Consider the following 124317-nt stretch of genomic DNA (forward strand, 5'->3'; position numbering starts at 1 on the left):
AGGGGGGTGCTGGGCAGAGGGGAATAAAGGGGGGGAATGGGAGAACTGTAATAGTATAATCAATAAAATACATTTAAAAGAAGAAAAGATCTAAATAAAATACAAGTTAATACTGGTAGAATGAGGAGTGGGTGACTCAAGATTGTCACCCCATGTGTGGAAGAGGGAGGCCACTTCGCTAGTTTAGGGACATGTTTAAAATGTCCCATAGTAGAATGTAGAACAGTGAGAAAAATGAAAAGAAAAACTCGATCCTTTTGTGTTACCCTAACAAGACTACAGGACAAGAGGACCTTCCAGGTGCTGGGTGGTGGGAACTGTCATCATCTCGTAGAATTGTCTCCTGTCTCCTTCACACAAATGAGGAAACAGGCCAGGAAAGGTTTGGGATTGAAAGTCTTGAAGCAGGAAGTGTTGGCTCCAGGCCAGGTATGCTAACTAGCCTCTTCCTGGTCAGGGCTGCTTGCTCTGCAGGGGGAGTATGAGGGAGGACAGGACCTGCTGTATGTGTGGTTTTAAGAAAGCATGGAATGGATCTAGCAGCTGGGGAGGTCCCAGCTGGCATCCTCCAGCTGTGGACACCTCCAGCAGACCCTATGGTACTTCCAGAACCTGTCTAGACACTGACCCTAAAGGACACACTTCTCCAGCGGTGGCTGGATCCTCTGGCAGGCAGATCTGCCAGAAAGCGCTCACGGTGGGCAGAAACTTACTCTCTAATCTAATTTCCACCCTCCTCCTTCTGCCCTTCCTTGTCCCACAGGGTAATCCTTCTTCCAGGATAGTTTTGGAAATATTTGGATTCCACCATTCTGTGCACCACACATCCATTTTCCAGGCTGAAGTATTTGAGTATGTCAATGACCCCACTGCCCCTGCTCGCCCCCTCCACCCAGGGCCTGCTGGTTGCTGTCCTTAGATACCAAGCAAGAGCACGAGGTTCTAGATGTGTCCAACAAGTAAACAATACAGGACAGCCTCCCACACCCCAATCTCTGCAATGCATTTATGGACAAGAGTAGGTGCCTGTTTTTGGCATGGGATGCTATTAAAACAACACTGCCCTAATTCCTTTCCATCAAGCTTTAATCCAAATAAGATAGGACTAAGTTCCACAGGCTCCTCCAGCTGGAAGGGAGCTTGGGAAGAACATCCTCCCCATTTTCTATACAGTTTCCCAGCACTTAATGCAGACACAGGGTGCTGTGGACTCTCTGTGATTCCTCCCTGATGTGCGGCTGACCCTGGAGATGGTCACGGGCTCCTTGCCTTGGGGAGCTCCCAAATTTACCTTGGAAGCATCAGAGTCAAGACAATCAGCAGTCTATCAGATTCTGGTCATGATCATCACTCACAGTGGGAGACGGTAAGCTCCCACCAAATCCTGTCTGCACCTTGTGCACTCACTTCACCATCTTGGTCTTCACCAATTTGGTCTGCTGATCCTCAGGTCCTAACACCAGGGGGTAGTGGTGGGGGTGGGGGGTGGGGTGGCCCAGCAGGGAAAGGCAGGAGGCCTCTGAAGGAACTGAAGCTCTGGGGTCATTACTGATCATTTAGGAATGGCCTCATTTTAAAGATCTTGGCTCTCAGCAGCCGGTGGTCATTAGGAAAGCAGCCTCCGGCTCCCACGTGTACCCTGCAGCCCACAGAGTGCTGGCCAGGCCTGGTGGGCACGAACTCCAACTCCAGACTCAGGAACTGTGTCCCTTTCTCAGGTCCGTGTCCCTCAAGAGGCCTACCCACCAGCCATGGTCCCAGGCCCACCACTTTTCTCTTCCTGCAGATGCGAGTAGTGTTCTGAGGGCACCCAGGCCCCTGCACCCATGGATTAGTACACAGGTGTGTCACCAGGGACTGCACTAGGGGACCCTTTGCCATGAGATGTAGAAGATGGTGAACCCTTAGTAAGCAGTTGGCACCGGGCCACAGGAGGGCCTCGGAAAACAACATTGGAGGAGGCACCTGCTTGCCTCACCTGAGAAAATGGCAAGGGGCCTGGTTTGAAATGTTCTTGACCAAAGTCAGATTTGCTTAAAAGCAAGCGCACAAGTGGCCTGGAAGTCCACACGCTTTGCTCCCACATTGTGCAGGAGGTCCCCAGCAGTGCTGTACCAGGGCCTTGGGGGCTGGAACCTTGGGGATTTGGGGGGCCTGGAAAGGGTGAAATACGGTGTAGTTCCCAGAAGAGCAAGTTGGTCCATTAGCAGGTGGTAAGGAGGGGTAACTGGCACTTCAAAATTCGTGCTGATCCCAGCAGAGGCCCAAGGCACCAGTGAGCAGCCTCTGGGGGCCTCGGAGTGGGGAGGAGGGGATTGGAGGGAAGTGAAGAAAGGGGAGGGAAAGAGAGGGTGGGGAAAAGAGGAGGAGGGAGGTGAGTCTGGCGGGAGGGGCGGAGGAAGGAGCAGAGAGGGGGAGGGGGGGGAGGAGAGGGAGGAGCAGAGGAGGGGCCTGTGCGCCCTCCCTCTCCCTCGCTCGCTCGCTCGCTCTCTCCCTCCCTCCCGCGTCGGCCCGCTCCCTCGCGATCCGCAGCATCCCTGCGCCGCCCCTCCACACCACCCCTCGGCACCCGGCCTCCGCCTCCGCGTCTGCTGCGGCTGCCACCGCCGCCATTCCTGCACCCGCGGTCGCCGGCCGGGCACCGCCAAGACGTTTTGCACCAGGTAAGGGCGGGCGGTCACAGGGGGCACGCGGGCCAGGCAGGTGCGCCGGGCGGCAAGACCTTCCTCGGACTCCCAAGACTCCTCCCCTCCCCGGCTCCCTCCGGTTCGGAGCGGGCAGGTGGCTCCGCTAGGCTCCGGAAAGCAGGATTGTGGGGCTGGCGGCAGACCCAGGCCGGGAGCGGGGGCTGGTGCGTTCAGTCTGGGCCCTCTGCGCTCCTGGCTCCCATCCTCTCCCTGCTCCAGCCAGTGCGGCCCCACTCCGGCCACTGTGGCCTGGCTGGGCCCCACGTCTTCTATTTCTGTCTCGGAGGCCGCTGCTTTACCCGAGGGCGCTCACTCAGACAGGTGGGGCAGGTCGGCCCGGTGGCGAGTGCTTCAGGCCTTGTCTCCCTTTAGGGTTTTGGCTGGGTGATTCTAGAACTGCCAAGGAGAATCGCCAGCCTTGGCTGCACCTGTTGCAGCAGCCTGGTAAGCTGGCGAGGGGGACGGGGCCCGGGGGCGCATGCTGAATCCCCTGTAGGTTTGCCTGTGCAAACAAGGAAAGGAGAACTGGGTCTTGGTCGCCTTATTCATTTATTTGATTTAATATTGGGTGGTGGGGGTGCATGGGAGTCCATAGGTGGGCAGTTCACTGAAAATGAGGCTTGTAGTTGGGGGCTGGGCCTTGCTTTCCGGAGCGTGTGCCACATGAAGTGGCTCTGCTTTTGTTTTGTAAACCTCCCTCTACATGGAGCACATCCCAGGCCTTGGTGGCCAGGCTGGACCTGGGGCCTTTGGCCAAGCAGCTGACCCTCCTGTTCTGAGTGTAACAAATCCGCTAGGTGCCACCAAGTTAAAGGTCCCAGGGGGTGAAGTGACATTGCTGACCTGTCCCCTCATACCTGCCCCAGGCCTAGGGCCTGCCTGCTGTCTGTCTGGGTGCTGTTATTTGGGAGTGATTACTGTGTCCCAGAAATAGGCCAGCTGAGGCAGTAGCAGCGGGGCCAGGATTCTGGAAGAGATAATGCCCCAATTGTCACTTGAACGGTTGGTGTCTGTGCACATCGTCTGCAAGAGTGAAGAAGAATAAAGCAGGCCTGCTCTGAATAGCCCAGGCACTGTGTGCTATCAGGGAGAAAAACTTCAGGAATGAGGGGACACACCAGGCATTTCTGTGGACAAGGACTGTCCCCCTAGGGGGCAAACCTTCAGCCTGATGATATGTGTCTGTAGTATACCCAGCAGGTAAATCAAATTGAGAAATAAAAACAAGTGGCTAGGACAGAGGCAACTCTTCTGGGTCCCTCCTTTTCAGGGTCCCTCCCTTGCAGGGTGTTGCAGGAGTTTGAGCTGACATGGGATGGGACTGACTTCCGTGATGGGCTTTACCGTGAGTCTCTCTGCACCCTCTGAAATGGTACCATTGAGTTGCTCTGCTCACCCTCCTGACCAGCACACATATCTGTTGGGAAATGGAGCCTTGCAGAGACTTCTCCTCTGGTGACTAGGGTGCTCTGGTGGCCTTGCCTAGAGTCCCAGGCTGAAATGTGGGGTGTGGGGCCTCACAGTGTGTCTGGGGAGAGAGATGAACCCCACCATGTGAGTAGTCTTAGACCGATTGCATCTCAAATGCCTTCTCCACACCTGGGAGAGATGTCTAGGCCAGTGTTTGGGAGTGCACACTAATGGCTGGCTCTGAGTGTGGGGAGGACTGTTCATCCATGCCAGCACACAGCAAAATCAATAATGCATTGCAAAGATCAATGGTTGCCTCTGTGCCTCTGGAGGGAATCCATCTCTCCTACACCCAGTGTGGACAGGCCCAAGGCTCCCACTCCTTCCTCTGCCCCATGTCTGGTGGTAGGGGAGGGATGGGTGGGACTGGGAGGGTGGTTGCAGAGCCTCCTCCTGACCCATGTCTTGATGTCTTGTGTGGTGAGCCTGGGGCCAGAGCTCATGAGACCTATGTCTTTTGGGTGTCCCTAGTGTCGGTGGGCTTAGGCGCCAGCAGCTGTGCACATGAATTGACTTCCTGATTATTTCAGAGTTTATAGCGACTTTCCCCTTCATGCTAAGTATTTACTTGGTTAAAAAGAACACCTATGAAGTTGAGATGGCAGGTAGTGGTCCCCATTCCCCACCCCTAGTCTCTTCTAGGAGCAACAACAGTGACCCGTTAACTGTCTAGGAGTACAAGGTGGCAAGGGTGTGGTGAGGCTGGCTGTGTAAAATGTACAAATGAATTTGTCATCTGCTGACTGTTGAGGGTTTTCCCTGAGAGAAAGGCTTTGTTCTTTCAAATTCTCTGCTGGGGACAACTGTTTCTCCCTTGACCTTCCACCATTCCAGAAGAGAGAATAGAAGGTAAGAAGGAAAGTGGACAAAACAGTGACAGAGGCATGGCAGGAGGCCCTCTCTTCCTCTCTTTCTGTTTGCCCTGGCTGTCTTAGGGCGAGTCTCTGGGTGTCGCCAAGAGCAGGCAGGTCGGGCTGGCTCCTTTGACTGGAGATGGCACAACTCACAGTCATGTCCAGTCTGCCTGCTGTCGGACCTAGCCTAGAGCTAGGGTGGTGATTTCAGCATGCCAGTAAAGGTCTGCCTTGGGACCAGGAAACTGGCTAATCCCAGTTCCTCACAGTGGGTCACTTTCCCACTTGCCTAACCTTCCTACGTGCAGGCATGGCTGGCTCCCTGCTGCTGCCCCGGGCACTCCAGCAGCCCCTGGGCCATGCCCCCACCTACACACTTGTGTGAGCCTCTGACTATTGGGACAGGCTCTGTTATTTGGCTTAAAAATCTCAGATGCCCATGAAAGCAGAGGCTGCACCCCCTCCTCGATCACATCTTAGCAGCACCTCAGAATTGCAGGGTTTGAATGAAATGCAGTCAGACTAGCATTTCCAAGAATCACTCTTTTAAAAAAATCACGGTGTTTATGAGACAGTTGGACATTTGTTGGGCAAATGTTGATTTTTAAAGAATGATCATATTCCTTAACAGCACTGTGGCTATGTTAAAAATTGACAAGATCATTACCTTTTAGCAAAGGCAGTGGAGTATTTGCAGAGGACACGATACTGTGGGATCTGTCCATGTGCAGACAGTTGTTGGGTCTGGGTGAGGGCGTCTGAGAGTTCATTATGCTCTTCTGTCCACTTCTGTGTATTTCCAAAATTCTCCATAATAAAAAGTTAATAATAAGTCTAAGAACCCCATTTCCCCCCAAAAACATTCCATAGGATTCTTCACTTCATGAAAGAGTTCAAAGGTTTACTATAAAAGAAGCACCCATATATGAAGTGAAAATGTCACACGTGTACCCACGCAGAGAAACCCATCTGAAAGGTCACATACTTTATGGACTATGTCATTATGGAGTGCCCTGTAAATGAGTAGGATGGCCACTGCTCCAGGCTCTGGGGACACAGCTCTGAGTAAAAGCATCCACTGTCAGGGATGGGTGGGAGGAAGGTGCATATGAGCGTGTGCATGTGTGTTGGAGGAGGGAGTATGTGTGTTGGGGGAGAGGCGGGGGGCAAGGGGGAAGCATATCCTTATTTCTCTTATATATATTTGGTTTGTTTCTTTTACGATGGAATTACTTTCATAATTTTAAAATTAATTTTTAAGAAGAGGCCTTCATTAAGTAACATAATATCCTATTTTAAATATTCTGATTTTCTGTATCTAAATACAAGTTTATTTTAAATGGCATTTGATTTGTAGAAATTCCTCACACAACTTAATAAGAGATGATGTGGCTTAGCCCTGACTGGTGTGGCTCAGTTGGTTGAGCATTGTCCCACAAAGTGAAAGGTCACAAATTCCATTCCTGGTAGGGGTGCATGCCTGGGTTGCAGGTTTGGTCCCTGGTTTGGGTATGTATGACATGCAACCGATCAATATTTCTCTTGCATTGATGTTTCTTTCCCTCTCTTTCTTCCTGCCTTCCCCTCTTACTCTCTAAAAAAAGTGTGAGAGATGATTTGGGTTAAATGAGACACTCAGTGAATCAGGAGTCACAGACCCTCTGAATAATACTTTGTAAACCATGAAAACACAGACATCGATAGATACCCTGCCCTTGACAGAATGTAGACAAGACCCAAACCCTGAAATTTCAACAGCATTGTATGACCCAGCAATGGGAGAGTGAGCAGAAACTGTGCTATCCTGGCTCATGGGCTGTGGGGCAGGAGGCCCTCACCTCAGACCCACCACAGCCCTGGTTCTGGTGGAGAAGCACATTCCACTTCAGAAGTGAAAGCAAAGGTGGGTCAGAGCCTTCACAGGTGTCTCCATAGCCAGTTGGAAAGCCTGCCACCATGGGCTGTTGCCCTCATTTTCCAAGGTTTTGTCTGTCTTCTCCTTAATTTACAACAACAGAAAAGGTGTAGAAATGGTAAAAGTCCACAAAGTGAAAACTACAAGTTGCCCGGAATTCTAGTTTTTGGGCTTTTTATTTTCCTGCCCTGTTGCAAGAAATTTGAGTTGCTTTTAACACCAGAATATAATTTGCTCTGATCTCCAGATTCTAGCATTTGGGTGTTTTAGGCCGGGTATGTATTTTGATTTTGTTTGGAGGGACAGTGTTCAGGGGCCCGCCCTAAATAAGAGCCTGAAGCTGTATTCCTTTGTTCTCACCTTGTGTTTGGGAATTTTCATTGTTGTTTTTTGTTGACCAGTGTTTTTTTTGTGTGTGTGGCTGAGGGAGGGCACAGCTGGGCTAAATCCTGAATCTGGGGTCATGTCTGTGTGGCCTTGAGCCACCTGCCATGAGGATGGGTGCAGCATACACCCACTTTTCCCATTCACCTCTGGTGCAGTTCATGCTTCCCAGTTCTTTGAGGGGTTTTGAAGTCCTATCCAAGCAGAACTGTGCCATCCAGGCATTCAGGGAACTCAGCAGGTCTGTGACCTTGGTAGGTGGTATCCCATTGCTCATTTTTCTTGAGTTGAAGGAGTTGGACCTTTAAGCCTCTCTCCACTCGCAAATTTGTTCATTTCATGAAGTCTCACTGCTTCCCCTGTAAATATTTTTTGAACACCAGTTACAGCAAGAAACCAAGAAACAGAAGGCCTACCTGCTGGGAGCTTCTGGTCAAGTTGAGGAAGATGGATGACTACAGAGAGGAATGTGTCAAGATTATGTCACCTATGGGGCCTTAGTGGTCTGGAGAAAGAAAGTGTGTGGGGTCCAGGCACTCAAGGGAGCCAACAGTTGGGGATGTTTGAGATTTGAAATCAGGCAGCCAGTGGGCCTCCCTGAGCCAGTGATGTGGAAGAGGTGCAGAAGTGACCGGGGACAAGGGGATATCTGAGCACACTGGAGCAAGGCCAGAGGGTGGAGTGACCACTGGGAGAGGCAGGAGCCCAGATCTCACCAGATTCTGGGTGTGTCATGAAAATGGAGCTAATAGGATGGTTGGAACAATAGAAGAGTCCAGATGACCTGGGATTCTTCGCTCAGACAGCCAGGGGGATGGGTCAGCATCACCTTGAGATGGAGAATTCAAGAGGATGAGCAGCTCTCCAGGCAGTGGCTTGTAAGCTCCATCTCCATCCACACAAAGGTGGTAAGGGGCTTGCCTCACAAAAAAAACTGGAGTTGGGGAAAGAGTCCTGAGCTGGGTGATGCCCTCACAGATGTGATGTTTTTAAAGCTGTGAGTCAGACTCCAGGGAGGTGGATAGATGGAGGAAAAGAGAGGTCTGAGGCTGATGGACCAGGAAGGCCTGGCCAGGGAGACAGGAGAAAGCCATAGGGGTATGGGGTTGGGAAAGCATGGCAGGAGATGCTTGGGGAGGAAGGACTGCCCAGCCAGTGGTCCAGTGCAGCAAGGACTGACAGTTGGCCTTACAGCATGGAAGTCACTGGTGACCTGAGGAGTGGTCCTGGGATGGGTGGGTGCCAAGAGTTTAAGAGAGAAGAGGATGATTCGATGGGCAAAGAGTGTTGTGAGAGAAGACCTCAGGCTTAGGTCTCTGTCCTGAAGGGCAGGATGGAAGAGAGGGAAAGAAAGGGTGGAGGGAAGGAGGGGAGGAGGGGAGCTCCTGCCAGGATCCTCCAGTCCTAGGAGCTGGGTTGGGCAGATGGGAGGGGTTTCTGAGTCAGGCCAGCTGTCCCCTGTAAGCTGTCCTTGGCCTGTAGTATTCAGGGTACCTCTGCTTGGCCCTTGGGTCTGGAGGCAGGGGAAGGGGCCCAGGTGGCAGAGAATGGTTATGGCAGCTCAGGAGGGCTGAGCCCTGAGCACAGCAGGGGGCCCTCAGGGCCCAGGAGGCCTCAAGAACTGAGTTGCTCAGTCCCTGAGCAGGGGCAGCTGCCCTCCCAGAAAGCACAGCTGTGTGGGGCAGGAGAAAGAGACCAGGTCCATGGGGTCATGGGGTTGGGAAACGGGCTGAAAGTGAGGCCTTGACCTTGTGCTTGTCCAGTTGTCAGGTGGGCTGTGAACATTCCCTCCTGTCATTTCCTACAGTGAGGCTGCAGCCCCTAGCAAGGGCCAGGGTTTTACATATAACATCAACTTAACTCCACATGCACTGAACACTAGGAACAGGAGAGAGCACTTCCTAAGGCGTGGTCCCCATGCTGACGGCATTAAATCCCCTGAACTGGTTGAATGTGCAGGTCCTCAGCTCCACCCCAGACTCCCTGAATCAGAAGCTTTGTGTTTTCACAGGCCATGGAGGGGATTCAGACACATCAGGGAGTGTAAGAGGCATTGGGCTAATAAGCACATGCTGCCCTCCTGAGTGCAGTCTTGGGACAGACAGGAAGGCAGAGGCTGGGCATGGTCCTCACTCTAGGTGCACATTAGACTCTGGTGCTTGTCTATAGAAACAGTGTTTTGTTAACCAAATTTATTGAGGTAGAATTTACATACTATAAAAGGTACTTGTTTTAAGTACACTGTTCAGTGAGTTTTGACAAATGTATATCATTATGAACCTGCCACTGTAATTATGATAGAGGCCAACTCTGATCACCTCTGGCCTGCAGGTAAGTGTGCTATGCCCATTCACCCATTCAGTATTGTCAGAGGCCGCTTTGGTGCTGCTGCACCAGAGTTGAGCATTGGAGGCAGAGGTTGTTTGTCCTGTGAGCCCTCCCAAAATTCCCTGTTGCTCCTTTGCACTCGACTCCTTCCTCCTGCCCAGGCAATCACTGATCTGTTGAGATTAGATTATTATAGATGAGATTTGTCTTTTCAAGAGTTTTGCAATGGAAGCATATGTTATATAGCCTTTGTGTATCTAGCTTCTTTCCCTCCGCACAATATTTCTGAGATTCTTATGTGTTGCTGAGTAATTCTTGTGTCTTCATTGCTGAGTCCTGTTTCGTTTGTGGGTAGGCCATGTTTTATTGATTCATTAACCTGTTGGTGGATGTTTAGATTCCTTCCTATTCAGGGTTGTTGTGAATGTGAGTACTGTGAGCTACAACTGAACACAAAAGGACAAATAGCCAGTTAAAACATGAGGAAACATATCTCCAAAGAAGATACAGAAGTGATGGATAAGCACTTGAAAAGATGCTCAACATCATTAGTCACTAGGGACTTGCAACTCAAAACCACAGTGAGAGACCACTTCCCACTTACCAGCATGACTTTTGTAAAAAAAAAAAAAAAAAGGAAAATCAGTGTTGGTGAACACATAGAGAAGTTGGAACCCTCCTACACTGCTGATGTGAATATAAAATGTGCAGTGACTTTGGAAAACAGTGTAAAGTTTCCTCAAAAAGTTAAACATGGAATTATCTGCCCCAACAATTCTACTCATAGGCATGTATGCAAAAGAATTGAAAAATCCAAACAAACACTGTACACAACTATTCATTAGCAGCACTATTAACGACAATCAAAAGATGGAAACAACCCATATGTCCATCACTGAATGGGTAACCAAATGTGGTCCATCCAGAAAAGGGGATATTCTTTGACTGTAAAGGAATGGAGCACTGACACATGCTCCTCTATGGATGAACATTGAAAACATGGTTGGTGAAAATAGACATAAAAGGACACATATTTATGATTTAATTTACATGAAATGTCAAGACTAGGCAAATTCATTAGAGACAGAAAGCAGATTAAGTGGTTGCCAGGGTTTGAAGGAGGGGAGAATGAGGAGACTGCTTAACATGTGATGGTTGCATAACATTATGAATGTACTCAAATGTCACTGATTGTACACTTTTAAATAGTTGAAATGGTAAATCTTATGTATTTCTCATCGCAATAAAAATGATTTGTGCATTCATGTGCAAATCTTAGTGTGGACATGCGTTTGCTCTTGGGTACCTTGATGAGCAGGTTGTGTGGGAAGTATATATTTAACTCATCAGAAACTGCATACTGTTTTCCAAAGTAGATGTATCATTTTCCACCCCTGCTAACTCCTGTGTGAGTGCAGTTGTTCACATCCTTGCCAACATTTACTGTCGTCAGTCTCTAATTTTAGCTATTCTAGTGGGTATGTTACAGTGTTGTATCATTGAGGTGAATATCTTTGCCAGTGTTTATTAGCTATTTGTATTGTATGTATCCTTTTAAGTATCTGATCAAATATTCTGCTGTCTTCCAAATTGGGCTGTCTTATATTTGAGTTGTAAGGGTTGTTTACATGCTCTGAAGTCAACTCTTTTGTCAGAATTCTTATGACAAATATTTTCTCTTAGTCTCTGGCATGCCTTTTAATTTTACTAATGATGTCTTTTAAGGGCAGACAAATTTTTAACTGGAAAGAGCTAAGGATTAAGATTCATGTTTTGCATAAGGTTATCCAGTTGTTCCAGCACCATTTATTAAAGAAACAATCCTTTCTCACTGATGTCTTTTGCCAAGTAATTGAGTATGTCTGTATGGCTTTGTTTCTGAACTTGATTCTGGTCCACTGTGGTTTATTCCCCACTGGTCCCCACACCATGCTATCTTTACAACTGTTGCTTTATAGTAACTCGAAGTTAGGTTATGTGAGCCTTCCAGTTTTGCTTGTTTTCAGTTATTCTGTCTATTCTAGGTCCTTTGCATTTCCATATAAATTTAAAGTCAGCTTCTCATGTTTCAGAGGAAAGCCTGTTTGGGTTTTGACAGATGTTGCATTAATTCTTTAGATCAATTTGGAGAAAATTAACTTCTTAAGAGTATTGAGCCAATAAGCATGGACTATCTCTCTGTTCTTTCTTCATTTCCCTTAGTAATTTGTAGTGGACAGTGTACTGGTCTGCTTTAGGTATCAGGTTAATGTTGGCCCCACACAGTGATGTAGGAAGTGTTCCCTCTTCATTTATATTTTAGAAAAGAGTTTGTGGAGATCTGGTATTGTTTCTCCTTAAATGTTTGATATAATTTACTAGTGAAGTCATGTGGTATTTTCTTTATGGGGAAGCTTTTAGTTATGACTTCACTTTATAAGTCTATTAAGATTTTCTATTTCTTCTTGAGTCAGCCCTCATGAATTGTATGTTTCAAGGAATCTGTCCATTTCATCTAAGTTGTCAAACATGTTGGCATAAAGTTGTTCATATTTATTTTTTAATATATTTTATTGATTATGCTATTGCATTTGCCCCATTTTTCTCCCCTTTATTCCCCTCCATGCCCTCCCCACCAGTCCTCCCCCGACCTTAGCTCGTGACCATGGGTCATACATATAAGTTCTTTGGCTTCTGCATTTCCCATACTATTCTTAACCTCCCCCTGTCTATTTTGTACCTACTATTTATGCTTCTTATTCCCTGTACCTTTTCCCCCATTCTTCCCCCTCCCACTCCCCCACTGATATCCCTCCATGTGATCTCCATTTCTGTGATTCTGTTCCTGTTCTAGTTGCTGGCTTAGTTTGTTTTTGTATTTTTAGGTTCAGTCGTTGATAGTTGTGAATTTGTTGTCACTTTACTGTTCATAGTTTTGATTTTCTTTTCCTTAGATATAAGTCCCTTTAACATTTCATATAATAAGGGCTTAGTGAGGATGAACTCCTTTAACTTGACCTTACCAGGGAAGGACTTGATCTGCCCTTCCATTCTAAATCAAAGCTTTGCTGGATAGAACAATCTTGGATGTAGGTCCTTGCCTTTCCTGACTTGGGATACTTCTTTCCAGCCCCTTCTTGTCTGCAAGGTTTCTTTTGAGAAATCAGCTGACAATCTGATGGGAACTCCATTGTAGGTAACTGTATCCTTTTCTCTTGCTTCTTTTTTAAAAATATATTTTATTGATTATGCTATTACAGTTGTCTCATTTTTCCCCTTCACTCCCCTCCACTCTGCACACCCCCTCTCACCCACATTCCCCACCTTTAGTCCATGTCCATGTGTCATACTTATAAGTTCTTTGGCTTCTACATTTCCCACACTATTCTTACCCTCCCCTTGTCTATTTTTTACCTACCATCTATGTTACTTATTCTTTGTACCTTTTCCCCTCTTTCCTCCTTCCACTCCCCTGTTGCTAACCCTCCATGTTATCTCCATTTCTGTGGTTCTGTTCCTGGTCTAGTTGTTTGCTTAGTGTGTTTTTGTTTTTGTTTTTGTTTTAGGTGTGGTTGTTAATAATTTTGAGTTTGCTGTCGTTTTACTGTTGGTATTTTTGATCTTCTTTTTCTTAGATAAGTTCCTTTAACATTTCATATCATAAGGGCTTGGTGATGATGAACTCCTTTAACTTGACCTTATCTGAGAAGCACTTTATCTGCCCTTCCATTCTAAATCAAAGCTTTGCTGGATAGAGCAATCTTGGATTGAGATCCTTGCCTTTCCTGACGTGGAATACTTCTTTCTAGCCCCTTCTTGCCTGCAAGGTTTCTTCTGAGAAATCAGCTGACAGTCCTATAGGAATACTTTGTAGGTAACTGTCTCCTTTTCTCTTGCTGCTTTTAAGATTCCCTCCTTATCTCTCATCTTGGCTAATATAATTATGATGTGCCTTGGTATGTTCCTCCTTGGGTCCAACTTCTTTGGGGCTCTCTGAGCTTCCTGGACTTCCTGGAAGTCTATTTCCTTTGCCACATTGGGGAAATTCTCCTTCATTATTTGTTCAAGTAACTTTTCAACTTCTTGCTCTTCTTTTCTCCTCTGCCCACCACTATGATTCAGATGTTAGAATGTTTAAAGTTGTCCCAGAGGTCCCTAAGGCTCTCCTAACATTTCTGAATTCTTGTTTCTTCATTCTGTTCTGGTTGAATGCTTATTTCTTCCTTCTGGTCCAAACCATTGATTTGAGTCCCGGGTTCCTTCCCATCACTGTTGGTTCCCTGTGCATTTTCCTTTATTTCATTTTTCATAGCCTTCACTCTTTCCTCTATTTTGTGACCATACTCAACCATTTTTGTTAGCATCCTGATTACCAGTGTCTTGAACCCTGGTAAGGTCCCATCTGATAGGTTGGCTATCTCTTCATTGCTAGTTGTATATTTTCTGGAGCTTTGATCTGTTCTTTCATTTCAGCCATTTTTTGTGTGTCGGCACACCTTTTACGTAGTAAGGGGCACAGCCTTAGGTATTCACCAGGGAGAGTCAACCCATGTAGCTATGTTGTGGCGCTGTATGTGGGGGAGGGGTCCAAAAGGGAACAATACCACTTGCTAGGCTCTCTGCCAGCTTTCAGTAACTTCCTCCACTACCCACAAGCAAATTGGCCTGTTCTGGTGCTGATCCCAGGGTGGGTGGGTTTGTGTACATTTTAGGGCCTTGTGGATCTCTCCAATGAACACTCCTGTGAGGCTGGAAGATTCTCCCACCACCACAATGCACACAGGATTTTTCAGTCAGAGGTTTTAAGGCTTTATTTCCCTGTGCTGGAACACTGGATCGAGTGGTCTGTCTCACTCCCCAGTTGTTCTTCCTGGTTTATCTGCACACAAATGTGGAACCACCTGCCCTGCCAGCTGCCACCTCACCTAGTCCTCAAGCCACCACCTTGCCTGCCCAGTCCTCCAGCCTCCACCTTGCTGTGAGTCCTCTCTTCCCAGCTGCCTGTCTCCACCCCTCCCACCAGTCTGGATGAATATTTCTTCTTTAACCCCGTGGTTGCTGGACTCCATACAGTTCTATTTTTTGTCAGTTCTGATTGCTTTTTGTTTTTAAAATCATTGTTGTCCTTCTTTTGGTTGTGAGAGGAGGTACAGTGTGTTTACCTACGTCTCTATCTTGGCCAAAAGTCCATATATATGGGTTTTGTTTTCTTACCCATTCAGCTACTTGATGTCTTTTGGTTGGAGCTTTTAAACCACTTACATTTAAGGTTATTATGGATAGATATATATGTAATGCCATTTTATTGTTTATTGTTAGACTGTTTTCCTCTTTTTTATTCTTTCTTTTTCTTCTTCTTTTTCAAGTGTTGCAGGACTGGTTTGGTGTTAACAAAGTCCTTTAGCTTTTTCTTATCTGGGAAGCTCCTTATTTCTCCTTCGATTTTAAATGATAGCCTTGCTGAGTAAAGTAGCCTTGGTTGTGGGTCCTTGCTTTTCAACCCTTAATATTTCATGCCAGTCCCTTCTGGTCTGAAATGTTCTATTGAATAATCACATGACTTTCTAATTGGTACTTCCTTGTAGGTAACTACCTGCTTTTCTCTTGCAGCTTTTAGGATTCTCTCCTTGTCTTTAAGCCTTGTCATTTTATTTATGATATGTCTTGGTGTTGGCCTTTTGGGGTCCATCTTGTTTCGGACTCTGAGCTTCCTGGACTTGTATGTCTTTTTCCTTCACCAGATGAAGGAAGTTTTCCATCACTATTTCTTCAAATAGGTTATCGATCCCTTGCTCACTCTCTTCTCCTTCTGGTAATTCCATGATGTGGATGTTGTTATGCTTCATGTTGTCCAAAATGTTTCTTAAACTCTCCTCATATTTTAAAATTCTTTTTTCTTTTAGCTGCTCTGCCTGGGTATTTTTTTTCTACCTTGTCTTCCAAATCGCTAATGTGATCCTCTGCTTCATCTAACCTACTTTTTATTCCTTCCAGTGTACTATTTATTTCAGATTCTGCATTCTTTATTTCTAACTGGTCTTTTTCATGGTTTCTATGTCTTTTTTCATGCCTTTGAGTATCCTTATAATCATTACTCTAAACTCTCTATCTAACAAGTTGCTTGCCTCCATTTCATCTAGTTGTTCTTCTGGAAAATTCTTTTGTTCTTTCAATTTAGGCCTGTTTCTTTGTCTTCCCATTTTGGCTGCTTCTTTGTATTTTCCACCTTTGTTGTTAAACTAATCAGCCACTAAACCAATTCGTTTGTTAATATAATCAAGCCGTAATCAGCAGCCTGGCTGAAGCACCACAGGGTGGGACAGAGTAATTTCTGTGGGCAGGGCTACTGCTTCCCCACAGGATGATGCCACTTGGAGGGGAGTGGCTGCCTGAGAGAGATGGCTTCTGCATTATGGGGAATGATTCAGCACAGGGGTCCTGGCAGCTGCTCCCACAGTTCTCTCCCTGGAGCCACCTGCCACAGACTCTCCTCAAGTAGTCCACTCTGCCCTCCCTTTGCCAGCACACAGGTTAAGTGGCTGCAAATGAAACATGTGCATTGGCCCTTTATAAGGCTCTCTGAGTCTGCAGCTGTCTCTCCCTGCCAGACAGAAACCCTGCTGATTTTCACAGCTGGGTGTTATCTGGGTTCCTTTCTGGCTCTGGTGCTGTAGTCTAGGGAGCCCAGCTTGGGTTTTAGACCCCACACTTCTTAGGGGGAACCCCTCCAGCCACTGAATTATCCCTCAGAATGTCTAGCTGCTGCTTGTGGGAGCGCAGCCAGGATTCTCACATCTCCTCTGCACTTCATATCATTCACATGGTGGTGAAGTGGGTTATTCTGTCTGTCTGTGGTCATAAGGCCTCTCTCCAGCTAGTGTTCAGTTGGTATTCAGGATGATTTTTCTACAATTTAGTTGTAATTCCAGATTGGTTCTGGGAGTAGGTTAGTGTAGCTTCCACTTACTACCCAGCCATTTTGGATTTCTGTTGTTGTTGTTGTTTTTAAGGATCCCAGGCTCAAGAATGAAAGAGGGGCCCTGACCAGTGTGGCCCAGTTGGTTGCGTGGGCATCATTCCACAAAGTGAAAAGTCACCGGTTTGATTCTCCATTAGGGCACATGCCTAGATTATGGGTTCAATCCCTTGTCAGGTGTGTATGAGAGGCAACCGACCAATCGATATTTCACTCTCACATCAAATGTTCCTCTCCTTCTCTTTACCTTGCTGTAAAAAGAAATAAAATCCTTAAAAAAAAAGAGGGACTATCATGTAGACTCTACAGACATTAAAAGAATAATAAAGAAATATTATAGGTAGGTGGATACACTTTGCCTCCTAACAAAACCAAAAGGACAACAACAAATTTAAAAACTGAAAGAAACTAGAACTGTCAGAAAATTGAACTGTATGGAAGTCTGACAACAAGGAGTTAAAGAAGAAACATTCATCCAGACCAGTAGGAGGGGCGGAGACAGGCAGCTGGGGTAGAGAGGACTTTTGGCAAGGTGGAGGCTGGAGATCCAGGGCCACTAAGATAGTGGCTAGCAGAGCAGGTGGTCCCACATTTGTATTCGAATAAAATGGGAGGAACAATTGGGGAGTGAGACAGACCGCACAACCCAGGAGTCCAGCTCGGAAAAATAAAGCCCCTAAACCTCTAACTGAAAAAACCTGTATCAGTTGAGGCAGCAGGAGAAACTCCCAGCCCCACAGGAGAGTTCCTTGCAGAGACCCACAGGGCCCTGGAAGGGAAGAGGGTTGCCGCGCCCTAGCAAATACCTAAGGCTCTGCCCCTTACTACGTAAAAGGTGTGCCGACACACAAAAAATGGCTGAAATGAAAGAACAGATCAAAGCTCCAGAAAATATACAACTAGCAATGAAGAGATAGCCAACCTATCAGATGGGACCTTACCAGGGTTCAAGACACTGGTAATCAAGATGCTGACAAAAATGGTTGAGTATGGTCACAAAATAGAGGAAAGAGTGAAAGCTATGAAAAATGAAATAAAGGAAAATGCACAGGGAACCAACAGTGATGGGAAGGAACCCGGGACTCAAATCAATGGTTTGGACCAGAAGGAAGAAATAAGCATTCAACCAGAACAGAATGAAGAGACAAGAATTCAGAAATGTTAGGAGAGCCTTAGGGACCTCTGGGACAACTTTAAACATTCTAACATCTGAATCATAGTGGTGTGCAGAGGAGAAAAGAAGAGCAAGAAGTTGAAAAGTTACTTGAACAAATAATGAAGGAGAATTTCCCCAATGTGGCAAAGGAAATAGACTTCCAGGAAGTCCAGGAAGCTCAGAGAGCCCCAAAGAAGTTGACCCAAGGAGGAACATACCAAGGCACATCATAATTATATTAGCCAAGATGAGAGATAAGGAGGGAATCTTAAAAGCAGCAAGAGAAAAGGAGACAGTTACCTACAAAGTATTCCTATAGGACTGTCAGCTGATTTCTCAGAAGAAACCTTGCAGGCAAGAAGGGGCTAGAAAGAAGTATTCCACATCAGGAAAGGCAAGGATCTCAATCCAAGATTGCTCTATCCAGCAAAGCTTTGATTTAGAATGGAAGGGCAGATAAAGTGCTTCTCAGATAAGGTCAAGTTAAAGGAGTTCATCCTCACTAAGCCCTTATTATATGAAATGTTAAAGGGACTTATATCTAAGGAAAAGAAAATCAAAACTATGAACAGTAAAGTGACAACAAATTCACAACTATCAATGACTGAACCTAAGAAACAAAAACACACTAAGCAAACAACTAGAACAGGAACAGAACCACAGAAATGGAGATCACATGGAGGGATATCAGTGGGGAAGTGGGAGGGGGAAGAATGGGGGAAAAGGTACAGGGAATAAGAAGCATAAATAGTAGGTACAAAATAGACAGGGGGAGGTTAAGAATAGTATGGGAAATGTAGAAGCCAAAGAACTTATATGTGTGACCCAGGGACACCCATGGACATGAGCTAAGATGGGGAATGCAGGTTGGACGGGGGTAGAAGGCAGAGGGTAATAAAGGACAGAAGTATGGGACAACTGTAATAGCATAATCAATAAAATATATTTTTTAAGAAGAAGCTATGGACATTTGCACAGTGGAATACCACTCAGCCATAAAAAAAAGAAAAAGAAAATGTTACCCTTTGAGACAGTATGAAAATGTTACCCTTTGAGACCTGGAGAACATTATGCTAAGTGAAATAAGCCAATCAAAGAAAGACAAATACCATATGATTTCACTCGTGTGGAATATAATGAATAAATTGAACTAACAAGGAAAATGGGGACAGACTCATAGATGGAGAGCAGATGATAGCTGATTGGGGAGAGGTTAGTGCATGGAGGAATTGAGCAAAAGGAAATAGGACTGATGGACGTGGACAACAGTGTGGTAATTGCTGGGGAGAGGGGAGTATAAAGGGAATAAAAGGTAATGGAAAACAATACAGTAAACATTAGATAAAATACAGACAAAACAAAACCCCATTGTCTCCCCACACCTGCCCAGGTACATCAGAACCTTCTGGGATGTGCATCTGTAGTTTTGACAAGCAGCTCAGGGAATTCTGATGGGCAGCCAGAGTTGAGAACCTTCAAGGTGGAGGCATAAGGGAAAATACGTAGTTCCTGGTGGTGCAGGCTGGCCTCCTCAAGAGAGAGAAGGCAGATCTGAGGGAGTAGAGAAGCATGTGGGGCCACAGTCTGAGCACAGGTTTTGTCTGGAGAATGCCAGTTCGTGGTGACCCTGGCAGGGGTGGGGGCCCTGATGGGAGTGTTGCACTTGGACAATCTGTGGGTATGCTTGTGGATGTGGCAGGTGCTGAATTAGTGCTTGACATGGGAGTGAGCGAAACAGAAGGACTGCAGCGGGGCTGGGTGACCAAGCCTAGAATGCCACAGCACACAACCTAGGCCTACTTCTCTGAAGGGCTATTTGTTTGCAAGTCACATTTGCCGAGTTACAATTTGTACACAGCAAAATTCACCTTTTTTAAATGTCCTACTTTGTGAGTTTTGTTATACAATTATGTAACCACCACCAAATCAGCATATGGAAAATTTCCACACCTCCACAAATTCCTGTGTGCCCTTCTGGAGTCAGATCCTTTCCCCCCACTGCCCCAGCAACCACAGATCTGATTTCCATACTTATAGACATTTCCAGAATATCACAAAATGTAATAATACAGTTTGTAGCCTTTGAGTCCATTGTCTTCACTCAGCCTCATTGTCCAAGTGTTTGAGCAGTAACCAATGTGATCAGACCCTGTGTAGGAGTGGCGCTGTTTAGGGTTGCCTCTGATCACTGAGGTGGATGACTGGGATGGAGACAGGCTGTTGTGGGAAAGAATAATAGTGATAGTCATGGTGGCCTCGTAAGTGACATGCCAGATGCCTTCTCTGCCTGTCTTGTGGAATCCTGATCACAGTCCCGTTAGATTGGGACAGTCCCTTCCTCAGTTTTACCAATGTGGAGGTTGAGAGTAAAGAGAATAAGAAACTTGTTCAGGGGCCACTCAGCCAAGATGGGTGAACACTGTGTGAGCCCAGAGCTGTGACCCAAGGGTGCAGAGAGGTGCACATTCCAGCACACAGTATCTAAGGGGCACACCAAGGGGTGGCCACAGATCAAGCGTTTTAAAGATTCTAAACATGCATGTACCATTGGCCATTTGGGATTCATCTTCTGGAATTTTATCCCTAACAATCATGGATATAAAGAAGCCCTTTATTGGAAACGGTGTCTCCTGGTATTTACAAATAGAAAACCAGATTCAAGCTAAAAACACTAACATAGTGTCAGAGATGAGGAGGTGCAGGCAGGTAGCCAATCTCTAAAACTAGTAGTGTAAAATAAGACAAATGCACAGGAAATCTTAACACACCAAATGCTACACCCAGTCCTAAAGCAGTGTGAACAGCAGGGACCTATAATTGCCTAGCAGTGCCTAGAGAGACTGCAACCAGAGTGGTGGTCCCTCGAGCAGTTGATGACATGCTGATGATGTCTTCTCTTGATGCTTGTCTGCCAGTCTCTGGTGTTCTGCAGGAATACTTGTTACGGGAATCAGAGGAAAAATAAATGGAAAAACCAGCTCTCAATCACACACACGCACACCAACCCGATGTCCTGAGAGCCTGATACTTTTCTTGTTATACTTGTTTAAAAAACCAGGTGGGTGTTTTACACTTTTTTTTGTACTTTTAAGTGAAAAACATCCCATGGGAAGCAGAACAGCCAAGACAGCCTCTCCCAGACAGGGCAAGGGCCAGCTACTGGAGCCGGGGTGTGCGGTTGCTGTGTGCATGCACCAGGGCTGGCAGTGGGCACAGGCTCTTTTGTGCTCGGCTCCAGGAGAGCCTGTTAGGCAGTGTGCATTAGCCAGGAGGCCCTGGCTTGGCCTGCCACCCTGTGTGTGGTGTGTGCAGCCTCAGCAGGGCCTGTGTGATGGGGCATCCTCTCTGGGACACCTTCTGCAGATGCACTCCAGGAGAGCAGCAGGAAATAGGCAGCTGATGGGCAATGACACACACCCTCTGAATGTTGAGTCCAGGAAGAGCCTGTTGGAGTCGGGTCCATCTGAAAGAGGCCACCTGGCTTCCAGCTGCCCTCTTCCCATGGCCACCCACCACTGGTCCCTCTGCCTAACTCGGTGGTGGCACCTGTCTTTGGTCACTTTCCCATCTTGAAATGCAAGGGAAACTCACCACTAACAGAACTGCCTGATCTGCCCTCCTTCTCCATTTTCATCCTCCCGTTTTCCTCTTCCTCTCCTAAGTGAGATGTTTGGACACTTTATAGTGATGGGCACATGGTCTGGCTTGGCTCACAAGTGTAGCCCAACTGTATGACACCCAGAATAATGTGGCCTGCAGCTCCTGGGCCCTCCTCACTGTTTCCCTGGGGGTACCACTTCCACGCAGTCACCACAGAGGTACGTCCTGGCTGGGTTCCTCTGTATTCCATGGGTTCTATGCATACTTCAGTTCTGTCACTCCTGGGTGTGGGGTAGGGCTGGGCTACTCGCCTGGGCTCTTCCTTGACCCTACTGTCTCATATGCCATTGTGGTCATGTGCCACAGTTTCCCTTGGCTTAGTTTCTGGCTTGGACCATTATGAATACATTGTGAACACTTTCGAACTTTTATTCTCCATTCAGGACACAGGGTCTTTGATTGTTACAGCTGACTTCCCAGGGCAGACAACTCACTTCTGCCTGTAGCTGGGCTCCTGGAGTTCCAGTCTGAGACCTCCCCACTGGCACCCTGTCTCTAACCCGCTCCAAGGCCTGTGCCTCAGCCTGGAGCTGCCCCAGCCTGCTCCTGTTCTACCCCACAGCTAACTCCTCTGGGGTCTTTCTACCTGCGCCTACTCCTTGCCACCCTCTGCATGTCCCCACCTGCAGGGCCCAAGTAAGGCTGAGAGGAAACCTCCCTGGACATTACAGTGTGGGTGGGTCTTCTCACTGCATTGTTCTGTTTCTTGCTACATTGACCCCTGTCATTTAGATATTCCACTGTTTACTCCATGTGATGTGCCCGGCATGTCCTAAGCACTGTGTTTGTGGTAAGGGTCCAGACCCAGCAGTCATGGGCAGAGGGAGAGTGGACCAGATGAAGTGCTTCCAGCTGGACCACGGCGTATAGGTGCTGATGGGAGATGCCTGCTATCAGGGGGGGAATCTTGAAGGTGGCGCTGACCAACAAGGAACTCTGAATTAGAACTTGAGAGTGAGTGGGAAACAGTGGGAAGCTGAATGGGGTGAAGGGCTTTGGCAATTTTACAAACCTGGTTGCAAATTCATCAGCACTGCTGTCACTGGAATGCAGTATCTGCCTCACCTACCCCCAAGGTTGGCGTGGCCTCAGGACTGCTTGGATCTTGGATCCCCGAGATGCCAAGTAAGGGGTTAACAGCTCTGTGGCCATTGTGCTGTGAAGAAACCTGAACCCCTGAAAGGCCATGTAAGGCTTCACAATGGTCTATTGGGACTCCCCGCCTATAGGACCATGAGCCCATGAAGTGAGCAGGCTGCCGAGTCTGGAGTAGAGTGTTACATGGCAGGAATGGCTGGGACAGCCATACCTCCCAGAGAGAGGGAAGGGCCTGGGGGTAGACAGGGGCAGCCCAGGACATAGGCACTGAGTAGGAAGGTGGAGGATGACCCTAACAGAGCTATGAGGATGACTACTTAAGTTTCATACTACATGGTTTTATGGTCTGTGTAGCAGGAAGGCCTTCCTGCCTTCTTGGCAAACCCGTCATGAAGGCCATGTGCCCCCACCTCATTGAATCACAGTGCTCACACAGGTGTCCTGGGGCTGCCATTACAAGACATCACAAACTAGGAGCTTAGAGCAACAGAAATGTATGCTCTCCCACTTCTGGAGGCCAGAGATCCAAAATCAAGGTGTGGGCAGTGTCGTGCTCCCTCTGAAGGCCCTGAGGAGGACCCTCCTGCCTCTGCTGGCATCTGGTGCTCCAGGCACCCTTGGACTAGTGACGGTGGCACTCCAGTCTCTGCTGCCTCACCACATGACCTTTTCTTTGAAGTCTGTGTGTCTCATAGGACACTTGTCATTGGATTTAGGGTCCACTTGGATGATCTGAGATGATCAGTCTCATCCTAACTTAATGATCTTAAATTAATTACATCTGCAAAGACCCTTTTTTCAAAAGGGACCTGGCCATATGCACAGGTCCAGGGTGAATGTACTTTGCAGCCTACTGTAGCACATGAGAAGGCAGTAGAGTAGTCTGGGGTGGGGAGCGAGGCGGCAGCCGGGCCAGGCAGGGCGAGCAAGGCTGGCAGGCGTTCACCTTCACCAGGATGTATTCCAGTGAGGCTTTATCAGCAGGAAAATGGAAACCACAGCTGCTTTCTGCATTCATGGGAAGTTATAGAAAGAACACAGTGGAAACTCGCTGCTTTGTATGATAATTTTGCGTTACTTAGAAAGGAAACAGGAAAGGGCTTTCTATCTTTTTGTGTGAGTTTTTATTTCTGCTGCTGGGCCCTTTCTTTTAATGGTGTTTCTACAAAAATACTCGTTGAATCTTTAGTGTGAACAGGAAATCAGATATGCTGACTAATTTTCCTTTATTTTAATGGCATTTTTATTGTTTAAAAAATAAAGAGAACAAAGAGTAGAAGCATTGTGCCCAAGGTATCTGCTCCTGAGAGCTGTGTTCCTCAGGTCTTCTCCATGCATTTCAGATACACAACACATGTGTGCACATGTACACATGGTAGGACATGTTCACATGGATGGTGCTTTTCCCAAGGGGTGGCCACCAGGGTTTTGCAGCTTGATTTTACCACTCAGCACTCTGGCAGAGACACACATGCTTGTGTGCCCAACATTGCTCTGTGAGGGTTGCGTGTCCTTCATGGGGCATGTGCCCTTCCCGTGTCCCTCAGCCCACAGTAGAAGTTTGGGTGTCTCCCAGACTGCCACATCCTTGACACTTTTCCTTGGTGTACCTCAGTGAATGTTTTTATAGGAGAGAGTTTTAGAATCAAAATGTTGGAGTCAAGGGTATATGCACGTTCAGTTTTGACCCAGGTGGCTGGCCTGTGGACAGGACAGCATTGTGCCCACCCCTCAGAGTCACTGATGAGTTCAGTCCTCATCAGGATAATGGGGAAGAGAGCAGGCTACAGGTCTCCGAACACTTGTTTGCAACTTACTGGTCATTTGTATTTTCCTCCTGAAGCACCTATCCTTGGGCTTCACCTTTCATTATATAAATTGGGTAGTTGTTCTTTTACTAATTTAACTGATGTGAAGAATGTCTTTCATTTTAGAGTGTGCTGTGAAAAGGAAAGCCTACTTGAAAGCATTTTATCTGTAAGTTTTCAAATAGACATGAATGAACTCAGACTGGAGACTTATGGGACCACCACTGGCTTCTTGGGGCTTGTCTAGGTAGGGGGTGGGGGCCAGGGTGTCCTGAGGGACCAGGCCCTTTCTTGACATTTGCTCTTGGAAAGGCATCGATCTGTCAGATCTACTGTGCCAGCAGGACTGCAGTGGCCCCTATGAATGGTGGGGCAAGAGATTGGGGGTATTTGTAGTAGGCTGTGTGTGTGTGCACGTGTGTATATGGGTGCACGCACATCCCTCCAAGGCAGTACACAGCACAGCTAGAGGTCTGCATTATCAAAGGCTTCTGTGGATTTAGGGGTCTCTGCTCATGAGGAGGCTTATAGAACTGTTCTAAAGTTTTAACTGTTTTTTAGCCAAATAATAAAACTCACCCCCAACTCCCCTCCCTTGCCTCTCACTTGTCTAAAATGATAACTCATGGGTGAGAATTCCTTGTGCTGCCACCAGTAGTGCCACATGTTTTCCTGAGAGTCAGCTGTGCGTCCCAACCAGACACTGCAGGGTGTGTCGTCAGTCATTTGCATATGTGGCTTTTTGTTGAAATCCTCCATGGGGTGCTGTGTGCTCATGGACACCTTCTCTCTACAGTGAAGATTTGCTCTGAAGCCCAGGCCAGTGGCCCCTCAGAAGCTGTGCCCCTGATTGTGTTAGTCAGGGTTCCCTAGAGAAACTGAATTGACCGTGTGTATGTATGGAGAGGGATTTATTTTAAGGAATTGGCTCATATGACTAGGGAGGCCGGCAAGTCTGAAATCTGCAGGGCAGGCTGGCAGGGGAGACCCAGGGTACCTGGAGACTTACAGTCTGCTGGTTCAAATGTTAATGTCATGTAAAAATACCTTTACAGAAGCCTCTGGAGTAATGTTTGACCAAATATCTGGGCACATGGCCCAGCCATGATGACAAGTAAAATTAACCAGAGTGCTGATCAGTACACCAAGTGCCTGGACCCCGGGGTGGGCCACAGCTAAGGTGTGTGAGCTTGCCGGGCTGTGAGGATGAGGGGTGACCTGCTCCCTAGCAGTTAGGGCTCTGGCTTGTCTCAGAGGCCACAGGGCCATCATCAGCGTGGAGGAAGCCCACATTTCTTGCCTTCAGAGGGTGCTGGGAGAGTGGATTGGCATTGTGCCAGCTGAGTCCCACACTTGCTGGCATGTGCCTCATCAGGACTTCTGCTTCACTCCTATCACCTCTGACCTCATGTTCAGGTTTAAGTGACTCTCCCAGTGCCTCTGTGATGATTCCTGTTGTCTTCCCTCCAGAAAATTCTTCATTTCCTGATTTGAACATGGTGAGGGGCAAATGGAAAGCCTTGGTTCTCTGCCTCCATATTTTCTTCTTCTGGGAAAAGAAATTCTGTTTGGTTCCAGCCTTGCCATCCTGTCCCTGCCTTGTGAGCTGTTGACGTTGGCCTTCTGTCCTCCTGGCCCATGCTTATCGAGCCTCTTGGCCATCCTGTTAATTTGATGATAAATAATCAGAGTGAAACAGAAGACATGTGATGTGGTGTTCAGATGGGCTCAGCTTACCGTGTGCATGGTTTTGAAGATGAGGGACTCAGTGGGTAAATGGGCAGAAGCAAAGAGAAGCACTACAGGCTCCCAGAACTAACAAAGGAACATGGTTCTTCTTTCTTTTCCATCAGGTGTGTTTGAGGGGAATGAATGCATGCATGAATGATTGCACTAGTCCCAGAGGCTGGAAGGGCTCAGTGTGGCTGGCAGTGTGCTGGGCATGTGACGTGGAGACATGAGTGCCAGGGCTGTGACCCAGGGTAAACATGGGTTTTTCCTGGGCCTGGCACTTGGCGTGTCTTATGTTTTCTAGATGGCTGAGCTCAGCAAGGACCGTCACTAGGAACCTGGGACCACAGGCCTGTCCTTGCTTTCCTTACACTGCACTGGCACAGTGCAGGGCTCCACCTGCCATAGGCCTTAGGCCTCCTGTAAAGACTCTGGTCTCACTATTTCTAAGAAAAGTGAGGCCTTTGGTATGTGCATGAGTTTGCAGCTGCCCTGATGTTCACTGTCTGACCATCTGGTCCTGCGTCCTCCTGCAGGGGCTAGGGGGCCTTTGTGGGCTCCCTGAGCCTAATAGCTGGGGGGTCAGTTGCAATGCCAGAGAGCGGCTTTGGGTGGAAGTCTGGTGCTGGAGGATGAACTTGCTGAGAGTGCTCGAGCAGTGTGTCAGTGCTAGGCCCACTCCTCTCAGAAGTGCCATCTGGAACTTCCCAGGGTGGCCCAGCTGGGTGTCCAGGGGCTCCAAAGCTGGAACCCTGAGGTCCCATGAGTGACAGACCTGAGACCAGAATGTCTGGTTCAGCATTCATTATGGAGAGGTTTGGCCAAGAGAAACAGGAGAATAAAGTATAAATTCTTTGATTTCCCCTCTTTTAGGGACACATGTACATCAGGAAGAGGCTAGGGAAACAGTGGGTTGATAATTTTCCATGCGTTCAGCCCATTCTTTGGTCAGGTTGTTCTTGGAATCAAAAAATGTGGAATAATAATGTCTGTTTAGTTTTTTAAAAATGGTACACATGTTCTCAAGCTTGGACCAAACCACAGGGAAGAAAGACAAGCTAGTTTAAATGAGTTTACAGAGATTATTTACTTGGTTCTTTCATCTCTTTATCAAGGGAATATTGCTAGAAGTTAAGAAGGGGGAGATATTCAAATCAGTGTGCATTTTTTTTGTCCAGCATAATCTCTGGGATGTTCATATTTGGATTAAAATGCCAGTAATTTCTTGACTCAACCAGCAACACAGAGTTTAAATAAAGGTTAATTCCTGCTGAAATGCTTGGGATGCACCGAGCTGGGTGAATGAATCAGGTTATGTTTGTCTTTGGTGTCTCTTGGTGCAAGTGTCTAGAAGGTACAGTTTGCATTTGGACATCTTTAGGGTTGAGTCTGTTGGCAGCCAGTGGTGGGGAGGCAGGAAGATGCGTGCCCAGAAGCTGGTGTCCATTAGTCTGCAAAGTAGCTGACACTTTGCTTGGACACCAAGGTGCCTGGACAGTATAGTGCCGGGATCCACAAACACTGCCACGGGTGTAATTTCCCTCCTCTGCGTGGCCCTCGAGATGGGGAGGAGGAATCGCCTCTGTAGCCCTCTGTCTATATGTGCGCCTGTTTGAGGTTCTGGTTGACTCAGGTATGGCTAAAAATGTAAGCTACTGCTTCTGGCTATGGATGTATTTTACTTACTTTGTGGTTGCCTCTTCTGGGAAGCAAAAGCATGCTTCTTTGAAAGCCCAAGGGGTTGTACAAATTGACCGCTGTGGTCTCGCATTAGTTCCTGGTCTCAGTGTGAGCAGACCCTGTCCTGTGTGCATGACATGCTCAGGGCATGTCTGGAATGACACATGCCAGACTGGACAGCAGTTTTTCTACAGTGTGACCTGCAGTTCAGGCCTTTAGTTTCTCGTTTTAGAGCTCCCATTATTGTTCATATTTACACAAATACAGTTTTATAAATCTACTTTTCTGATGAAGAATAAGGGTGTTCCTTGTGGTAAAATATACGTAACATAAAATTAACCATTTTAAGTGCACAGGTCAGTGGCATTAAGCCCATCCACACTGTTGTGCAGCCTCTGTCTCCAGAGCTTTTCAACATTCAAACTGCAACTCTGTCCCCACTGAACCCAAATTGTCCTTCCCCCGGCCCCTGGCAGCCACCATGCACTTTCTCTGTCTCTGTGAATCTCACTACTCTAGAGTCCTCGTGTAGGTGGGACCACACAGAAGTTGCCCTTTTGTGACTGCCTAAATGTAAAGATTTTTAAAACATTTCAGCCCAATTGGTATAGTCCTTTTTCTTTTTTCTTTATGTTTAAATTAATATACAGGAATAATGATTATTTTGGCATACAGTTCTATGAGTTTTAATACATGTATAGATTTGTGTAACCACCTCCATAATCAGGATACAGAACAATTCCATTGCCCCAAATCTCTGTATTATCCTGTATATTCATACCCTCCCCTCACCCCTAGCCACATACAGGGTGGGGCAAAAGTGGATCTACAGTTGTTCATGTGGAAATAATATAATAATTAATAAGTAACAGTACAAGAATAAACTGTTTCACATACTTATAGCTGTAAACCTACTTTTGCCCCCCAACTGTACCACTACTGATCCCTCTTTGTAGTTTACCTTTTCAAGAATATCCTATTAAATGGAGTCATGCAGGAGGTAGTCTCGAGGTTGGCCTCTCACTAAGCATATGCTTGGCTTGAACTGTTGTTTCTTTTTTGACCACTGAGTAGTATTTCACTATATGCTTGAATAGAACTGATAAAACATTGCACTGTGGGCTTTTCTGTGAATGGGTGGTTTTGGATCCTTAGGACAGATACCCAGGAGAGGGCTTGCTGGGTGCTATGGTATGGTGGGTATGTGTTTACCTTTAGAAGAAACTTCTCTGGATTGACTGTTACTTTCACATTATCACCAACAATGGGTGAGTTCCATTTGCCCCACATCAACTGTGCTTGATATTAAGTAGGCTTTAGCTATTCTAATGTGTGTACAGTGTCTCATTGTGATTTTAATTTGTATTTCCTGGTGGCTAATGATGTTAGTATCTTCTCACTTCCTTATTTGCCATCCATATATCTACTTTGGTGAAATGTCTGCCCAAGTCTTTTCCTCATATTTTCATTGGGTGGTTTCTTTTCTTCTCGTTGAATTTTGAGAGTTTTTTAGTGTGTTCTGAATATAAGTTCTTTGTCATATATGTGATTTGTAAATATTTTCTCTCAGTCTGTAGCTTGCTTTTAATTCTTATAACAGGATCTTTCACAGAGCATCATCACATTTTAATTGCGATGAAGTTCTCGTTATCAGCTTACCAAATGTTGATAGAGTATGTTACTGATCTTGTAGCCTATGACTTTGCCAAACTCACTTGTTAGATCTAAGAGCTTTTCTTTTTTGGTAGATTCCTTGAAAATTCCTTATGGAATTTTTTACATAGGCAATCATGTTGTCTGTGAAAGGGCTGTCTTATTTCTTCCTTGCTAATCTGCATTCCTTTTATATCTTTTCTTTCCTCGTTCATCAGCCAGGCCTCCAGTTCAGAAGCAGTGAGAGGGGACATCTTTGCCTTGCGTCTGGTCGAAAGCATTCAAGTCACCACCACTGAGTGTCACGTCAGTTGCGCATTTCCTCATAGACATCCTTGTCAGAGGTGGCAGCTCCTTCTGCTCCTAGTGTGCTGAGAGTTTCCACCATGAGTGGAGACTGAATTTATTCAAATGCTTCTTCTACATATGTTGACATGCTGGTGTGTGTTTTTATTCTTTAGACTGTTGATATGTGAATTACATGTATTGATTTTTTGCAAATTGTGCATTTGCCTTGCATTCTGGGATAAACTCCACTTGGTTGTGGGGTACCATGTATATATATAGTTACTGGGACCAAATTTGCTGATGTTTTACTGAAGGATTTTTGCATCTGTGTTGAGGCATGTTGGTCTTTGTGTGCAGCCTCTGTCTGGTTTTGCTGTGAAGGTGATGCTGACCACAATGAAATTGGGAAACACTTTTCCTCCTGTTTTCTGGAAGATGTTGTATGGAATTGTTATTCTTGAGTGTTAGAATTTGCTTGTAAAACCATCTGGGCCTGGAGATATCTTTTTCAGAAGGTTTTTAGCTATGAATTCAGTTTCTTTAATAATTATAGCATTGTTCAGGCTATCTGCTTCATCGCGGTAAGTTTGGTAGTCTGGTTTTGACAGATTGGATTGCACCTGTGCACAGGATGGTTTGCAGCACTCCCCTACCCATTGGTGTCTGAGGGTTTGCAGCGGTAACACTTCTGTCTTCTGGTACTGGGAGTGGACATTGGTTAGACCATTGTTTGAATGCAGCCTTTGGAACCAGGTGAGCAGCCCAGCTGAAGTCACTGCCCCACTTTCTAGGCTAGATTCCCTGGGGTCAGGAAATGTCCCCAGGGAGTCACAAATGAGATGTGTTAGAGCAACATTAAGGCTTTTTACCCCACTGGGACAGCACTTGGCGCCCAGGTGTGGGAAGTTAATCTGCAGCACGCTGTGACCTGCACATCTTCATGTGTTACCAGGGGTGTCAGGTTGCTGCCAGGGAACAGATTCACACAAGGAGAATCTCCCTAAAATGTGGAGGAGATTCCACTCCATGTTAGTCATGTTTAAGGGGAATGTTCTGAGTGGCTTGTGTGTAGTACTAACTTACTTACGTCTTATGTGTTTCCAGCCGAGGCCACAAGTTAGCTTCCTTACAAGCCCTGGTTTAAGCAGAGATTGTTTAGTGGGTTACCTGCCAGTGGCTGAGAATGGATGAGAGGAGACAGACAGTATATCCTCTGTGATATGTTATCTTCCTTCCTTGTGAACCCCAAAGTAGATGTTTTCAGAACAGCAAAAACTGTGGATTTTGTTGCTGTCTTAGTCCATGGTGTAGTAACAAAATACCACAGTCTGGGTACCTTATAGCACAACACATTTATTCTCACAATTCTGGTGGCTGGAAATCTGATATCAGGGTGAAAGATGATCAGTTGAGGGCCTGTTCCAGGTCGCTAGATTTCTGTGTGTCCCAGTGAGGTAGAAGGGGTGACAGGCTCTCTCGGGTCATTTTTATAAGGCACTAACCCCACTCCTGCGGCCCCACTCTCGTGTCCTAGTCACCTCCCAAAGGCCCACCTCCAAACCCCATCATGTTGAGGTTAGGATTTCAACATGTGAATTCGGGACACAGACATTCAGACCACAAGCAATTCCTGACTTGGATATTGTGTCATCTTCCTATGTGAGGGAAAAGGTCACAGTTGTTTAGTAATTTCTCAAGCAAGATTAATTTGGCTTCCTGTAATTAAAAAATCTGTGTCACTCTAGGCTTTAAAATAGGATGGGGATTTATGAACAGTAGGAGGATAATAGGTTTTTGCAAATGCAGAAGAGTTTGGAAATCTATGTTGCAGGTAGAGAGAAGCACCATCCGTGTGAAGCCTGGTGTGGTTGTAGTGCGTGGCCATTTGGATGACCAGGCCTGACACAGGTGGCTCCTCAGTCACTCACTCTGACTGCTGCCCATCTCACTGTCCTGTGGTAGCTCAGTCTGTCTTTCTGCTGCTCATCTGCTATAGGCTGTGTGTGTTGTGTAGGTGGTCAGGACACTTCAGGTGAGGTGTGGTGTGGCTTCAGCATCAGGTGCCTGTGTTACTGTAGGTAGCAGTTAGAAATGAACTGTCTTTACAGTTCAACAGAGAACCTAGAACAGGAGGATGGAAACAAAAGGAAAGTCGTGTCACACCAGTTAACTCAGCAGTCCTGAGCCTGGTCTGGTAAGATTGCCTGGTATTCTGAACATCACAAGCAGGGATAGTGCAGGAGGAGGGGAGTCCTTGAGACTGTGCTGGGAAAGGGAGCCTCTGTAGCAGTTTCACTAACAAGACAAAGGGCCTTTATTAGCTGAGAGAGTAAAACCTTTATAGCTGTACATTATTCCCAAGGTTTAGAAGGGAAGAACGGGGGCGGGGGACCTAAAACCTGACTAAGGTATGTAACTCCTGAACCCCAGTAGTGGGTGCACTTAGATTAGCTAAGTGCCCACTTGTAGCCTCAGCTGAAATGTATAGAACGAATTTGCTAACAACTTTATTTCCTCTATACGTGGGACATTTAGACTAGCCAGGTGCCTACCTGCAACTTTGTGCTTGTACATGTTTCATAAATAAACTTACCCTTATTTCCACTATAGGTGTTTGTCTCTCACTTGAATTCATGTCTTGTGAGTGAGGCAGGAACTGAAGAACAAACTCAAGGGATGCGGAGAGGGGTGCCTCCTGACGTGGGTCTCTCCCTGGTAACACTGGGACAGCTCAGGTTCCAGGAGGGTAACTTCCAAATGTGGGGTGTGGGGTGTGCTCACCGTGGTCATATCCTTCCAACAATTGACAAGACTTGTGGCCTTTCTAGGTACGATTTCTCCTGATTATAAAACTCACACATATTTATTGTAGCAAGTACAGAAAGAAGGGAAATCCAAGTCAGCCTCTCCACTGAGCAAGTTTGGGGTATGTCCTTTCAGTACTCGCAGCGCTTATCTCCTGCAGGGCTCAATTCTAGGAACCAAATGCTGGTGTGGGAGCACAAGATCACTTGGTTCTGAGGCGTCAGAAGACAGGCAGCCAGGCTTGGGGGCCGTGAATGTATGTGGAGTTACTTGCCCGGGAAGAGCTTCCCATGACCAAGGCCTTGTGTAGCCACGAGGAAAGAGACAGGCATGGGGCAGAGGTGAGACCTGTCCAGACTGGAGTGCCCACTTCTCTTTACAGAGGGTTTTTAGCCATGAGACTTACAGATTATTCATTTGGTCTTTTTCTAGGAGATTGGTGACATTTTAGTTTCTGTTCTGATTGCTTGTAAAAGAGTTACAAAACCCTCTTTGAGCCATTCTTTCTAGAACTCATGGCTTACAGCCTTATAGTTATACAGTAACTAAGGGCAGTGGGAATGGAGTGACGTCCTTGCAAAAGGTTACAGCAATTAAAATGGAACTCACATTGTCATTGTCACATGAACCCAGCAAGGGATCCTTGTGGCCTGGCAGTCACCATCCTTGGCTTCACATGGGAACAGAACTCAACTGCCACACTGACCTTTGATCCTGCAGACAGCATTCCACATGCTGTATGGACACTGATCACTCAGGTATTGATCAGTCACACTAATCTCAGTGCAGGGGTACAGTGTGGCTGTAATTGAGGAGTTGTACGTGCATGTCACCAACTTGGGCCTTGAGAGAGATGTTTCTTGAGTGTGGTCCCTGCAGACAGAAGCACATGCTCTCAACATGACGCTGTGTGCTCTGGACAGAAGGGACCTCACCAGTCCCTGGGCAGCCTCTCGGGTAAGCGTGGTCCTCTGCAGAATGTCACATCTCTGACCTCTGAAGAATGGTCTGCGCAGCATCGGCTTGTCTGAGCAGATACCCGCCCTCTGGCAGGGGCCTTGTGCCATGTGGAGACCCCAGGCTTCCTTGGGCAGTGATTTTACTCAGAGAAGGCCCAAGGAAGTCCCTTTCTGATATTAGGGTTTCTGAGAAGTGTTAGAGGAACCCAGAAAGAATTCTAGATTGACAAGAAGAAAAAGCATTTCTGAAAGTGAATTGGTGTCACTGTTCCTTGTTTTTCATAGCTCTGAGCCATCACCATGTTTTTGTTTGACTAAGGGGGCATAGGTTTTTCTGATAGCAGTTAGCACTTTAACTCTTTGTCACATTTTGCACCATCGCCTGTTCCCCACCCCTTTTCCTCCTAAGTCTCAGAGCTCTCCCCTCTCCTCATCCCACCTTGGACTTTGAAATGAGTAGCCTTTGAGTGGAAGGGTAGAGTGGAAGGTCGATTCCTTCAAGCTGTGTAGGCTGATTGTGCAGTCACACATGTCTGTAGACATACAAATGAATTCTCTCCATTGTGAGGGGTGGGGGGACCTGATTGCCTCCCATGGAAAAAGCCAGTAGTGTGCCTGTTGGCAATTCTTTTTAGTATTTCTTTATTCCATATATTTTTTGAATTGACCTGAAGTTTTAGAAAGCTCTGCCCAATTTTTCATAGTCCTCCTAGAGGACTTTGGCTACAGAGGACATGATGCCTCATGTGACGAGGGTAGAGGGCCACAGAGCAATGTTGGGGCTGCAGGCCCATGAGTTGGGTGCCCAGGGATTAGGGCTGCAGAATGGGACCACTGCCCAATGTTAGCATGAGCACAGGCTTCAGGCCTCCTTGCTGTCTGTCCATGTCTGCCTTCAATTCTGCTCTCTGAGACCCACAAGGGTGGGTTGAGTGGGTCAAGCCCTGTGTCCTGCAGCTGCCGTGAGTGGCTTTTGGACTTAAGCTGGGGTTGGATCCTATGACTAAGTGTCCCCAGGTGCTCACTGCAGCCTGGAGGACCCATGTTCAGCTCAGGGACCCTTCTCAAGGTTCAGTGGAGTTTACTTGCTCTGATGGGGCTGGAAGAGAGGAGAGCTGCAGAGGGAGTGGTTTGTTTATTTGAGTTGGGGCCAGCAGCCTAAGCATTAGCTGCCAGAAGAGCCAGAAAAGTGGCAAGGACCATTCCTGGTAGCTCTCGGTACAGTAGTGTGGAGGGGGTGGAGGAGTCAGGTGTGAGGGCACCTGTCAGTCATACCCAGAGCTGGGAGGGTACATGGACACTCTAGACCTGTGGCCACCTGCAGCTTGTCCCAGATTAAAAGCCTGTGCAGACATGTCTGCATTAGAAGGAGTTTCCAGGAGAGACTTTTGTTTTTGGTGTGTACAATATTTAAGCTACTACATCCTCCTCCAGAAAGCCTGTCATTCTAACTGAATTGCTTTGAGGGTGAGGGTGGTATTGGGTACTTGGTCCGTGCCCCCACCCTGCCCTGGGAGCCCTCCCCAACCTTCCCATGTTAGGAAGATGCCGTAGCTTCACCTTTCACAATATAAACATTGTGCTTACAAGAGGCAATTTAAAATGAAATGCTTAAGAAGATTAAAATAAAGGGTCCGGCAGAAGTAAGGCCTGCTCGAGAGTGGTTGGCAGGGTAATAATATGGGTGTAATGATTTATAGTTGTAATTTGAACATTTCACCTAAAGCATCATATGGTGTGCTTGAGTGTGATATTGTTGTGTTAAGGAATTACACGCTTATGATTGTGTAATAAAAGATTTTGTAATAAAAAGGGGCTGTTACTTGTGCTAGACCCTGTATGTTCTAGAACTTGCATTGAAGTGGAAAACCAACTCACTTAAGAGATCACTGTTTCCAATGTAAAGCAGCTCTTATGGAAAAGCTATCTCACTGCATTCTTTGTGTGGGGACAACAATTTTGTGCTTCCATTGCCACTGTGGGCCCATTTGTCTAGGAGCCCTGGGGATACTGCCTGAACCTAGAATGGCCTCTGTGAGTAGCTGACCTCTGGGATTGCATGTCCTCCCATGAGAGCAGGGACCAGGTGATGTTGGGAGACCTGGCTTTGCATCACAGTGTGGTTGGGGGTGCCAGAGGTACCACTGCAGAGCTACAAGGGGCTCTGTGGTCTTCCAGGGTAGGGTTCATGTGGACCTCTGTCTGGGGAGTCACAGAGCCACAGGATATAATTTTCTGTTCACCCGTGACTTTTTCTCTTAGACCCAAGCTCTTGAAGCCCAGACTTGCTTATGCTGAGACCATGAGGGCAGATAGGTCACTACTGTCAGTCTGTGGTTACAGGGCTGCCTGGTCTTTAACACTCCGAGGCTTTGTCTTACCAAGTGTGCCACCTGCATGGTGTCACCTGCATTCTGCATGCTGCGATGGGGCTCCACGAGTGTGAGGGGGGTGCCCATCCATAGGTAGTAGCATGCTTCAGTTTCAGCAAGTGGCCATTGGTGTCTTACAGAGCTGAGAATGGAACCACTGTAGATGTAATTAAACTACACTGGAAAGGGAGTTAATTACTTCTGTAATGTGCCAGAGACCCAGCTGCAACGCAGTGAAGCTGTCACTTGGACAGACACCAGGACCACCCCTGAGAGAGCAGGGTCCTCTGGGCACTACCCTGGCCAATGGTGAGTGGTCTGAGCTTTTAGTCTGTGAAGACTGGCATGGGACACTGAAAATTCATGATTCACTGATGTAGAAAACTACACACACTAACTTTGTCCCTAACACCGATCTGTGTGAGGCATTAGTCAAACATCATCTCAAGGTTTTTGGTCCAGATTATGTTACAGGAACAGCAGGATCCTGATGAGGAGGCCAGTGCACAGCCGTGTGTCCAAAAGCTGCTGTAACAGGACAGAGAACCCTAGCACTGTCCAGACACCTAGGGGCTGGCCCTGGGTCAGACATCCATGGGCACTGCTGCTCTGTCCGCTACTGAATGTGGGACTCTGAGGAGCCAGGACCCAGGTGAGCAGAGGGCTGCCATCCAGGACCTCTGTCCATAACAGTTGCTCAACTCTGACCTTGTTGGGTCCATTTATAGTGACCAGAAGCTTCCACACCTTCAGCTACACCTGGACTTGCACTGGTTCCTGCATCAGAGCACATGTGGTAATACCACACATAGTATGCAACTGGTTCATGCTTTATGCCTGTGCTGTCCAGTGCTGTGGCTGTCCCCACCCATGGGTAAAGTGGTGCACATGTGGCCGGTCAGAGCCAAGCAGCACAGCACTGCAGGTATAAACGCCCAGCAGGCAGGAGGCCAAGGCCCAGACTTGGGACTCTGTTACTTATGTGTCGGAGTGATAGTGTGTTGGGTTTCTATCGGGTTAAATAAAATAAATTATTAAAACTTGACATTTGCTTTTAAATCCCTGAATGTGACTTCTAGGAACACCTGGAATCACGCATGGGGCTTGCAAGTGCAGCTCATCCCATGCTTCTATTGCAAGCACAGACCTAGACAGTTCTTTGGTGGCCTCTGCATTTGAGCTCCCCTTTCCCTCAAGGCCCAGCCTTTGGGTTGGTAGGCACTGATCAGTAACAAATGTCAGGTTTTGAGAGCACCTTCAAACCCATTGTAAGAGCTATTGTTTTTTGCACTTCCATAGACAATTATTGATAGACTGCTGGGCCCTATCAAAGATAAGGGTTCCCTGCTCAGTCTGGTTTCTCCTGCACAGGGAACCCACACTCTGCTTTGGTGAGTATGCCCTTCCCTGAGTGGCTCCCCATTCTCTAGGTGTTCTCCCCATTTTCTATGCATAAAGAGACATGCAGTGTGTATGCAGCTTGACTTTTTCCACTTCAGCCATGTCCTGCACAGGGTGGTGGTGAGCAGAGCCTGCATGTCTGCATGGGCCGATGTAGAACTGCCTTGCCCTGTGGAAGGAGGCAACACCCATTAACCATCTGCTTCTCAATGTGCAGTCGCCTCCTCGGGGGTTTTGCTGTTGGTGCAGCTGTGCAGCACATGCAGAGTCCTGGGAAGCTACCCGCAGGCATTCCCACATCTGGTCAGCTATTTATAACCCGCAAAGGCCTGTTTTTCTCAAAAGAGTGGGTGTGTGGCGATGCTGTCATGCACCCGGGTGAAGCCAGTGAAACAAACCTTTCATTAAGTGACTTTCTGGTACACTGGGCCCATTTTCATCCCCATGCACAGGCCTCAGGTTTCAGATCTGCTCTGCTGCTGTTTGACTGCATGTATGGAGCCTGGTTGGAGCTCTGTGGCCCCCAGTGTGGCCCTGGCTCTCCCAACACTGGTGGAGGGGCAGCTTTCTTCAGGCCCATCTCTCCAGTGTACTGAACTTCCTCCCTGTGCCTGGCATGCTCTGGGCACTGGGCCCTCCACATGGAGAAGCATTCTAGTGGCCAGGAAGACCACTAGAATTGCCAATGAGATTGGTAGGTCAGATAGAAGGAGTGCCAATGAGATCGGTAGGTCAGATAGAAGGAGTGAGATGTGACAGGTGCAAAGGAGAGAACTTAGGTCAAGAAGGGGCAGCAGGAGGCCCTTCTGAGGAGGGATAGCTGATTGAGGAAAGACAGGAGCTGGGCTTGGCTGTGGAGAGGAGCATTCCAAGTAGCAGGAATGGCAGGTGCAAAGGACCTGAAACAGGAGCATGCCTTGGGTCTTGGGAGCCCAGGATTTGGACAGGACTGCAGGCTTCCAGGGAGGATGAACCATGGAAAAGGTGCAGGGAGCCCCATTAAGTGGCTGCAAGGTGATCCTGGAGAGACATGATATGGTCCTGGCTGTGGCAGTCGGGATTGGAGCATGGTCTGATTGGGCATTTATTGGGAGGTGGGGCTCAGGGGACTTACTGCCATGTTGAATTTGAGTTGGGGTGAGGGTCGAGGATGCACCTAGGTTTTGGCCAAGCACCTGGAAGGATGGAGGGCCCATGTACAGACCAGTTCCCCTAGACTATCAGGAGGCATTCACCCTTGGGATGTGGACAGTGAGGCCTGGAGACATGTGAATTGTGGCAGGGAGGAGGCCTAGGAGTTGGGGAGACATCCAAGGACCAGCCCCAGGGTGGATCCCTGCTGGAGCATCGAGTCTCCCCAGAGGGCTGCCACCTCACCTGGGAATAGGCTTCCTTAATATATCCATTAGATGATTGAGGTTGGCTGTGCAGGACACAGAGTGGGCCCAGCCCTTCCTCCATCAAGATTGGAAAGACAAGGACAAAGGCATTCAAGGGTGGGGGGATGAGGTTCCCTGTGGTGCCAGGCTGCTCACAGGTGAGATGGCCTTTGATGGGTGGGAGCCTCAGACAGGTGGATGCATGGGAAGGAGAGGATGTAGTGGCATTCAAGGACACTAGTCTTGGAGTGCACCCCAGCTAAGCCCTGTGGGGTGCTTTGAGTGGCTGAGCGCTAAGACAGCTGGTGGCGGGCATCTGACTGTGGGTAAGGCAGAGCTCACTCATGCTGGGACGTAGCCAGGCTTTGGGTAGGACTGAGAACAGCATGGTGTGGGGCACAGGAAGTGGGTTTAGGAAAGCAGCACCTCCCTCCTCCCGTATGAGACTCACATGGACACTCTCCATGCCTTCATCAGCTCCTTTTGCTGCCTCCTTTGAAAGGCATGGTGACCCAAGGTCAGGGATGCCCCAAACCTTTGAGTCAAGCAGCAAGGCTCATTTTCACAGAGAAAATGCTGTGGGCAGAAAAGTTCGCACACTGTCTTCATTCAAATATGAGAGGTCCAGTTGTGTTCACAGAGACAAGATCATGTGTCCTGTCTTCTTGGCTGCACTGGGAGGAGAGTTGATCACCAACCAAGCAGTGCTCCATTATGAACTTGGACCTGCTCCCCTTGTAGCCTCTCCTTCAGGCTCCAAGATTGTTTTTTTGGTCCCTGGTAGGAAGCTCAAGAATAGATCCAAAGAAGGCAGATTCTAATCCCTGGTACCTCTGTCGCCTTATGTAGAAATAGGGTCTTTGCAGAAGAGAGTCAGTTAAGGATCTTGAGATGGGGAGGTGATCGTGGGTTGTCTGGTGGGCCCTAATGCCATCACAAGTTCCCTCATGAGAGGGAAGCAGGAGGAGATTGAAAAGACAGGAGGAGAAGCTGATGTGAAGACAAGTAGAGATTCAAGTAATGGGGGTGTGATGGCTGAATTTGTGGGTCAGCTTGACTGGGGCACAGGATGCCCAACTACCTGGTCAGACATGACTCTGGGTGTGTCTGTGAGAGTGTCCTGGAGGAGATTAGCATTGAGTGCGTACGTACACTGAGTAAACAGATGCCCTCCCCCATGTGGGTGGCCTCATCCAATCAGTTGAGAGCCTGAATAGAGTGGAGAGGCAGAGGAAAGGAGAATTCCCTTTCCATCCTGCGTTTGAGCTGGTATGCTGATCCTCTCCCACCCTCAGATGTGGACTCCAGCTGTAATGTACACCATTAGCTCCCCTGGGTCTCAGCTTGCTGACTGCTGATCTGAAGGCTTGTCAACCTCCATGATCATATGGTCTGATTCATTATAATAAATCTTTCTCTCTATATCCACATCCTGTTGTTTGTTTGTTTGTCTGGGGATCCTCACTAATGCAGTGGCCAAAAATCAAGGTCTGACAGTAGCCACCAGAAGCTGGAAGAGGCAGGAAAGATTTATCTCCAGAGCCTCTGGAGGGAGTAGGCTCTGCGCACACCTTGATTTCAGCTCAGTGAAACTTATTTCAGACTTTCAACTTCCAGAATTGTGAGAGAATAGATTTTTGTTATTCTAAGCCACCCAGTTTGTGGTTATTTGTTAGAGCTGCCACAGGAAAAGAACACAGCCACTATAAACAGTGCTACTGTAAATACCCTGGCCGCGTTCACAAGGCCATCATTTAGTGCATGTCACTGCTGGGCCAGGGTGTGTTCCTCTCTGTTTATAGATCTTGCCAGATCAGTTTTCAAAAAGATCTAACAGCTTGTCTTTTTGTACATGGGCCCTGACCCCAGCACGCTCCCCCAGCAGTGGTTGTGAGGCTCTTTCCACTTTGTCTCCTGGCAGGGCACCTTTGTTACCTGACACGTGTCTCTCTGAGTCCTGATGAGCTTAGGACCTTTGCTTGAAGACGCCTACAGGTTTGTATTCCTTTGTCTGTGACTTGTCTGTTGTGTACTTGCCCCATGTTCCTGTCAGAAGGTCTCTCCCTCTCTCACCCATTTGTAGTGGTTGTTTGTTACAGAAATTGGTGATTCTCTTCTGCCCTGAAAACATCTATTCCCAATTCTATTGTTTGATAGTTACTTTTAATAATGTGTCATTTGCCATCAAGGTTAAATCATTTTGCATTTGAATATGTCTCTCTCTTTATGACTTCTGGGTACCTGTGTTTGTTAGGAAGATGACACAGCTCTCTCTTGGTCTGCTGCTGGTGTATTATTGTTTTGTGTACTTGAATTCAGTTCTTGAGCATGTCTAGAGTGCTCATGCATAATATAGAATAAGTTGTCCTTGTGACAACTTGGTAAGGAAGTCCAGTGAGATTTTCTTCCAGGGTGCCAGCACTATTCAATAATCCATTCTTTGACCAGTGAATTGAACTTCAGTCAACTCTGTGGTGTATTACAGTCTTGTATAAATTGGTTCTGCTTGGGGGCTTCTCCCTTCCATCCCACTGGCTTGTCTCCCATGTGCCTACCTGATACAGGTAGCAGCTGTGTAGTGGAGCTGGCGAAGGAGCCTCCCCAGCTGTGCTCTGTGTACCCTGTGGGTGTCACAGGAGTGCCTATGCACATGCACCCATGACTCCTTGAACACGTTCACATGTTTCTCATGGCTCCTGCATAGAGGAAGATTTGTGTGGACACACCATGGCTGTGCTGCCTTTGGCAGTGAGGAGGAAGATAGGGTGGAAGTGGAGGGCAGGCGAGGTGAAACAGGATACAGAGACCATCCTGCTGTGTAAAATGATCCCTCTGCACTCACAAAGTTTTAAAAGATTATTGAACAAGTGAAATTGCCGTATCCCAGGAATAAGGCACTGAGCAGAGAGCAAGTTTTTTATGGGAGAGTGAAAAGATAACACATTGCACCAGCTCTACCATTGTGTCAGGGACATGCCACGGCATGGGCTTCTCTGTGCATGGGTGTTCTTACTCTCTGCATGGAAGGGCATGTGTCTGTGTGGCAGAGTACTTGTACCCTTGGCACATGCAGATATAGCTGTTCCAGGAACCCTGTGTCTGACCTTGGCTGCCCTTAGGAGCTCACACCTGGGCACTGACTCAAGCTCTCTAGACACAGGCAGCGCCCCGTGTCTGCAGATGGATTCTCTGTCCCCCAAATGCTTTCTGTGTCCCCTAGATGCCCTCTATACCTGAGCTTGCGATATGCTGCCCAAGCTGGACTGGCCACACCCATGCGGGGGACCTGGTGAGGTCAGGCTTACCCTCTTGTGGCCCTGGCCCTGCCCATCCTGCAAGTGGAAGTGTACCTTGAGGTTCACACAGTCAGCCCCACCCAAGCCTGACAACCAGCAGACTCACATACCTCAGCAGGGGTGGGTGTGGGGTTGGGTAGGGTGGGTATATGCTCTGCAGGCCTGCGGGTAATCACTCTATGTCCTAAGCAGGTCCTCCTTTGGCAGCTGCTGGTGGCCCAGCCTGCATCACAGGTGGCAGTCATGGACAGGTGGGGTCCACACTTTGCAGAGTAGGCTCATTTGTCTCACAGACACCTGTATGACCGGAGGCTCTGCAGGAACAACCAGACTTGGCACATCTGCTCTGAGGTCAGGGGAAGGTCAACCAGGACCCTCCCTGTGAGAGGAGGATAGAGAGCTGGCCCTGTGGGTAGAACTCAAGAGGGTGGGGAACAGCTGGTGCTGGTGCAGGACTGGCATCTACCCATTCCTAAGGGTGTTTTCGTGGGTGTCTCCAGCTAGCTGGACATGGGGAGTGGCCATGTGTCGGGGCTGTCCTTGAGGGTGCAGATGGTGCCTGGTGCATGTGAACCAGGTCCCACCATTGACTCAGGATCTGTGCCCAGTGGTCTGGTCTTCTTTCTGGGGGAAGGCTGCAGGGACCATAACTCCTACATGTGTATCGACAGGAGAGCTCAATGGGGTGGGGGTGGGGGAATTGTACTGATTGTGTGCTTACTGTGTGCCTACTGAAAGGAAACTCATTTCTTTCCAAATTTTACCCTGGACTCTATAGTTTCAGCCAGCAGAGGAGGTGACTGGCAAGGTAGGCCCCTTACCCTTCCTGCCAAGAGCACCTGACTCCTCTGAGACCCTGCAGGCACCTGGCTGCCCTGCAATTTCTCCTGTTCTTTACATCAGCATGGAAGGCTCAGAGCTCCTTGCAGAGAGCTGTTTGCACCTCATAGACTGACACTGAAGCCGCTCCTTTCCCATCAGTGGGGCTGCGGGTGGGCACCGGGCAGCTCCGGACTCGGTCCCACTCACTGTAAACCAGGCCACACGAGAGAGGTGAACCAAACTGAGGACCAACGACTGTGGCCAGGAGGGGAGGGAAGGCTACATGGTCCCTCTGGTGCCCTGGCCAGGTCTGGGCCTGTAGTAACATAGTAGCCTGCCTGCCTCACCTGTGACAATCTGTATGTCATAACCCACGTGATTCAGCCATGTGCATGCAGAGCCATGTGTCCAGTGGGATGAGAGTCACGTAAACACAGCTGTGGGACTGTAGGAGGCACTGCCAGTCTCATGGAAGCTGTCCCCTACATCTGCCCCCTCCCCACCTGACCCGATCAGAGCTGTCCCCTCTGGCCAGGCCCCCTAGCCCTTTGTCTTCTCAGCGGAGCCTGCTGTTATGTTGCTGATCGGAGGCCATAATTTAAAGGGGTGTTAGTGAGGGTCCAGTGAGGAAAGCCAGAAGCAGAAAGCACTGGACTGCAGTGGAAACTGAAGTGGCGAGAGGTGTCCAGGGATGTCTGTGGGAAAGCAGTAGCCACAATCACAGTGGACCAAGGGGCTCGCTGTTCTGGACCTACGGCCTTGGGGAGGAGCCCCCAGAGCTGGAAGTTGGTGCCTCTTCATTTCTTGCCTCTGGGATCCCCTTCTCATGGCTAGGGCATCCTGATACAGCAGGGCTGCAGGCACAGTGGCCAGACTCCGGGTCCCTCCTCTGACGTCAGCTCTCTTAGCTGTGCCCCTAAACGAGCAAGGCCCACTATATCCCAGGCCCAGATCTTCCCTCAGGGCCTCTGGGTTCTCGCCCTGTTTTCCCCAATAGGGTGATGGCCCATACACCCCCATAGGTCCCCTTAGCCTTTCCCCCTCAAATGGCATGTTTCCTAACAGGGTCCCTGAGAGCCTACTTTCCCCTGGAAAGACCGGGGGCACTTACATAGAGAGAGGCCTGGGCTACATTTGAAGGGTGGGGAGGATGCCCTGGGTAGCTGATGTGTGGAAGGAGCCCAAGCAGAGGACAGTGCCAAGGGGGTCTGTGGGGCCGGGAATGGCGATGCCTAAGGTGTGTACAGGTGAGGGGTCTGGGAAAGTGGGGAAGACACCTCAGGTCCTGGTTCAGGGCTGATGGTGAACCACTGGGCCTCTGCTGTGTGTCAGCACTATTCTTGGTGAAAGTGAAGGCAGGTGGTCTGTGTCCCCGGCATCTCTCCTCACCCCAGCTTTCATGTATACTTTGTGGCTGTGCACCAATGACACAATTATATAGTGCATCCTTGGGCTAGATAGGGTGAATTAATGCTTAAAATTGATACTAAGATGTGGTAGACTTGAACTGAACATGGTTGGATGGCTTTTTCATTTGACCAAAATTTGTACAGTGGATTTTTTGCTAACTTTTTTTAACGGGAAAGTATAGTACTTGTAAATAGGTTTTTAAAAATAGGCACTTCTCTCATCTTCTTCCATGAATCCAGTTGACCTGCGGAGGCACTCTGGGCCTGGGATCTAGTGGACTATGATGAACTTGAGATCTATCTGCTGAGTTTGTACTGCTCCAGGAGCACCTTCAAATGGCAGTGGGATGGAAGTTTGCATCATGGATGGTGAAGGCTACTGTTTGAAACCCATAGCCTCTCTTGGGTACCTTAATTTTTCTGTAAAATCTTTAATCACAGAAGAAATATGTTTCCCCAGGTATAAGTGTTTCTTTTAACATTATTGCTGCTTTGGAAAACTGCCTTCAGGGCTAATTATTTCTTTTTTTTAATATATTTTCTTGATTATGCTATTACAGTTGTCCCATTTCCCACCTTCACTCCCCTCCACCCTGTACACCCTCTCCCACCTACTTCCCTCCCCCTTTAGTTCATGTCCATATGTCATACTTATAAGTTCTTTAGCTTCTACATTTCTCATACTATTCTTACCCTCCCCCTATTATCCACCTACTACCTATGCTACTTATTCTCTCTACCTTTTCCCCCTCTCTGCTCCTCCCACTCCCCTGTTGCTAACTCTCCATGTGATCTCCATTTCTGTGGTTCTGTTCTTGTTCTAGTTGTTTGCTTAGTTTCTTTTGGTTTTGCTTTAGGTGTGGTTGTTAATAATTGTGAGTTTGCTGTCCTTTTATTATACATTTTTTTATCTTCTTTTCTTAGATAAGTCCCTTTAGATAAGTGACCTTATCTGAGAAGCACTTTATCTGCTCTTCCATTCTAAATGAAAGCTTTGCTGGATAGAGTAATCTGGGATGTAGGTCCTTGTCTTTCATGACTTGGAATACTTCTTTCCAGCCTCTTCTTGCCTGTAAGGTCTCTTTGGAGAAATCAGCTGACAGTCTGGTGGGAACTCCTTTGTAGGTTACTGTCCCCTTATCTCTTGCTGCTTCTAGGATTCTCTCCTTCATTTTTACCTTGGCTAATGTGATTATGATGTGCCTTGGTGTGTTCCTTCTTGGGTCCAACTTCTTTGGGATTCTCTGAGCTTCCTGGACTTCCTGGAAGTCTATTTCCTTTGCCAGAATTGAGAAGTTCTCCTCTATTATTTGTTCAAATACGTTTTTAATCTGTTGCTTTACCTCTTCCCCTTCTGGTACCCCTATAATTCGGATGTTGGAACGTTTAAAGATGTCCTGGAGGTTCCTAACCTTCTTCTCATTTTTTTGAATTCTTATTTCTCCATTCTTTCCTGTTTGGTTGTTTCTTTCTTCCTTTTGGTCCACTCTATTGTTTTGAGTCCCAGTTTCCTTCCCATCACTATTGATTCCCTGTGCATTTTCCTTCATTTCTTTTATGGTAGCCTACATTTGTTCATCTAATTTGTGACCAAAATCAACCAATTCTATGAGCTTCCTGATCACCAGTGTTTTTGAACTGTGCATCTGATAGGTTAGCTATCTCATGGTCGCTCAAAAGGATGAGCTCTGGGGCACTGATTTGTTCTTTTGTTTGAGCCATCTCTCTCTCTCTTTTTTGGGGGGGAGGTCTGGTTGCTCCTGTTATGTTGAGGGGTGGAGCCTTAGGTGTTCACCGGGGCTGGGCACCCCAGTCGCTAGATTGTGATGTTGTATGTGGGGGTGGGGTCGAGAGGGAACAATGGCGGTAGCTCCATTCTCCGTGGGACCTCAGTCCCTTCCCTGGGATCCTGGGTTGCGCGCTCTGCCCTGCTCCACAATTGCCACCTCACTGGGTCTGCCAGCTGCCGCTTATGTACTCAGGGTCCACCTGCTGTGATCTTGCACACCCCAGATGCCTTACATGCTCCCAGTTGTCTTATGCGCCCAATTCTCCCTGTTCTCTGCCCTGAGACCTGCACCAGGCTGCTCATCTCCACCCCTCCTACCAGTCTGGATGAACGGGTCTACTTCAACTTCTTGGCTGTCTGACTTCCATTCAGATAAATTTTCTGTCAGTTCTGGGTGTTATTCTGCCTCTAAATTGTTGTTGTTCCAATCTTGGTTGTGAGTGGAGGTAACGGTGTGTCCAACTATGCCTCCATCTTGGCTGGAAGTCCTAATTATTTCTTTTCTTTTTTTTTTACTCTTTTTAAAAAATATTTTATTTATTTGTTTTTAGAGAGGGAAGGGAGGGAGGAAGAGAGAGAGAGAGAAACATCAATGTGCGGTTGCTGGGGGTCGTGGCCTGCAACCTAGGCATGTGCCCTGACTGGGAATCGAACCTGTGATGCTTTGGTTCGCAGCCTGCGCTCAATCCACTGAGCTATGCCAGTCAGGGCTCAGGGCTAATTATTTCATAGGCAATTTGCAGACCACAGTGGTTTCACTCTCAACAGCTAGATTTTAAAGGTAAAGAGGATTCAAAAAACACTGTTCTTTAAAACAGATATGCATACGTAACTAATCTAGGAAAATATCCTAAAATTATGTTGCAGACCTCATAAAAGTTTTTAAATACAGTATGGGGCAAAAGTAGATTTACAGTTGTTCATATGGAAAATAATATGATAACTAATAAATAATAATACAAAAGTAAACTCTGTTTTGCATACTCTGTGTACTCACAACTGTAAACTACTTTTGCCCCACCCTGTACATAAATTACAGCTGAGCAAGGTTGGGGTTAGAGGCACCAACCACCAGTTGAAAATCCACGTATAACTTATGTTGGTCCTCTGATTCCCAACTTTGTATTGAAAATGCATACATATAATTCTAGTCAAAGAATATAAAGAATACTTGAGTTCATTGCCTCAAAATGTTTTTAAAGCCAGAAACATTCTTCATCTTTCATGAGTGACAGAATAAGATGTTTTCGTAATGCCAGCTTGGTTGGAGCAGCTTTGAATTCATGATGGACTGGATGAATATTTTCTCTAATTTCACACTGTATTACTATACTACTAAGGCTGCCTGGTCAAATGTTGTCCAGCACACCTTTTTGGATTTGTGACGAGGCCCTACAAGGGCCCCCAGGTTGGGTGTGACATGCTCCCTGCACCACGTTAGCACTGGCCATGGCCACCAGGCATATCCTGCATCTCATCTCTGGGGCTGACACTTAGGGCATTGCCACCAAAGGCTCTGTAAGGGAGAAGGAAGTGTGAGAGGTCACTGGGACAAGATGCCTGGGATCAGGTGGCCCGTACTCGCAGGGTCTGCATCATTGCTCCTTCCTGTGTTCATCTGTGTCTCTTGAAGAGTGGCCTCCTCCCATGGTCTCTGGATGATTAGAAACCATCCTCTTTGATGGGGCGAGGTCAGTGGTGCTAGCAGCCTCCTGGCACTGCTTGTTTCAATGGGTGGATAGACTGGAACCTTTGTTGCTGGTTTAGAGGATTTTAGACTTGCATCCTGGGACCTGAGCATGTTTCTGTCCTGCTAGGGCAGTATCTGCTATCAAACAGGTGTGGCCAGTCCCTGTCTTGCTGTGGACCAAGACTCACACTCACTGTGTTGGGACAGTTACGGTGTTGAGACAGTTACTGTGCCCACCCAGGTCATGGTGTTGCTTCCTGGGGCATGGGACACATCACCAGACCCCTGTCATGGTGACTGTTGTGACCTGGAGTGGGCAGCAGGAACCCATTGTGGACAGCATGCATGGGTTGGTGCCCATCATCACTGAGTACGTTTGTGTTCCAGGCACACGTCCTCCACTCACACAGTGGCAGTGTGGGGAAGGGGTATGTGCAGATTGCTGGCCAGGGTCTGGGAGGCTGAGCCTGTGAAGTGGAGACCTAGACAAGCCTTCCTGCCCACTGCCCAATGCCTCCTGTTTGTTCACCACCAGGTGTGGGCACCACCATCCCCAAGCTTTGTCTCCTCCCAGTCCCTGAAGGGTGATAGGGACATCCAGTGCACCCCGCCTACCCCTCACAGACACCATGCGATGTTCCCTGGGTTTGGCCCACTTGTGGGAGAATGTGCATTATAGGCAGTGGGCAGCCAGGAAGAAGAGGTGTCTTTGTCAGCACCTGCTTCCTGTATTGGTTTCACCCTGCCAGCTGTGTTGGGAGCTCAGTCAGGAGGCATTTTGGGCACATCACCTCCTCATTTTCCCTCTGCAGAAGGGCAACCAGGCACCTCAACTCTCTATTTTCAAGGCTGGACACTGCCTCTCAGAGGAGCTGATTGGTTTGCCCAGGGTCTTGCAGGAGAGCCAGCAAGAGGGACAGCTCAGTCATCCCCTTCCTGGAGCCTTGAGGTCCATGGTGACCTCTGTGGTCAGGTCTACATGATTCTTGGGCACTGAGGGGCCATGGCCTTGGAGGGACCCCTTCTCTCCACAACAGGGCTCTGAGGTGTCTTTCTCCTGGGAAACAGGAGCTTCTTCCCCCTTCCTCAGCCTGGCTGGGCCCTGCCTTGCTCCCCTGAATGAGACTACACAGCATAACAATCAGGCCCACATCTTGTACAGCCTGTCATTCAAAGAAATGACAATGGGGCCAGCCTGTCCCATGGCCCAAGGGGAAGCTCACTGTGGAACTTGTCCTATCACTGAATGGAGCCTTGTTGTGGCCAAGTGGGCCCAACTGCCCATGGCTCATCTCCAAGGCCCACCCAGGCTGTGTTCTGGAGCCCCCCACGTGTCAGGACAGACACCTGAGGCAGCAGAGGTTCCTGTGAGGATGGGATGGCTAGGCCAGACTGGTCTGTGCTGAGCACCATCCTTGCTGTGGCTAGTGTGGCTGTTGGAGAGGGGAGGCCGCTGGGCCTGGCATCAGGTTTTGTTGCCAGAGGTCCAGCATTTCTTGTTTTCTTTTTTTTTTCTTTACAGATGGAATGATTTGTTATTTTTCACTAGAAAAATCCAAGAGGATCTACAAACTAGTGGGCACAGGATGTGTAAAAGTCAGAGTGTGATTTTTGTTCTGGGTACTTGGTGTGTGTGGTCTCATTTAATCTCCAGTAACTGGGGTGATGCACAATCAGCACCATTTTACTGACAAGGACTCTGAGCACCCAGTGCATGATTAAAGAATAATAAGAGTTTCCTTGTTATTCATGAAGATGGGCTTTCATTTTCCTAGTTCTCAGGGCTCAGTTGAGTAGGGATGAGTGAGTAAGTAAGCAGGCATCCTCCTATCTCTTGCCCAAAAGTGACTGGGTCTGAATGGCCAGCCACCCTTCTCAAGGAATAAGGAGTCTCTCTGAGAAGTTTGTTTGTCAAACAGCTGGTTAATGAGTGTCTAGGGCTGAGGCTATAACCCTGGGCACGCATTTCACTGGCCTGGGCTACTCCTGGGTCCTTTCCCTGGGCAGCTGGTTCAGGTCCCTGTGGACATATCACAGCAACGTGGACAGGGAGTTCGGAGTGTTGGCTGCCTCCTTTCTTTTTTTTTTTTTTTTTTAGTTGTAATTTTTTTAAAATTTTAATTATTGTTCAAATACAGTTTTCTGCCTTTTACCCCCAACCCAGCCCATCCCCCCAGCCCTCCCCACCTCCCTCCCATTTCCACCCCACCCCCTTGTTATTGTCCATGTGTCCTTTATACTTGTTCCTATAAACCCTTCCCCTCTTCCCCTGAAATTCCCTCTCCTCTCTGGTCACTGTCAGCCTGTTCTCAATTTCATTGTCTTTGGTTATACTTTGCTTGCTTGTTTGTTTTGTTGATTAGGTTCCTGTTAAAGGTGAGATTATATGGTATTTGTCTTTAACCGCCTGGCTTATTTCACTTAGCATAATGCTCTCCAGTTCCATCCACACTGTCACAAAGGGTAGAGCTCCTTCTTTCTTTCTGCTGCATAGAATTCCATTCTGTAAATGTACCAGAGTTTTTTGATCCATTCATTTACTAATGGGCACCTAGGTTGCTTCCAGCACTTGGCTATTGTAAATTGTGCTGCTATGAACATTGGGGTGCATAGGTTCTTTTGGATTGGTGTTTCAGGGTTCTTAGGATATAATCCTAGCAGTGGAATTGCTGGGTCAAAAGGCAGATCCATTTTGAGTTTTCTGAGAAAATTCCATGCTGTTTTCCATAGTGGTTGTACCAGTCTGCAATCCCACCAACAGTGCACTAGGGTTCCCTTTTCTCCACAACCTCTCTAACACTTGTTTGTTGCTTTGTTTATGATGGCCATTCTGACTGGTGTGAGGTGGTATCTCATTGTGGTTTTAATTTGGCTGCCTCCCTTCTTGATTGGATTGCTTCCATTCTTTGGTTTTTCTATGTTCTATGTGCTCTGGAAGGAAACAGGTGGAGGCATTGTGTACTGACTAACCTGCCACCAGTGTAGTGGCTGTGGGGAGCAGGGTGGGGCAGTCAGACTAGGCCTTCCAAGTGCTGGTGGCCAGCAAGGCAGGTGTGGGGGGGATCTTTGGGGCTGGCTCAAGGACCTGATAGCTCTGTATGAAGAGGCAGGTGTTGGTGCCATTCACGGTCTCCTTTGAATCCCACTTCTGACGGTGAGGTGCATGCTGGAGACTGTGTCCACTGTAGCCCAAGTGTGTGAAAGTTAGAGATCTGAGGCAAGCACTGTCCCTGGAGAACAGAGCCGGGAGGGGCTGGGCAAGGAAGCAAAAAGTGCTCCAGAAGCTCCACAACGCCTACTTGCAGGCTGCCACTGGTGTTTGGAGCCTTGTGAAAAGAAACAGTGGCAGGAAAGTGTTAAGCTGTGGACTGGGGCTCTGAATGGGGGTGCTTGTGATTCTTCCAGAATTGGGGTAAAATTTGCATCTGAACGACTAATCTAATCAAGATTGCCATGGAATGTTCTGGTTTCCTTGCTGGTTTCCAGTTTCAGTTAACAGTCATTTGCATTTTTATTCAGCCAGCATTCTTAAAATTAATACTACACTATGATCGCCTTTATCCCTACTTCTGGCTGTGGATGTCTTTGTCGGCCCCTCACAGGCTGTCTCCTGGAGGGTTCACAGCAGGCCTTGTCCCCACCACAGGCCCCCCTCCCTGCAAATGGGCTCTGAGCTCTCAGTGGGCTAACATTAGCTCTCGGTAGCAGATAGGTTTTGTTTGGCCTTTCCAAGTTTGAAAATTATATATTAATTACTTCCCAGCATTGAGGAATTGGGGGACTACTTAAAAATCTAATTTTTTTCTAGAAAAAAATTAGCAGTTGTGCGCGCACTGAGCCACATCCCTGAGTGACAGTAGAGGTCTGCTACAGGTTTGCAGGAGGCATAATAGTAATCCCTAAAGATGTCTCCATTCTAATCTCTGGAACCTTCAAATGTTACTTTACATGGTGAAGGGACTTGGCATATGTGATCAGGGGTCTCAAGATGAGGAGCTGAGCTGGGTTACCGTGGTGGGCCTTCAGTGTAATCACAGGGTCTGAATGAGAAAGCCAGGAGGGCTGAGAGGAGAGGAGATGAGGTGCTACTTGTGTGAGGGAGGGAAGTTTTCCTGTGTTCTCTCAGGGTCTGTCAGTGGGTCCTGTGAATTAAATTCACAAATGACAGATCAACAAAAGAAAAAGGCATACAGATTTTAATACTGTTAAATGAACAGGGATAGCACAGAAAAAAAGTAAAAACCAAAAGTCTTGAGGCAGATATACCATTTTTAACGAAGGGTAAGAAATCCCACAGAGACCAGACAAAGGAAAGGGGGTTGGCCTCAGGGGCAATAAATTGTGGGAAGGTGACTAGGAGACACATGGTAGATAAGGGATGTGTGTAGCAGGTTTGTCATGCAGGCTTGCCTTGGGAGTCTCTGATACACATTTACAAAGGGAAACTACATTCTGCTTTTAAACAGATGGGGTATGGCAGGGAGCTTTTTCTATATCTCATTTCCTGCAGCTCAAAATAACCCTGATGCCAAAGTGGCCTGTTTGGGGTGGCGTGTTCTGATCCTCTTCACTGGCTTTGAAGGTAGAGGAACGAGCCCTGCACCAAGGGTGCAGGCAGCCTCTGAACAGTGGAAGACGCAAGGAAACAGACTCTCCTCTGGAGCGTCTTGAAGGAGCACAGCGAGCTTAGATTTTTGCCCAGTGCATCCCATGTTGGACTTCTAGCCTCAAAGCTATTCAGATAATAAATGTGTGGTGTTTTAAGCCACTAAGTTTGTGATACTTTTTTACAGCAGCCATAGGAAACCAAGACAGGTCCCTTAAGATGTGATCGTGTGCTTAGAGGAGCTTCGCCTTAGTCAGCTGTCACTTTATTTAGGATACATGCGCTCACACTTGCATATGCACACACACACACCTCCATGCATCCTAGCCGACCTCAGGTCTCTTCTAGAAGTCATCCTGGGATGTGTGGCCAGGAGATCTCAGTGGGAAAAGCAAGCCTTAGCCCAGAAGGCATCCTACACCCTCCTGCTGATGCCCTCACTTCCTGAATTTCCCTAGTCTGGTTCACACCAGGACCATGACCCCTGACCCTGTGGGGTTGGGGCAGCCGTGGAGTTGGAACCAAGTAAATGTAGGATAGGCCTGGCTGGCCATGTAGGCAACCAGGTTCCTCTTTTCAGAAACATTACCTCCCTGGCCAAGGTCTGTTGGGTTTTGAAACTCAAACACCTGAAGACAAATATCACCTGTGCTGCCGTGTAGCAATGTGGTATGTGTTCCTACCTTCATTTGCAAAGGTCCACTCAGTGGGGTTGATCCTGGCAGAAGGGCCATGTCAGCAGGAGCAGAACGTTCTAGATGGGGAGCAAGCTTTTATCATTCCTGTGCTGTCTCAGATACTCCTAGATGCTGCCTTGACCCTCCACTTGGCTCCATGTGCAGCCTCTCCTGTCTCTGTCATGTCACATAGACCTGAGCCATGGAAAGGTCCCAAAATTCTGGTGCCTTCTTGTTAGTGGCAGCTTTGTGCACCCCTGAGTGACACCCCGTTGGCTTGCAGCACCCCTGGGTGGTAAGCACAGTGTTAGGTGGAGGTGGTAGAGCTGGCTGGGCTACCTTGGAGGGGCAGCAGGTGGGGGCACCTGAGGCATGTGATTGAATGCTCCCTTGCCTTTCAGGAATGGAGTAACATTCTGTTGAATGGGTAGATCCCATTTTATTTACCCATTCCTCCATCAGTGGACACTTGGGCAACTTCCGCACTTTGATTATTATGAATAGTGTTGCTATGAACATGGGTGTGCAAGTGTCTGAGTCCCACCTTCACTTCTTGGGTAGATACCTGGAAGTGGAATCAATGGACCATGTGGCAGTGCTAGGCTTAATTTTTGGAGGAACCACTATCCTGTTTCCCACGGCAGCTGCACTGATTTACATCCCCACCAGCAGTGCACCATGGTTCCATTTTCTTTGTGTACTCACCAACACTTGTTCTCTGTTGTTTTGAAGTAGCCATCCTAATAGTATGAGGTGATTGTTCTGTAAAGCCTCAATTTGGAAACTCATCTAAATTTCACATGCTTATTAAGCATCATTCTTCAATGCTGTGTGTCTGTTTGGGGGATCTCTGAGTTCCAATGGTGTCTCACAGTGTGTTGGTGACCAGAAGCTAGAGGGGGAACCCGTAGAGGACACAGAGCTGGGTGCCGAGCCCACAGCCATGGAGGGAAAACCAGGGTGGCCTTGGCCCTGTGACCTCTTATCCTGCACTGGGTCAGTCCCGGCTGCCACATGGTTGTGGACGCTGCTTCAGGACTCAGGTGAAGGGAGGGTCATGGCGCTGACTCTCCTGGGACCATTCAGGCTGAGTAAGAGTCAGGCCAGCTCATGTTATGTGTCTTCCCTCTTGCTCTCTGTCTGAAACCGCAGTCCTTGTAGCCCGTGTGTTGCCTTCATCAGTCCCCACGTAAGGCAGGTGTGCAGGTGCCACAGGGGCTCATCCCCTCCCCACCTCCACTCTTACCCAGGTCCTTGGCCTCTGGGGGTGTCTGTGCATGTGTGGTATATGCATGTAGGTGTGGGTGTGTGAACACAGTGTATGTGTATGTGTGCATGCATGTGTGTGGTGTGTTTGTGTGTGATATGTATGTGATGAGTTTATGTGTATGTGATATATTGTGGGGGCGTATGTTTCTACATGCCTGCTATATGTATGCATATACACAATGTATTTGTGTGTGTTATATGTTTGTATACATTGTGTGGTGTGCTCATGGGCACACATATGTGTATATGTGTTCGTGTGTGTGTGTTTATGTGCGTGCATCTGGGTGTTTGTATACATATGATGTATGCATGTGTGTATGATGTGTTTATGTGTGCATGTGCATTGGGCTTGTGCATAGTTGCTTGCAAGTGTATGTGTGGGGTTTGTGTGATGTGTGTGCACATGTGTATGATTTGTTTGTGTGTACACACATGTAAAATTCTTTGTATCTGCATCTGTTAGTCTAGTGTCATAATCTTCTCAGGAGTTGGGTCAGCAAGTGCTCTGGTTGTGAGCTCTACAGAGAGTGATTTCCAGCTGTTGCCTGGTGATGTGGACCCCAGCTCATGGGGTCTACAACATTGTGGATGAGATATGAGAAATTCATACTGACTACCAAGTCCTGTGGAGGAAAAGGGCTTCTCTCTCAAGAGAAGAAAAAGCCTCAGCCCTTGCCTTGATAAGCTTTTATTGCTTTTCTGGGCACGTTACATGATGATCTTCATTTACTATGCACAGGTTCACTTTAGGTGGTTACCTTTCGTAGAAAACAAAGGAGAGGATACCACTAATCACATCACAGAAGAAGGATATTTGCAAATGCAGAGGGAATAGTGGTTGAACTGGTTACACTCATCCTTGGAAGGTTTAGCATAGATTTTAGGAAGTTACTTTAAAGATATGCAGTAAACATTTGCTTCTTCAATTCAGGGTGACTGAGTTTTAGCAAAAGCAAGTCTCATAGCAGTCTAGGTACAACACAGGCCTGATTCCCCACAGGAGAACCTATCCATGGGCGTGGGTCCTGTACATCTCCCAGTGGGAGCTGGGCCCACGCCACCAGAATGGTCTACTACGGCCTCAGGGCTCCCAGGAAGGGACTCTGAGCCTGGAAGCTGTGGGGAGATCTGCTAGAGAATTGGACCAGCCCCACTGTTCCCTGCGGTCCTTCAGTTATCTGAGCAGGAACTGAAGTCACCATCTTAACCCTGGCACCAGACTCCCTTGTGGAAAGAACTGTCCCTAGGGAGTAAAAGACACGTAGAGGGATGTCTGAGCTGTGCGCTGTGGGGAACTCATAGGCAGAGGTCAGCAGGGAACAGGGAGGATGGCCTAGATGTGCTCAGCAGGGGAGCAGGCCAGCCTGGCCTTCATTCTGCCTCTGCCCTGGGAGGTGGGTGGAGCCATGGACAGGACACCTTGGTGGCTGCAGTCTTAGGGGTGCTGTTGGTATGGCTTGGGGTGTGAGATTTGTGGGTTTTGCACTTCCTGGTTCATCTGTTGTGGGATGCACTGCTCAGCCCCATCTGTCTTTCTCTTCATCTGTTACTCTTATTATTGCCATTAGGAAAGAATAGTGGAGGGCTGTCCACATATGCATGGCTTAATGTTTTAGGACCTCACTAAGGCAGTCCAATTTTGTCCCTCAGACCTTGGCCCTCGATGCTGCTGGGGTGGGAGGGGAGCCCATGTTGGTTCCTCAGGCACAAAAAGCACCCTCTTAAAGCAGCATGAGAAGCTGCCCACTCTGCACTGACTGCACTTTGCTGGCACCACCCTGATTCTGTTTGGTTTCCACAGAGCCCAAGGGCAGTTTTTGTCTGGGTCCTGTGTGGCCATCCCTCAGGGCTTCCTTCCCCTCAACTGAAAGTGTGTCAGGAGTGGAATGGTGGGTCAGGTCCGCCTTGCACGGGGCTGGCACGGCATGGGCCTTGTTCCATGGAGGGGTGGGGAAACAGAGACATGACAGAAGCTTTGCCTGCTCCTGGCTACCAGGGTCAGCTTTGCACCAGTCCTCTCCCTTTATGGACAATAGTGACTTCATCTCTTCAGAAGCTCAAACCCCAGGCACTTAAACACTTGGTAATACAGTGGTACCACATCTAAGATTGGGAAGGGCTGTGAGATTTATTCTCCAAGAGGCAGCACCTTGTTAACTAAATGTTTCAGAGTTAAATCATTAAAGTGGTTCCTGATTGAATGTAGGTCTGGGATGGCTGGCAGCCATGGACACTGCTCTTGCTGTCCCTACCATGGGCCTCACTCTGCAAGCACTGGAGGTGATGAGGGGGGTGGGAACAAGTGGCTGGGGCCATGGGTGAGCCCTGGGGAGGGCAGTACAGTCTGCCAGGTGTACCTGCTGCTCTGACAGGGCTGTCCCTGTTTAACGGAAAACCCTCCTACTCTCCAGTTCTCCATGGTCTTCATCCTTCCACTTCAAATAAGGGTATTAGGCTTCCGCATGAATCAGTGTCCACATCAGCAACACCTGTGCTCAGGTGCCCAAGGGCGAGCCAGCACCATCCTGCAGGGTGACGTCGTTTAGGACAGGATGTGAGAGTCACAGAGACCAGAGCCACTAGAGGTACAAAAACAGATGGGTTTCATAAGGTGCCCAGGACAAGCTCTGCTCCTCTCTAATCAGTTTCTTTGGGGCATGTCCTTGTAGAAGAAGCACAGTGTGAAACTTGACAGGGGTCGTTTGTTATGGCTGCAACTCTTTGCAGGGTTAGACAGCTACTGGATGAGCAAGTTAAAGGTTCTTTGTGACTCAGGCCTTTCATGGCCAATTTTCTAACACTGCTAACATTGGCAGTTGCTAAGTGGTGTTAGGAACAACCCACACACTGAGGTCTGCTCTGTCATATCGTTCAGAAGCCAAGGACAGAGGGGTTGACGAGCTGGTCCATGTCGCATGGGCAGCTGGGCCTGCTATCTGGTCTGATTAGTGTCTCTCGTGGGGATAAATGGATAGGTCAGACCTTGACCAGGCATGGCAGCACAGGTGTGGGGATCCAAAAGTGTGGGGACAGAAGGACTGGTATGTGTCCTAGGGGGACTTAGGCCACCTTCCCTTTATTGTGGGGTTGCCTTGGGCGGGGGTGGGTGCAGTTGAGAAGTCCTCAAGAGAGAATCTGAAGAAACTGCTGATATTTGGGACATGGTTGTTTTGTAAGAAAAATATTGGAAAAATGGGGGGGAAAGAATAATACTGAAAAATGCATTATCTAATGTAAAGAAATTAGAAGATACAGGAAAGTCCAAAGAATGTATTTAAAGATTTCCTTGAAGGTCCACCCAGCACTAGGCACTGCTCACACCTTGTGCTCCTCTCTTGCCTCTGATAGGTGGTCACGACTCTGAGGTCAGATGAATCACCCAGCTCACCTGTAAAGGCAGGTAGTGCTGTCCTATCAGGATCCAGGAGTCAAGGGTGAGTGCTGTGTGCTTGGAGCATGTGCCACCTATACCCTTCTGGGTATGAATGGTCCTTTTTCCACCTGAATAAGCTTACATTTAAGTGCTGCTCTATCATCTTCTTGCATTTAATAATGTATTGTGTTCATCTGTACTTGTCAATAAGCATTGACTTGATGGTTTGTGTTGCCTACGCAGTGTGCTGTACTGATATTACTTATTTAGCCAGTTCCTGATGGGCACACATTTAGATGATACATCTTCACTCTTAAATGATGTGGAGATAAACATTCCTGAGCTGGCATCCTTTTGAACCTGTGGGATTGCTGAGGCTGAGGAAATAGCGTGGCAGAGCTAGTCAGGCTTTCTGGAAGGCCCCCTCGCCTTCGCCCTCACCTGTGAGCTGGAACTTCTACAGCTCTTTTTCTGGGTCTGGGAAGCAGTGGTTCATAGGTCCTGCATCCGGCCAGGTGTGGGCTCTTGCCCTGGATGGGGGCATTGTAGCCAGGTGGCAGTCATCTCCTAGGGGGACATGAAATTATTTCCCACTGAAGATTGAGGGACCACTCCCCCACAGTGGTGGGGTCCACACTGTTTTATGTGTTTTAGAACAAAGTTGCTCCCAGGGATCTTTTGGGATGGGGGCTGGGGAGCCAGGGTGAGCTGTGCAAGCTGGAGCAGGTATTTCAAGTTCTGGTTTGCAAGTTGAGAGTATTACAAAAAAAGTCCAGTTTTGAGATTTTGTGATGTATATCCTTGGCTCTGAGTAGTCCCCCACCTTGTGACTTAAATATTTCTAGAACTTTCTGTCACTTTTGGTGCTTGTCCTGGGCAACTGGACATGAGCATCTTCCCCTGCAGAGCTGCTGCTCAGTGCCCCTTCTGACCACGGGTCAGGGGTGAAGCAGCAGCTTTGGAAATGTCCAGACAAAATTTTAGTTAGAGTTTTCAATCAGGTTTCATAGTCATTTACTTGACATTGAGTAAAGCCCTAGAAGGCACATGCTCTGACCATCAGGCTAGTCGCCCTTCATTCACTTCAGTTCCTGTGACTTATTTCCTTTTTATGCTTTTTCTTAAAGCTGCCAAGAAAAAAATGAGTAGGGTATCCTCTTGACAGGCCCAATTAGCAATATTACATTTATTGGCAAGGCGACCCTCCCAGACTCCCTTTGGAGGGCATCTCTATCCTATATAAAGTGCCTGCTGGACTCCTCACTTGGAGCAAGTCCCTAGGTCAGGGTCTCATGTAGGAAGGCAAATACAGCTTTCTTGCCCTAAGGAGCTGGGAGCAGGCCCTGGTCAGACTTCGGGTTTTGGACCCTGACTCCTCTGCTGGTGTGGCTTCTGGAAGTTTCCAAGCCTTGGTCTTCTTATTTGGAAAGTGGGGATGATGGCGTACTGCTTGCTGGCTAATCAGGTTGCCGCAGGAGTCTCTGTGAGAGTCAGCATATCCCTGGTGCCATTCGTTGACCTGACTCACTCACCTTCCTGCCCCCGAAAGGCTCTTGCTGTAGTAATGGGGAAGTCTATGCTTCCTAGATGTGTCTCCCTGCCCTCTCACAGGGGATGAACAAGGCTAATACTAAAGAAACCAGAGGGTGAGGTGTGGCCTCCAAATAGCCTTGGGTAGGGAAGTGACTCCTGGTGGGTGGAGGGAGGGACTGCCCTAGGTCCGGTCAGGTGGTCAGGTGCCTGGCTGGTGATCATCATCTTGGAAGAGCTGGGGCAGCTCTGCCTGTAGGTGCTTCCTGGGCTTAAGACAAAGAGACTTGCATCTAGGGTCCCCTGCATGTTCCCTTTCCAACCCACCCTGGGATTCATAACAGCTTCCAGACCCGGAGCTTCTGGTGACCACGTGAAGGACATGAAAGGCTGGATGGAGCTGGGTTGGGTGGGCCCAGCCAGTCTCAAGGGGAATGGCATTGGCCACTGACAAAGTCAGACATAACAATGAGCATCCTGCTTTTCCTAGTCACCCATGGTGGGCCAGGTCCTATCTTCTTTTCTGCTCTCCCTGGGAGTACTTCCTCTCTAGAGATGCCCACCATCCTATGCCTGGATGTCAGGCTCCCATGAGAGTTGTCAGGTCCCAGTGCTGGGGAGACTGTGTCCTGGTGGAGGTGAAGGGCCAGACAGGACTGGGGGCTGTCTTTGCATGGTTTCTTCATGTCTGGGCTACAGAGGTTCTGAGGACTTGCTGAATTGACATTTGCGCCATACTGAGAGCCCTGTCTGCACCTGGCTGAGGACTCCCTGCTTTTCCTCTATAGTCCAGCACCCCCTTGGACAGTCACAGGTATGACCATGCCCATACTGGCTTCTCCATGGACCCTTGTAGACTCAGCCCACGTTCTTTACTCTGTCTGATACACAGGGGCTCAGCTCTCCTCTGCAGGGATGTGACTGGGCAGCACTGGTTGACACTGAGTGTGGATCCTAGAAAGAAGCCATGACAGTGGGGGTTGCTTCGTCCTGAACTTGTGACCACTTAAGACCATAAGGAAGTGCCATTTCAGGAAGTGCACCCATACCACCCCCAATTTGTCTGGACCACATCCTGCCATGTGGTCTGGGGAAAGCAGAAATGCTGGAGAGGCCTAGCCGTCAGCAGTCTTGTAGGCAAGTGGAGGACCTATCCCCAGGACCAGAGACCTGGGACCATGACCAGGCCGCACTTGTCTGAGGTCAGCACACTGGGCGCCTGTGTCCACACAGGGCAGCAGCCCACCTGAGGGACCAGGCTGCTGTGCTTGCTTTGCCTGTTGGGTCATCTGCAGGTGGCCACGTGCCCCAAGAAGCTCTCACCTGGTGTCCCTTGGCACAGAAACGGCAGTAACTCCCCTTGGGGATGGGGGTCATCAGGAGCCCACTGCACACAACAGGCCTGCACTTGTATTTCTTGGGGTACCCGTGCTCACAGGATGACCCAGGCACCTGGCTTGAATGTGGGTTGGTATCGAAAGGGAGTGGTTTAGTTATGTTTCTGTGATACCCCCACTGGCACTCAGCAAAGACAGGCTGCCAGGAGCAGAGGAGTGAGTTGTGCAGTGGGGCAGCCTAGGGCCCCACCTGGCTAGTGAGGTGGCATAGCCAGCTGGTGATGTTCCAGGTTCAGTTCTGTGGGAAACAAGGCTTCCAAGCTGTGTCACCTTCCATAGAACTGTGCGGTGTGGTGTGTACACACACACCCATTTTCTATTAGCTTGATAAATCCAATGGATAGAGAAGGATAATTACCCACATTTCCTTTACCAAGAGCATGTGTCCTAATAAAAAGGGTCCTGAAATGTGGAAAAATGGAGCCCTTTCCTCTGGCTGGCACTGTTCCAGGGCCCACATAATGGGATCCCCGCTGTTCTGTCCTTGAGTCCTTTCCTTACATCCCCGGTCACTGGATGTGGGTGCCCAGAGTTCCCAGTGTGGCAAGTGTGGTTGCGTCCCTGGCCAGCACCTGACATGACCATACCCCATGCAGAGTAGGGCACCTTGACTCTGTGCTGGTGTGAGCGGGAGCTGAGTTGTTCGGGACCAAGATGAGTCCTCTGCTGGGACAGGTGGGTGTGGAGGGGGTGGCCAGCTTATGATAATGTAAGTACGTTCTAGAACCTCTTTTAGATTTTCCAATTGATTTTAGTTCCCATGAATAGTGAGGATCAACGTTCCTGGCAGGAACTGAGGAGACCACTCCACCTCCATTCCTAACCTGCCTCCTAACAGCGATCCCCAAGAGGGCAGGCCTCCTTGGGGATGGCCAGACAGCATGAGGGCCTGTTAACCCTCATCAGCTATTCTCTTACCTGGAAGATAACCTGGTGATGGTGATGCACCAGCTACTGTTATTCCATGTCTCACACCTTCTGAATCACCTGGAAGATGACATAGGGCTCCAGATGGGAACACTCTATCCACTGTGAAATGGAAGGACAGGCCACCAAAGGACCCTGGGGAGTATTAGGCCCAGCTCTGGGAGCAGGTTGCAGGTTAATAGGATGGGTGCAGCTAGCAGAGGCTTGTGGAATGTGGGTAGACTCCCTGTGTGGTGGCTACAGAGCAAATCCCTGGAATCTGGGTACTTGGTGACTTCCAATGGCTATGACCCGACTTCCCTTCACACTGGGGATTGAAGCAAAAGCTACTCCCAGGCTCTTCCTGCCATGTTAAGGGATACAGGCATTTGGTTTTCCAGTACCGGCCTCAGGACCTGTATGACACACCCTCCTGAGACTGACCTTCCTGACAGCTTCTGCACCACCTTGTGGTCAGACAGACTGAGTCCCCTTGAAGCCAGGATGACGTCATTTTAGGTTGTTCCCTCTCCTGTCAGTGCCAGACTCCGGGGAGGAACCAGAGCAACTGGCCTGGAAACATCTGGAAGAGCCTTGAGGGCAGATTGATTGGCAGAGTGACTAACTCAGGTAGCATCCCTCAAGGTTCTTTGGTGGTGGTGCTTACTTGGGGATACACCTCTGCTGGTAATACAGAAATGGTTGCATTATGCCATTAGCATGCATGGAGATAGATGGTGGGCCAGGAAGTATCTTAGCAGCAGAGACAGGTTAGGAAAACTGGGACTTTTCCAGCCTCAGGTGGGGCCCGGCAGTGTTTGCTTCCTTCTCCTCTTAGCTCCATGTGGGGCTGTCTCCCTGGCCCAGTCTGAGTGCTCTTGGGAAGCCAGTCCACCTCTCCACAGTGGCCACTTGGTCTTCATTGATGGGTGTGGGCTGGTGTGGTTTGACCATTATTCAGAGGCACCACAGTCTTGGCTGCAAGGTGCTCACCGACACTAGGGGCTGAGCAGGCATTCCTGGATGTCACTGTGGAAGGTGTGGACACTGGTGAATAGAATAGAAGGCTTGTGCGGATAGTACATGCACCAAAGAGTGAACAGTCAGAAGTCTGACATCAGACTGAGGCAGAAATTGGCGGCCTGAGGTGATGGACTGGTGAACGTTCTTTCTGTCTTGTCAGGAGGGAGGTGACCTGGGGCCTTCGTGGAACATTTGCCAGAGTGTGTGGATTCTTTAATGGCCACGGCCTCGGGGGAGGCCAGGGTAAAAGGATGGGCTTTGTGTTGGCTCAGGCTGTGCTGACCCAAATTGGACAACAGCCTATGGTTGAGCTGCCCTGCCTCTGACTCTGCTGTGCAATTTTAAGGAACTTTAAGAACAGTATTTTGTGGTTTTAAGACTTTAAAAAAAATCCTGTCTCAGGCCTCGGCTTACTGAGGCTCTGAGGCCTGTCCCTCCTGCTGTGATGGAGAGGAGATTGCCTCATCCCTCTGCCACTGGGCTGAATCTGGGGGCCAGGCACAGGGCAGAGGGGGCCAGTCCCCGGGTGAAACCACACCTGCTCTCCCCCAACCCCTACCAACCCCTAGCTGTGGGTACTTGGAGGGGTTGTGAGTGCCTGGGGGTACATGCTGCTGCCACAGGCAGCCCAGAGTGCAATCCTGAGCCAGTCTCGGATTCTAGATGGTTCTGGGCAAATTCTGTGATTCATTAACCACCTGGAAAATAGCAAAGAGAAGAAGGAGCCACCATTTCTGAAGTGCCTGCTGTGGGGCCAGGATACCTCTTATCTCTGCTTTGAGTTCCTGGAGAAGGAAGGGTGGGGGTTGCTGCTCCAGGCACCAGGAACATCAGCTATAAGCACAGTGGGAGACAGAATTTCGCAGAGCAGGGTTCCTAGCCCTGCTCACTGTGACATGCTCCATCCCCCGTGCCACGGACCGTTCCAGAGTCCAGTTGGTCTGTAGGTGATTGCATGGCCCTGGAGGAAGCACTGCAGCTGCAACCGTGGCCCTAGACTACTTCCTGTGTTCTGTGTCTCTTTCTACTTGACAGCAATTCCTAAAACCTGTCTCACCAGGTGTGCCTAAGAAAACCTGCTTCTTCCCCTCCTGTGCTTGTTTCTGTTAGGATGTGGCCCATGTGGCCATGAAATTCTGGTCAGAACTTTTTCTGCACTGGAGAATATCCATCTATATCATGAGGTCACAGTGCCATTCTGTGTGGCTGTGTTACCATTTTATTTAAGTCCACTCCTATACTGTGTGTGTGCGTGCGCTTTATAATCCTTATTCACGTAGCTTTGTCCCCAGAGGTGGGCTGCATTGTAGCCTCTTCCAGGGAAATAGCTGGAAGAGGTAGAGAGACTGAGAAAGGTGGAAGGGCTGAGGGAGGGGCTGGAGAGGTAGAATAGCTGAGAGAGGTAGAGGGGCTGAGGGAATGGATAGGAAGGTTAAATAGGTGAGAAAGGTGGAGGGGTCGAGGGAGTGGTTGGGGAGGAGGAGGGGCTGAGGGAGTACCTCGAGGAGGTGGAGTAGCTGAGAGAAGTAAAGGGACAGTGACCTGTTCTATGTTATACAGCTAGGAAGGGGCAGCACCAGACCTGGATGAAAATGGGCAGGCTGGGCTCCGAGCCCACACCTGGTCAGGACACTTTGCTGCCTCCTCTGTTAGGGGGAAAATAAATACAAATTGAATTAAAGCATTGAATTGGCTTAAAAGAGGTATAAAAAGTGTTTGTGCTATATGACTTGATTGTGTTTTATAGCAGACCATGTACTCATATGCCTTTTCAAAAGCAGCTCAACAAACTGGGAAAACTTAGAAAGTTAGATGAACATACAAAGGGTACCCCAAGGAAACTGTAATTTATTTATTAAAAATTGTGTATTCTTACATGTTTAAACTTCATCCACTTTCAAAGTACTCTCCATTTGATGCAATACACTTATCGAGATGTTTTTTCCACTGCTCAAAACAGTTTTTGGACTCATTGATTTTTGAATCCTTTTAGTGCTTCTGCCATTTTTTGTTTCACCTCTTCCACATTGGCAAAATGTTTCCCTTTGAGGACTTTTTTCATCGGGAGACACACAAAAAAGTCATTTGGGGTGAGATTGGGTGAATAGGGGGGGTGAGGCATGAGGGTCATGCTGCTTTTGGTCAAAACCTGCTGAACACTTAGCGCAGTGTGGGCAGGGCCGCTCATAAATCACCCATCATGAAGTAGACAAATGCTTTGAAGGAATCTTCAAATAAAATTCACTGAAGCCAAAGGCAGCTTCTCACAATAACGCCAGTTGGTACACTGATATAGATGGGGTCCTAGAACACTCAGCTAGCGGGGGAAGTCTGTACTAAAAAGGGCCCACCCTCTGAAACATATTCTGGTTTTAGGGGGGTCCCCAACATAGAACAGGTCCTGGAACACTGTCAGCCCTGTGCAGTCCCCTTTTATTTTGGGAGTCAGGTTTGCTTGCTTCTCCTATATTCCTGCTTTGCTATAAGGAAGCAGATTTCAGCAGAATTGGGTTCTTTAATGCTCGTGGTGTTTGATCTCAGAAGATGTATCTCTCCAAAAAGATAAGCGACTCCTAAAATCTGTCAGTGAGGAGAGGTGTACAGGGTCTCCCGGAGTCTGTGGATTCCTCGCTGCTGTGGTGGCCTGGTCAGCCCCTCAGTTGCGCTCTGAAGGCAGTGGTGCCCTGTGGCTAGGTAGGCCTATCCTGATTGTTTGACGGCTTGGCTCATTTATAAAGTTGCTCCTGTCTGAAGGAGGAATTATGAGGTGTGCATTTCTTCCTTTGGCTGGATTATCAGCATTGTGAAGTGGTCAAGTTGGGAGCAGAAGACTTTGTCTAACCTGACAGAATTTTAAAGGGGAAAAGATAATTCAGTGAAAGTGAAAGAAGAAAGCAAGTCCCTGCTGTGTCAAAGATGTCTATGACACCACCTGAGACCTTGAGCAAACTTTAAAAATTAGTTATTTAAACCCTAAGGAATATTAGCTTCAATGTGGCCTCAGTTAGCTTTACTTTTTGGTCAGTACATCATTAGTAAGAGTGTATCTTTTCATTTTATGAGATAACTTTCAGCATAAAAGGAATCTCTTTTCTTGTTTTCTAGTGGGTTTGTTTTTCAGTACCCCCCTTGTAAGTCATGCAAGTTGTGTAGGATGAATCCGAGAAGAAGGAAGCAAACCTGTCAGTGTGATGAGTCTGAGTCTTGAGTCTGTTCCCCACTCCCTGAGGACAGAGCTTTACAACCATCTCACGGTATCTGCCGTGTGACACCCAGACATCTGCAAATAGGCTCTGCAGTCTAGATAGAAAGGCTCCTTGGTCGAGTTTTGCTGGTGGTTAAAGTCAGTCTTTAAAAAAAATGCATTCTAGTTGATAATTGGCAATGATCTGATTTCCAACATTGTCAAATTTCATTGGAACATCACACAGCCATGAAATCATGCTGGAGAGTATGGGACACACATGGGACGATGGCACATGCAGAGACTCCTGGGGACAACAGCACAGCTCCCACAGGGGCCCTGTCCAGCCTCCCACCTGCCCATGGGCAGTGGCTGCTTGCTTCTTTTTTGGACATCCAGGTTTCTGTTTCTGCTGCCTTGTGGCTGCAAGTCTTCCTCTCCCCCCAAAACTCCCCACACCAGGGTACTGTGGGCCCCTTGTGGCCTGCCCTCCCCCAGGCCCTGTGCACCCACTCAGTTTAGCCCTGTCTTACAGAAGTTGTCATTGAATGTTCTCCCCTGTTTCAGTTACTTAGGAGTTGTTCCAACAAAGTAACAGAATAACCAGAAATGATGTTAAGTCTGTCTGCTGTTCTTAAAAATTTACATCTGGTGAAATCCATGTAGTAAACTTCAAAATGGGAATTATATAATTATTAATTAATAATAAAGTTATTATAGCCCTTTTTTAAAATTGTCAAAAATATGCTTTCTGTATTTTCCAGGTTTTTTACATTTAATATATCTTCTAATATCAGATTAAAAATACCTTAATTAGCAAACCACATGCTTAAGGTAAGCACTCAGATAGTATTAAAAACAAATCGTTTTTAATACTGAACAAAAATGAAATACACTCAGCCCGGGTCAATGTGGCTGTTGGTTGGAGCATCTTCCCATTGTCAGAAAGGTTGTGGGTTTGTCTATTCATGGTCAGGGTGCATACGAGACAGCAACCGGTCAGTGTTATTCTTCCTGAAAAAATGAAATATACTCCTACTCCAGACCTAAGCCATTCTCTAGTCACTCACTCCCAGCAGGTCCTAGATTAAATTCTGATCTAATCAAATAGCTCTCTTTTTTTTATTAAATTACACACATACACAGATGGGCACATACCCTGTGCCTGCACAAATAGGAATGTACTGTAACACTGCCTAGAACCTTGATTTTTACTGATCTACGTATCTTGGACAGACTTTCACCTTAGTGGCTGCTTATTCTTTTCAACAGCCACATAGTGTTCCAACCTAGGGATTGCCACAGTTCATATACAATATACATACATGTGTCTACAGAAATATACACACCCACATACAAACACAGATGGATTTCTAGATTTTCCTGTTGGGCATCTTTTGCACATATGGGTGTGTCCACACTGGTTGCTGGCGGGGAACTGCTGGGTCAGAGGTTCTCGCAGGTGTTGCCCAGGGGCCTGCAGGAAGTTGCCCTGTGTGTGTAAGTACTGCCAGGCCACTTACCAGTGCACAACATAGCCAGCTGTCTCGTGCTGCTCTTCTGCAGTGGCGGGACACGGCATCTGGCTCTAATGTACAAACCCACCCTACACAGGACAAGTGGGGTGAAGTGTTGATTGTCATTGAGGGTCTCCATTTCACTGACCTGGGCACTGAGAGGGGTTCTGGGCTGGGTGAGGAGGTTGAATAGAAGGGGCTTGAGACCTCCTCCCAGTCTCTAGCAGCAGAGTGTGGCTGTGGGCTCAGGGACACCAGGGCACTGAGCCTGAGCTCCCGTGGGCAGGAGGAGGCTGGCGGAGCCCCAAGACACTTTGCAGGAGGGCACTTAGATGTACTGGCAGCCAAATCCTGCTTTTATATCCTACCACGTCTTCTCAGCAGCTGTTCCCAGGTATGAAGAATCACCACTGGTACTTAGGTAGTGCTTTCAAGTTGCCACACTCTGCTTTAAGGTCTTCACAAGGTTACCTCTGGGTTCTCGAAACAATCAAATGTTGCAGGCACTACTGTTATGCCCACTTTCTGGATAAAGAAACAGACCCAGAGAGGCCCAGAAATGTCCCCAAGGACACACAGCTGGTTAATGGAGAAGCCTGGCCCGTAACCCAGGTCATCCTTCCTGCAGAGCCCCATGCTCTGGCCCCATCCCACCTGTGCCTTCTCCACATGCTTAAAGAGAAGAAAGACCTGGCTGCTGCTGGGTAAGGGGCTTTCTGAAGGGAGGTCACAGCTGCAGAACTCAAGGGAGATGCAACGGCAAAGGCCCGCTGAACCCTGGCCCTTTGCTGCTGTCCTGAGCAGCCATCAGGCCTGGGCGTCAAGGCTCCCACACTCCTACCCTGCTGGGGGGTAAAGGCATGTTTCTCACCAGGGAGAGGGAAACAATTCTTTTCTGACTTAATTTCACTACTTTGTTTTGCAAATGGACCTTACATTCTTTATAGGTACCTGTTATAAGAAGTTAGGAGAAGCTTAGTGAAAACTATATGGTTAGTAATTGCAGGAGGAATGATGAGGACCCCGGCTCGTGGGGTCCACGTCATTATGGAGGAAAATGAGACATTCACACGGATTACCGAATCTGGTAGAGGAAAAGGAATGGCATGGCTTTTCTGTCAAGAGGAGCAAAAGCCTGGTCCTGTCTCCAATGAGCTTTTATTGTCTTACTGGGCACATTACAAGAAGATCCTCATTAACTATGCACAGGATTGCTTTAGGTGGTTACCTTATACAGAAGACAAAGGAGAGGATGCTGGTAATCACATCACAGAAGAGGGATATTTGCAAATGAAAAGGCAAAAGTACTTGGACAGGTTACACTCATCCTTGGAAGGTTTAGCATGGTTTTTAGGAAGTTGCTTTGCAGTAAATGTCCTCAATTCAGGGTGAGGGAGTTTTAGCAAAAAGCAAGACTCAAAGCGGCCTAGGTACATTGCAGGCCTGATTCCCCACGGGAGAACCTATCCGTGGGTGTGGGACCTGTGCATCTGCTAGTGGGAGCTGGGTCCACACCACGCAGAACAGTCTACCACAGAGGAATACGTATTTTGTGATCTTTAGTGTGTAATAACTAATTATATAGAGCTTGTGGGGTTTTAGCTTGAGAAGGAAGAAAAATTGCCGTGATGAAGTGTGTGGACAGCTAGGGGTTGAGGCCTCTGTGGTTGACTGAGGCCGGAAGTATGTATTTTTACCAAGGAACCGCAAGGGCTAGAAGCCGTTTGGCGGAGGTGAGATACGGAAAGTTGGCTTGAAGGAGGAAATGAGGATGTCCAGTGCACAGAGGGAGGTTATTAAGAGTGCAGACCCCTGGCCTGTGTTGTGTGTTTATTACCAGGAAACGAAGGTGAATAGGGTATGTGCTTGTCCAACCACAGAACAAGCAACTCTGGGCTTTTATTTATTAAAATAGCAAAGCCTTATTGAATTTCTAGAAGAGAGACATTTTTCTGTTTATGATTTGTAGTGTTCATGCTGTTTACACGAATCACTCTTTTTCCCAAGACATCTCCAGATGGCTTCTGGACCTCGTCTGTCTGTGTGACGGGAAACCCTCACAGTTCTTCAGGTTCACCCCTCACGTGTCCATCAAATAAGCCAGCGTCTCCCCTGGCATTCAAATGGAAGACAGCAGTTCTGTGTGCTGAGTGGATGTGGCCTTGTCCAGGACACTTGCCTGCTTGCTAAGATGTGAAGTTATTTTTGCTGACAAGGCAAAAGTAGTTGGACAGGTTACACTCATCCTTGGAAGGTTTAGCATGGTTTTTGATCATGATCAAAAGGATCATGATCAGCAGTAGGGGCAGCAGTGCTGATGGGAAAAAGTCAGAGACAGCCACTGCTGAGGGAAAGGCCTAGAGTCAGTCTTTGAAAGCCTCACCACAGTGGGTCCTGATGAATCCTAACCATTTTCTGCTGTCACTTTGGGATCTCATTTGCTAACGTGAGGTTTTTGCTTAGGGTGCAGGGGACATGTCAGGCTCCAAGGGGCCCTGGGTGACCCTGGAAATCATGTGCCATTGGTGGACATGTAAGAGTGGTATGCACTCTGGTCTCTGTTCTGTGAGCATGCTTGGTCCCACTCGTTGTGGCTATGAGGGAGGGAGAGGGCACCAGCTTTGTTCCTGGGAGCCCCTCCTACTTCTTAGCTGTCTTCAGAGAAATGGCAAGAATTGTTTAAGCTCTTAAAGTAAAAGAAATTAATACTCCAATGACAAATAATGCTAGAATTTGATTCTCAGGTTTAAAAAGTATGCTGGATCATATGTAGCCATAGAGGAGTCAGCATCAATTTAACCAACTGCTAAGCCTTCATTAATCCTACACAGTGACCTCTGGTTTCGCCATTCTGATTGTCTTTGTTGAATAGTTGGTGATTTTACTGGACTTGGGTCCCTGTATTGAGGGCTCTGTCCTGCACTGTGCAGGGATAACAAGCACCCCAGAAACCTTGCTGCACCAATGTGGAAATTCTTCTGTTTGGCTTAAAAACAGCAATCAGAAACAAAGAAAATTAAAAAGCTAAACAGGTTCTTTAGGAAATCACTTTCTTGTAAATATTTTGTATTTATATTTTGCTTTCTCTTTCATTGCCTCACACCTTTGGGTTTCAAGGATGAGTTCTAAAGGATATATCTGAAGTTTATGGACAATTCAGGGATACTTTTAATTAATGACTGTAACTGTGGTTCATTTTGTGGAAAAGGGGCAACTGTCAAGGACTGGAGATGAGCTCTGTACCTGGGTGACCAGCTGAGTATTGTGTCCTTTGTTTATGGATGAATGATTGCATATTCACTCCATTTGTACAAGTGCACAAATGCCATGCCAATCCTGGGTCAGAGGGTCCAGAACGTAAAAAAAAGTTAGACATTTCTTTTTAATACTGTCCCAGAATTGATGCTGACTTTATATGGATGGATAACTTAAGTGTTTAAATATTCTTGTTTCCCATTATTTCCAGAACAAAGATTTCTGAAGACTTCTTCCTAGAAACGATTGGGAAGTTTCAAGAGGCACAAGATAAAGGTAAAGTCTTTTTCTTCCCTTAATCTGTATTCCAGTTTATCAAAGTTGACACTTTGTGGAAGCCTCAGTGAGATTCAGCAGAAAGTTGGATGTTGGTCCCTGCACGGTCTGAGGGGCCCAAACCTGGGCTTGGCCACTGTCCCTTGGGTTGGCTCAAGGTGGACCCCAGGGACCAGGAGGTACGGTGCACCTGGACCTCCATGCATCACCTGATTTTCCTTCCTCTTCCCTTACCTCTCCTGGCCTGTGCTGCTTCACCAGCGTTCTGGCTGGTGGCCGCTCTCTAAGCATGGAAATGCTCCATCTTCTCTTTGGGAGCACATGGATGTTGTCTGTGAGGTCCAATGCAAAAACAGGGATTTCAATGTCATTATGCCCTGGATTTGGGTTGTTTTATGATTAATTTTAATTTTGGTCCATTAATACATGGTCAACCATGTATTTTCAGGTTTAGAGGAAAGAGAAATGCCAGTTTAATTTATAAAAACAAAAGGAAACCCCACATCTCATCTCACCCTCTTCTGTGACTCGAGTGTCATGAGTGGACCAGCAGGACTATCGCTCTGCTGCCAGCAGGGTCCTGGGTGTTGACCATGCGTGTGGCACACAGCTCATGCCAGTTTGGTGGGCAGCAGTCATGATGCAGCTTTACTTCCAGACACTTGGCACTGTCTGTTTGTTGGCTGGTCACAGACAGACACATGTTGTTAATAGCCTGGTCTGAGCCCCAAATTTTCTTATTGGTGTGTCAGGTCATGACATTAACTAGGAATTCCAAACACTAGAATTTATGCTCCCAGGATTTTTCCCCCTATATCATTTGTCTTTGAATTTTGCTTGCTGCACTGTCAGTTTATCATACTAGGCAGGGGTCCTCACTGCTCTGGGTACCCACCCTGCATATGCCCCTCTCAGCACGTGCCTGTCATCACTGCTGGTTGATTCATAGTCAGTTGGTTAGTGTGTGTATGTGTGTCCCTCACCCCACTGCCCTGTCCCCTCCCTATCTCCCATCAACATACACAGTACACATGTGCCAGGTTTAGGTGAAGGGACAAGGTTGAGGCATGTCTGGCAACCCGACTGGCTTGTTTACCCGTGCAAGGTGGCTGGAGAGGGAAGCAGGGGTCCTGGGGTGGTGTCCTGGATGATGTTCTCCAGAGTGAGTGAAGCCCACCTCCAGGGCTGTGCACATCTCCATGTAGCTGGAGTGCTGCTCCCAGCGATCTGCCCTGGGAAACTGCAGTTGAAACATAAACTCTTTGTTGTGGGCATATGACACAGAGAGCTCCTGAAATCTATACTGATTCCTGAGGGGACAAGGCCATTACTTTGAGGTGGTGACATGAGCACCATAGCTAGAATTGGGTAAGGGGACCAGAGGTGGGGGAGGAAGACATGACAGGGGGCATGAGGTCGGGGATGGGAGGCCAGGGGTATAGGTGGGGACATGGGTTAGGAGACAGCCTGGGGTTATGCAAGGGAACATGGCCATGGGGAAGCTTAGGGGTGGCATTGGTCGGATATAGTCTTAGGTGATTACCTCACACTCTGTTCTCAGCTGAGAGGAGAAGGTGTGGGCAGGTGCATGTCTTCCATTGTCCTGACCACATGGCCTGGAGGTAGAGGAGGGCTTCAACTGTCTTGTTTTTTCATAAACCCCTTAGTCAAGAAGCCAGAATAGGCTGCCCTAGCAGTCATCTACAGCTGTCACCTAGGATCTCCTTTCACGGGTTCCCTGGAGAGTCCAGTGAGGGCACTTTTAATGTCAGCTAGCATCCTGTTGCTGATGGGCACTGACACATTATGAGTGGTAGTGAGCAGTGTCCCCTCTGTGACCCATTCCTACTGTCCAGATAACTGGTCCTAGGAAGGGAAACCAAGGTGTGAGGTGGGTGTGACAGACAGCACCTGCAGTCCTCAGTTCCTACCTCCCCAGACACCAGTCTGCAGTCACCATTTGCATCTGAGAATGCAACACTAGATCAGATTGTTGTGCTCATCAGAACAGCATGCATACCGTACCACACATGTGTGGATACACACACACATATGCATGCAGACACACATGACTCTGCATAACATGTGCCTGCATTCATGCACCCACGTGATTTACGCACAGAAATGAACGTATACCTGAATGCACACATGTGTGCAAACACAGATGCTTGTACATGTATGTCACACCTATACAATGTGCACACAGATGCACACACATAGAACTCAGATGTATACAAGTACACGGGCAGGTATGCACACATGTGTACACATAGATGTATGTACAGAGTTTCATGAGCCAGCCCTTACCCTTGCTGCTTGCTGTTTGCTGGGTACACCTGTTTTCTTTGCCACAGCCTCCTGGCTGATTCAAGGCCATTCTGGTGTCAAGCTACCATGTGAATGGCACTGAGTGATGGCCTCATAGACCTTCTGGCTTCTGTTCTCCAGGTATAGAACTGGATTGTCACTCCTCGTGAACCAGCACAATTGTGTGTAGGTAATGGGAGTGTCATGTGTGACCCTGTCTTCCTGATGGGTCCCCTGTCTGTGTGTGAAAGGAAGCACTTCACACGGGAAGGTAAAATACTACTGCTGACACTCAGCTCACCAGCAAGATACCTCCACTCCTCAGAATTGCCCAGGAAAGCCAGCAGAATGGGCACTTTATCCTATTGTTTCCATTTGAATATTTAGACTGTGATTCCTAATGTGAGACCCCCTCTGTGGTTGCAGAGCCAGGCTGGTGGAGTGCATGGTGGCAGCATGTCGGTATAGGTGTGGGGTGTGCTTTGCTTAGCCAGTTTTAAATTATAAAAAATAATACATACAGACCTTAGTGTCCTACAGCTGTGTGGAGTTTCTGCAGAGTATTCAGCAGTCACTGGGCACTTGGGAATGCTTAATGAGTGGGTTGCATTAGTAGCACAACACTGTGTGAGAGACTTCACCTAGCCTGGGCTCCTGAATCCACCTGGTGCCCAACTTCCTATGGAGGGCAGGAGAGCAGTGTCCCCACCCAAGGCCAGGGGCCAAGGGTAACATGCCTCCTACATAGTGAGCACTTCTGAGAGTTCCTCTGCAGACAGTGAGCACTCACAGACTCTCCATGAGGCAGCCTCTCTTCCTCCTGGTGCATTTGGTTTTACACTTGGAGTTTGGGTTAAGCCCTTGCTGCGGGGTACCTAGCCAGTCATCCCTCTGGATCCCAAGAACAGGGCTTGGCATGCCGACTGGTGCCCGTTTCTGCAAGTAGTTGTGTTGGTACATAGCCACATGCTATTATGGTGGACTTGAGTAGCAGGGATGACACTGCAGGACTCAAGAAGCTGACAGTAATGTCTCTCTGGCCCTTTGTGGCAAAGGGGTGCCGCGTCTGCCCAGTATGTGCCAGTCCCAGGAGAAAATGAGGAACTGAGTGCTCCCTGACCTCAAGGGCTAACAGTAGGTCAGGATGGGCAATAGACGCCAGATGAGTGGGAGCCTGGCTGGGTGGGCCTCCAGGCCCAGAAGAATAAGTGCAGAGGGGGTACTGGTGAGGAAGGTGGAAGCAGATGAAGATGTGAGCAGATGAGGCTCAGTGGTGCCCGGTGTTTCCCCAGCGGGTGAGTCCCTTTGGTGAAAGTCCCATCAGTTCTTCCTTAGGAAGTGGAGCTGGGCAATGGTTGTGCCCCATTGACATGTGTAAAAATAAAGAAAAGAAAAAGAAAAAGGAACCTTTTAAGTTCACAGGGCTACTGAGGACTAGTATGCTATCTGCTGGGCTTTGGGGGCAATACAAGGACACTGGGGGCACAAGAGGAGACACAAGAGGTGACTTCCCCAGATGGGATGATGAAAGGGCTTCCTGGAAGCAGTGACTTGACTAGTTGAACAGGAAGCCAAAACTTCTCCTAAAACCCTTTTGGAAGGTTTGGTTTGTCCTGATGTATAGGGGAGCGAGGCAGGACAGGCAGCTGGATAAGTACTAGTGTATGGGCAGTTGTCAGGGGCCTCCATGGAGGAAGGAATGAGGAAACTTGCTGCCCCTTGGATATCATTGAGGTGTGGTGAAGTCAGGAGTCTAGCTGTGCTGATGGGGTCAGGGGAAGGTTCCAGAGAGGAGCCTGAGGTGTCAGAGAGGAGCCTGAGGTGTCAGTTGGACTGAAAACCTGGAGGTGGTTTTCTTGGTGGGGGGGTGGGAGAATGAGAAGGAGGTGGTGATGGCCAACTCCCAGGGCCTATTTTAAAGAAGGGGAAACTCAGTGAGGAGGTCAAGCACCAGCAAACCCATGGAGCCTTCTGGGGACAGTGTGACTACAAAGTGTGGGATGGGTTCTGCTGTAACTTAACTTTACTCCCCAAATGTACTGGGCAAGGGTCCTGCCTCTGCTCAGCCGGTATGTTGGTTTGAGCTCCTTCCTGAGAAGTAGTAAGAGACCGTCTCAGACTCTTACTGGGATCCTAGTGGGCCAGTGAGTCAGGGCAGGCCCTGTGATGGATCACCTGATTTACTGATCTGGAGCCAGCTAGCCTGCAGCTCATGTCAAGGAACCTTGCAGATGGCACCTAGGGCAGGTAGAGTGCAGGTGCCAGGAGGCATGTGGGCCCCCAGCTCCACAGTTTCTCACTTCAGCCTGTGCTTTCAATGAGGTATTTCTCAGTGGCAAATGAACCCATGGCCACTGTTTCCCTGGCACACAGACTTTTCAGGGAGGCTGGAAGAATTGGCCCATTGGGGATGGAGGCCCTGTCCCCTGCAGGAAGTCAGCCACTTCTGCATGAAAAGGTCAGACGTGTGCTTGTGTGTGCACATGCACACATTTCAGCCTCTGCTGCCCTCTGTCCATTCATTCCGGCTATCTTTCTTGATGAGCAGTACAGCTTGGGAAGCCGAAGTCTCTGAGGGAAACTGAAACTCTGTTCCTCTCTTATCGCATGACCAGCTGGGCAGGCAGGTGAGCATTTGTCCCCAGGTCTGGCTCCCCTGTCTGTCCTGCATTCCTGGTGGCCTCAGGGGAGGGAAGCATTGACCCTTGTAACTCCGGCATTGCTACAGAGCATCTGGGGTGCATCGTGTGTCCCCCTTGGAGTTTTGTGTATCCCTGTCCCCTCAGCAACTCAGCAGACAGAGCCCATGGCTTGAGCTGTGGGAAGAGCAGAGCTCGGGAGGATATTGAGCAAACAGAAAGTAGGCCATATTGCCACACATCCTGACTGCTCACCCCTTCCTTTTGGCTTTCTTCCAGAGTTTCTGCGGAAGGTCGGAAAGAAGCACACCATTTAAGAATAGAACCGAGAGTCCTGTGACATTGGCAGTGGTGAGAGCCACCTGACCCTACCCAGTGTGCTGGGAAATGTGGGTCCTCAGGGGTCACAGTGCCCATCAGTTCCAGGAAGTACTGCAGGTCACAGTTCTGGGGCTCTGAGCAGCCTCCACTCGGACCCTCACTGTGGCCTTCCCTGCCCACAGGCATTTGCTGCTGAAGTCCCTGCCGCAGCCCCTGCTGATGAGGATGTGTGCCCCCACTGGGGGGCTGCTCATTGCCCTCACCATGGTATTTGAGGCAGCTGTGGCATTTGCACCCATACCTAGGATCATCTGGGAGCACAGAGGTGAGGGCAGAAACGAGTCAGGTGCTGAGGGCATCTGCTCCTGATGCTGAGATGCATGTTCACCATTGGCTGGCTGGCTCTGTGCTCTTGGCACCTGTATGTGAGCAGGCAGTCTGTACCACCTGTTGCAGGAGGTATTTGGTAACCGGAAACACTTGCGGGACTGGTAGGGCCTGCTGATCTGGTTTCTAAATCCAGGGCCCCTAAAGGAAGCCCATTTCCCTGCCTGGTGATGTTTGGTGCCCACTGTCTTAGGCAAAAACCACACTGGGTCCTGTTTTGAGGACATTAATTTTGTGCAGCAGAGCTTCAGGCTGGGGGTTCCCATTCGCTGTTTATTAGTTTCTTTTGTATTTATTTCTTCTCTTGGGAGCTGTGTCTTGGGACTGGGACCCTGGCTTTCCAGGCTCAAAGCCTGCAGAGCTGGGCTGTCTACAAGAGTTGTGGGCAGGTGGTGTGCTGGGAAGACCTGTGTCCTGTGGCCTCAGTCTCTGATGTTGGCACTTGGAAAAGCAGGAGGCATGAACTCCTAACCCGTGAATGAATACACAGAAAGCCAAGTTCAAAACACTCACATTGATGCTGGGGTGGTTAAAAAGAAGTAATAGCTCCTTAAAAAACAATGCCAATATATTTATATCACCCCTAGTAGCTAATAATTACATTCTTCCTGTTCCTAAATAGCTGTTGATCAATTAATTAGGTAGTAAGGGAAAATGTCACTTCTTTCTCTGCTTTGTAAGTTTGTGTTGGTTATCCCTGAAAAATACTTGGATTAAGGGATATAGTCACTGAATCAATTGAATTAAAGGTAATTTTTTTACTGAAAATCCTAAATAGTTAAAATCTGTATGTACCCCATCTGTGGATGGTTCAACACACATAGACAAGAGTTTCATTCAAGGTGGACAGAGCTGCCATGGTCAGCAGCTTGAGTTGTGTCTGGCCTGCAGACTCCTGACAGGTCCCAGGTCACATTGCCAGGTGGTCACACTGCCAGGAGGTCATGCTACTGGAGGTCCCACTGAGTGCAGGGTTTGGAACTCTCAGCTGGAGGGAACAGAAAGAGAAGTCTGACCACAGCACTAGTCAAGCACAGTGGGGCCTCACAGGGGACCCACACACTTGGTGGCTGCCTCATTAGAACTGCTCCACCCAGAGGTGCCTGAGCTCTGGCCCTGGAGAGTGGGGGTATGGCAGTATGGCAGTGCTGAAGTGAGAACAGATGTTCAGGGTGTGCCCAGGCTCAGAAATACCTAATGCACTCTCCTCACCCTGACCCCTCTCTCCCCAGAGGTGCAGCTGGTGAAGTTTCACCAGCCAGGCATCTTCAACTACTCAGCCTTGCTGCTGAGTGAGGACAAGGACACCCTGTACGTGGGCGCCCGGGAAGCTGTGTTTGCTGTGAACGCACTTGACATCGCCCAGAAGCAGCATGAGGTATGGCCAGGCTTCCAGCTCCCCTGTGGTCTGGGCTGCAGACCTTTGCAGTGTTTTCTGCTCAAATCAGCACATGCGGTTCCTCCCCAATCATCAGGCCCTTCCTTGGCCATGCTTAGCCTGTGGCAGGCCTCAGATGTCCTGTCTAAAGAGCAACCTCCCCTCCAGTCAGTGGGCCAAGGGCCCTGTCATCTGGCAGCTTTCTTCCTGCACTGTGTCCACGCCACCCCAATCTCAGATGTTCCCGGCAGCCTTATCCACAGACTACCCACCCTCTTTTCAGCTTGAATGTCTGCAGTTATTATTAAGGACAAGCTCAAGGATACACAGGAGTGGAGAGAGTGATGTGCTGGACCCTCTGCCTATTGCAGCTCCTGTGGATGGGGATGGGCCCCTTGTCTTCCACCCCATGCCATGCCCCTCCCCGCCCCCATCTCCATGCTCTGCTCCCTCTTCTGGGTGAAGCAAAAACCCAGATACACGGTCCTCATTTTTTAAAGATTTCTCTGGGTATCTCCTAAAGAAGAGAACTCCTTTTTTTTCTTTTTTTTTTTTTCAAAATAACCAAAATACCATTATCATCCAAAAAATTAAGGTCAAATAATCAGTGTTCAGATTTCACAGACTCTCTCATGAATGATGTTAGACTATTCAGTTTGAATCTGGTAGAGATCAGGCCATCCATGTCCCTGGGCACACTGTCCCATTTCTAGGTGCCTCCCTGGGTACCTAGAAATGCTGGGAGAGCTGTGCTGTAGCCCTGTGGCCCCCAGCCTCATCAGTCTGGCTCTTGGTGTCCTTAGTATAGGTAGGGCCCCCCACCACTGAGGCAGGTGTTCCTCTCCTGGCCCTCAGCCAATGCAGTCTAGCACCATCAAGCATTGTAAAATGGGACTTTCTGTATTTTTCCTTCTATATTTTTCCTTCTCCATTTTTGAGCCATATATCACCTTTAAAGGGGACATGCCTGTTTCAAAAGGAGACAGGGAGTTTTTTTCTTTTCTTTCTTTTCTTTCTTTTCTTTCTTTCTTGACCATAAATTCATGAATTTAAATGTGTTTGAAGCCCCTTGATCCATTTGCATTCAGGTCCTCACTCGATGCCCAGGTTGTCACCTCTGACCAGTGGCAGCTCCTCTTTGGCTTGTGAGTTTTGGCATGGTATAGTTTTCTCAGTCTGTGAAATCAAGATGGTTCAGGCTACTCTTGTGCATTTTCTGCCCCAGACCTTTTATTTTTTGTTTTGTCTTCATCTCCAGAGTCTAGCATAGTACCAACTTCTTTTTCTTTTTTTAAGATTTTATTTATTTATTTTTAGAGACCAGGAAAGGGAGGGAGAAAGAGAGGGAGAGAACCATCATATGTGGTTGCCTCTCGCATGCCCCCTACTGGGAACCTGGTAACCCAGGCATGTGTCCTGACTGGAAATTGAACCAGCAAGCCTTTGGTTCGCAGGCTGGCATTCAATCCACTGAGCCACACCAGCCAAGGTACACATAGTACCAATTTCTGTTTGACACATAAATGAGCTTCTGGTCATTACCCTTTGAAAATAAAGTGCATGCATGACCACCTGGGTGTTCAGTCAGAGCTGTCATTGTTCTGTGCATGACATTATTACAGCCCATTGGGATGAGGGAGAAGCTTCAGGGCCTCCTCTGAATAAAAGAGAAGAAAAAGTGAAAGCCATGGCCAGGCTTCATTGGACTCCATGAATGGGATCAAGGGCCTGTCAAGTTCATGTCCCCCTGTTTTTGTGCAATTCATGTAGATAATAAAATCACGTGTTGTCATTTCTGAAGGAAGTTGCTGTTTGAAATGAGATTTGATTCTGCTTTCAAGTGTCCTAATGGGGACTTTGTTTCTCTAAAAATGTGCTGCTCTGTTGCTGTGCCTGCTGTTTGGGCCTTGACTGGAAGCTGAGTTAGTGTGGAGGACACATGGCAGGGATTCACCTCCCTGCCATTGAGAAGCCTGCTTGCTTCCTGACCTTTGAGCCTAGATGACTGGCTTTGATTCTCTGGGTGGAAAATATATATATTTGCCCCTGGCTGGTGTGGCCCAGTGGATTGAGTGCTGGCCTGTGAACCGAAAGTTCTCTGATTTGATTCCTGGTCAGGGCACATGCCTGGGTTGCAGATCTGGTCCTCAACTGGGGGCGTGTGATAGGCAGTCCATTAATGTATCTCTTACACAGTGATGTTTCTCTTCCTCTCTTTCTCCCTTCCTTCCCCTCTCTCTAAAAATAAATAAAATCTTTTTAAAAAAGAAAATATATATATTTGGCATCAATCATGGCATAGCCCCATGTGGGAGAGGAAAGGCAGGGGTGTGGGAGCCCTTAGTCATGTGGCCTGCTGCTGTCCATCCTCTGGAGGGCAAGCGAGCCACTGGCCTCACGGTCCTATGCATGAGTCCACCTGGTGTAAGCGGCAGGAACACAAATCTCAGTGGGCGTTGCTTGACCTAAGTAGTGTTGCTTTGGCATGCTCAACTGCTGCTGTCATGTAAAATTCACAGAACCCCTCCATCCTACCATTGAGCCAATAGTGGAAGTAAATGTTGAGGTTGCTTTTATTGGCCTCTAGGGCAACTTTTAAGTGGATTTTATTTTTTTATTTTTTTAACATATAGTCTTTATTATATTTTTTCCATTCCCATTTAATCCCCTTATACTTCCCTCCTCCCTGTCATCATTGAATGGATTTTAAAAACCCACTTTGACGTTTGAAAGTACCTACAGTTTAGCTTTTTAATAAACTTAATCATCCCCACTTTCAGTAGTTTAGTTTTTGCTGTTGTTAGCAGTGAATAACAGGGAACTGGGAGAGTCCTTCCAGGCCCCTCTGACTTTGGGACGAGGCTTCCTAGTTAGAACCTTCACTCAGTGTTTGCTCTCTCAGCCTCACTTTGCAGTCTTGTGTTTCACTGTCTTGGGAGAAATCTGCTGTCATGCTACCATGTGCTTTGTAAACTGTGCATTCTTATACCAGTGTCTGCTTTCTAAAGGAAGACTATGCACTGAAATAGATTCTTACTCCTCCTGACAGGCATATTGGAAGGTCTCAGAAGATAAAAAAGCAAAATGTGCAGAAAAGGGGAAATCCAAACAGGTAATTTCTTTTGCAAGCTACAAAAACACACAAGTAAGTACCTCATTGATTTAATCTTCTGAATGCTGCCACTTTGGGGATGCAGCCTGGGTCTCTCATGACTCATCTACCCGTCTATTCCTAGGTGGTGAAATTGGGTCTCTCAAAGTAAGAATCAAACATATACATTTGATAAATACTTTTTAAAGTTTAACTGAATGAACTTACTTATTCACATGACATAAAACTTTAACTATGGGAAGTGATTTCTGGTGCCTGCTGGCTAATGTTGTCAAATATGGGGTTTATGCCCGCTGCATCCCAGCAGCCTGGAGGGGCTGAGATAGGATTTCTGGATTTTTGGCAACACTTGTCCTTTCTCCAGGAGATACTGGGCTCCTCAACATGGTGGCCATGCAGGGAGCGCTGAACTAAGTGTCAGAGTGTTGGCATGGTGGCCATGGGAAGAGATGAGCTGAGTGTTCATCTCCCTCTGGAGCACTGGGTTGTCCCCCACCCCCAGGACAGCCTTGCCCCCAGCTTGTGCTGGGCAGATGCCAGAGTCTCGGGCTCTTAGAGCCCTGTCTCCCTAGATAGTGGGTCCAGACAGCTGAATTATGGTAAATTTTAGCAGTTGTTGGCTGTTTTCAAAATAATTAAAACTTTTAAAAGAAGATAAGTAATGTTTTGCTAAACATTTTTAGCAAAATGCTAAATAGTTTCACTAAAGCCACTAAATCCAAAGTTACTTTAGGAAATGAGGGAAAATGTGGGCATTTCAATGTAATAACAGATGTCTCAAGGAGTTGTCTTCAAGCTAAATTAGACCAGAGTTTTGTGTGGTCCATGTTAAGGCCGTGCACTGTACAGGGGTCCCTCCCAGCTCTTGCATGGAGCATGAATTACTCTTAACCAGATTAAAAGCAATTATAGTACAAAAAACTTCCCTTAGTGGTGATAATTTCAGATGATAGTGCATGTAACCCAGTCTCATTTCAGCCTAAAGTAGCAAGTGGGTTCTTAAGTGGCACCTGGTTTTCCTGTGACCTTTCCGATGTGGAGCTAGGCTTGGAGCCCTTCATTAGTCGAGCCTCTCCCCCGGGCTGGGCAGGCCAAACACAGTCAATCCCCAAGCAGTGTTTCCAGTGTCATGTGTTGGGGTGAGGAGGGTGGGGTCCCTCAGAGGAGGAGGCCAAAAGAACCCTACACAGTGTGCGCCTCTGTAGGTCTGTCAGTAATACATGATTTGTGTGTTCCATAAGTAAAAACGCCCTTTCTGAGGTAGGTGGTAAGACTTGAGGTCAGCTTTCATTGCTTTTTTTGGCCAGCACATCTTTTCTTTTTGTCTGTAAATTAGTGATTGCAGTGAAACTCCCCATTTAGCACTGACAGCCAGCTGTGGACATTGCAGAGACCAAAGCACTCAGCCTGGCTACAGATTGAGGTTTGCCTAGGGGCAGGACAGGATCTCCTGAGCTGGGAGCCACAGGGAGAGCAGTCAGGGCGGCGCTGGTGCGGAAAGGGGGAACATGGGAGAGGACACAGTCAGTGCAGTCAGAGCTGCTCATGTGAGAGCTGATGTTAGCATGTGCTCTGCTAACTTAGAGCTCTGAGGTGAGCAGTGTGACCAATGTGGATGTGGAGGGCATCCAGTGGAAGCCCTTGGTGGTTGACCTGTGCATTTCTCTTCTTAGACTGAATGTCTCAACTATATCCGAGTGCTACAGCCACTTGGCGCCACCGCCCTTTATGTGTGTGGGACCAATGCCTTCCAGCCAGCCTGTGACCACCTGGTAAGGCCTGGGCCCCTCCCCTGCTCACCATTACAGCAGAGTGGGGCTCCTGGCAGGTGTCAGGCAGTCTCCACTCTGCACAACAGAAACTTGTTCTAATTTCCAGCTGTGTGAGGAGGGGCAGCTGGGGCCCAATTAGGCCTCAGCTTCCTGTCTGTAAACTATCATGACTGAGGGCAGAACTCATGGGACCATGGCCCCTGGTGCAGAGCTTGCATGGGGGTCCTTCTGGGAAGTACAGTGTTAATAGAAAGAAGCACCAGTGTGCCATGATCCAACATCATCCCTCCTTCTCCTTGTCATTATTTGTGTTTTGTGAGGGTGGCCTGGCTATGACAAAGGTTTTTATCAAGTGTCAAAGTCAGGACTTGACCACCCTAGAGGCACCAGCACTGCCATCTCCATCTCACAGATGAATAAGCTGAGGTGTAAAGGTCCTGAATAGCTCTTCAGAGCCAGAGTACCACGGCACTGGCATCCAGACCTTGGACTGGTCTAGCCTGCCGGACACACACTCTTCCCTCAGTGCCCCAAACAATGAGTCTAAAATTGATGATACAATGAAAATGCATTATTACTACTGAAATTCAGGCATTCGATGATACTTTTTTCCATTCAATTGTAGAACCTAACATCTTTTCAATTTCTTGGGAGAAACGAAGATGGCAAAGGAAGATGCCCCTTTGACCCAGCACACAGCTACACATCTGTCATGGTTGGTGAGTTGTGCTATGGGATGCCTGTCACCTACAGAAGAGTCACACAGGATGCTCAGTGCCTCCCCCTTTACTGTAGCCTCCCCCTGCTCCCCTCCCATAGTCACTGTCCTCTGCAAAGGTACTCATGCCTCTCCTTAGACCCTCTGACATGAGCTCGAATTCATTGTTGAAAAGGATAGTCAGCCCCACTGTAGTCAACAAGTTGGACCTGTGGGGAGAGGTTGTTTTATAGCCATCATTTGTGTAGATTGTCTGAGTTACTTGGCCATTTGGAGCTGACACTCTTGTTAGCAGGGAGTTTTGTGACTGAACCCTGGAGCTTTCTTATGCATTGAGACAAGCAGGTGCTGAGCCTGTGCTCCCCCTGTCATGCTTTATTTTCCTAAGGCAGGAGTCACTTGTTCCTGTTAGTTATTATCCCTGACTCTCATAAAACAGTTGAACAAGGAGCATATGATTATCTGTGTCAAAGAAATGTGTCCCAGGAGCAAGCAGTGGTCCCTCTATGTCCCATGGGGCTCGGGTCGGAGTATAAAGGAAAGTGAGGGGTTGAGCGTCCGTCCCAGCACTGGTGCTGACTTCCTTCTCCTCATTCCTCCTGGGCCCTGAAGATGGAGAACTTTATTCCGGGACATCATACAATTTTTTGGGAAGTGAGCCCATCATCTCCCGAAATTCTTCCCACAGTCCTCTGAGAACGGAGTACGCAATACCTTGGCTCAACGGTAAGAAGCAGGCGGTGACATCGAAGGTGTGTTTCTACATGGGTGGCCTCCTCACCAGGAGAGCCCCATGACACTGTAATGCTAGAACCTTTTGCTGGCTTGACCTCTTGTGTGCCCCAGAGCTCTTGTCAGCTGGTGTGGTGGGTGAGCTTCTGGAACTGCTTGGGGCTGCAGCCACCTGGGCTTCCATGTTTTCTTTTTCACTGAGATCACTATTTAAGGCTGCCTTTACCCTCCTAGAAAATGGATCAAGGATGCTTTCCTAAAGTGAGGATCTGATGGTCCATGGGAGCTCAGGCTGGTCAGATAAGTGTGTGTTGTTTCCTTGCTACCTCTGGGCAGCATGTGTCTACGTTGTATTCATGGTGCAGAAGGCTCAAGGCCACTCACACAAGGCTTTTCTCCTGGGCACCAGCCAGCAGGGCCGGGGCTTGGAAATCCCCTGGATTCTCAGAGACAGGTGATGTGAGAGACAGCATGTCCCTCCTTTATGTAGGATGGCCTGGTGGTCAGGGGTTTGTCTCTCTGAGGCACGTTTAAACCAGCAAACACACATCTACTAGCAGGTCTCTGGGGTGGTGGGATCTGGATCTCCTGGGCCCTAGGCTGCTTGGCCAGTTGGGAGGCCCAGCCTCCAGTTCTTGGGGCCGATCAGGAGCATGTGCTTCAGAACCACATCAAGACACTTCTTTGGGCTGAGGAGGACGAGATGGGCCCCGTCATCACTCTGGACACTGAAGTTTGGGGCACAACATATGCACCCTCTATGTCTTGCAGGGAGGGTGTGCAGGGACATGCCCGAGCTCCTTGGCATGTTCAGGGATATGCCTGGGTCCCTCCATAAATTCAGGGATGTGCCCAGGACTTTCTCTGTGTGCAGGAGGTGCCCATACTCCTCGGGGGTGGGGCGGGTGGAGGATCACCAGGTGTCTCTTTCCTACAGAGCCCAACTTTGTCTATGCTGATGTAATTCGAGAAAGCCCGGAGAGCACTGAGGGTGGGGACGACAAGATCTACTTCTTCTTCACAGAGGTGTCTGTGGAATACGAGTTTGTCTTCAAGTTGATGATCCCCCGGGTAGCGAGAGTGTGCAAGGTGAGGCTGTTTCCTCATTTCTCTTTGTTTCCATCTGTGGGGACAGAATGTAGGATTAGTCACCTCACCCAGGCCCCATACTTCCCTCAAAAGGTCAATTTATCTACCGTGCTGTTACTCAGTGCCACAGGGGTCAGTGTGGATGTTTTTTCCTTCTGGGGCATATGGAAGGAGGTGGAAACCCAGGAAGCTTGGCACCCTGAGTGAACGGTAATTAGCTTCCTGTCCTCAGAGGGTCTGCTTTTGACACACCTTCCTCAGACCTCACCTGGATTACAGAAGGTTGCTTTTTTGTTTTTCCTCCTTTGTTCTCCTCCACTGAGAAGGAAATCCCTACACCCTTGTCCATGTCCATAAGTCATGCATATGGGTTCTTTGGCTACGCTGTTCCCTATGCTGTACTTTACATCCTCATTCAAAGTATTGAAAAGCAAGGGCCTACAACCAAGATTACTCTACCCAGCAAAGCTATCACTTGGAATCGAAGGGCAGGTAAAGTGCTTCCCAGGCAAGAAAAAAACTGAAGGAGTTCATCATCACCACACCAGTGTTACATGAAATGTTAAAGGGTCTTCTTTAAGAAGAAGAGGAAGATCAAACATATAAAGATGGACTGGGGAACCAATGCATCCACTGAACAATAAAATGACAATACGTATCTATCAAAACAAAGCAAACGAGCAGAACAGAAACGAAATCATAGATACAGGGAACATTTTGATGGTTGCCAGGTGGGACAAGGGTCAGGGAGATGGGTGGAAAAGGTGAAGGGATTAAGAAGTACAAATTGGTAGTTATAGAAAGTTACTTTTTGTTCACCATATTAACCAAATTCTGTTGGAGTTGGGCTTTCACCATTCCAGTGTAAAGTTTGTGAGAGATTCATTTTCAGTTGTATCCAAAATAGACAAGGATGCTTTAGTTTTACATCCCTCTGCATCCTTATTTCTGAGTTTCAATATTTTTCTCTGGATCAAGTCACAGTAAGTGTGTTCTATGATTGTCACTAAAAAGTGTTTATGGAGAATCTGGCAGGTCCAAAGCACGTCAGCAGAAAATGTTGGGGACAGAAAGGAAGTGAAGATCCTGTTCTCCCATGAAGAGCATCTTTGGGGGAAGACCAGATCTGCACACATTGGCCTGAGACAGACTGGGGAACCGACAGATCCACTGGCTCCTGACTGCACAGGTCACTCAGGACAGGTCACAGACATGCAGAGGCCACAGGGTCAGAGCCATGAAAGTGTGAGACAGCCAGGTGCTCTGACACTGAATGTGGGCAGGTTTGAACAGCTGTTCTAGCTACCATGGGTGGCTTTTCATCAGCGGAGTTGTGTTGGGTTGGTTTTAATCCACAGCCCAAGCTGTATGGAACGACTGCTGAGTCACATAGTTGTCTGCAGTTGGCTTTTTTTCAGCGTGGCTTCATTTCATGCAGACAGAGCTATTCTGGGCCCAAGCGCCTCATTTGTCACCTGTACACAGGAAGTATGCCCTTGTCCTACCTGCACATCCTTGCATTTCAGGGAGACCAGGGTGGCCTGAGGACCTTACAGAAGAAGTGGACGTCCTTCCTGAAGGCCAGGCTCATCTGCTCCAAGCCAGAGAGCAACCTCATCTTCAATGTGCTGCGGGCCCTCTTCATCCTCAGGTCTCCAGGCCTGAAGGAGCCTGTGTTCTATGGGGTCTTCACCCCACAGCTGTAAGTGCCAGGGCTTTGGGGGTTTTCTCCATGCAGTCATGTGGCCCACCCTCCAGGCAGTCATGTGGCCCTTTCCTCCCCAGGAACAACGTGGGGCTATCAGCTGTGTGCACCTACAACCTCTCCACAGCTGAGGCGGTCTTCTCCCGAGGAAAGTACATGCAGAGTGCCACAGTAGAGCAGTCCCACACCAAGTGGGTACGCTACAATGGGGCTGTGCCCACGCCGAGGCCAGGGGCGGTAAGTGACAGGGGCCCAGGCTGCAGGAACCTAGTGTAGGATGACCATGCTGCAACCCCTGCACCACTCAGCACATACCCGTGTGTCACGCCCTGGTCCGTGTCTGTCTCTGCAGGGAGCGGGCATCCCCGTGGGACTGGGATGGGTGACAGGTACTCTAATCTTTTCCTGTGTTCCTCTCATTGGCATGTTGTGTAACTGCTGTTGCTGCATACTGCCCCAATAGGAGTCTGTTCTGGCTGGCACAGGGTATTCTGTGGAATTAATGTTGCGTAATATGGTTAGATCCATTTCATTTTCTATTTTCTGTAGAGAAACATATGATTTCTTGGCAAAGATCTGGTCAAAACACATGATTTCATGTACTCTCTATTTATTAATGTGAATCACACTTTGTCTCTTAAAAGTAGTGAATTTTATGTAGAAATCAGTTTCTAGACCAATTCAGTTTCTAGGTCGATTTGGCTATGAGCATTCACCCTGTGACTGGTGTGTGCGGCTGTGTGTGTGGCCCAGGATGGGGGCTGTGACCTGAGGGAGTGGCCTAGTGCCTGGGGCTCACCCTCAAGACTGTCTTTCTTCCCTGGCACCAGTTATTACTTCTTCCATACATATTATTAAGTAAAACATGTTCACTTGGGTCACAAGTTTTGGGTTGTGCACATCAGGACCTAGGACAGAAAAAAGAATAGTTCATGCTCTTGACCTTTATGCTGTTTAGAATTGGACCATTTCTGGCAATTTTTTGCCATTTGTCTTCTCTTATGGGTAAGCTGTCAAATAATAAGTATTTAGTTTTTATTTCAAAAACTTAATTTTTTTTTCATTTATAAATAGATGAAAAATTACCTCCCTATGTATCATGAGCATAATTATATCCTGTGAGTAAAAGGACACCTGTGTCTCCTACAGCTTTGTGACGCTATGTCGTCAGATTTCTGAGCATCTTGGTTCTTCCCCTTTTTCAAGAAATCTACTCTGCAGGCCCTAGTGTTACCCCTCCTGGAAGCCTGGCTTTGTGGAGAGCACATGAGGGCTGTCTGCAGATGATGGTTAACACAGCGGTGTCTGCTCTCTGCAGTGCATCACCCACGAGGCGCGGGCGGCCAACTTCTCCAGCTCTCTCAATCTGCCCGACAAGACGCTGCAGTTTGTCAAAGACCACCCTCTGATGGATGACTCTGTGACCCCAATAGACAACAGGCCCAGGCTGATCAAAAGTGGCGTGAACTACACACAGATTGTGGTGGACCGGACCCAGGCCCTGGATGGGACCGTCTACGATGTCATGTTTCTCAGCACAGGTGGGTCCCAGGCCTTGGGTAACAAAGTTGGTAAATCCAGCTTGCCTTTGCTGAGTGGAGCTACCATCTTCCCCAGGTGCACAGGGCAGTTTCTGTTTCTGAGAACTCTCTACACCCTGGTGGCTTCAGATCTCTGTGACCATCAGACCACTTGGGCACTTGTTAGAAATGCAAGTCCTGGCCCAGGTCTGGAAATTCAGGTCTGGTAGGTCAGGGTTGGTGCCAAGGGAGCCAGATGAGAGCACTTCTCTCCTGCCTGTCCTAACCTGCCACTGGAAGCACTGTTTCCCAGGAGCCTGTGGATTAGGAAACAAGTATTTCTGGAATGGGAGTCAGTGGCCAGCACAGCAGCAGTTAGCAGTGCTGAGGTTGGCCCTGAGTGCCTTCTAGCCATGCCTCTGAGCAGCATGGAGGGCCCTGCCCTCACCTGTCAGGGGCCACCTTGCAGGATGGCACCCCTGGGGCTGGTGGAGCCCCAAAACCACTTTAGGTTGGTCTTATGTCACAATGTTGGCAGCACTGGTAGAGAAGTTGGCGTCAACCATGAAAATCAGTTTATTCTTCATAGAACACTGGGAATAACCAATACCACTTGAGTTTCCATTGTTTATTTTGCCATGGCTTTTCTTTTTCTATTTCTAATGCAAAAATGCCATCTGTTTCCACATCTCTTGCTAAGGGAAGGAGTGGAGAGCAAGAAGGGTGACTGCTGACAGCTCTGGCTGACAGTGCAGCAGTGTCTTCTCCTTCAAGGGCGAGTCACTGACCTGTGCTTTTGACCTTGCAGACCGGGGTGCCCTGCATAAAGCCATCAGCCTTGAGAACGACGTTCACATCATCGAGGAGACACAGCTCTTCCAGGACTTGGAGCCAGTTCAGACCCTGCTGCTCTCTTCCAAGAAGGTAAAGTGACTGCATGGCTATAGGCAGGGGTGGCCTTCTCGTGGCCTGGCATCTCTGTGGTCACTGGCCTGGGGCTGGCCAGGCCCCTTCATCTGTCTAGCCCAGAGGAGCCCACCTTTGGGCTCTTACAGAGTCTTTTGCTCTGTGGAGTTTGGGCTAGGGGGTGGCAGTCTAGGGAGATGTAACTTTGACCTGAAAGTTGGCAGACCCCCACTGAGTTGGGGACCACATTATGCTTGGGGGGTTACATGCTGGCCTACGATGAAAACACTTCCAGTGACCTGAACTTGGCAAAGGTGAGCCCCTGTCAGCGGTATGCTGTTGATGTGGCCTACACATCAGCATAGAAACCTTACTCTGGGTGCCATTCCCTCCGCTTAGATGAAGCAGTACCTCCTCCATCAGGGTGTGCAGACCTTTTCTTTAAAGGGCCAAGATTGTGAGGCTCTGAGGGCCGCATGGTCTTGGCCTGTCTTCTGGCAAAGGGTGGTGGGGCCCACCCATGAGCCAGTGGGCCTGCTTGTGTTCCTGCAAAGCCTTCGTGAATGCCAAGCTTGCAGGTCATGAAATTTCCATCTCATGTCACAAATATGCCTTTTAATTTCTTTAACCAATTAAAAATACAAACCCAATTATTAGCATTTGGGCTATATAAAAACAGCCAAGGGGCTGGATTTGCCCTGCTGGCAGCAGGCCATCTCCTGCCATCTGTCCACAGTGGCCTGGGGAATGTGTGCCCATTTTACAGCTGGGGTAGAACTGTGTAGAGCAGAGGGCAGGCTGGGCACTAGGGCATTTGGTCCAAACCCTGGCTCCATGGTGCCTGACTATGTGAGTCTGGGCAGGCCAGTCCTGCCTCAGCTTCCTAATCTGTACGGTGAGAACAGCAGACCATATATACAAGGGGCCTCACTTAGCCCCACCCTATGACTGGCATAAGACCTCACTTCTTGTGGGTAGTCCCACACTGTGACCCCTGAGCTGATGGGCTCTAGGGTCTTGGCAGTGCCAGGATTAATAACTAGAAATCACAGGTAGGCCGTGTGCCCTATTCCCCTTGGTTGCAGACACACCCATCACTCAGCCTTTCCTGCCTGCAGCCCTTTTCAGAGCCTTGTCCAGGGCCTCAGGCCCAGCTACTGTCCTACTCTGCTCTGTTGTTGAGCTTCTGGGTTTGACCTTCTGCCCTCTCAAGTAGCCCTCCCTCTCTGGATATGGGTGGAGCTTCATAACCTCTCAGCACTTCCTCCTAGCTTGGTTTCTGGCAAGAGTCTCCACCCAGCTTATGGGCCTGGGCCCTCTCCCACCCACTTTTCCCTTGGCTCCAAACTGTGGGCCACCTGGCATTGTTGAAAGAAGACCCAGAAACCCTTCCAGCAGCCACCATGTTTCTCAGGTGCAGGGGCCAGCGCGCTGGAGGCCTCCAAATTGGAGAATGCTCATCAGAACAAAGGTCAGGCCCCAGTGCAGATATGCAGTGACAGTGAGGCTCTGCTTGGCTCCACATGTCATTCAGGGACCCAGGCGGGCCCTACCATCTTGAACACATCTGAGGCACTTGGGTGGGTGCTGATCTAGTAGTTGGGAAAAGGTGGCAGGGTCTGGTGTGGGTGGTTATGGATCAATCCTATGTTCACACACCTTCAGCCAGGATTTCATCTCACAGCTATGCCCAGAGTGGGGCCTGGCAGTGCAGGAAGACTTGGTACCCCAGGGGAGCAGTTTGCATGTCCCCACAAGAGCCCCCCACACTGTGGTGTGACTCGTTTACCTATAAGAGGTGGGAATGCACCCTGCACACCATGGCCAACTTTGCCTTGTCCTTAGGCTGGTGGGCTCAGGGTAGGTGGGGGGGATGCCAGCAATGCTGCTGGTAGAGCAGGAAGTTGGTGTTCAAGGGTAAAAAGAGCCCCCATAAGGGGACTCACCACAAATAAGGTCTTCAGTGTCACTCACACCTGGCCCTGTTGTAGAAAGCTGAGGAGCACTGCCAAGGCAGGGCTATGGAAGTAGACAGGACAGCACATGGCCCTTCCTCTTTCCTTGTCTCATTTCCTTGTCTCTTCCCTGATGACGAGTGCATTTGGTTTGTTCAGTTTGTTTTATGTGATAAATACATATCACATAAAATTTACCATTTTGTCTTTCTAAGTGCATACTTTTACCAGTAGTAAGTGCATTCACATTGTCATGCATCCCTCACCACATCCACCTCCAGAACTTTTTCATCCTGTGAATATGAAGCTCTCTCCACATTAAGTACCAACTCCCCAGTCCTCCCATCCCCACCCTGGGCACTCCCCCTTCTACTTTCTATTTCTGAGTTTGACTATTCTAGGGGCCTTATATTTTGTGACTGACTGACTTTACTTAACATAATGGTCTCAGGTTCATTCATATTGTAGCATGTGTTTAAATTTTTCTTTAAAACTGAATGATACTCCCCTATACAGATGGACCACATTTTGTTCATCCATTCATCCACTGAGGAACACTTGGGTTGCTTCCACTCCTAGGCTCTGGTGAATAACACTGCTATGAACATGGGTGTACGAATATCTGGTTTCCTGCTTTGAATTCTTTGGGGAATGAATGGCAAATGTGCTTTGCACCATTGTCATTGAGCTCACAGAGCAAGCTGTGTCTTTTTCACACGTACACTCTTTGGTCTTGAGACACTGCCTACATGGCCAAGGAAAGAAAACATCTTAAACAGCTTTTTTCAGCTCTGTCCACATGCACCAGGCACCCACCGCAGGGTTGAATGTGTGCTGTGTGCACAGAGACCACACCTGACAGTGTGAGCCCAGTGCTGTGGCCAAGGAGCAGGGGGAAAGGGCTGGACACACTCTATAAACCTCACAGATGCTAGGCAGTCCTTTGTCAGGAGGTTTTTCCTTGGCCTTTAAAAGTGCTTTATTTTGGAATAATTCTTTTAAATATATTTTATTGATTATGCTATTACAATTATCCCATTACTCCCCTTCATTCCCTCTACCCTGCACACCCTCTCCCACCCACATTCCCCTTTTTAGTTCATGTCCTTGTGTCATAAGTTCTTTAGTTTCTACATCTCCCATACTATTCTTGCCCTCCCCCTGTCTATTAGAAAATAGCCTACCTACCATCTATACTAATTCTCTGTACCTTTTTCCCCTCTCTCCTCCCACTCCCCTGTTGTTAACCCTCCATGTGATCTCCATTTCTGTGGTTCTGTTCCTGTTCTAGTTGTTTGCTTAGTTTCTTTTTGTTTTTGTTTTAGGTGTGGTTGTTAATAACTGTGGGTTTGCTATCATTTTACTGTATATGTTTTTTATCTTCTTTTTCTTAGATAAGTCCTTTTAACATTTCATATCATAAGGGCTTGGTGATGATGAACTCCTTTAACGTGACCTTATCTGAGAAGCACTTTATCTGCCCTTCCATTCTAAATGATAGTTTTGCTGGATAGAGCAATCTTGGATGTAGGTCCTTGCCTTTCATGACTTGGAATACTTTTTTCCAGCCCCTTCTTGCCTGTAAGGTCTCTTTGGAGAAATCAGCTGACAGTCTGATGGAAACTCCTTTGTAGGTTACTGTCTCCTTATCTCTTGCTGCTTGTAAGATTCTCTCCTTCATTTTTACCTTGGCTAATGTAATTATGATGTGCCTTGGTGTGCTCCTTCTTGGGTCCAACTTTTTTGGGACTCTGTGAGCTTCCTGGACTTCCTGGAAGTCTATTTCCTTTGCCAGAATGGGGAAGTTCTCCTTTATTATTTGTCCAGATAAATTTTCCACTTGTCACTCTTCCTCTTCTCCTTCTGGTACCCCTGTAATTCGGATTTGGAATGTTTAAAGATGTCCTGGAGTTTCCTAAGCTTCTCCTCATTTTTTTGAATTCTTATTTTTCCATTCTTTTCTGTTTGGTTGTTTCTTTCTTCCTTCTGGTCCACTCCATTGATTTGAGTCCCAGTTTTCTTCCCATCACTATTGATTCCCTGTGCATTTTCCTTCATTTCTCTTATCGTAGCTTTAATTTTTTCATCTAATTTGTGACCAAAATCAACCAAGTCTGTGAGCATCCTGATCACCAGTGCTTTGAACTGTGCATCTGATAGGTTGGCCATCTCTCAGTCACTTAAAAGTAGTGGTTCTGGGGCTTTCAATTCTGTTTGAGCCATCTTTTTTTTCCTTTGATCTGATCACGCCAGTTACGTGTGAGGAGTGGGGCCTTTGGTGTTCACCAGGGTGGGGCACTCCAGTCACTGGCTTGTGATGTTGTATGTGGGGGCAGGGTCTGAGAGGGAACAATGGCACTTGCTCTGCTCTCTGTCAGACCTCAGTCCCTTCCGATGCTTCCCCCAGCAAACTGGGCCCCTCTGGTGCCAATTCCCGTATGGGTGGGCTTGTGCATCCCGTGGTGCTTTCCAACGACCTCTCCTGTGAGGCTGGGAGTCTCTCCCTGCGCCTCAACTCCCACAGGTGTTTTCAATCAGTGCCCCAAGGCTCTATTTCCCAGCGCTGTGATCCTGGGTTGCTCGCAGTGCCTTGGTTCACAATTCCCGCCTTGCTGCGTCTGCCATTTGCCGCCCCTCGGCTGGGGTTTGCCAGCTGCCGCTTGTGCGCTCAGGGTCCACCCGCTGGGGTCTTGCGCGCCCTGGATGCCATACACTCCTGGTCCCAACGCTCTCTGCTCTCCACACTGTGACCTGTGCCCGGCTGCCCAACTCCGCCCTTCCTACCTGTCTGGATGTACGGGTCTATTTTAACTTCTTGGTTGTCCAACTTCCATACAGTTCAATTTTCTGTCAGTTCTGGTTGTTATTCTGTTTCTAAATTATTGTTGTCCCTATCTTGGTTGTGTGAGGAGGCACAGTATGTCTACCTATGCCTCCATCTTGACTGGAAGTATGTTTTGGAATAATTTTAAATTCAAGGAAGAGTTGGGATGATAGTACAGGGAATCCCCATAGGCCGTTCACTCAGCACACGCCTGTTTTATCTGAGGGGTTCTGGTGGCCCAGGTCTCTTAGTAGATGCCCCACATTCCCACAGTATCACTGTGGGCTCCAGAGGGGGCTCCCCAGGTGGCCCAGGCAATCCACTCTGTGTTGTATCATGCCCACGCTTTTGCTAGGGTCTCTTTGTAGCTCCTGATGGCCCTTTGAAGTTGCCTGCTTGGCCTCTTGCCCCAGGAGATTTTTCTCACCTCTGCAAACCACATGACTCCCTAACTGTGCTCTGTGGCACCCTCACTCTTTCTGACCATGGCGGGCATGTAGCATCCTCTGCCCAGGTCTCTAGTGACGTGCACAGGCAGGCAATGGGCCTGGTTTCTCTGCTGTCTGTCCTACAGTTTGACTGCATGGCAGAGGAGGGGACTTCCCTTCTCTTGGCTGTGCTTGTACCTGTTGGGTTTGTGACCTTCAATGCATCACAGGCCAGGAGATCTAGGACCAAATCGGGGACTTTGAGCTTCAGCCAGACTCTGAAGTTAGTTAGACCTGTCCTCTGAGGATGAAGGCTGTTGTGTCTCATCTGAGTCAAAATACTAAGCTCTGTGTAAACTTGGAATCTTCTGATGCTAACCAGAAGGTCTTTCTGGCATGTCAAGATGACATGTAGGCTCCCAGGCAAAGGAGAGAGTGAATACCAACAGCCGAATTACAAGTCCCAGATCTGCTCCAGTGGACTTGTATGGGGCCTTGTTCTAGCCAAGCTCAGTGAGGAAGTCAGCCAGCCCTGATGGCATGTGTGCCAGCTGTCTGCCAGCTCTGGGCACTGCCAGAGGGGGTCAAAGGGTGGGGACATCCCAAACCAAGCGTGCCAGGGCACCAAGGAGTCTGCTCTTCTCTGCTTCTGAGCGTGGCAGTCTAGTTTCCATCTGCATGTTCCTCCCTCGTAAATGCAGACGTGTGACATGCAGACACCTCATCACTTTTATTTCATTTACTAGCATGGTGTTCACTCTCCAGGACCTTTGTTTGTGCCCCCTGCTGTGGGCTGGGTGCAGACACAGGACACTGCACTCTGCACTCTGGAGCTCATGCTGGGTTCTGAGGCTGTGCCCTGAAGCCTCTGGCCTTCAGTGAGACCAGATGTGTCTAGCTGGTGGGTCCTTCTCCCAGAGGAGGCTGAACAGGCTCAGAGATGTGCTCCGCTGGCGGTCAGAGGGTGGCGGATGCCTGGACATGGATGGAGGGGTCGGGGCCAAGGCCCAGTGCACCTGAGTTAGTGTGCAGATCTTGCTCTAAAATCATGCGCTGCTCATGCTTTCACACACTGCCCTCAGATTTGTCCAGAATACGAGCCTGCCTCGTTCCTCCTGCAGGAGGCACTTTGTCACCCTCCCTGTCATGTTCCTGGCTGCCTGGGGCCCACACATTCTCATCTGTTTACACCCACAGGACAGAAGTTTTATCTATGCCGGTTCCAACTCGGGTGTGGTCCAGGCCCCTGTGGCCTTCTGTGGGAAGCACAACACCTGCCAGGACTGCGTGTTGGCCCGGGACCCCTACTGTGCCTGGAGCCCTGCCAGGGCGGCCTGTGTGGTCCTGCACAAGACCCACAGCTCAAGCAGGTACCCAGCGGCGGGATGTAGGGCGTGCAGGTGCTCCACCTGCCCCACCTTGAGAGCATGTGCCAGCTCTGTGCCCCTTCTTTTGCAGGGGTCTGATTCAAGAGATGAGCGGGGATGCGTCCACTTGTCCTGGTAAGTTGCTCATTCTCTTTGTGCTCCCTTCAAGATTGGCCAGTCTTGTAACCATTTCATGATGCTTTGGTGCTGTGGCATTTTGCATTTTTTTCTTGCTCTACTCAGAACAGAGGTCAAGTATCTTTTGGCAGACCTCGTGACCTTTCTCTGAAGCTTTTATTGCGGAAAAGGATGTTTGAAGCCACACAGTATTTATGTGTACTGGAAATCACTCGATCTCAAACTGTAATGTCTGCTCTTAAGATGCTTCTCTCTTAGCTCGGGCTTGTTAAATGAAACCTGTACCTCTTGTGAACTGGAGGAAAGATTAGTCCTCGAGCAGTCAAGTCAAGGCATGGGTAGTGTTCCCCTTGGGTGATACCACTCCCTGCCAGGTGGCCAGGTGTGTCCCAGTAGAAGGCAGACATGCCCATGGGCTCCTGCCTTCGAGTCCCTGACCTGATAGCTGTTATCAGTAAAGATAAGTTTAGGAGGAGGAGAGCACCACTCAGGCTGATGTGTGCAGTGGCCACTAGCAAAAGTGTGTCATGTTTGACTCAGAGTGCAGCTTCAGAACATGCAGCTGGCCGATGCTCAGCATCCCTGCCTGATGCATTTTCTCTTAGGAAACCAGGGTGAGAAATGGGATTTCTACTGCTCAGAGATGCCTCCGATTCTTTTGTCTCCATGATCTGCCATCTAGGACTCATCTTTGCTCTTTGGTCACACACGTCTTTATCTCCTTAGTTGTTCTGGAAGATTCCGTATTGCTCCAGTGGGTGAAACTTCTGTGTCCTCTTGTGCTATTACCTATTTTTAAAAGAATTTAAGTAGCAAGCAGGGTTGTTGACACTGTGCACATTTATTTTGATGTTCCAGATAAAATTAAGGGAAGTTACCAGCAGCATATTTTCAAGCATGGCAGCACAGCAGAACTCAAATGCTCCCAAAAGTCCAACCTGGCGCGGGTGGTATGGAAGTTCCAGAATGGTGTTCTAAAGGCTGAGAGCCCTAAATACAGCCTGGTAGGTAGGAAGAACCTGCTCATCTTCAATCTGTCAGAAGGAGACAGTGGGGTGTACCAGTGCCTGTCAGAGGAAAGGGTCAAGAACAAGACGGTCTCACAGGTGGTGGCCAAGCATGTTCTAGCGGTCAAGATGGTCTCATGGAGCCCGGTGGCCTCCTCCTCACCAGCCACTTGGACGGAAGGTATTAGGATCACCCCCGAAGCGTCAACAGGGCCCATCCAAGGCTCTTCTCCCCAGACCCCAGCTGTGCGGCTTACCACTCCTTCCAGCCTGGTGCCCACCAGTACATCCTGTGAACCAAAGATCGTTATCAACACAGTCTCCCAGGTCCAGTCTGAGAAGACAATGTATCTCAAGTCCAGTGACACCCGCCTCCTCATGTTCCTCTTCCTCTTCTTCTTTGTTCTCTGCCTTTGCCTCTTCTCCTACAACTGTTACAAGGGCTACCTGCCTGGACAGTGCCTCAGATTCCGTTCTGCCATGCTGCTGGAGAAGAAGCAACCCACCTCAGATTTCTCCGACTGTGAGCAGAGTGTGAAAGAGACACTGGTGGAGCAGGGCAGCTTCTCCCAGCAGAATGGAGGGCAGCCCAAGCCAGCCCCGGACACGGGCTATGAGACAGAGCAGGACACCATGGCCAGCAGAGCGCCCACCGACAGGGAGGACTCACAGAGAATTGATGATCTTCCTGTCAGGGACAAGCCGTTCGACGTCAAGTGCGAGCTGAAGTTTGCTGACTCAGATGGGGACTGAGGTGTTTCCCGTGGAGAGGTCTTTGTGTTCCCATGCAGTAACCTTGTCCTGTGCCATGTAGGTAGCCCATCCTCCGCAAATCTCAGTCTTGTATCTTTTCTCTTGAGTCGAACTTTGACTTGGTTTCTGTTTGTCCTTTCGGAATACAGCGAGCATTGCACCTGGGCTCCCTCGGTCAGTTGGAGCGCTGTGAGCCGTACCTGCAGGCAGCGGGAAGATGGCTGGACTGCCACTGGCCTGGGAAGAGTAGTACCTTGAGTGTCACCTCCTCAAAAAGCAGCCACTGAAAGATAATTTAATTCCAGATTGGAAATGACTTTTTAGTTTATCAGATTGGTAACTTATCACCTGTTGTCCAGATTGGCACAAAGCTTTTCTTCTGCATAATTATTTTTTAGGATTTTGCTTTAATTGTGTTGGAGTCTTAGGTCATTTATTTTTTAAATTACTAAAGCAGCTATTTTAATATTCAGAAGATGTACATCTTCTAGATTTTGTTGTATGTTTGGATAAGATATGGCTTACGTTGCTTCAGATTCTCAGGGATAAACTTAATTTTGCTAAACACGTTCTTTCTGCTTTTAGAAATGCAGACAAAACCGTCTTTTGAGCACACTGACTTTTTCTTTTTAATTCCTTCAGGGAAGCATCATTTCAGAAAGATTTTCTTTCTATACTTTTTTCTCTTTTTAACTCTTGAAGAGAAGGCGTGGAGGCATCCTACGACCACCAGGCAGGGCTTTGAGTGAGGGGCGGTAGCCCCACGGGGCAGAGCTGGGCTGGCCCAGAGCCGAGGGGACAGGTGTTTCACACTCCACTGCCTGTGGCCACTGGTCACAGCCTCCCGTCCCGACAGACTCTGGTTGTCTGAACATCTTCTTTTTCTTTTTGCTTCCACTTCACACCTCTTACCCACCCAGACTTTCCACTTGGCTGACCTGAGCCATCCACAGGTAAAAGAGAGCTGGGCAGCAGGGAAGGATGGGCCTGTGTCCACAGCTGCCCACAGACACTGCTGTGGCAGACCTGCGTGGCCTGGCACTGTCTTTAAGATGTGACAAGCGGTGCAGTTTAACATCGTTGACCTCGCACTCCACCTCCCGCTATCCAAATACCTACAAGAGGAGACTTTTTTCCATGGCAAAGAGCAATAAACTCTGGATTTGTGTGTGCCTGTGTGGACAGTCTCATCTTCCAGCATGATAGGATTTGACTGTTTTGTGTAAACAGTTGTGTTTTATAAGATTTACTTTGTTTTTATTTTTCTACTTTGAATTGTATACATTTGGAAAGCAACCAAATAAATAAGAAGCTTATATCCTAAATGTGGGCACGTGCTTTACTGAGGCCGTGGAGCCTTCCTCTGGAAGGGTGTGATGGGCGGGATGGATGTCTTGTCCCCTCCATGCACGCCTAGGCAGGAGGCCAGGACAGCGCTGGGTACCTTATTCTTCCCGACCTTGTTTTCCTTCTCTGCATGTGGTGTGTTCCTGATGACTTCTGTCTCAGTACCCTCTCTCTTTTCTGTCCTCTGTCTCGCAGCCTCATCTCCTATGCCCTTCCCTCCTCCGGGGCCCTCTTCCCTGTCCTGTCTGGGCCCTGACTCATCTTCCTCTCCCCGAAGCCCCTGGCTGGCCTTGGGCTCCAGGCCTGACAGCCGCCCGAGGGTCACCTTGCTGCCGCCCTTCCTCAGTGACCAGGCCCAGCACGTGCATGCCCTGGGGACCTTCCATCTCTTCTGCCAGGCCACAGGTGAGCGGGGCACCTGTCCAGGTGGCGGGTGGGGCTGCAGGGGCCTCCTTCAACAACACTACCTTTCTGGCTCTGTACCTCAGTGATCCATAGCTATTTCTCTGAGCAGCTGGGCCCAACCAACTTGTCCCGTGAAGGCTGCATGTTAACTGTTTTAGGCTTAGCAGGCCAGAGTTTCTGTCCCAACTGCTCAGCTCTGCCCTTGTGGCCTGAAAGCTTCCAGTGAATGGAAGCTGTGTATCAATCAGACTATTTATAAACACCAGCCATGGGCCAGATGTGGCCCAAAGACTGAGGCTTGCCAATCACTGGTTTATAGCAGCAATTTTCAACCTTTTTCATCTCATGGTGTGCAAAAAGCTGATTACAGCAGTTGAAAATCACTGGTTGACAGGATTATTTACATGTCTGAAAACAATCTGGGTTTGAGGATTTTGGATATTTCAAAAATTAACTTCAGAACCTCCAGAATGGGAATTGTTTTAATGACTTGCTTGGTGATGCTTAAATGCAGAAAAGACCATATGTGTAGTAGATGCCCCTCAGACCCGGAGGCATTCATTGGATAGTACTGGGATGAGACATCAGGCACACCCACCTTTGGAGCCTGTGTGTGGGCATCCAAGTAGCCACAAAGAGAAAACAAGACACTACAGGCTTGGCAGTTCCATCCTTTACTGAGAGGAGGAATGAACTTAATAAGGAAAAAAAGCAAATCCTGTTTTGTTTAGTTTTTTGAGGTTTTAAACTCTGAGCAGCTAAGAATGTCAAGCTGCTGCTTATCTCCCTGTTGAGTAAGCTCACTGGGCCTCTGATCGTCCTCTTGTCTGCTGTGAATCAACACACCTGTGGCCACTGGTGTTGAGCCACCAGGTATTGTGCAGGGCCACTGATGGCTCTGCACAGGCCTCAGGTGGTAGGCAGGGGAAGTTGCCTAAGAATGGGAGGTGGTAAAGCCAGACTTCAAGGACAAGTCCACATGGCCCAGGCCTGTGCTCCGGGCTAGGCCACCCGGCTACTGCTCCTGCACCAGTTATTCCCTTGGGGCAGCACCCAGGAATTGCTCCAGCCCCTGGGCCTGGCCTCTGCAGGCATACTGGCACCCTTCTTTTCTGTGGGAAAGTGGGGAAAACGGTGCTGGGTTCCTACTACCTGGTGGAGGATGGATGCAGGCAGGCCCTGTGGTTGGGAGCCATGCACTTTTTTATGTGTGAGCTCTCAGGTATGTGTTACCTGTTCTCTGGCTGTGTGCATGCACATGGCCTGTGGAGTGGGGAAAAGGTGAAGACTGGGCCCTGAGGAAACAGATTTTGCGGCTGGATCAGAATGAGAAGCTACTCTGGGTATTTCAGACACGGGGAGTTTAGTGCAGGGGCTTTAGTTACAAAGATTATGGAAGGCCTGGGGGCCAAAGGGAGGTAAGGGTCCTCAAAACATAGTAAATGCACTGCAGGTGGCCTCCTGTGGCTGTTGGGCAGGAGCAGTGAGGAGTCAGAGCAGTCCTCGCCCCACCACATGGCCATGCCTTTGCTGCACTTGCTGCTGAGGGGCTTCAAGAAGCCTGCCCATTTTCTGTGAGCGCCTGTATTGTGGGTCCTAGAGGAGCACTGGTGGCCTTGCAGCCCACGCAGGTAAAGTGGACAGAGGGAAGTGAGGAGCCAAGAGGGCAGCCCCCTCAGTACCGCTGATCTGGGATGGCAGGAGGAGCAGGTGCTCAGAGTGGGTGGACCAGGGAAACAGAGGCCCCCAGCCCTATACATTGCCCTCCTGTTCATAAGTTTACTGTTTCTTTCCAGAGTCGTTTGCCCCACCTTGGACCTTCCCTAGTTTCACTGAGGCCATGACCTGAGACAGTGGGGTGGACTGGCCTTTCTAGGGAGCCTGTTGTGAGCCATCCAGGAGAGGGTGCTCTTTAGGTCCTGTTCAGGGTCATGGCTACCCCAAGGGGTCCAAGGCTCTGCATTTTCCCCCCAGTGGGCTGAAGTCTGCAAACTGAACATCTTATACACACACGTACACACACACATTCACACTGCACACATGCCACACACACTGCACATGCCACACCCCATATACACCCCATATACACACCTCATAAACCACACACAAACACACCCCAGACACATACACACTCTACACTGCACACATCACAAACACCATACACCCCCATGCATGTCATGCACACCACACACAGCACATGTACAACACTGCATGCACAGCACATACTCCACACACACCACACAAACTACACACACAAATGTATACACCACACCCCCATCTGGGATCTTTGGAGCCTCCTGGAGATAGGGTGGTGCCTGCAGCTCCCCCAAGAACAGATCCTCTTTGGCAGCATGTGAGGGAAAAGTGAGTGCACCAGATAGTGCTAGGGGAGGGGAGGCCTCATCCCAGACCACCCCACATCCTCATGTGGCCTTTGGCAGCCCTGAAGCCCTGCTTCTACTCCATGCTCTAGAGAGACTCCCTTCTCTGCTCTTTTCAGCAGGCAGAAACCAGGCAATGGCCCTCATGGGGCTCATTGATGGGCCTTCAAACACCCACTCCTCAACCTGCTGCTCCTAAAAGCAATCTGCTATTGAGACATGAAGCAGATGAGTGGGACCCTCTGTCTGAGGCCCCGCACAAGCCTCTTTCTGGGCCTGTTCTGCCACAGCCATAGGCATTGGGTGACTCCAGTGACACATCCAATCTAGGCATGTGTTGCCCTTTGCCCCTAAACCTAGTGCACAAGCAAGTGCTGGTTCACTGTGCAATGTGGTTGTTCAAGCAGATAGTTAACGTGGCAGTGTCTCCAGCCACCCCAACCCCTGAGTCCTGGAAGGTGGTGGACTAAAGGCCAAGTCACTCTTCAAGCCACAGTCTACACAAATGTTGGTTGATGCCTCTACAACCAAGGTTCCTCCCTTTCCAGGTGACTTCCTGTGAAGTCACCACAGAGCTCAGTTTATGAAACCATGACACAGGGGCTCAGGCTCTGGCCTAGCTAAGGCCAGGTTGGCTTCTAAAGGGTGGCCACAGCCTCAAAGCTCAGTGACTCTGATCACCATCTTCCCTCTGTCTTCTGACCTTCTCGGTGTAATGTGTGTATATGTACATGTTTGCACGTGCATGCCTATATGTGCATTTGCATGTGTATTATGTGTATGCATGTATGTACATACTGATGTGTATGTGTACAATTGTGTGTGTTCTTTTTTGGCCCAAAGCACCCTGCACATTGTGCTGTGACCATGCCTCCACTTGGTCTGAGGCCTGAACATGGCAAGAATTCTGGGTTCTGGAGTGGTCGTCCAAACTGCTGTCTTCCATCTGGAAGGGATCCACATGCGCTATGCAGAGTTAGGGGAATACTGAAAAGGAAAGAAAAGGGGGTCCTGAGCTGAAGAAATAAGTAAGCATGCAGTTGTTTTACTTTTCTGAAATGAAAAATCCATGCTCCTCGTGGCAAAATTAGGATTGCACAGATAAGCAATGAAATAACCCCACTGCCTACGCATAAGCACATGTAGCTTTGTTATAAATGTGGACAAAGAGGTGGTAGCAGTGGATAGTGACGTGTCTATATTCATGCATATGCAAATCATGTACTTGCATATGCATGTATACAGACACAGAACTAGATCTATATAATTTCTTAACAAAAGTGGAATCATTCTCTACCCTGTGGGTCCTACCCCCATCCTTGATATGACTGTCCTAAGTCATAGCTAGACCAGTGTCATTTTTAAAGCTAAGAATGGACCTCCTATACCTTAGGTAACATTTAGATATTCAGGTTTGGATGGCCTTTTATGTATTAACTGCAATGTCAGCACTCAGAGCCTTATTAGTCCCTGGGGTCAGAGGGGCAGCAAAAGGAGGCCTGGGTTTCAGGAGGGTCCCAGTGTCCAAGCTCCTCCAGGGACAGTTGGTGCAAGTGTGTGTGTTGGGGCTCCTGAAAGGCCAAGGATGAGCTGTCGGGGGTAGTTGACTCAAGAGTTGGTCATTTGCCAGAAAGGGCCACCTCTCCACATTGGGGCAAGGTGGTCCATCATCACCTTGTTAGAGTCTCAGTGCTTAGCATGTTTGATGAGGTAGTTTTTCCAGAAGCTGAGTCTCTTCTCTGTTGTGTGATAATCCATATGCCTTCACAACAGAGTGGTACTGTCCTGTGGTTCCTCAGAGTCTCCTGAGTGCAGGAGCTTCATTCACAGAAGGGGGCCCCCCATGAAGCTAGGAGACCATGTAGATACCTCTTCATACCTCCCCAACATTGTCTGTAAAGCATCTTTTCCAGGTATAGTCCAACACTTGAGACACACTGAAGAGGACAGCCAAAGAAATTGGGTGGTGGAGACCTGGCAGAGCACCTTTCCCCTTCCCAGCTGGGTCTGCCTGATTTCTGTGCCTTTGTGGACTCCAGGGCCTGCAGGGCAATGCATGATCCTGGGAATCTGGCGTGAGTGTCTTTGGCGCATGCAGTCTCGGGGTGCTTCGAGAATGTCCCCCCAGAGGTGCACCCAGGCTCCTAGTTGCTGGCAGGACCCTGGGCATGGGAATGGGTGGTAGGCTAACTCACTGGCAGGTGGCCCTGGGGTAGGGGTAGACGACATGCATGGGGCACCAGGAGGAGACTTTCCTGCGTAGAGATGCGCTGACAGCCAGGGGGCACCTGGCAGGGATGTGGCCCCAGTACTCGGGGTGGATCCCATAACAACCCCTCCAGTTGGGCTCTCAAGCTCCCAATTCCAGGATAGGTTGGCCTCACTACTCGGGGAAAAGCCACTGGTGTCAGGGTGTCTGGTTTTCTCAAAAAATAGAATCAGCCCTGGCTGATATGGCTTAGTGGATTGAGTGCCAGCCTGCAAACCAAAGCGTCACTAGTTCAATTCCCAGTCAGGGCACATGCCTGGGTTGCGGGCCAGGTCCCGAGTAGAGGGTGTGCCAGAGGCCACCACACAGTGATGTTCCCTACTCTCTCTCCCTTTCCCTCCCTAAAAATAAATAAATAATTGAAAAAAAAAAGTAGAACGAGCTCCTCACCAGTGGCCTCCTCATATGATGTGGGCCGTGGTGAGGCAGGAAGGCGTGGTCCCTGAGGTAAATGCTGGGAACAGAGGCTCCCACCAGCCCCTGCCCACAGAGGCCAGTTCAGGGCAGCCATGGTACCAGGCCCCTCATGCTGAATTTCCATGGGGCAAGCTCCTGTGGGATAGATAGGTTTGGGCTGCTTGGGTCTCCACTGCTGTCGCAATGTGGTGACCCTGCTGACCAGTTTTAACTTTCACTTTCCCTCTCTCTCTAATTTCCTCTGCATTCAGAATGAGTTGGATAGTTTTTTTAAAAAAGAATAAATGGAACGTAAGTACTTCTTGAACATTTTTGCTTTACTGTGGTTAAATACACATTTAAAGAATATTTAATGATGATTAAGGATGTCCTCATGACAGAGGTGCACATGGTATTTTTCGTACTGTTCATGTCCCAGGAGCTGTGGTTTCTGGGGAACTTTGCCCCTGAAAGGTCCCAGCCCATGTGGTTGGGGTGATGAGTCAGTCCTCAGCTCAGGCCACCCAGGTTCCTCATCCCAGCATTGGTCGTGAGAACCTTCCAAGGAACTACTGTGACCCATCTCAGGGGCTCCAGGCCAGGGGGTGTCATCAGCATGCAGTACTAGGGGGTGAGGAAGGAGACTGAGCCTTTTTAAAACTTACCCCAGTGTCTGGTCAAAGCAAAGTGTTTCTCTTGATTATAATGCCTCACAAGAATCAGTTTTTAAAATGAGAGTCCACTGAGATGCCCAGCAGCCAGAGGCCAAATAGAGTGTTGTGTTGTGAAGTACATTGTGCAATTACGGTTGTAGATACAGGTGTGTGTAGACCTGAACATGCCTATGTGCAGAGGAAGATAAGTGTATATGTTCACGTGTGCCTGTGTGCCTATATGTGCATATATGGAGAGAGTTATCTATGGGCAAAGCACAAAACCACAAAAAGTTATAGTGGCAGAGTAAGAAAATAAAAACAAGTGAATAACCTGGGAAGGTTTGTCCACTGGGCCAGGACAGCCAGTGGGCTCCTGTGCAAAGCACTTTTGAACAACTTTCAGGAAACTCCTTCAGGGTCTATGGCACATTTCTTTTTTTCAAGATAGCATTTTGTTTTTATTAGAAAAGTACTGTTTGTTATAATGAATTCGGAAACTCCAGGAAAGTATAAGAGCAAAATTTAAGTGACCTAAAATTAAACTACCGAAAGGTAGTCACCACTAGCATTCTGGCCATTTGTAGGCCTTTTTTCTGTGCATATCTATGAATGTGTCTTCACACATGTACCCATAATGGTCCTTTTTTTCTGTGTTGCTAAATCTTTTTCTTAAACATGATTCCTAATGAATGACAACACAGTAGCTGTCACGTCACTGATGGGACTCCTGTTGGACATTTCCCAACTTCTCACTCACAGACACAGTGTCAGTACTCCTCCATGGGGTCTGATCATCAACTCAGGAATTATTCTCAGGACTGTGAGGTTCAAGGATCTGACCTTCCCTGGGGAGGAAGTTTCTCTGCAGATCCTGCCCATGGTAGAAGGCTGATGAAGGGACTGCACAGGGGTAAAGAGGTGCCATGAGGGGACCTGATGATGCTAAGTATCCACGGAAAATAATCTTTGTTAAAGTAGAAAAGTCTCTCCTCTTGTCTAAAAGACATACCAAGTGTCTGCCGAGCACCTCGCCCTCCTAGGGTGGTGTTCAGGGTCTCCTCCTCCACCTCTTTTCCCCCCTGCATCTGGCTGTGAACACACTCCCCCACACACACACCCAAACATCTGTTGCTGTCTGTGCTGGTTTGTTAATCGCTCTGCTCCTTGATATGTTTTCTCTACTCAGTGGACTCCAGCCACAGGAAGGCAGATGTAGTTCTTTCGGCTGCTGACTGTCTTCTGCAAAGGCACATTTTACTTCATCCTTCCTAGATTGGGTGGGCATCTAGGAAGAATCTGGCCTTTAAAAACTGAGTCTTGGATGGTGTGATGATCAGGTGGGGCAGCCCTGGCCTGCCTGCAGTAGGTGGAGTCCACACAGACTAAGAGACACTTGTCAGGGAGCCAGGTCCCTGGGCAAGGGGGCTGGTGGTGTCCCCTAGTCCATGCTGTTGGGGTGCCTGCCCAGCGCAGATAGAAGTGAGGGGAGGCAGAAGGGTCAGCATGCCTGGAGGGAGTCTGGCCTCCATCATTGCTCTCATTGAGCTATGACTGGCCTGGGCTTCTGGGGTAGATCAGGCTGCTGTGGCCGTCTCGGCCTGTCCTGGCTTTTGTGACTGTCCTGATTTAGTGGGTCTGCACACACCCCAGCAGGAGCTTGGTGGTGCTCAGTCCTTTCTTCAGCAGACCCCAATGGAAGCCAGTGTGTATACAGACCACAGTGGAGGTGTCCTGCTCCTTTGTCCTTCAGTAAGGATGGAAGTTGGGCCTGTCTTAGCACAGGCCCTGGCCCAGGGCTGAAGCCACAGGCCCACCCAGCTGCTCTGTAGATGAAGAGGTGGCCACAACAGGATGTTGCCAGTGCTGGGACCAGAAGCCAGGTCTTGCCCGTATCTTGCTTCTGGCTCTCCATGCGCTGCTCTTCACGGCCCACCCTCCTCTCCCCTTAGTACTAGGCTGGAAGCTGGTCCCTGGTCCCAGTGGCAGGAAGCCCAGGTGCCTATGCTACATTCCTAGCCCACAGCTGGCTAAACAGAGCTGAGGTCCGACCAGGGGTGGAAGAAAAGTGGGGGGTACCCATTCTCCATTCTCCTCCATGTCTTTATTTACATGGGATAGACCCTTTGCTCATCTTAGTGCTCTGGTGCCTGTCCCCTGGCCTACCCAGGAGCTCTTGGGGACAGTCGCACTCACTTGCTTGTCAAGGCACAGCCAGGTCCCATGAAAGGCAGGAGCTCTGGCCACTTGTTTGGTGGGGATAGTGGGTGTGGCTCTGAGAAGGCAGAAGCTTTGGCTGAAGGTGGTGGCATCAGGACTGGGTGATGGTGGGGGTGGGGGGATTGAAGTGCCCAGGCCCAGAGCACCAGCACAGAACAGACCCCTGCCCCCAGAGCACTGCCACCATGTACTGCACTGGGTACACAGCTCATTGAGAAAGGAGAAGGGGGTACAGGCCCTGATGGCCTAAGCATGTGTTCAGGGATCACAGCATGCAGACACATTTTGAGAAACACACCTGAGGGAGGCACACGGGGTAGTGAGGGCACTGAGCACGTATGTCTATTTCTTCTGGGGTCACTGGGGACCACAGTCGGCCTGGGGCCTACTCCAGGGGCAGGCCAGGGACAGAGCTGAATGCTGTCCTGTCACTTCAAGTACAGCTGGGACCACTGAAATCCCCGATCTGAGTGGCTCCCAGCCCCTGCCCCTGCACCAGGGCAGTTTCTGTGGGTCCCTGGTGGGGTCCTGGGACACAGGGTGGAGCTGGCCTGTGTGCCCCTAGGTCCTGCGGATATTCGCTTTGTCTGGGAGAAGAATGGGCACAAACTGGAGACATGTGTCCCTGTGCAGACCCACACACTTCCAGATGGTAGGGCCTACATGCTCAGCTGGCTGCGGGACGCCATCCATGAGAACACCGAGTACCGCTGCTCCATCCTTTCATCAGTGGGGAGCCAGACCTCCCAAGTGCGGGTCACCGTGATGAACCACGGTAAGTGGTGCCCCCTTCACCCTGACCATTCTGCAGCTCTCTCCTGGGCCAGAATTTTTCACTGTTTACTCTGTATCTCTGACAGCAGGCTTGTGTGGTGACATTTCAGTCTGGCTGTCACTAAGAAAAATGAAAGTTCATCTTCAGCCTACCTCTCCAGGCCACAGATGCTTGGTCTCCCATCCTCCTCGAGTGTGTGTGACATTATTGGGATGGCTGAGTCCCGTGGGTCTGTTACAATGAACCTTCCTGTGCTTTTGTTTCCCGTGTTGTAGGTACTACTGTGCTGAGCTCCATCTGCTTGGTTCTGAGTTCTTAATTTTACACCAGACTCTGCAGTTGTCTTAAGTCCCTGCTCAGCACAGACTTAACTGGTGTCCTGTCCTCAGCCTCCCAAACTTCTGCATCAGGGACCAAGTACCTCCCTTGGCTAATGCCTGGAGACTGGAGGGTCTGTTTCTTGGACTTTTGACTGTGTGTCCTGTGTCCCAGGCACACTTTAGTTTTTCTGTGAAGTTTGTCCTCCAGCCCACCTCAGACGGGGCATCTGGGAAGTCCGTGTTTCCACAGCCTCTGTTTCTCCTCTGTCTTCATGCTTCAGATGAGAGTTTGGCTGGGGGAACAATTCTGGCCTAAAGTCATTACCTCTGTGTCTGAAGGCTTGCTCCATGAAGCCAAGGTCTGGGGAACCTCTGGCTCCCAAACCTTGCCTATGACTATATATGAGCACTGTCATTTTTAGCACCGTGCAAGTTCAGGTTTTTATTCCTGGAGAGCCCATTACATATAGAAGCCCCTGCCCTTCAATTCCTGGAAGTTTTCTTGAACATTTGCTCACTGTTCTTCACTTCATTTTCTGTTCTCTCTCTGAAAATACTTTCCAAGATGCTGGGGCTACTTGGGCTGGCCCACTACCCGTCCATCATCTGTTATCTGTCATCTCTCCATTTCCCTCTACTTCTGACAGCTTTTCTAAATTTTATCATGCACACCTGTACTGAGCTTTCATCTCACTATCACATTTTTATTAGTAAGAGCTTTGTATTCTGTTCTTGTTAAATTCTGTTCTTGTTTCATGGATATAGTATTCTTGCTTCACTCTATGAGGGTATGGATTGATTTATTCTGTTTCCTTCTCCCTCCAAGTTTCCTTTTCTGCTTGTTTTGTCTGTCTTCTCTTTCTCTCAGAAGTCTCCTGGCACCTGATTGTCTGTTTACATTTAAAAGAGAGGGGCAAAGATCCCTTCTGCTGAAGCCCTTTCTACCCAAGGTGTGGTCTGTGTGCTGGCAGCATTAGCATTATCTGGGAGCTCATTGGAAAACTGGTTAAAAATGCAGAGTATTGGGCCTGGCTCCAGATCTGCTGAACCAAAGTTCTCCAGGCGATTCCTGTGTGCACCAACATCAGAGAAGCCAGTCTGCCTAGTACTGTTACAGAACAGGGCCAAGCATGGGTATGATATACTGTTACCAAAAGGACCCCCCCCACTAGGTTCACTATGCCCACCGCCAGAGGAAAGACGTCTCTCAATGCCAGAGATTTGTGAAAAGGAAAGGAAATGTTTATTTAAAGCTATACAGACTTAGAGTAGTGACCCAATGTCTTCATTAAAATATTAAAGTCTTTTAGGATACCCACAGACACACACAGTCCTTCCTTCTCCCCCTGCTCTAGTCCAGGGTACCGTATCTCAGGGAAAGAAGCAGAAGCCTGTGATTCAGGCTCCAGGCACCATCAGCTGTGTCGCCACCATGATCTCCAGTTAATCCAAAGCCACGTGGCACCTTCTCATGGTCCACCAGCAAGAGTCCTTTCACCCCTTTTCTCCCAGGCAAAGTCTCTCCTGCTTCCTAAGCCACGTGGCAAAAGGGAGCATCCCAAAGCCACATGGTCCTCACTCTCACCAAAGCTGCAGAGGTCCCCACTCTGCCAAAGCCACGTGGTTCCCTCTTCACATGGCTGCTGAGTCTGGGTTTAAACCCCCATGCCAACCTTCCTCTGCAGCCCCATTTCCCATTCCTCCTACAATCAGTTACACCTGCCAGCATTCTTGTATTCTTCCAGGTTTACTGGGCTGCAATTATAAGTCTAGGCAGGTATGGCCCCATGGCATGGAGCCAATCTTCTCCAAGCTCTCACTCAGGAGCTGTAACCAGGGGGAGCTGCCCCCCAGTTATGTCTTGGGTGGAAGTCACCTCCATCCCCCTGGCCCAGAGCATGGCCACAGCTATTTAACATATCTATGTAACCAGTTAAAGGTTATAGATATGTTAAATGACCACCCAGAGGTTAGCTGCAAAGCTGTTGCTATGCAAAACAGCTCTTAATGGCCCTGCTCCATGTGTCCCTTCCCCCAACTCACACCTGAATGGGGGAAAGGGGTGAGGACATCCTAATATTTCCTGGACACCTTGATTTCTGGACCCCATTCCAAATCCCTATTTGGTGCTCCCCCTCTTGGCTGCACCCTGTTACAGCACCTCTTCACTTTCCCATGTGCTATAGTCTTCTGGGGGCATCCGGTTGCAGCCCACACTTAGAGCAACAGGCCCTCCAGGATTTCTGTTGGGATGTCAGTGGGGACTTAGCTTAGGCAGGAGGCCAGGGCCTTGTCATTTAGTATGGAAACCAGTGAACCTCTATGCTTTCAGTGCAAGCCCCACCCTCAGCAGAACGTGCCCAAGCCCTCCCATCCTGTGTCCTCTGAGATGGACCAGTTTCTTGTGGAGCAAGGGAGGGAACTTCCCTGGCTGGGTGGAGTAGGAAGGGCCATGGGGACATGATTCTGCTTCTAAACAGTTTTTGAAGAGAGCTGCTTGTTAGCTCCATTGCAGCACACCCGGGTTCCAGGCCATTCTGTGAGATTGCTCCTTGGTTTCCCCCTTCAGCCTGGGATTCAGCTTCCTTAAGTCAGCGGTTTCCAGTGGCCCCTCTGCACTTCAACTATCATGCTTTTGCTGTTTCCTCTGCTCTTCAGTTTTCAAAAGTATGTATGTGTATGTAGATAGATAAATATTTAAATTGTTCTTTTTTTTGTCATTTTAACTAGGGTTTTGGAGGCAGAAAAAATCATTGTAGAAATTCACTACCACCCAGAATCTCTGGTCTTTTCATTTCTGTAAAATGTCCTGCCTGTTGCTGTCAGGGTAAAACAGAAAAATCATGTAAATATGCTGTGAACTGTGATGTCTTATCCAAGAGTTAGGTGAGCAGTGCTGTCAGTAGCTAGGCAGCTGAAGCCCATTCATTGTTTGTTTTTTTTTTTTTGCATACTTCCCAAAGGCAGAGCATACTGGGTCTCTGTCCTAGGAGATTTTTAAAAGTATTTTATTTATTTTATTTTTAGAGAGAGGAAGGGAGGGAGAGAGGGAGAGAAACATCATTGTGTGGTTGCCTCTCTCGCACTCCCCAATGAGGCCCTGGCCCACAACCCAGGAATGTGCCCTGCCTGGGAATCGAATAGGCGACCCTTTGGTTCGCAGGCTGGCTCTCAATCCACTGAGCCACACCAGCCAGGGCCCACTTGTGTTTTACCTCATCTAAGTCAGTTAGTTGTCTTAGGAGATACGAACTGTTATCCCCAGCTGGCAGATGGTGAAAATTAAGTGACTTGCCCAAGGTCACACCACTCCCAGCCAGTACAGAGCAGGACCTGACTTCGATGGTTGGACTTGCTTGGGTAAGTCACTCTACAGATACCAGACATAGCCACAGTGAAGACACCTCCGCATTTTCTTATCTCACCCACACCTTACTGAAGGTATGGGAGCAGGATAAGTTTAGGATGTGCTATGTCAGGGGCTCCTGCAGGGCCCTGCAGTAAATGACCACAGGCTGCAGGCAGGCTTTCAGGTCTGCTCAGGGTATGACCTCTGTTTCCTGTCTGAGGGGAACAGGTTCTTGTACCCTTTTTCTGAAATGACTGGCATGTACTATTTTTTGTCCAGAGCAACAACACAGGTCATTTTTGTGTTCGTAAGGAAAAACTGACTCAGGGTTGTGCCATCAGACATCCCTGTAAGTAACTCATAATCCAGGATCAAACACTTGGCAGGCTGTGAGGATCCAGTAACAGGTGATGTAATGTCCCCAGAATGCACACTGTTTGCTGGCCTACTGGGAGGCCATGAGCTGATTTCTGAGCCTCAGCCCTGCCTACCCGAGGCCCAGGGTCTCTGCATCACTCCAAGAGGTATGAGAGGTTACCCCCTCTCTTGCCCAGGTAAAGTGCCAGTGAGGTGTGGAGGACAGGGCCAGCATGCCATGGGGAGCAACTGCCACCAGAGCTGGTAGCCTGGAGAGGGGCAGCGGTGGGGAATAACTGGCTGTAGAAGTCCCCACCACCTGGCTTCAGGCTTGGCTCAGCCCAGCAGTGGGGCCTCTGTAGGGGGATGGTCACCTACCACTCCCTGGCACCTACCCCATGGTGAGCACCCAAGGTGCCACAAAGGCCTACAGAACTCAGACCTTGAGCCCCACTTCTGTCTTGCAGAGGTGACCCAGCAGGAGAAGTGGACCAGAGAGCTCGCTGCCTGGAGGGCCATAGTTGGGGAGCATGACCGCATGATGCAGAGCTGGAGGAAGGTGTGGGTACGTGGCTCAAGGACAGCTGCCCCTCTGAGGGGATTGCTCGGGGCCCATTCTGCCAGTGGGTGGGCCCTCACGGCAGACTGAAGTCAGGAAGGACAAGAGGGATGTGGGTGCAAAGGGCAGAGTCAGTTGCTTCTAGTTAGATGTGTCCCCATGAATATCCCCACCTCCTAGACAGAGCAGGAAACCTGAAGCAGGTGGGACATTGGGTGCTGGTGAGAGCAGTTGATTGTGGCCTCAGCACTTGGCTGGGCATCACCTGGGGGAGCCCCAAAGGTTGCAGGCACATGGGCAAGCAGCGTGCCCCATCCCAGCACAGAGGGCGACAGAACAGGCATTCCCAGGCAGACCCCAACAAGGCAGAGGCATCCGGCCCTGGGCTCCCTTCTTGGCCACCACCTCAAGGCTAGACAACAAGATTATCATGGGGAGGAGTGGTCAGCTGTGACAGTTCAAACCTGAGGTCTTACAGTGTCCTGGGTGAAAGGGCTGTCTGTGCAAGTCCCTCCTTGTGGCTAGCAGGCTGTTTGTGACTCCTCCAAGCCTAGCCTTCCCACAGGGTCCCCTCCTAGACCCAAGGGAGAGCACACAGGACAGGGGACTTGAGGCCTTTGCCCATACCTGAGACAGTCTTCGGGGAAAGTGGGTAAGAGCAGGAAAGGCCCGCTGTCCTGCCAAGAATTTAAACACATTGTTCTTTCAGGGAAGCTGTAACAAGGATACCTTCTAGCCACCAGAAGACAGTGCTGACCAATGCCACCTGCCACACCCCCTGGAGAGGCCCAAAGGCAAGGAGCTGTCTCTTGCCTGCTCAGATGCAGCCTTGGGGCTGAGAGCAAAGGAAGGCAAAGAGCCCCAACTGGACCTATGAGAGTAGCTGGAACTTGTTTGCAAATTAGGTGCTTACATGTGACAGGAGGTCTGTCTGGCAGAAGCAGGAAACCAGGATGGTTCATGGGCTGCAAACAGGCTGGTTGAGATAGCAGTGTGCATGATGGCTCCTTCCCAGAAGCACTGTTGTTATTCTCTACAAATCACTCACTCGTATATGATTAGAGTAACTGCCCAGAACAACTGATGGTGTCAGCACAGGCCCCTCCTACAGGATTCACTGCTGTAAATGGAACCTGCCTCTTGTCCCCACCTTCAAACTCAGCCACTTTACCCTGAGGTGCACTATAGTGGAGAAAAGGCAAGACTCCAAAACAAGGTGCCTTGACCTTGAGTAACACTTAGGCTCATAGTGGGAGCTGGCACAGATTTGACATCTTTGTGTTCATCCTTACTAATCTTATAGTATCAGACTGTAAAGATCTGAGTGTACACTGTCCACTTGCAACATCGGCCATGGGCATCAAGCTTCTCCGAGGCATCTCCTGGTGCCATGTCGTTTTCTTCACAGTGGGTTGATCTGATGAGGGGACTGTTACACCTGCTTCTGAGTCTAGTTATGAAAGCTCTATCTCCAGAACCCCCACCACATATCTGTGAAGATGAGGGCCCAGGCCCAACACAGCCCAACCTATAACCACACGGACACATGATTTGTGGAATAACAGTTCTTAATGGCATGGCAGCCTGTCATAAATCCAAAACCTCTGTCAAAAATAAAGCTGAACTTCTCTTCTAACCCTAGCAAATGGATTTCTCCTCAGTCTCCTGACCACAGCCTGTGTGCAGACTTGTCCTGAGACTAGTGAGTTTTCTAGCAGCCTTCTTAAGAGAGCAGCACACACTTCCTGCCAGTTACTTCCAGGATCCACTGCGAAAAAGAATTCCTGAGGATGGCTCACTTTGGGGTTAGTCACCCTGACTGACCCTTTGCCCCCTCCACCCTCCCACCCAGGTGCCCACCCATTCTGCCAGAGAATGGTGATCCAGCTCACTGGCTGGATCACGCACCATGATGTAGATTTTTTTAAGACACCCATCAACTTTGTTTTTTGCGTGGGATATGGCTCCAGCCACTGTAGATGCTGAGTGAACTGCTCTCAGGTTTGGGACTTTCATGCTCAGCAAAACAATTCAACACTTCCAGTTGTCACAGGCATGTTCTGTTGGGAAATGTCATTGAGGATGAATTTGGATTCTTTGCATGCTCAGAAAAATAAAGGTGGACAGTTTCACATCTGCTCAGTGAAGTCTGTACTTGGGAGGCTCAATGCCATCTGCATCCTTCAGCACTGTCGGTCACTGAGCCACTGTCTGCAACGGCAGCCTCTGTGAGGAAAATGACATCTCAGCCAGGGCAATGGGGCATTAAGTCACATGTGAAAAGAATGTGATGTGGAAGCCCACTTCTCTGCTTCAGTTTCCTTCACCCTGGCTTAGCTGAACAAACAGCATGTCCAGAGACTTCAGGGCTCTGAACAGAGGACCTGCATGGCCAGCAGAAATATTTTCAATGATTTTTTAAAGATCATTTTGTCTTTTTAATTTTTTAACTTTACAGTTAAACTTTAACTTTTTCAATTACAGTTAACATACAATATCATATTAATTTCAGGTGTATGACATAGTGATTAGATATTTATATACCTTACAAAGTGATCACCTCAATGTGTCTAATACCCACCTGGCACATACCCAGTTATTACAATATTATTGACTATATTTCCTATGCTGTACTTTAACATCCCTGTGACTGTTTATTGTAACTGGCAATTTGTATTTCTTAATCCCCCGCCCCTTTGCTGCCCATCCCCCAACCCACCTGGCAACCATTAATTTGTTCTCTGTATCTATGAGTTTTTTTGGTTTGTTCACTTTGCTTTTTAGATTCCACATATAAATGAAATAATATGGTATGTACCTTTCTCTGTATGATTTATTTCACTTATCATAATACCCTCTAGGTCTATCCATGTTGTTGCAAATAGCAAGATTTCATTCTTTTTTTAAAGTGTCAGATTTATTAAGGTATAATTTACAATTTATATACAAAAAAGTATAATTGGATGAGTTTTAACAAATGCATAGTCCTGGAACCATCAGCAGTCTAGATGAAATATTTTCACCACCCCTTTGCTGTCAGTCTCCTTCCTCCCTGGCACACTGAAGGTAATAGTTACCCAATGGATAAAGTGAGTTCTACAGTCCAATAACTAGAACTCAGTCCAGGAACAACAAAGAAACCAGCCATCTCATCCACCAAACACAAAATACAACAGGAAATACAACTGTAATACAGCAGTTCTCAGTATGTAGGACACCAATTTGTGACCTTGTAGCACAATTACTGGGAACATTTAAACAGCCCTTGTTTTACAGCTGCTGGGCCTTTTCACTCTCTTGGTTGAATCCCATATCCATGGGATTTAAGCCATCTTCATCCTTTAAATGAGTAAGCCCCAAATAAGGCTATTTATACTGGAGAAAAAAATATATATGTATACATATGTATTTTTTGCACCAACATAGTCCTTGAGCCCTATCACAGATCTAGTAAAACTTCTATGATTCTTATAAAAGGTTCCCTGGGCTAGAGAAACACTGTCCTGTCACAGTGCTAGTTTTATCAAGTCCACACAACTTTGAGTACATTGTGCTTCTGAAAAAGTGTTAGTTTCTGCTAACAGAAATGACAAAATATGCCCTGGCTGGCGTAGCTCAGTGGATCGAGCTCGGGCTTCGAACCAAACTGTCACAGGTTCGATTCCCAGTCAGGGCACATGCCTGGGTTGCAGGCCATGACCCCCAGCAACTGCACATTGATGTTTCTCTCCCTCTCTCTTTCTCCCTCCTTCCCTCTCTAGAAAATAAATAAATAAATAAATAAATAAAATCTTAAAAAAAAAAAGAAATGACAAAATAATGAAAATATCTAGAACCAGTTCTATTTTCCCCTCTTCATTTCTTGAGCTCAAGTTAGAATAATTCAAAAATAAGTTTGGCAAATGAACCCCCCAAAATATCTAGTTACCTACTGTATCTGGAGTACTTTTTATGGCTACATCTGCTGTATTTATATCTGGCTGCTCTAGACTGAAAAAATAAAATACATTTACACAAAAAGGTAGCATTTGCTGTGAATTCTCTAGGCTACTTGCAACAGTCATGGTTCAAATAAAGGGACTGTCCGTGATGTTTGAAATTCAAATAATTTTAAAGTTGAAAACATAATTCTTAAAACTGCATTGACAGTCAAAACCCTTTGTTTAAAAATCCTAAAGGGTACTTCTAGTTAAGGTAGAAGTGGTTCTAGGTTAATAGGACCAAATTTGACTTGAGACTCTATCCTTTAAATTGTAGGGAATGGGGTGAAAAAAGAGGTTACTGACAGAAAGCATCTACAGTTACTCAGAGTATAAATTTGGTGACAGAAGAGACTCATCAGGACATATTGGAATCTCAGAAGCAGTTCTCAAGGAGCTTAATTTTATTTTCTTGGATTTTAAAAATGCCTAAGTTTTTTCATCCTTGATCTTTGGAGGTAGATGGTACTTTAAATGCCCCATATGAACAATTTTATACTCTACAACAACGGTTATATCTGCAGACATACTGAGCGTTACTGTGGGAGAGAGTAGAGTAGCTTTTGTACAGAAGGTCAGATACCTCAGTGCAACATTAGCTGAACTGGCTCATTCATCTCTATGGTAACAGCTTCCTCTTTATCAACATTACTTAGTATTTCCAAGTTCCCCACTTGCAGAAAATTTCACTCCATCTGTTGGACAAAGAAATTAACAATAGCATCTCCAACATGACTGAGATCTCAGCATAGGTATACAAATTCATCAGAAAGCATCTTTCCTATAGTTACACTCTTGTCCTGGAATTCCAAGTTGTTCAACCTTTAAATCCATTCACTTCATTTCAGAGTCTGAAAACTTTTCTTGATTTGAAGTTTTAAATACTAGTGCCGAGGTGTCCACATTATCTTTAGCCCTAGGGTAATGTCTTCGTTGCCAGCACATTTTAGTATTTTGGATATGCTGGTGAGATTCACACCCATGGCCAGTTTGCATGTGTTAAAGCCTCCGGAGAACAGAGTGAGCTGCACTAAAGAGGAGTGGGACGAGGTCATACCACTCGAGCTGATGTCCCAGCAGGCTTCACTGATGAGGTCCTTAAGTGCCTCCAGTATCTTTTTCAGGACAGAACCCTGGACCAGGAACATTTTGAATATGGTGACTGAGTTGCAATGATACAGCTGGAGATGAAGGGAAAGAAGAAGAGTGTAGCCGGCATAAGCTTCACAGGATGAGTTAGAAGACTCAGTTAGCAGTGAGAGCCTGAGATCAAGGATGATCTCCTATTTCATTCTTTTTTTTATGGCTTAGTAATATTCCATTGTCTATAGTACATCATCTTTATCAATTTGTCTTATCAATGAACACTTAGGTTGCTCCCACCATACCTTGGCTATTGTAAATAATGCTGAAATGAACATAAGGGTACATATAGCTGTTCTTTCTTATTTTTTTTTGTTAAAGATTTTATTTTATTTTTAGAGAGAGAGGGAAGGAGAGAGAGGGAGGGAAACATCAATGTGTGGTTGCCTCTCACACACCCCCTACTGGGGACCCAGCCTGCAACCCAGACATGTGCCCTGACTGGGAATCAAACAGGCAACCAATTCACTCAAGCTGGCACTCACTCCACTGAGCCACACCAGCCAGGGCAGCTTTTCTAATCAGTGTTTTTTTCTTTTTTCTTTCAATACCCAGAAGTAGAATTGCTGGGTCATAACGTAGTTCTGTTTTTAATTTTTTGAGGACACTCCATACTGTTTTCCATAGTGGCTATACCAATTTACAATCCCACATCCCAAGGGGTTCATTTTCTTCACATCCTCACCAACACTTGCTGTTTAATCATTTATTGATGATAGCCATTCTGACAAGTGTGAGATGATATCTCACTGGGTTTTGATTTGCATTTCCCTGATAATTAGTGACACTGAACATTATTTCACATGTCTATTGGCCATCTGTATGTCCTCTTTGGAGGAATGTCTATTCAGATTCCCTGCCTGTTTTTAAATCAGATTGTTTATTTTTATGATGTTGAGCTGTATGAGTTCTTATATAGTTTGGATATTAATACTTTATCAGATACATTATTTGTAAATATTTTCTCCCATTAAGTGGGTTGCCTTTTTGTTTTGTTGATGGTTTCCTTTGCTGTGCAAAAACTTTTAAGTTTGATGTAGTCCTATTTGTTTATTTTTGCTCTTGTTGTCTTTGCCTGAGGAAAAAATATCCAAAACAGGTATTGTTAAGACAAATGTCAGTTTACTGTCTATGTTTTCTTCTAGGAGTTTCATGGTTCCAGTCCATACACTTAAGTCTCTAATCCATTATTTTTTTTATATAGTGTAAGAAAGTGGTCTAATTCCCACTTTTGCATGTATCTGTCTAGTTTCCCCAGCACCATTTTTGAAGGTACTATCTTTACCCCATTCTTGCCTTTGTCATAGATTAATTGGCCTATAGGTATGGGTTTATTTCTAGGATCTCTATTCTGTTCCAATGATCTACGTGTCTGTTTTTATGCCAGTACTTTGCTGTTTTGATTACTATAGCCTGTTTTAAAGTGGATTTTGTCTGATATATTGGTACTCTAGCTTTTTGTTTCCATTTGCATGAACTATTTTTCTATTCCTTATATTCAGTCTGTGTGTCTTTCTATCTGAAGTGGGTCTCTTTTAGGCAGCATATATACAGGTCTTTTTTGTTGTTGTTGTTGTTAATCCATTCAGCCACCCTATGTATTTTGATTGGAACATTTAATCCATTTACACTTGAAGTAATTATTGATAGGTATATAGTTATTGCCATTTCATTGTTTTCTGATTGTTTTGTATTTTTCTGTTTGGTTAATATTCTCCTGTATGTTGATCACTTTCTACAGTGTTTTGTTTAGATTCCTTTCTTTTTATTTCTTATAAATCTCTTAAGAGATTTTTGGTTTGTGGTTACCATGTACTGCATATGTATCAAGTTACATTTATAGTAGTCTATCAAAGTAGATTTTCCCTTAAGATTGAATACATTCTAAAATCTAGTTTTTACTCACCAACTTACATTTGTTTTTGTCATTATTCTTCTTACCCCTTAATCTATTGTAAGCACACAATCTTCCTACTTTTGTCTTTAACCTTTGTACTAGATTAATAATTGGTTAATCTACTGTTTTTACTGTTTGCCTTTGTCAGTAAGACTTTTCCTTCCTATATTTTATTCATATTTTTCATATTACTTTTCTACTTAAAGTTCCTTTAACATTTCTGGTTTAGTGGTGATAAACTACTTTAGTTTTCTTTCTTTCCTGGGAAACTCTTGACCTCTCCTTCAATTTTAAATGACAGCCTTACTGGGTAGAGCAATCTTCCTTTAAGTTTTCCCTTTTATCACTTGGAATATTTCATGCCATTCCCTTCTGGCTTTCAGTGTCTCTGTTGGAAAATCAGCTAACAATCTTGTGGGAGTGCTCTTCTCTGTAACTAGCTGCTTTTCTTTTTCTACTTTAAAAATTCTCTCTGTCTCTAACTTTGGGCATTTAAATCATGATGTGTCTTAACTGTAGGCCTCTTGGGTTCTATGTGTTTGCATCTGCACACTTCCTAGACTTCTATGTCCATTCACTTTGCCAAGTGAGGTAAGTTTTCAGTTATTATTTCTTTAAATAAAATTTTTAATTTTTAAAATATTTTACTGATTATGTTATACAGTTGTCCCAATTTTCTCTCTTTGCCCCCCTCTACCTGGTACCCCCACTTCCTTTGGGCAATCCCCCCCTTAGTTCATGTCCACTGTTCATGCATATAAGTACTTTGGCTACTCCATTTCCTACACTGTTCTTAACATCCCCCTGTATATTTTGTACCTACCTATTTGTATTTCTTTCTTCTTTTTTTTTAATGAAGAAGCCACAGGCAGCCATAGGTGAGAGAATATGACAGATCATTACTAGGCTGATTTTTTTTTTAAAGATTTTATTTATTTATTTTTAGAGATGGAAGGGAGGGAGGGAGGGAGGGAGGGAGAGAGAGAGAGAGAGAGACATCAATGTGCGGTTGCTGGGGGTCATGGCCTGCAACCCAGGAATGTACCCTGGCTGGGAATCGAACCTGGGACACTTTGGTTCCCAGTCCGCGCTCAATCCACTGAGCTACGCCAGCCAGGGCTTCCTATCTGTATTTCTTAATCCCTGCACCTTTTCCTCCATTCTTCCGAACCCCTCCCAAATGATAATCCTCCAAATGATCTCCATATCTATGATTGTTTGCTTAGTTTGTTTTTTAGATTCAGTTGTTGATAGTTGTGAATTTATTACCATTTTAATGTTTGTAGTTTTGATTTTCTTAAGTCCCTTTGAACATTTCATATAATAATGGATTAGTGATGATGAACTCCTTTAGATTTACCTTGTCCAGTAAGCACTTTATCTGCCCTTTGATTCTAAATGATAGCTTTGCTGGGTAGAGCAATCTAGGTTGTAGGTCCTTGCTTTTCATCACTTTGAATAATTCTTGCCAGTCTCTTCTAGCCTGCCAAGTATCTTTTAAAAAAATAAGCTGACAGTCTTATGGAAACTCCTTTGTATGTAATGATCTGCTTTTCTCTTGCTGCTTTTAAGATTCTCTCTTTAACTTCTGGCATTTTAATTATGATGTGTCTCGGGGTGGTCCTCTTTGGGCCCATCTTGTTTGGGACTCTCTGTGCTTCCTGGATTTGTATGTCTGTATCTTTCACCAAATTAGGGATGTTTTCTTTACTTTTCCAATTTCTTGCTATTTCTCTTCTTCTGACACCCCTATGATTCATTTGGTGTGTTTGAAGTTGTCCCAGAAGCTCCTTAGCCTATCCTTGTTTTCTTGGATTCTTTTTTCTTCTTGCTGTTCTGATTGAATGTTTTTTTCTTCCTTACATCCCAAATCATTGATTTAATTCTCAGCTTCATCCCTTTCATTGTTGGTTGCATGTATACTTTTACTTTACTTAGTTTCTTGAGCATCCTAGTAACCAGTGCTTTGAACTCTGCATCTGATACATTGATTATCTCCATTTTGTTTAGTTCTTTTTCTGGAGTTTTGCTCTGTTCTTTCATTTGGGCCATATTTCTTTGTCTCATTTTGGCAGCCTCCATGTTTGTTTCTGTGCAGTAGGAAGAGTTGCTATGACTCCTTGTCTTAAGAAGTGTGGCCTATTATAGAAAAGTACACTGGTAAGTTGGATGGGGTGGAGCCTTATTTAATCACCAAGGCATGGCCAACCATGTCACTGCTTTGTGGCTCTGTGTGGCGAAGGGCTCAGGAGGAAACAATGCTACTGCCTGACCTCTGGAGTTTTATCTCAGAGGAGGCTGTCTCCCAGTACTCACCCTGATGCCACTCACTTCAATTTCTCCCTGTATGCCACTGGTACTCTTCCAGCTGTTGCCCTGGTACTAAAGCCCAGAGGGAGTGAATCTGTGTAAGTCCAAAGTCCATTGCGGGCCCTTTAAGAGGAGATTCCTGAGAATCCCTCAATTTCTTATGCCACCCTAACCTCCACTGGTTTTTACAGCCAGAAATTATGGAGACTTATTTTCCTGGCACTGGAATCCTGAGATGGGTGGTCTGGTATGAGGCTGGGATCTCTCACTCCTGAGGTATCCCTCCTGATTTTTATCTACTACACATAGGTGTGGGATCCCCCGTTCCACGTCTCTGTACTTCTCCATGTCTCCATGCTTCTCTCTATCTCCTCACCTCTCCACGTGTTTCTGTGTCTCCACCCCTCCTACCCATCTGGATGAAGGTGTCTTTAATTCCTTGGTTATCAGACTTCCATACAGCTTGATTTTCTGATGATTCTGGGTTATTTTTCTTTTGTCACCTAGTTGTAATTTTTGCTGTGGTTATATGAGGAGGCAAACCATATTCACCTATGCCTCCTTGACTAGGAGATCTTAGTTTCTAATACCACTCTTCAATAAATGAAACAAAGATTCCTTAGAAAAATGGCTGATTCTAGGACTGGGACATACGTGGAATACCCTCTAATGTCAAAAAGTAAGGAAATGCACTCCTGCCTCCGTATTCTTAACCACCACAGCTGCTATAGTTCTTCAAATAGATTTTCAAACCCTTTCCCTCCCCTCTTCTCCTTCTGGGACTCCTATTATGTGAATGCTAGTACACCTGACATTGTCCCAGAGTTCCCTTACACTAGACTCATTTTAAAAATTTGTTTTCTTTTTGCTGTTCCAATTGGGGATTTTCTACTACTCTGTCTTTTAGACCACTGCTTCAATTCTCTGCTTCATCTAATCTGCTGTTCATTCCCACTAGTGTATTCATTTCAGTTACTATATCTTCAATTCTGACTGGTTCTTATGTTTTCTATCTCATTTGACATGTTTTCTCTTTGTTTATGTTCTGAGTTCATCTATCCTCCTATAGTTCAAGGAGCATTCTCATAAACACTGTTTTGAACTCTATCTGGTAGATTGTTTATCTCCATTTCATTTAGTATTTTTTTCTGGAGTTTTTTCATTTGGGACATGTTTCTTTGTCTCTTCATTTGGCCAATTCCATGTTTGTTTCTATGTATTAGGTAGATCTGTTACATCTCCCAGTCTTGACAGAGCGGCCTTATGTAGGTGTTCTGTAGGGCTCAGTGTCAGTCAGTCTTCCTGGTGCTCCAGGGTTGTCCTCTGTGTAGGTTGTGTTGGGCCTCAGTTCCTGCTGGTAAATCAGTGGATGGAGCTGACTCTTCAGCTGACTGGCTGTGAGGGCTGGCTATAACTACACTGGACCAGCTGTAGTTATGTGGGGACTGTCTGCATGATGTAGGCTCTGATGCCAGCTGACGCTGCCTTTCAGGTGTGTCAGTTGTGGAACTGGTACCCTCTAGAGCCTCTTGGGAGGGGCCCCAGTGCAGGCCAAAGTCAGTTACCATTTGTGCCAGGCTTGGGGTCACTTGGCATATAAGCAACAAAGTGATCTGTGTTTGATTTTCACTTGTGCTGGGCTTGGAGGTACTTGGCAGAGGCTATGCTGAGAACCAAGACCAGGTGCCTCTTGTGCCAAGCTTGGGGCCAACTGTTGGGAGTTACAGTGCAAGCTGAGACTGATCACCATTTGTGCTGGGCTTGGGGCCACTTGTCAGAAGCTACAGTGCGTGATGAGGCCTGCCACTGCTTGTCTAGAGTTCTGGGGCAGCTGCCACTTGTGTGGGATTTGTAGACATTTGTGAAAATCTGCAGCACAAGACTATAGCACTCCTGTGGGGTTTGTAGATTTGGGGGCAAGTCCACAACACAAGCTGAGATGAGCTGATTTTGTGGAGTAGCCACTGGAAGACGCTTGGGCCAGGCAAGCAGATTGGATGGAACAAGGTCTCAGGGAATCACCAGTGAGGGGTGAATGGTGTTAGGTTAATAGAAAGCACAGATTTGGTGCCCACCTTAGCTGGGCCAGCTGGGTGGGAGAGTTCAACAGTGGTGTCTGCCAGGACTTATCTTTGGAGAAAGGTGCCCAATCCCTACCCCTTCAGCCACTGTCCTAAAGTATGTCAATTTAGTTCTTCCCCATATGTCTCAGGCACTTTTCAAGCTGCTGCCCCTGTGCTGGTACTTAGAGGGAGTTTGTGAGCAAGTGATTCTGTGTGTGGCCCCTTTAAGGGCA

The 124317-nt window shown here is 48.0% G+C and overlaps 1 protein-coding gene and 1 pseudogene across 11 annotated transcripts; one reads left to right on the forward strand and one right to left on the reverse strand.

Moving 5' to 3' along the window:
- The first annotated feature begins 2496 nt into the window (after positions 1-2496).
- SEMA4D (semaphorin 4D) lies at positions 2497-113902 on the forward strand. Of its 11 annotated transcripts, none has more exons than XM_036021446.1 (20): positions 36766-37194; positions 70538-70602; positions 75828-75937; positions 76052-76194; positions 77489-77634; positions 80684-80746; positions 82420-82518; positions 83144-83237; positions 83849-83962; positions 84906-85057; positions 86584-86759; positions 86843-86999; positions 88081-88303; positions 89091-89206; positions 95593-95765; positions 95854-95897; positions 99203-99412; positions 107897-108106; positions 112600-112697; positions 113401-113902. In XM_036021446.1, coding segments are annotated over exons 3-20 (2247 nt in total). In that variant the 5' UTR covers positions 36766-37194; positions 70538-70602; positions 75828-75935; the 3' UTR covers positions 113428-113902. The 11 variants fall into 11 exon arrangements, with proteins under 11 accessions (XP_035877335.1, XP_035877338.1, XP_035877339.1 ...); XM_036021448.1 differs by having other exon boundaries at positions 113406-113902; XM_036021450.1 differs by lacking the exon at positions 107897-108106 and having other exon boundaries at positions 36768-37194.
- Positions 113903-116783: 2881 nt separating this feature from the next.
- LOC114512534 lies at positions 116784-120872 on the reverse strand (annotated as a pseudogene).
- Positions 120873-124317: the final 3445 nt, after the last annotated feature.

Source organism: Phyllostomus discolor, chromosome 3, assembly GCF_004126475.2.
Source record: "Phyllostomus discolor isolate MPI-MPIP mPhyDis1 chromosome 3, mPhyDis1.pri.v3, whole genome shotgun sequence".
Classification (NCBI taxonomy): domain Eukaryota; kingdom Metazoa; phylum Chordata; class Mammalia; order Chiroptera; family Phyllostomidae; genus Phyllostomus; species Phyllostomus discolor.

What these genes read in the sequence shown, in the direction of transcription:
- SEMA4D (XM_036021442.1), top strand. An exon ending in TCGCCCAGAAGCAGCATGAG is followed by an intron (nt 77,635 to 80,683) that starts GTATGGCCAGGC and finishes TCCTCCTGACAG; the next exon opens with GCATATTGGAAGGTCTCAGA. An exon ending in AAAAGGGGAAATCCAAACAG is followed by an intron (nt 80,747 to 82,419) that starts GTAATTTCTTTT and finishes TTCTCTTCTTAG; the next exon opens with ACTGAATGTCTCAACTATAT.